The sequence below is a fragment of the Pleurodeles waltl genome, chromosome 11 (genome assembly GCF_031143425.1).
Source record: "Pleurodeles waltl isolate 20211129_DDA chromosome 11, aPleWal1.hap1.20221129, whole genome shotgun sequence".
Lineage (NCBI taxonomy): Eukaryota > Metazoa > Chordata > Amphibia > Caudata > Salamandridae > Pleurodeles > Pleurodeles waltl.
In genome coordinates this window covers 31,434,286-31,556,181 of record NC_090450.1, presented here as the reverse complement: position 1 = coordinate 31,556,181, position 121,896 = coordinate 31,434,286, and the positions used below count along the sequence as shown (strand labels likewise).

The 121,896-nt window shown below is 45.9% G+C and overlaps 1 protein-coding gene across 1 annotated transcript; it reads right to left on the bottom strand.

Annotated features, from left to right (window-relative positions):
* Positions 1 to 3,247: 3,247 nt before the first annotated feature.
* Positions 3,248 to 64,038, bottom strand: LOC138265299 (cytochrome P450 2J4-like). The gene is made up of 9 exons (XM_069212905.1): positions 63,662 to 64,038; positions 59,087 to 59,249; positions 56,956 to 57,105; positions 49,272 to 49,432; positions 45,800 to 45,976; positions 44,839 to 44,980; positions 43,179 to 43,366; positions 35,657 to 35,798; positions 3,248 to 4,719 (listed from the first exon to the last, which is right to left on the bottom strand). Exons 1-9 carry the CDS (start codon positions 63,830 to 63,832, stop codon positions 4,541 to 4,543), a joined length of 1,473 nt encoding a protein of 490 aa, XP_069069006.1. The 5' UTR covers positions 63,833 to 64,038; the 3' UTR covers positions 3,248 to 4,540.
* Positions 64,039 to 121,896: the final 57,858 nt, after the last annotated feature.

The window sequence follows — 121,896 nt, the reverse complement described above, 5'->3', positions numbered from 1 at the left end:
GTATATAAAAGAGATGAAGGCAATTTTATGATCCAGTTAAAGTGATAAAAGATTTTTGCAACTCTGTTTTATTAGCGGATGATAAAATGTACTACATGAGTTGTGTATTCCTATATAGAGGTAAGGGATGACAACAAAACTGTTGGTAAGCAACAGAGATGTTTCTATGCCGAGTCCAAGGGAATTGATGATGGAGGAGGAGAATGCTCATGTACTGAATATAAGGATATAAATATGAATGAGAGTGGATGTAGTGGGCCTGAGCAAAGTTCACTCAGGATCCCATCCACGGAGAGGATAATAATGAATCCTCTAATTTAGAACTTAACAGTTGTGGTCTGATTGACAGATGTGGAGTCAAGTGCTGGTGGTTTGGTAGAAGAACTATCAAATGAACAAAATTCAAGCATTTCATATGTGCATAAAGTTTTTACAGTTATTGCCTGCTTTAAATTTTTGTCGGTTCATTGTGATTGGTAATAGTAATTCTTCAAGATACTTCTAATTAATCAATGTATATGCAATCTATTCTTATTTTTTATAGTGTTATATTTCTCTTTTGATTTAAGTTTATGGGAGAAGATATTTCATGATGTATGCAGCATGGAATGTATAGATGTCACATATTGACATCAATATAGATTGTGAATTTGTGGACGCAGTGAGCAGAGGATCTGGGAGCCGCTGGCCGTGTTGTTTTCCTCTGGCTTGCCTGGGTTCTATATCTGCAATAAAGCTCATTTCAAGGCATCTAGTGTTGAGGGTCATCATTACAGCACCTAAAACATTTCTATCAGGCAGTTTTCACTCAAAAAAGGAGGACATTTTATGAGGCAAACTGGAGAGAAATGTACAATGCCCAGGAAGACTCAAAATTCTTCTAGCACTTGTTAAATAAAGTGTATACAGTATCACCTTTCACCTTAGAGGCCCAGATTCTTGAATCCAACTGGATCATGTTTTTATCTGAACTTTATAAAAGATCAAATGGTGAAGATGAAAGGGATCATCAAGTTGACTCTATCAATATGTGGCAACTAAGGAGACAGATATTTTATCAGAGGTAATTCCCAACTGGAAACCATCACAGACAGTGGCCCAGATGGACTCCCAGCTGTTCTATATAATGCCCTAAGTCCCATTTTTAAATGGGTTTCCAAAACAGGGTTGATTATGAATTTGTGACAAGGTGCAGTAATAAAACCAATCAATAAGATTGGTTCCAGTGACAACCCTGAAATGTAACGTTTGATCTCTTTGCTGGATGAGTCATCTAAGATCTACACCCAGACTCTTTTTATATCCCTAATGCAAGGGGCTTTTGGCTGTTGGAGAATTCCTAAAGAGCAATGTGGGCTTCAGCCAAAGTATTCCACAACTGACCATTGATTTTCTCTCTGGGGTGCTGTAAGAAAGGCAACAAGCACATTGGGCAAATTATGCTGCTGTTTTGTTGACTTCAAGGTGGCATTCAAACTATTGGGCCATGGGATCCTGTGGGAAGAATGAGCTAAATTGAGTATTCCCCAATACCTGCTGGATTTGATGATGAAATTACAAGTAAACAGCTGGTTTCAGATTGACCTAAATGGGCTATCAATTTTAATGGATAAAATCCAAGTGAACAACGGTTTCAGAAAGGGATGAGTTTTAGCCCCCTTGCTCTTTAGTCTTTTTATTTCCAATCTCCCAGAAGTGCTAAGGACTGTGGATTCTTTCTCATCTAAGATAGGTGAGGCACGTACCCTCTACCCTATATATGCAGATGACTTAGGGACTCATTTATATTTTGGCAGAGAGGGTACTCTGTTGCAACAGAGTTCCCTCCCCTCCAATAAAGTGGTCCAGCTGCCAAATTGAATTGCAAGCCATCCATAAGTTTGGCCATAGTGGAGACTACTCTGTCTCTGCTTTGGCCAAACTTCTCTGATGGCCCTGGGGAGTAAGGGCCGTCAGAGAAATGGCTTCATGTCTGCCCACTCAATTTAGATGGGCAGACATGTAGTCATTTCTTACTGTTCTTTGCCGCCAGGTAAAACCAGGAGGTAAGGCACAGTAAAACAATTACAGTCCTCCCTCCACCATGGGTGAAGCCTCCCATGGTAAGCAAGCACTCATTTGTTTTCTTTTAAAAAAAAAATCCCATTTCAGAAAAAAAACAATACTTCATCCTTCCGACACAGCCCTGTAGCAAAGGGTCAAATTAATTGACAGGACTCGCCCTAAAGACAGTTCCTGCCAGTGCCTTTATAAATGCTGCCTATCAGTCACTTATAAATTGCATATAAATCAGTCTTGATAGATCTCACACCTATGGGCTTGTTGAAATAGGAGTTGCAAGTCTTATATGCTGGCTGTGAGAAGAATATCTTGACTAGTAATGTGGATAAAACCAAGACCATGAGACTATCCATTGATCACTCATAAAGGCAGTAGCGGGGAAATTGATTCCTCGGCCCCCATAAGTTGCATTGTGTTTTATATATATATATATATATATATATATATATATATATATATTTGTTAAGGCATAATATTAGTAATGCAACTAGTGCAACTTTAAATGTATGATACACTTGATTGATTTTAGGGGCAGATTTTATACAGAATGTGCAAGCTCCCTTTTTTATACATATTATAACAGTATTAGACATCATGTAATTCCACTCCCATACTATGGGAAATGTGGTTAATAAGGTGCCTACATTACATGACTTTTGGGCAATATTGCTGTTAATTATTGATGTAAATTTCTCACAGCAGGTGGTTAGGTTTGTTGTACATCAGTGGTAAGAATTGACCTCAAAGGAAGGCTTGATCATGCCTCCCTTAAATGCCTCGCTTATCTGATAACTTAGCACCTCCACCCCCACTTTACACCTTTTATCTGAAGTAGCTCTTTACCCCAGACCTCTTAATAAGGTCAATCTCAATCTACTCGACTCCTTCCTGCTTCCTCACCCTACCTTCCCTACCTCTCCACTTCCTCCCTCTAGTTACTGTGCCCTCTAGCGTCATGCCTAAAGCCTCCACTCTTTATATTGTGTCTTCACATAACTCCGCACACTTCTTCTCTATATGCTATGGACTGCTCTTTCTCCACTTTACCCACTAAGGCATTCCTAAAGGAAAGTACTCTTCTTAACTTTCTGGAAGTAGCCTCTAAATACTTGTAAATAAATAAAATAAACAAATGTTGGGAATATGGGCCACACTGGTACACCCTCCTCCACCCAGTGACAGAGGACACATAAGCCTCACTCCCTGCTCCAAGTTTCCATGTGCTGGGTGCATTTCTATAGTTTGCAGCCACAGGCTTAGTGATGCCACACAGCACCAGTCATCAATAAATGAAAGAAAAGTGAAATTATATATTACGTTTTTTTTTTTTTTAAATCAATTCATAGGAGGAATTACATAAACAAGCAAGAAAAAAACACAGAACTGACTTTTGCCAGCCCTAATTTATAAATAAAGACATAGCTGTGCAGAGTCTGTGGTGTGCGTAATGTCTTAATTTCCTCATTCTGACCATGGTCCATCACTCATTCCTTCCTTAACCTGCAGAAGAGAGCCACCATATTAATCCCATGCCTCTCTTTCATCTTCTTCCCAAAAATAAAATCTCAGAAGGGGCCTTGAATGTGCCTCATATTGTGTTTAAGACTTCTTACTGATCTTGTTGTTGCTTCAGGAATATCTCGGAATTGGTGATTTCAAATTCAGGTCCTGTGGTCATGTACCAGCATCTAAATAAGTAATGTATTTCTGTTACAACAGCAGCAGATAGGTACCCATCCTCTGGATTGGTTGCCCACACCAGTGGTCCCTTTGAAGTCCATCAGGTACCATATTTTTGGTGGGTGGGTGATTGTCTAAAATATGTTCTCTTCTCATCGTAATCCCACAAACATGAATACCTGGTAGAGACCTAGTAAGCATATAAGCCCCTTTATCTAAGCTGAGTTTAAAAAAAGACATCATTGATTAGGGTAGTGGACCTTCTAAGCCCTTCACACAAGCATTATAACTGAGGACTCTATTCCATATCACTTCCAGGTACCAATTTTACATTAATACTCCAATGTAATCACAAAGACAGGGGAAGAGCAGTAACAGTGGCATAAGACTGAAGAATAAGAAAGTCTCTAACAGTTTGTCAAAAGACCTGACATAGTTATACATTTTAACACGTGAAAGGTTATCTGAGAACACGAAAAGTGGCTCAAAGCACATACCTTACTGCAGTAGTGAATATGTTAGCATATTAAAATGGCAGGTGTTAGAGTGAAAGTGCTTCAATTAATGTACAGCTAGGTAGGGCCTGATTGAGATCTTGGTGGACGAGTTACTCCATCTCAATATTCCCCATGGGATTTATATTTTGGCGGATGGGATAGCCGTCACCGTTGTGATGGAGTAACTCATCTGCCAAGAACTCAATCAGGCCCATTGCTATAAAATGGTGCCAGAAGGACATTGATATTGTACATAAAACAATCCTGAATCATGGATCTTTTCTTCTGTCCAGGATCTCTGTCTAGCAGGGTACAGCACAGATCTGATATGGGTGAGGCTTCAGTACACTACTGAAAATAGGGTCCATGTTAACATTCTTCACCCCTTCGGGAAGCTTGACTGTGAATGCCCTGAGCAGGCTTGTGAAGAAGATGAAGAGCTCGATCCTGGCCAACTGCTCCCCCAAACACACACGGTGTCCTGCAAGAAGAAGACAGCTGTAGTCACCTATTTTACAACAATCATATGCAATGTTTAAAATACAAAATCTGCAATAACACAGGAGAAAGAATGCTCCTGATGTGGGGGTGGGATGCAAGAGGTATACCTTCCTGCACAATAACAATCTTGCTCATAATACAGGCACCTTTGCACCGTGGTGGAAAAGTGTACGTGTCGCTCTTGGCAGCCTGAAATGTGCCAGTGCAGAGAGAGAGCTAAAGAGCTCTATATCTTAGTAGATGATATTTGTACAAAATATTGGATTTTCAATATCGAGCTACAAAAATATCGAGTTTTTAATCTTTTGACACATAAATATTGTGATGAAGAAATTTTGTTGTCAAAAATATCGATTTGTTTAGGTAAGTAATATAATTTAAAAAATATCTGTGTTATTAATATCTTTTTCAATGTATAGATGTAAAAAATATAATTTTTGAATTCATATTATGTTTTCAATTCATAGTTTAATTGTGTATGTTATATATTATTCGTACAATTGTTGTTAATATTTTTAAATATAGTTTGTAATTTTAAGCTATATATATTTGAATTTATTTATTGGTTTTTGCTCATTTAATTAAAACCATTGCAAGTAGCATCATCGTTCTAAAAAACCAACAAAGTTAAAATTTTGACTCATTATACAAAAACAAAAACACATCATTGTATCAATGACTGCACTGTAGCGCACAGATCTAAATTCATAATGCGATAAAATACACAATATGGGGCTGTGTGAGGCCGTGACAAACCTCCAAATGTCTGAGTGCTCGCCTAGTGCAACGATGGTTGTAAGTTTTTATTGCATCCCTTGTCTCACCCAGGACCGGGCCATCTAAATCCTAGGGCAAGGGTTTGTAAAGGCAATAGTGCTGACTTAGTACAGTTTCTTCTGTTACCCAGAGTTGCATATTATGCTTACCAATATACCTAATTATTTCATTTTAGTTAGAAAACACTTAAAAATTAGGATAGTGCCAAATAGTTAAAAACACCCTATGGATCTAAATAAAACTGCGAGAATGTATTCACAATCTTAAACTATTAATCAGTGCCCCTGAGGTCTTTTTGTTTTCTTTCCGCTATTTTCAGAAACTTTACCAGGCAACAGTTTAGTTCCAAGAACTCTCCAGAGAAGCATACCATGTATGCCTGTCTGCAGCTGTGAATGCCTCTCAAATCAAATAGGGGGTGATGAACAATCTTCCGTTCAGGCAAGAGGGCTTTGCATATGCAGATCAGATGTTGCAGGTCTTCTCTTGCTTCGCCACACAACCTACACGTTGTTACAATTGAGCTTCATTTCTATGGTGGAAGGTGGAAAAGAGAGGGAAGTATACCTAAGCGATAACGCAGGTAGTTCTCTTTCCTTGTCTTGGTGAGTCCCGTCTGCAAATAGGCTTGTGGTGCGGCCCTACTGTAGCTGTGATTGAAAAACCAGCCATGTGATCTGCTCGCTAATGTTGCTTTATCAGCTATCAATGAGGCTTGTTCCTTCATTTTGTTTATTATCCCTTTGTAGCATCGATGGGAAGCAGGGGCCCCAAAGGTTCTCAGTGCCTAAGATCTTAGTGAGTCTTGAAGATAATTCCTTGTTGGGCAGGATTCTCTGGTGGAGAGTTTGCCCCATAAGTGGGAGTTCAGAGTGCCCAGCACTTGGTATATGTGGCTCTTCTTCCAAGGTCTTGCTTCAACAGGTCCAACTCCTGTCTGATTTGTGCAGGCAACATGAACCTTGGGAGTCTAAAAAACATTCTATAGGCTCCCACAACTATTTTGTCTAAGTTGGAGGCATCCCTGCCTCTCATCACTTTGCTTCCATATGTAACTGTTGGCACCAGTTTTGCCTGGATGACAGAGAAGTGAGATCAGATTAGAGCTGGCTATTGTATTCTTTTAGTTTTTGAGAGTAATTGCCAGTGCAGTCCCTTTCCTCCTCAGTGCCTCCTTTTGTTGTGCAAAAGAGCTCTTGTCAACCAATATCACTCCCTGATATTTATATTCGTTGACTCTCTCCAGGCTCTGTTTGGCTAGGAACCAACTGTATGCCTTTCTGCGCTGACTGGAGTGTACAACCATGATCTTCGGTTTGTCCAGATTGATGGTTAGACCCTATTCTTCTGAGTACTGCTGAGTGGCGACTAATAGATGTTGTAGCCCAACAAGAGTTCGACTTATGAGGATCAGATCATCTGCATATAATACATTTGAAAATACTATACAACCCAGTTTTGGTGCATGGGCATTACAGAAATTAAGCCTACATGTTATATCTGCCATAAACAAATAGAACAGAGTAAGGGCTAAAAAACAACCTTGTTTTAAACCTTTCAAGGTCGAAATCCATCTAGAAAGATGAGAGCCAGACCCTATCTTAACTTGCACTCAGGTGTTTGTGTGTAGCTGAATCAGTACATTCAAAAGGGCCGATGGGATCTTCCAACTGCGTAGTTTAGTCCACAATTTCGTCCAGTCTATGTGATCAAACACTGCTTGGTAGTCAATAAAACAAAGGAACAAAGGTGTATTTTTCCCCCATTGGGTGTCGATCAATAGAGAGAAAGCAGGATGTTGGTAGAGAATCCTGTCAGCTTAGAGAAGCAGTCTGATTTGGAGGAATCACAGCATTATCATTTGCCCATCTGGCTAGCTCTCCCAAGACTACCCCAGCAAAGTACTTGGTTTCACTGTCAATGATGCCCACAAGTCTACAGTTTTTTAGGTTATACTTTTCCCCATGCTTGTAAATGGGCGATATGACCAAGCCTCTCCAAGATGCCGGAATTGCCTCATGGTTAACTGGAGCCAGGCTATCAACCTAGTGGGAAAGGTCTGCCTTAAAGAGTGCAGGAGGTATTTCGTTGGCACCCAGGGCCCACTCCCACCTTCCCTTAGTTATCTGTCTCTTTATTTGATCCTTTATCACTGTGAGCTGGTTTCTTTAGGAGCCCAGATGCGGTTTGTGGTTGGGCACACTTATCTCACCTCACACACCAGATGATGCCTCTGCATGGCTGTTGAAGTGATCCTTTAAGTACTTTTGCCACACTTCTTCCTTTACTCTGCAGGGGCTGTAGGTGGAAGTTTACCCATTGCCAAAAGCAAGCAAGGTTACTATAAGTGGAGTTGTAAAGAAGCTTGGCCCATCATGAGTCTTCTTCATCCCTTAGTACTAGCCAAATTAATTGCTTCAGGGCAGCCTCTGATGTCTCAACTCCCTTTGCAAGACGATGTTTATTGCATAGAGACGAAGTTTTCTTATGATTTTATTTTATGATTATTTTAAGAGACTTGATTTGCCTTTGCTGGGCCAGTGTGCCACTTACCTGGTGACCCACTGCCTGGGGCATCCTTCCTTGATTGACTGTGGTGGCATGTGCTTCAGCCAACGTGCCTGTGAAGCCCTCCCATGTCGCCACTGGGTCCCTGCTCACTTCTCTTATTTCCATTGCAAGGTTCTTTCCGATCTCATGAGGTTGTCAAGTGACCTTCTATCACATTTAATTCTTTTGTTGTTCAAGGTGTAAGTAGAACAAATGTTTTTTTACTTGTGCCATTACTATTGCGTTTGTGGTGAGAGTAGTTTCTAAGGGAAGGTGGCCACTATCGCCTCTGCTGCCTACTTGAAATGCAATTATTATTTGGAAAATTGAAAGACTTGCATGTGTAGTCTATTGTTGTACTGGCCGTGGTTCAGTGAAAAGTTGCTGCTGGTGGGTGATAATGGCAGAAGCAGCCATTAGGGGCTCTGAGACCAAGTTATTCCAAATCCAGCAATAGCATAATTGCAACTTTATCCTTTCTCCCCCATTGACCTATTTCTTGTGGCGGGATGTCCCAGTGTACGGATTGATTAGCTATTAGCTCATCATCATTGTTTGATCCAAATAAGTGTATGTTAAGGTCTCCCGTCATAATGATGGCTGATGCTGTCTCCTCCTCCAGCAGCCTAGTGACTTCACATGTGACCCAAGTTGAACCTTCCACCTTGTGCTTTGGGAGCAAATATACATTTATTATGACTATCGATGTTTCTTTGCGATCATGCTTGACTGTTATTCTAATGGTCTATAAGGAATTAACCAAAGAGTCTGGGAATTGTAACTCTTTGATCTTATCAATGCTTACAATGTAAATGTATATGGTTAGTCTGCTTTGAAAGTGATCAAATCTTGAGGCTTTGCGAGCGGGACAATGGAAGACAGTGAACCCTTGTAAATGCTCAGGGTGATCCAACCACATCACCTATAGTGCAATAAGGTCAAAACAATGAAAGTATGATAAAAGTTCTTGATCTCAGGTTTTGCTTCTCAATAAGTTGATGTTCCAGGAGCATAAACTTTTCTGGGCTGAGTCTTGACTTTTCGTTGTCACTGAATCGCATTCGGAGTGTTTATAGAACTGGGGGGTGAGGACCAGTCTGTTGCTTTCACCCTTTCTGGCTCAGCTTGTTAAGCGGTTGACTTGGATGTGGGAGTAGGTGTGGGAGATGTCCCTCGTGCTCCCCTAAGTACTGAGTAAGAATTTCTCAGCAGAAACTCCAGATGGGAATCTTTGTAATGCTTGAGTAATTTATAGTGTTGAAGCGGGTGTCAGGTTTGGAGGGGAGCAGGGTGGGAAGTTAGAATAATTAAGTAATATTACATTTTTAATTTATTATTAATTCTTTTATTGATAATTAATTATGCAAATTATGTAAGTATATTTTCTAAGTTATATTGTAGGTGGGGGTTGTTGGAGTTGTAGGGTAGAGGGTGGGGAGTTAATTAAGTAATAATTGATTATTAATTAATAATTCATTCATTATTAATTCTTTAATTGCTAATTAATTATGTAAGTTGTGTAATTATTAATTTTTTTAAGTTATATTTTAGTTGCGGGTTGTTTGGTTTGTAGGGGGATAAAGTGAAAGTTACTCAAGTAATGATTAATTACCAATTCATTATTAATTTTTATTTAAATATTTAATTGATTTATAATTATGTAATTTGTTTATTAATTCTTTCATTTATTATATATTATGATGGGTTATTGTGTTTGTAGTGGAATAGGGTTGGAAGTTATTTAAGTAATAATGAATTAATAAGTTATTCATTTATTAATAATTGTTTTATTGAATACTTAATATGTTAATTGTGCTATTTTGTTTATTTAATTATATTTTAATTGTGGGCTGCTAGGTTTGTGGGAGTATAGTGTGGGGATTAAATTGAATAAGCAATTATTTTATTTGTTTATTTAATATTACTTATTAAAAAATTTAATAAATATGTAAATTGTATAATTGTTTTTTAAATTTACATATATTAGGAGTTTTTTTTTATAGTTTTGGTAAATTAATAGAGTTATTAAAATATGTGTTTGAAGTGTATTACATTCTCTACTGATACACAGAGTGGAATGGTAATAGTAAGTATTATCCCTCTGGAGTCCAACACTTTCCCTACTGTTGCACAGACTGGAGAAGGAATAGTGGTAAATTTTACCCCTCCAGAGTCGAACGCTTTTCCTACTGTTGCACAGACTGGAGTAGGAATAGTCAATTTAACCCCTCTGCAGTCAAACGCTTTCACTACTGTTGCACAGATTGGAGTGGGAATAGTACATTTTACCTTATGGAGTCCATTACTTTCCCTACTGTTGCCCAGTTTGTAGTGGGAATAGTAAATGTAACCCCTCTGAAGTCCACCATTTTCTCTGCCGTTTTATGGACTGGAGTGAAAATGGTAAATTTTACCCCTACAGAGTCCAACGCTTTCCTTACTGTTGTACACACTGACGGGGAAATAGTATGTTTATTTTTCACATACTGTACTACTTTTTAATATTTTTTAAATACATGTAATAATATTATTTGTTACTTTTAGGGTTGAGCACGCAAGCGCTCTGTCCCTGTTGTAATCTCTCTGTGGGCTTAACCATGCCCACGTCACTTTCGTTGGTTTGTGGGCTTGCCTTTCAAAATCCGCATGATTTCACTTGTGAAAGGCAGGCATATGTTATGCTTATTCTGGTGTTTAGCCCTCCTCAAGCGCACCGGCCAACTACTGAAAATATACGAGGCTCTATGTTTTCTGCATCGTTTCTGGACTACTTTTTCCCTTTATTTCGTAGGCAGCACAATCTCGCTAGGCAGTAATCGAGTGCTTTTCATGACTACCAGTTTAATTCTATTGTTTATCCTAGCGCTCCTTTGCAAAATTCAAGGTTTTACACAGCGCAATCGCTCTCATGTTTTTTTTATTACTAAGCAATGGCATCACCTTCACGCTCATGGCATGGCTCTTTAAATCAGCTCCCTTATGTGAAATTGTGTTACTTTTCATTTTCAGTTCGTGTGGCAAGAAACGTCTGTAAAGGAGTTTACAACGCTAATAGCTGTAACTCGAGCAAAAGTGAGACCCAATGCATTGCAAATGCTTGTTAATATTATCTGTATATATGTGTATATATATATACATAAGAGCATTGTGAATCCCCCGGGGAGACCTATTGTTTCTGCTATAGGGTCTCTCCTGGAGAACACGTCTGGGTACATTGATTACTTTTTGAGACCTTTTGTTGAAAGCCTTCCATCTTATATAAAAGATACAACACAGTTTTTAAGGATTATTGATGGAATTGAATGGGAAGATGACTATCTACTTCTAACTATGGATGTTACTAGCCTGTATACTTGCATCCAAGATGATTTAGGGTTAGTAGCAATTCGACATTTTCTAAGGGCAAGATCACTTTCATTTCTGATGCATACTGAGATGATCTGTGATATGATCAGTTTTTGCCTCAATAACAATTTCTTTCTCTTTGATGACAAGCTGTACAAACAAACACAGGGTACGGCTATGGGGACTTGTTTCGCACCGAGTTATGCGAATCTGGTGATGGGCTGGTGGGAGGAGCAAATATCTTTTAGCTCACCCGACTGGTGTCGTTATATAGACGACATTTTTGTGATTTGGAAAGGAGATGAGATTTCGGCTAGAGGTTTCGTAGCCTTTCTTAACAATAATGACTATAACTTACATCTAAGTGACCAGAGCAGTAAACAACAGATTGCATTTTTGGATGTGGAAGTTATGGTCCAAGAACAATCATTAAGGACCAAACTCCATTGAAAATTGACGGCTGGTAACAGCATATTGAATGCGAATAGTGCCCATCCACCAAATCTTATCGCTAGTATCCCATTTGGGGTATTTCTAAGAGCCCGCAGGATTTGTAGTACGAGGGAAGACTATCAGAAAGAAAGTGATAATATGCTCTTATGCTTTCTAGAGAGAGGTTATAGGAGCAAAATGATTCTTCAAGCTAAAAACAAGGCGGATAACATTAAGAGAGAGAATCTGATATACTCGAGGATGGATTCAGATGTAGGTGATCAAAAGGTGAGATTCATCACAACCTATTCTAACCAGTCACAGGTCCTGAGAAAGATTTTGAATAGGAGTTGGCATATACTACAGAACGACTCCACCTTAGGTAGTGTTATCTCGGAGGCGCCTGGGATCACCTTTCGCAAGGGTAGATCGTTAAGAGATGATCTCAGCCGTAATAGAATAACTAGGGACAGTGTTAGAGCTATGTCCCTAGATCATTCTGTGGGTTTTTTCTGTTGCAGACAATGCAAGGCATGCAAATATAGTAGCAACTGTCTTAAAGTATTTGGGGAAAATGGGCATTGGACTTATCAAATTCGAGGACATTTCAATTGCAATACAGAGTTTTGTGTTTACTGCCTGATGTGCCCCTGTGGGAAACTGTATGTGGGTAGCACAATACACAAGGCTAAAAAAAGGGTTCTTGAAAACATTCGAGCGATTCGTAATTTTGATCGAATATACCCAGTGGCAAGACATTTCCATGATATACATAATGGGGATGAAAGGTTGTTGAGCTTTGCAGTTATTGATCAGATTAAGCCTAGTATTAGGGGAGGCAATAGAGAGAAAAAGATGAGGATTTTGGAATCAAAGTTGATTATCAGACTCAACACCCTGAGCCCTGGGGGTTGGAATTCAAGTGAGGAGATGAATGTACATTTAGGCTAATTGAAGTTGCTGGATATGCATTTTTGTCAGACAATTTTAATCATATTTTATTTATATTTTGTGGGTTTTTTATGGCAAATTTTGTGATAGATGTGACACTGTTAGGGGTGTTTTTATATGTGGTAGGTAGTAAGACACACATATCTGCACACATACATATAAATTGTTTTGAACATCAATATAGGGCTGTCAAAGTACATTTGTATACCAATGCGTAAACAATTTTTTGTTCAGGAATACAATGTCATCCGATGTATACTATGCTTTTATAGCTTTTGGACCACTTTTTGATATCAACAATATTTAAATATCTCATATTTAATATGGAGGTTATTTAAATGATATTAATTAATCAATGTTCAAAGAGAGTAAGTAATGTGGATATTTTCAGGAATACAATGTTATCTAGTATATACTATGCTTTTATATTTTTTGGACCATTTTGGATATTAATAATATTTAATATTTAATATGGAAGCTATTTAAATGATTATAATGGTTATAATTAATTCATGTTTAAAGAGAGTAAGGAATGTGGATAATTTTGTAACCATAAGATTACTTTTAGTATTGTGGATGGGTCTTTTTGGACATTCCAAGATGGTGCTGACGTTCGCACATTGCGGGATAGTTATGTAATCTGATAGTTCTCTTTTTATCTTTTTGTGTATGTTGGTTGTGGTATATAGTTGGTGTGTGAGACACTCTCAATTGTTACGTGATCAAGGCTACGGCTGAAACACGTTGTACTGGGAGGAAGCATTGGTGAATAAAGCATTTTGGACTTTCATTTGGTGTCCGGGAACTCTCTGCATGTAACAGGAGTAATGTTGGTATTAATTTGTGGATGGCTCGGTCCACGCCTGGACCCCTGGACCGCTACTGAATTAGCAGCCCCGGATGTCTGGCAACGTTATATATATATATATATTTATTTAATATTTTTAGTAGAAGTGTTTTTGTTAATTTATTTAATATTTTGCATTTGATTTGTTCCTTTTTGTATAGTAGTAAATCAAAATAAGTAATATCATTTTAAATAGATTTTTTAATATTAGTGTCATATATATATATATATATATTTATTTATGTATATATATATATATATATATATATAAACTTACACATATATCTATCTGTGCATGTTTAATGTAAGGATATATTTATTTATAGTATTAATTGTTACTTAAATATATTCAGGCCTCAAAAATAAAACATTTTTTACTAGACCTGCTGGCTGAGTAGTCTGAATAATCTACTGGACCTAACTGTAATGTACTTGACCCATTAACTGGTCTCAAATTGTGTGATCCTAGGCAAATATTGTATTTTCCAGAGTAACCTTTTTCTTCGTTCTCATATATGAGTGCACTTTCAAATATATGAGTCCAGCATTTCCTGCTGTAAAAAAAACTTCTTTTGTTTGGTTAAATACACTAACCTAATACCAAATAAATTTAGCCCACATATAGGGTACACATGATCCATGACAAATTGCCTCTTAGTTTACTTAGAGGTTTACCATCAGGGCAGGAGTGCTTCTCAGTGTATGTTTAAACACTCACTTTTAATAAGTATAATCCAAAATCATGATGTGGCAGAGCACTGTCATTTACAGATAGTTAATTTCCAAGAAATATCCAAAAACCTCCTCACTAACTTTCAGCTTTACTGATAAAACTATATAGTGTATTAACAATAATCTGTGAAAATTAGGTTTCAGAAAACATATTTATAATTTGCACATCACCAAGTAAAGTGTTCAAATTTTTTTCACCCTATTAAAATATTTTTTTCATCACACAGAAGTACAAAAAAAGACCTTTCACAGCTACTGAAATATATTTTGAAATGTTTATAAAGTTGATTTAGTTATGTTAATGTTGTGTTTTAGGCAGCAAAAACAGGCAGCAAAAAAACGATGGATTAAACCCAGATCTGTGACTGGGGGTGAATGTTTGACAATGTTCAGCATTCCGTCCATCACTTGTTGTTTTTGCATTTATCGCCCTAAGTGGGAAGGGTATGCCCAGACGTGGGTCCCGTGCTTCCCATGCCACTGGATTCAAGCTAGCCTGGCTGATGAGGGGTGAAACCCCGAAACCGGTCCCAGGATGCTTGTTTCCAGTCCAGGGAAGACCTGGCCTAGCAGTTCGGGCTGGACTGTTCCCATGGGGAACAGGGTCAAGACTGATTTGCATATGGCTGGGTCCAAACTGGAATGGCATGGGCAGCAAAAAAACGATGGATTAAACCCAGATCTGTGACTGGGGGTGAATGTTTGACAATGTTCAGCATTCCGTCCATCACTTGTTGTTTTTGCATTTGTCGCCCTAAGTGGGAAGGGTATGCCCAGACGTGGGTCCCGTGCTTCCCATGCCACTGGATTCAAGCTAGCCTGGCTGATGAGGGGTGAAACCCCGAAACCGGTCCCAGGATGCTTGTTTCCAGTCCAGGGAAGACCTGGCCTAGCAGTTCGGGCTGGACTGTTCCCATGGGGAACAGGGTCAAGACTGATTTGCATATGGCTGGGTCCAAACTGGAATGGCATGGGCAGCAAAAAAACGATGGATTAAACCCAGATCTGTGACTGGGGGTGAATGATTGACAATGTTCAGCATTCCGTCCATCACTTGTTGTTTTTGCATTTGTCGCCCTAAGTGGGAGGGGTATGCCCAGACGTGGGTCCCGTGCTTCCCATGCCACTGGATTCAAGCTAGCCTGGCTGATGAGGGGTGAAACCCCGAAACCGGTCCCAGGATGCTTGTTTCCAGTCCAGGGAAGACCTGGCCTAGCAGTTCGGGCTGGACTGTTCCCATGGGGAACAGGGTCAAGACTGATTTGCATATGGCTGGGTCCAAACTGGAAAGGCATGGGCAGCAAAAAAACGATGGATTAAACCCAGATCTGTGACTGGGGGTGAATGTTTGACAATGTTCAGCATTCCGTCCATCACTTGTTGTTTTTGCATTTGTCGCCCTAAGTGGGAAGGGTATGCCCAGACGTGGGTCCCGTGCTTCCTATGCCACTGGATTCAAGCTAGCCTGGCTGATGAGGGGTGAAACCCCGAAACCGGTCCCAGGATGCTTGTTTCCAGTCCAGGGAAGACCTGGCCTAGCAGTTCGGGCTGGACTGTTCCCATGGGGAACAGGGTCAAGACTGATTTGCATATGGCTGGGTCCAAACTGGAATGGCATGGGCAGCAAAAAAACGATGGATTAAACCCAGATCTGTGACTGGGGGTGAATGTTTGACAATGTTCAGCATTCCGTCCATCACTTGTTGTTTTTGCATTTGTCGCCCTAAGTGGGAAGGGTATGCCCAGACGTGGGTCCCGTGCTTCCCATGCCACTGGATTCAAGCTAGCCTGGCTGATGAGGGGTGAAACCCCGAAACCGGTCCCAGGATGCTTGTTTCCAGTCCAGGGAAGACCTGGCCTAGCAGTTCGGGCTGGACTGTTCCCATGGGGAACAGGGTCAAGACTGATTTGCATATGGCTGGGTCCAAACTGGAATGGCATGGGCAGCAAAAAAACGATGGATTAAACCCAGATCTGTGACTGGGGGTGAATGTTTGACAATGTTCAGCATTCCGTCCATCACTTGTTGTTTTTGCATTTGTCGCCCTAAGTGGGAAGGGTATGCCCAGACGTGGGTCCCGTGCTTCCCATGCCACTGGATTCAAGCTAGCCTGGCTGATGAGGGGTGAAACCCCGAAACCGGTCCCAGGATGCTTGTTTCCAGTCCAGGGAAGACCTGGCCTAGCAGTTCGGGCTGGACTGTTCCCATGGGGAACAGGGTCAAGACTGATTTGCATATGGCTGGGTCCAAACTGGAATGGCATGGGCAGCAAAAAAACGATGGATTAAACCCAGATCTGTGACTGGGGGTGAATGTTTGACAATGTTCAGCATTCCGTCCATCACTTGTTGTTTTTGCATTTGTCGCTCTAAGTGGGAAGGGTATGCCCAGACGTGGGTCCCGTGCTTCCCATGCCACTGGATTCAAGCTAGCCTGGCTGATGAGGGGTGAAACCCCGAAACCAGTCCCAGGATGCTTGTTTCCAGTCCAGGGAAGACCTGGCCTAGCAGTTCGGGCTGGACTGTTCCCATGGGGAACAGGGTCAAGACTGATTTGCATATGGCTGGGTCCAAACTGGAATGGCATGGGCAGCAAAAAAACGATGGATTAAACCCAGATCTGTGACTGGGGGTGAATGATTGACAATGTTCAGCATTCCGTCCATCACTTGTTGTTTTTGCATTTGTCGCCCTAAGTGGGAGGGGTATGCCCAGACGTGGGTCCCGTGCTTCCCATGCCACTGGATTCAAGCTAGCCTGGCTGATGAGGGGTGAAACCCCGAAACCGGTCCCAGGATGCTTGTTTCCAGTCCAGGGAAGACCTGGCCTAGCAGTTCGGGCTGGACTGTTCCCATGGGGAACAGGGTCAAGACTGATTTGCATATGGCTGGGTCCAAACTGGAAAGGCATGGGCAGCAAAAAAACGATGGATTAAACCCAGATCTGTGACTGGGGGTGAATGTTTGACAATGTTCAGCATTCCGTCCATCACTTGTTGTTTTTGCATTTGTCGCCCTAAGTGGGAAGGGTATGCCCAGACGTGGGTCCCGTGCTTCCCATGCCACTGGATTCAAGCTAGCCTGGCTGATGAGGGGTGAAACCCCGAAACCGGTCCCAGGATGCTTGTTTCCAATCCAGGGAAGACCTGGCCTAGCAGTTCGGGCTGGACTGTTCCCATGGGGAACAGGGTCAAGACTGATTTGCATATGGCTGGGTCCAAACTGGAATGGCATGGGCAGCAAAAAAACGATGGATTAAACCCAGATCTGTGACTGGGGGTGAATGTTTGACAATGTTCAGCATTCCGTCCATCACTTGTTGTTTTTGCATTTGTCGCCCTAAGTGGGAAGGGTATGCCCAGACGTGGGTCCCGTGCTTCCCATGCCACTGGATTCAAGCTAGCCTGGCTGATGAGGGGTGAAACCCCGAAACCGGTCCCAGGATGCTTGTTTCCAGTCCAGGGAAGACCTGGCCTAGCAGTTCGGGCTGGACTGTTCCCATGGGGAACAGGGTCAAGACTGATTTGCATATGGCTGGGTCCAAACTGGAATGGCATGGGCAGCAAAAAAACGATGGATTAAACCCAGATCTGTGACTGGGGGTGAATGTTTGACAATGTTCAGCATTCCGTCCATCACTTGTTGTTTTTGCATTTGTCGCCCTAAGTGGGAAGGGTATGCCCAGACGTGGGTCCCGTGCTTCCCATGCCACTGGATTCAAGCTAGCCTGGCTGATGAGGGGTGAAACCCCGAAACCGGTCCCAGGATGCTTGTTTCCAGTCCAGGGAAGACCTGGCCTAGCAGTTCGGGCTGGACTGTTCCCATGGGGAACAGGGTCAAGACTGATTTGCATATGGCTGGGTCCTAACTGGAATGGCATGGGCAGCAAAAAAACGATGGATTAAACCCAGATCTGTGACTGGGGGTGAATGTTTGACAATGTTCAGCATTCCGTCCATCACTTGTTGTTTTTGCATTTGTCGCTCTAAGTGGGAAGGGTATGCCCAGACGTGGGTCCCGTGCTTCCCATGCCACTGGATTCAAGCTAGCCTGGCTGATGAGGGGTGAAACCCCGAAACCGGTCCCAGGATGCTTGTTTCCAGTCCAGGGAAGACCTGGCCTAGCAGTTCGGGCTGGACTGTTCCCATGGGGAACAGGGTCAAGACTGATTTGCATATGGCTGGGTCCAAACTGGAATGGCATGGGCAGCAAAAAAACGATGGATTAAACCCAGATCTGTGACTGGGGGTGAATGTTTGACAATGTTCAGCATTCCGTCCATCACTTGTTGTTTTTGCATTTGTCGCCCTAAGTGGGAAGGGTATGCCCAGACGTGGGTCCCGTGCTTCCCATGCCACTGGATTCAAGCTAGCCTGGCTGATGAGGGGTGAAACCCCGAAACCGGTCCCAGGATGCTTGTTTCCAATCCAGGGAAGACCTGGCCTAGCAGTTCGGGCTGGACTGTTCCCATGGGGAACAGGGTCAAGACTGATTTGCATATGGCTGGGTCCAAACTGGAATGGCATGGGCAGCAAAAAAACGATGGATTAAACCCAGATCTGTGACTGGGGGTGAATGTTTGACAATGTTCAGCATTCCGTCCATCACTTGTTGTTTTTGCATGTGTTTTAGGAAAAACCTGATACCAACAGCCTTTCATTTCACACATTCCAGATAGTTCACCTTACAAAATCCTGGAAGTCTGCAGTCACAAGGAAAAGTAATTGCATTGCAAGAAGAAAAACTGACTTTTGACCTCTGTCTTTGAACACAGAGTAAATGTGACAAGAATAAGATTTAAAGGCATCTTAATTGCTAATTCAGTTTCTGACTGAACAGAACACCTGTTCTTTGTAAACTTGCCAGAAGGGGCAAGTAGGTTCTTAAAATAACTCGACCTGATAAAATATGACTCGCCACAGCAAGTGGTTGAGTATATTTTTGGAGCCATGGTATTTGGTTTACATTATATCAATGTTATATATAAAAATATGTAAGAATTACTATTTTTTTATATATATATATATATATATATATATATATATATATATTACAAATCGATATTTTTGTATATATATTAGTGTTAGACGGTAATTTTTTTCAATATTTTTGTACTTGCATTTTGCAGTACACATAGAAGTGCCAAATCGCCATTGTAGATCATGTATGTACAGGAAGGGACACCTTCTTGTACATAAACAGTCTAACCCCTCAATGCAGACACCCTTGCACCATGGTGCAGGGATGCCTGCGTTGGAGCAGGCAGCTTGGGGCCAGATGTAGCAAAAAAAATCATACCGACTCGTAATTTGCAACTCGCAAAATTGTATGCAGAAAGGTGTTTCAGACACCTTCTGCGACTCGCTATGGGGTCGCAAAGACCCACCTCATGAATATTAATGAGGTGGGTCGCATTTTGCGACCCCATAGCGAGTCCATGCATTCACAGGGATGGTGGCCTGCTGAAGACAGCAGACCTCCATGTCTGTGACTGGTTTTTTAATAAAGCAGTTTTTTCTTTTTAAATTGCAGTCCGTTTTCCTTAAAGGAAAACGAGTTGCAATTCAAAAAAATAATGAAACCATTTGGTTTCATTTTTTCAGAGTCCATTGGACCACTGCCTGCTCTGAAAAATATTTTCAGCGACATTCACAAAGGGGAAGTGGTCCCATGGGGACCCCTTCCCTTTTGCGAATGTGTTACCACCAGACTGCGAGTTGGTTTGCGACCCCATTTGTGGTCACAAAGCAACTCAGCATGGCGATGCGGTCGCAAATAGGAAGGGAACACCCCTTCCTATTTGCGAGTCGCATCCTCAAATTGCGAGTCGGCACCGACTCGCAATTTGAGGATGAGCATCGCGTTCGGCCTTTTGCATGCCGCAAACTACGTTTTTCGAAGTTTGCGACATGCAAAAGGCTTCCTACATCTGGCCCTTAGTTCCTTAATTCAGTGCTGATGCACGGGTAAACACAGGGGTGCACCGTATTCCTGTAAATACGACACATCCCTGCATTTCAAAAGTAGCACAGCATGGTGCTGCTATTTTTGATGCAGCACCGTGCTGCACCTCTTTGTCATAAATCTGTGCCTACAATTTCCAACTCTTTTATTTTATGAAACAGTAATTATTTTCTCATTTTATGGCAGTTTATCATATGCTGTGCTTAATACAATTTTAAAGAAATCACTTTCATATGCACTGTGCCTTCAGACACAGGCTGGGACCTCGTGGTACCATAAATAAAGAAGTCAATAACTTTGTCCCCATCCTAACGTCAACCAGGATTCAGTTCCTTTACTTTCTCGTTTTACATGCACATATAGATCTGTATCAGTTGCATTAACTAATCTTGTTTCTGTACAAGACTGCATTTCCTCCCAAACACTTCACTTGAATTCGTCGTTAATTTTAAGTGTGCGGTGCTCTCTTTTTTTTATAAACATTTATCTGAAGGTGAAGGCCACCAGGCAAGTCTATCCTTTTGACTTCCTGGGCCTGAAGGTGATTACAACTCTCTCTGTCTTAAGGTCCTCAAGGTTCTGACAAGGAGGCCAGCTGCTGGCCTGCCCCTGTCGTTGCTGCTGCTGAAGCATTGACACGCTAGCAGGCTTTGGTCTATTCCTTTCCCGCTGTGGCCTCCTAGTGGCAAATTTATGGGTGGATTGCATCATTCTTGCAGCACGCAACACAGTAGATGCTGATGAAAACCTTAAGTCATATTTTTGAAGCCACGCAAAACCACGTTGCATGGCTTTGAGTAGCTCTAAAACAATGGAGTAATTCAACGCAGCGTAAATCCCTGGTTCGCCTTACTCTTCCCTAGGAAGGTATTCCATGGGCTTTGCATGAGTGTTCCCATACAACTCCCATGGATTTTGACACATTCCCAAATTTACAAGAACTTGTAAACCTGGGAATGCACCAAAAACTCACTCCTCCTTAGTGGAGGGGTAACAAGGAGAAATACTTTTATTTCTCTCCCCTTCTACCTCTTTCTGTGTGTGCTGAATTGTGCAGCTCACATAGAAAGGGAAATATGCCTCCCATCCTGCACAAAAACATTCCTGCATGTACCAAAGGCACCCTTGCACCATAGTGCAAGGGTGCCTGCATTGTTGCTAGGCAGCCATTGTGCACCAGTGCATGGGAAAGGACAAGAATGTGTTGTATGCCTTAAATATTGTGCATTCCTGCCCTTTCCCAGTGAGAGAGTGCAGCACAGAAAGATGACTTGCTGTGCTGCTCTGCAGCACTTTCCCATAAATATGGGCTGAAGTTTCTCGAAGTAGTCCCGAGTGATTCCTGGCTGCATGCGAGTCACTTGTGGTGCTGGCCAGGAGTGGCGTAGCCAGGGTGTCATGGGCCCTAATGCAAAAAAGGAAATGGGCCCCACGGCTGCTGTTTAAAATATAAAATACAGCAATATTCAGGCTTCAGTAGCCCCTCAGGCCTCTGGGCCCTGGTGCACTGCACCTGCTGCACCAATGGAAGCTACGACGCAGCTGGCCATGGCAGACAGTGGTGCTTTCAATGTCTGGCTTGGAAGGCAGCTGAGGAGGAATATGCCTGACAAGAGGGCTAGAGAAGGAGGCTTATCTACCAGGTTAAACAAGCATTGGCAAAGCCAATAGATTTCACCTAAGGAACATCTATTGGATCCATCAATGTTTTTTTTACTATATTGTGCAGCAGTACGAGCTCAGGTTTTGATATACGTCGTTGTGCACATGTACATGTTTCAGAGTGTAACTAAAAACAAAATGCTCCATGTTTTCATGGCTGTACCAACATGCCAAGTACCATATTGCACCACTTGAGTCTTGACTTTTCTGTGGATTTTTTTTGAGGGTATGTTACTGCCACACAATATGGCAAAAGCAAATTGGATGAGCTCAAGCAACCCGCTGAAATGTTTTACGAAAAATACCCCAATTGTTCCAGCTTGGCATTGTAATTCGTTAGATCGTGGAGTGGCAAATTGCATTTCTGTCTGCTTTTACAGAAGCAGCAGCATCCTTTATAGACAAAAGAAAGCAACAATTATTTTTCAGAGCATGAAAAATAAATGTAGCTGTGCCACTGGCCCATATCAATTATCAAAACAGTGCTGCACTTTTTACTAATCAATAAAATAATAATAAAAAGGGGCTGAAATCTCAGCTGTCATGCGTGCAATTAGGGACAGAACTAGTTAACATGTCAGACACGACTATAAAAGAGAAATCAGACTTTTCGAGGTTGACCACATACAGGTGATATTTGCCTGATGTGCATCCCTACTGCGTGGCATGGGACCTCGATCTGCAAGCTGCTCTGCCTTTGGCCCCCATGGAGGAGGGGCAGCCCTCATTACAGCCCTGTACCTGTATTGTCCAATAGGGACTGAGCTGCCTGAAACCTGATTGAGGTGTTTCTGCTCACTCTACATTTCAAAGTTATAGCAATCCCTTGCATACTCGCCAGTGTGCACCAGGCTCTCTGCTGTGGCCGTTTGAAGTTTTGCTTTTAAAATCTCTTTTTATAGGTCATTTTTTTAGAACAAGCCTGTTGTCAAGGCCACACATAGTATTAAACTTGTATGATACAATTGTGATTGTAGCACACTCAATCAAAAGAAGAACAAGAAAAAGACAACCAATGGTACATCTGTTCAGCATACACACCTTCCACAAGTGCAGATATCGAATTAACCAAATCCAAGCCCTCACCCTCAGTCTCGACCTCAGTACCCCCACCGCAAGTGCTTCAAATAGTATATCAGTAGTTCCCAAACATTGATACATCCAAGCCCCAGTATAGACATGAAGGAATACACACACTGTCAACCACCCACAACTCATCCCGACCCGAAGCAATGTCAATACCCTAGCACGTTTCAACCACTGGTCCTGTGTAACAGTATGGGCCGCACCTTTTGAATGTGTGCCTCATGTGCACTTCCTCCAACAGGGTGGCCCAAATTGCCAATTCATCCTTTAGTTTATCATCCCTGTAGTGTTGGGGGCCCCAGGTCCTCATGCTACTAAATGTGGTGACACAGAGACATGGTGGTAGATTCTAGTAACTGGCCCCTGGGCATGTAAGCCTGGCCCTTTTTATTAGCAGAGGCCACCTGACTGGTGACGCCTGTGATGAATGGGTGTGGGGTGTGTGTGGAAGCCAGCCCTCAGCAGAGTGGCTGGTGGAAACATTAGAACATGTGCAGCATGACACTACATCCCTCCCAAACTTTATTGAAAAAATCAAATCACCAAGTCCAAACTGTGGGAGAGAAAACATCAACTATAAGCAATCACTGAGTCTCTTCAGGCGGTCCATCTAACATGCAGCATGGAACAGGTAGAGCTGGGCAATATGCATCACGGCACGCCTCCATTGTTTAACCAGACTGCTCTGGACATGAATGGCAGTGTGGATGAAGTCAGGATGCTTCAGTCACTTGTCCATGATGTCTCAATTCGCTTGGGGAGTGTCAGTCCTGTCCCACCTGGGCTCACTGTGATAAAATCTATTTACAAAGTTCGATGCAGGTGCATCTGGAGCACTGGGGAGTCCACTTTACGCATCTCTGGAAGGCATTCCGACTCTGGGGATGGCACACCTTTAATGACTGCGGATGACCTTGATGAGAGAAGCATCATCCGTGAAGGCCTTGTGCATCCGGATGTCCATTGACAGAGCAGCGGCAGGCTTCCCTCTCGTGCCAGAACTCCATTGGACAGGAGTCTCCTAGAGGCACCTTAGCTGGCTGCCACGGGACCGTGTGGACTATGCAGGGCCTATCGCAGGCCAAGCTAAGGCATCGCTGAGCAACTGCCCACAGGACCATATCCCAGTGAAGCATAGAGCCACAAGGGTGGTTGTTGCATGGTCAGTGTGCTCGGCCATCAGGACTCCGGTGCTCTGGCCTTAGTGCATTAGTCTTTGGGTGAGCAGTCTCTGTCTGTGACCATAGTGCTTCCTGGTACCTGTGGGGAGCTGCCTCAGACACATCTCTTGTCACAGTTTTCCTCTCTCACCAGAATTCCCTTGAGCCCCTTGCCCCTGGATTGCCACAGGACTACGTCTGAGCCTCATGCAACCCCAAGGGTGGATGATCCGAATGGTCTGGTCTGCTCTCGTCGGCAGGTGTCTGATTCAGGGGGGCTCATGGCAGGTGTACGGATGGTCAGCTTCCCATGGTGCCGGGGATGCCTTGTCAAGGTCAGATGTTGTTGCTGACTTTGACTCCACTCGGTGGTGCTTTCTGGTCCTTCAGTGGTTGGGTGATACACCTCGTAAAATGATGATCTCTTTTCATCTTTCGGAAGATCAACAGGTGGCGGTGCCTTCTATGGTGAAAGGATGACTTGAGGGACTTCGTGGCCACTGGCGGTGCTTGCCTGGGATGTGCAGTTGGGACCAGGGATGCCATCGAGGTAAAGCAGCCGGTGACAGGTGGCAGGATGGTCTCATTGGAAAGTGTGAGGCCTGGACACGGTTCGCGCATGCTGGCAGCTTACAATTGGTCCACTCGAAGAGCTGTCTCCAGTGACGTCTGCTTACCCCGGTGGCTATCTTGTGCTGATGGATTCCCTCTTGCCTGCTGGCACGAGTCCTCAGTCATGTCTCTCTTCTTCCTTTCATTGGCGCACCTGTGGTAGAGTTGATCTGCGGTGTGACTGGTCTGTGACACCCTTCTCCTCTTCCTCCATTCACGTTGTGGCATCGTGCCATGTTCTTCTCTCCTGTTTCCTTCTCGGTGTGGTGTCACTCCACGGGTCGCATGCTGCGCCACATGGACCTTTAGCTGCACCTCTGCCGGTGCATCTTGCTCTGTCGCAGTCTCTTGCAGGCTGAGTCCTGTCAGTAGGACTTGATCCTCTCTTCTGGCAGACCTCTCGCAGGTCTGGTCCGTTCCCGGATATCTTTGGTGGACCGCCCCCCGACTGGAGGGTCACCATCCTCTTCTCTGCGTCTTCACTCAAGGGCACCTCTCTTGCACCTTGACACTGTGCTGTTGCAGCACTCGCTCCTGCCTCCGTCTGCTTGGCAGGATTGGTCAGTTCTGCTGACCTGCTGAACGATAGGCCAATGGTGGCCATCTTGTGCTGTGGTGTGGCTAGCTGGTGCGGCCTCTTCTCCCTGGTGTTGCATCACGCTCTCAGGCTCCTAGCTGTGCTGTCAGGTTTGTGCGTGCCCCTCTGCGCGCCCCTGACATTGTCTCTTTTCCTTCTGGGTGTCCTTTGCTGACACCTGGCATGCCTCTCTCCTGTCATGCGGTGATGTCCATCACTGCTGGGGGCATGTGGCGCTCTCTCGGGGGTAGCGGCGGACGGCCGCTAGAGGCCTCACAGGCCATGCGGGTTCTCTGGTATCTCGCATGGCACTTGGGACCTACTCAAACTTTTACAAGTTGGTTGGGACATCTGCAGTCTCCTCCTCCGCTGTGCAGTGACTGCACACATCACTTCCTCTCTTCTGTGCCGGTTCAGTCTGTGGGAGTGCTGCTACTCTTGCACAGTTACTGTCTGGGTGTGCTGCTTGCTGCCAGTTTGCTTTAGCTAATGCTTGGTTCCTTTTAAAATAGAAAAAGGATGCAGTACCTTTGTTTGGTCACCAGATGTCACTGTTGTGTTGTTTTCAGCTCAGAAACAGTCTTTCCTCCTACCGGGCCTCATTGGGCCTCATTGGTCAAAGGAGATATCGGTGAGGAGCCAAACCACGTTGCCAGATCAGCTCGTCTCTTCCCAGGTATCCTCAGCCCCAGGTGTCCAGGGCTGCAGCTCACCTCCCACGGAAGTGCAATCTTATTTCTTTCTTCTTCTCTTCTTGTTTCTTTTTTTTTCTTGTCTTTCAAACAGCCTTGTAGTGCCGAGGCAGGCAAGTTGCTGGTTGGGGTCGGCAGTGTCGCAGGCCAATCTTTTGTGGGGTGGGGCGGCACTGGGCACTTCACCTTTACTTTGGTGTGTGTCTGCACCATCATGCTTCTCATTGCGCGGCCACAGCAGTCTTCCCATCGCTGCAGGCCATGTTGCAGCCTTCCTAGGCCGTTCTCAGAGTATTGCAGGGAAGGGGGGGCGGACCTAGTATTTCTCTTCTCATTCGGGGCATGGCAGCATCATTGCAACAGTGTATTCGCAGCTGCAGCAGACTTCCCTCACACTGCAGGCAGCTATATCAACTGCTGGTTGCTTTTGAGGGGAAAGGGTGGGGGCTGTCCCGGGTGCTCTACCTCGTTGGTGCGTGTTAGCACCATCGCACTTTTCTTTTCGCGGTCGCAGCCATCTTGACAGTGCTGCAGGCAGCCATGCTGCATGCTGTGATGGGGGTTGCCAGTCTGGGACAGATGGACAGCCCTTGATGTTCTTCACATGTGCTGGTGGGGCTGGGGCTGTGTTGCGCCTTCCTCTCCCTTCATCTAAGGGATCCCAGGCCTCAAGCTGCAGAGCTGCTCGGCATTGCGACTGCGGGAGCCCCAGCACTTGGGTGGCTGCTGGGGTCTTACACACTGCGCCAGTGCCCTCACTGGCTGATCTTCTTGTCCTGGCAGTAAATGGGGGGTGCTTTATGCAGAGGCTCCTCTTCCCCCACAACCAACATCAAAGTTGGTGCCGGCGCCCATGTGGGGTCAGACCCATTTGTCGCAATTGTAGTGTTGCAAGGCCCTAGGCCCTCATGCTACTAAATGAGGTGACACAGAGACATGGTTGTGGGTTCTAATAACTGGCCCCTGGGCATGTGCACCCAGCCCTTTTTATTAGCTCGGTCACCTGACTGGTAACGCCTGTGATGGATGGGTGTGGGGTGAGTGTGGAAGCCAGCCCTCAGCAGAGTGGCTAGTAGAAACACTAGAACGTGTCCAGTAGGACACTAAGACCCCGTCAATTAAGTTTCATGTGCACCTCCTCCACCAGCGCCCACTCACCTACTTGTTTATACCAAAAAGTAATGGAAGGCTCCCTAGTGTTCGGCCACTCTTCTCTTAGCCAGTACCAAAGTCAGCTGAAGGGACTGCCAGTGCATCCTACACCCCTCTAGATCGTTTAACAATCCCAAGCAGACACACCTGGGGTGATTCCTCAATCATCAGTGTAGTCACCTCCTGCAACTGTAAAACTCTGCCATCCAATGGGCTCACACTCTCGGGTATGGCGAGGCCGAATGCAGAAAGGAAGCTTGCCCTCCACTACGTCTGGACAATCCGCACTCCTGTCACCATACATCCAACTAAGTTTAACAGGTGTCAGATATGTATGGTGCACATGACATAGTTGACATACACTAGAGGAAATCTAGTGTTGCAGGACATCTGTTTCACCAATTTGCAGGTCATGCTCTTTTCCAAATCAGTCAAGGGTGTTGCCACAACTCCCCCTGAGCCTAATGGGTCACGGGCTCTGTCCTGTCCATCTTGAGTGCTTTATAAAAACGCATCATCGTATGTCTCGCTGCCCGAGCTGTCAACTTCAAATGTAGGGGTTCTGTCTGGTGGGAAATATTCAGGAAGTCTATCCAGATTTCCCACGCAGTACTTGCCCATTTGGCAGATTGCGCCTCCTTCCACTGCAAGTGCCTCCTGTGCTTCATCGAAAGTAAGGAATTTCTCTTCTGGGTAAAGATCACCTAGTGACTCACACCCCCTCACACCACCTTCCCTCCATCACACCACCGACCTCTTCACTGATGCGGCTCAAGGGCAACAGTGTCCAGATAACAAGATCCCAAGCAAAAGGCAGCAGCTTCAAAACCCTGATCACCATGCGTTCCCACACCTCCACCACCTGTCTAATCAGATTGGGAACATCATGCGGCAAAAACGAGGGCGCTGCCCCTCTTGTTGGACCTGCTGCCAACCGTAGACCAGGCACTTTGCCAATTGATCATCCGAACTGCTGATATTTCCGTATTTTGCACTCCTGTTGTTGCTGCTATTTTTGCTCTTACGTCAGCGCTTAAAAACCGAAAACAAATTACTGGGGGAATTGTTATATAAGTTCGGGGGCATTTGTATTTTAGTATTTTTAACCATTTTTACTCTTTGAGGTTTGGGTAGACTCTAAACCACACTGAACATGAAGAGCTGATCACCTGACCACCACCTTTGTAGGTCAGTGTTCTAGACGTCGGGAGAAGGGATGATAAAACGAGAGCGCTACGCCACTTGTTGGAACTGCTGACACTTTGGCCCACATTTATACTTTTTTAGTGCCGCATTTGCGTCATTTTTTTATGCAAAAGCGGCACAAACGTACATATTCAATTGTATTTTGCATGTTTGCGCCGCTTTTGCATCAAAAAATTACGCAAATGCGGCGCTAAAAAGTATAAATATGGGCCTTTTTTCTTTGAATTGAGAGAACAACCGTAACAGTAGGCACTTTGTCAATTGATCATCTGAACTGCTGATATTTGAGTATTTTGCACTCTTGTTATCGCTGCTACTCTTGATCACCCATTTGTGGGTGAAGCATAATTCTCTATTTTTCCATTGGCGCTTTTAAAAAACTCAAAATGAATTACTTACTAGGGGCCATTGTTATATAAAGGTCGGTGACATTTGTATTTTAGAATTTGTAGTATTTTTAATCATTTTTACTGTTCGAGGCAGTGGTAAGCTCAAAATCACACAGAACAGGAAGGGCTGATCCCCGGACTGCCATCTTTGTAGGTCACAGTCTAGACTTCATGAGAAGGAAGATACAAATGAGGGCGCAGAAGGTCCGCTAAAGGCAAGCTGGACTGCACCAGCATGCAACCGAACGGGACCAGGAGACAGGGACCGTGCCAGATGTAGTATAGAAAAACAGGTAAAAATTAGATATTCTTGCAATGCACTCCTGCCACAATCATAGCAAAACACTGTGCTGGAAAGGCAATCCTGGCCTTCTAGAAGGACCATTTTCTTGTCTTAATTGTAAATCAGTCTGCTGGCCAGTTAAGGAGACTCATGTTTGTACATTAAACACTGATAAAAGATCTAACACAAAAAATCTTGTATTTTAATGCCAGATCCTTGCCTAAAAACATTGTTTAGAGATCTGGGATGCGATCTAAGACTCTAGGCTGGACCAAGTGTTAATTACAGAAATCTGATTAAAAGAATCTACCCTACCCGAAGTCTCAGCTCATATACCATCCGTGTACTAGTTACTGAATTGTCATAGAACTGACAGCCCAGGAGACGGCACAGCCATTATATGTAAAGATATTTTTACTTGTCCCACTGAACTCAAGGCCCCATAAACAGATTTTAGTTATTTTGCAAAGATCGGAAAAGCTTTGAAGGTGAAGTCCTTAATGGACCACCTGGTCACCATCCCCATATGACCACTAATCTTCCATCAAAAATAACCCCATTAAGCATCAAACATGCCCATTACTTATCAGACACTTCAACCTACAATTTGAAAATACTGAAGATCCCCTCTGCAGACAATGAATCACTGGCCCAACTCACAGAGCAGGCAATACACTAGATCTCCCTTGTTCAAACATTGGAACCACTGAAATTCTTGACATTGCCCCATCAACTTGGACAGATCATTCTTTATTCACTTCTCTGTCATGCTACCTGGCGACAAAATAAAAGCAGGCCCGTCCTTAGCCCCTAAGAGACCCTAGAGCCTCATGAATGTTGAAACGTTTTATAATCACTTCATCCCTCCATCTAATGACCATGATAAAACCCTCATTATTCACATTGAAAACCTTAATATTGCCATTCTAACATCTTTAAACAGCTGTGCACCCCCTGAAAGTAAATAAATCAGTCAGAGGTCTCTCTCAGAATTTTTTTTATTTTATTGAATTAAGACTAAAAAGAAAATGCAAACATCTCAAGCATGACTGGAGCCATTTTAGAAATAAAATGGATCATCAAAACTATAAAGAATTGAAAAAATACCACAAGACACTGAGAAGAGTAGAGAAGGGCTATTTTATTAGGAGAATAGAAGAGAATAGCAGTTCCTCTAAAGAATTGTTCAAGATTGTGATAGAACTTGCTCAGCCAACATTTCTTTCCCAATGGATTTGTCCACTGTGAGGAAATTGGACATTATTTTAATGATAAAACTGAGAAAATCTATTCGTCCTTTGAAATCCTGCCCTACCTGGATGGGCTCCCGGGGGATTAAATGGGCCCCCACCCAGGTGTTGCCACCCACATGGGCTCTTTCGATAGAATCACGGAAGAACAGTAGCGAAGTTGAAGGTGGAGGTCTAGGCTTGACCCCTACCCCAACGTCAGTTGTGCTTGATTAGATACCATACTAAGTCCTCATTTTACTTAATCTTTTGACCAAACCCCAGCAGGAACAACATACCCAGACACATGGAAGCAGGCCATAATATTACACCTAGCAAAAAAAGCGGGAATTGATGTTTCCATTCTTTCCAACTACCGACCCACATCGGCTTACATATATGCCAAAAAGTTTGGAAAGATTAGTGAATGCACAGCTAAATAATTTCCTAGAAAATTACAAGTTGTTTGATCCTTCTCAAATGGGTTTTCAAGCAAAAAATATGATTGAGTCCACGCTTCTAGCTATACTGGACGATATCAGGTCTGTAGCTGATCAGGGCAAGGCCGCAGCCCTGATCCTACTTGACCTGTCTGTAGCTTTGATACTGTCTCCCATAGCCTGCTGAGGAACAAACTCCATGCAATTGGCCTACATTCTAAATCCCTAAAGTGGTTTGTCTCTTTTCTAATGAAAGTAAAGCAAACAGTCCAGTTGAGTACTTTTAGATCGCGCTCCCAGACATCTAAATATGGAGTCCCTCAAGGTTCCCCCTTGATTCTAACTCTCTTTAATATTTTCGTCTCCTCAGTAGCAAAAATCTGTTTGTGACTTTGGCCCTGATTATGAGTATAGCAGATGGGAAACCAGTCCATCAAACTCCTGACAGGGTGGCGGCCACTGTAGTGGCAACCTCCCCGCTGGCCCCATTATGACAACTTTCCCACTGGGCTGACGGGGGGAACCAAGCTGTTTACGGGTCAGCCCAGTAGGAAAGTGGTGGCAGCATTGTCGCAGGCTTGTAATCGAGCTGGCGACAATGCTGCCACCCACAGGGGGCACCAGCACCCTCGCAATGTGCACTGTCTGCACAGCAGACAGTGTGCATTTGCAAGGGTGCTATGTCTGCACAGCAGAAAATGTGCATTTGCGAGAGGGCTGGGCAGGGGGACCCCCCTGCACTGTCTATGCCATGGGCAGTGCAAGGAGCCCCCCTGTGGCCCCCTACATCTTTACTCCGCCAGCCTATTCATGGTGGTAAAACAGCCATAAAAAGGCTGGCAGAGAACTGGGTTGTAATTAGCAGGGTGGCGCTGTGTGCAAAGTCGCCCTGGCTGATTGCAACCTGCCCCTGCCGTCAGCCTGTCGGGATCTCTGATCCTGGCAGAGACGGCGGTATGGTGGTGGTCAGACCAACAGGGTCGTAATGTGGCGGTCGGACCACCACGACACCAGCGGTACAGACCGCCACCGCAAGTCTACTGACCACCAGGCTCTTTATTAGGGCCTATATCTACTGTGGAAAAACATGACAAAAACCCAAAGCAAGTTAACTGAGACCTTACTATTCGGTAGGGCCCATCAGATCTGGGACTCCTCCCAGTGACCCTCTTCACTAGGGGTTATGTCCAAACCTAAGAAATAAGCAAACAAAAAATCTCAGGGTCATCTTTGACGACTCACTCATCAAGCAGGATAAAGTCAGTGCCACCTGCAGCAAATACTTTGCCATCCTTAAACTCCTGAGAAGGTTGTTCAGGCGGATACTGATTCCCTTGTGAGCGAAGAACGATTGCTCAGGCCCTTATAACTAGCAGACTGGCCATGCTCTGTATGGGGGCCTGGAGGACTACCTTTTCACAAGATTATAGGTGACTCAAAATACTGCTGCCTGGCTGATATGAAATATGGAAGATTTAGGTCGGCATCAGCTTGCTTGGCAACACTACATTGCTTGCCAATGCGAAAAAGATCCAGTTTTAAGCTTCTTTGCAATGCACAAAAAGCACTTTACAACACTGGGCCTGTAACTCTACAACCTAGAGTAGATTTTATAATCCAGTACGCAATCTGAGGTCACCAAAGTCAAGCAAATAAAACAATTCAGAGCTCATTTCCTTACCAGGCAGCGGCCCATTTTAATACTCTATCCTTGAATCTGCGTCTCACTGACAACCATCTCTGGTTTAGGGAAAAATAAAAAACATGTCTGTTTACAAATCTAATGCTTCTTTTGTAAATAACCATTAATATCAGTTTTGTTCTCATAGTCGAAAGGATAGGGATCCATTGAGTGCCGTGATATCCCCTAGGGGATGAGTGTTGCATTATATAAGTACTGCAAATAAATACGTGAGCCGTGCATAAGCAGCACCAGTAATGAATGCATGCCATAGGTGCCTTGCAACAGTCTCTTCTCCCAATTGTGCACCTCAGCTGCAGAGTATGACACATGTAGTAATTTAGAGGCGTAATAATAATGTTCTAGATCTAGGATGCCAATGCCGCCCTCCTGCGGGCCCCCGATTAAGTAGTAAAAATGCCACATGACTTCTCTACCCAGCCAACATCAATAAAGTTATGAAGCTGCCTTGGGACTTAAAAAGGCTACTCAGCAGGGTATAGAGTGTGACACCTCAGGAGGAACACCATCTTCACCACTGTGATTCTCCCAACCATAGATAGCAGCAGTGTGTTCCAAAAGAGAATTGGATTTGTTAAACCGTTCCAGAGCGGCTCAAGACGATATTGACAATGACTTTCCAGTGATTGTCCCACCATAATGGCGAGATATTAGAAAGTTGTGGTTTCCCACCGCAGAGCCATCTGAACCATGTCCCTTTCCAGGGTTTCTCTCAGGGCTCAGAGAATCAATAGCAACACAGCTGCTGCCATAGCAAGCTAATTACCAAGTTAGCATTCTTTGTTATGCAGCTTCTTTAGGCAAGCTTTGTTGTACTGCGGTGGTTCCAGAGGTACTATTATGCGTGACTAATGCATTTTAGTGTGATGATGTGGACACCATTGCTAAAATGTGATAGTCTAACCCCTGATGTGTGGTAGTTAGCAGGCCTTCTCTGTGCTCTGGTTTACTTACTTTGCCCTACCAGGGCTTTTCTGAAAAACATTTTTAGTGACAAAATTATCCTCTTAAGAATAAGCCTTGCTATGCTTTTCACCAGCAAAAACCTTCTCACAGCTATATATTTTAACCATCTCTCTTTTTGAAACTTTGCAAACCTCTTTGTTATATGTTCAAATCTTCACAACCAACTCAGACCACCTGAATGTTGAGTGAATATTGAGGTAAAATAGGTTTGAAAGCAAAGTAGTGACCATGACAAATAAGTGATTTTTTTAGTTTTGGGATAGAATTGTTCCTGAGAAGTGTTGCAAACAAAACTTCAGAGTTGAGAAGGAAGGCAGGAGGGCAGGAAGAGAAATGCACTGGGGACATGGCCGGTGAAATGTGCGAAGAGAAAAGGAAACGAAGCAAACTGCTGCCTTTGTCACTATGTATGTACTCTGTTATCAACTTCAATAAGAGGTGTTTTGCAACTTATGCCCTCACGGATTTTGTGTTGTGAAAAATAACAATATTCCAAGTTCTCAGTATGAAACATTGAGACAATTAGTTATCCCTCATTCCAGCCCTTAGAACTCAAAATGCAAGAGTATTTATGCACATTGGATAACTGGACCTGTGGTGTCTGTAGTCCCTCAGTAGTATTGCCACAAATAGAGAAAGGCGGGGGATTTAGACAGAATAGGGGACATTGCTATTAGCTTCCCCTCTGTATATCTTTGGACCTCCCCTAGCCCCACCTCAATGCAAATCGGGAAAAGGTTAGGACATTATCCACACTCCTCCATTCTCGCTCCTTGAGACCCTATGGGTGATTAGCCACGCTTTACACATCCTTGATTGATTGGTTTTGATTGATTGATTCTTGGGTCACATTCCTCTAATATCGCTACTCACAAGATAAATGTAACTGACTCAGGGCAGTGTAAGGGTAAAGGTATTTTTTAGTGTGAACTCTCCCCCACAGGGGAAACATCCTGAGAAGACATCTGTATGCTTGTATCTATGTAGAAGTTAGAAGTTGCAGGAGTCTAGCTGGGAGGAAAGGACTTTTCAGAAATACATATAAAGCAAAAGGACAAAGTTACAAGAATGTAATTTCTTAAGAAGTGTGATGTCAGCCTTAACTAGAGAGGAGCAATATCATTGAACAGAGCCTCTGAAAAGCAATGCATACTCTTTGCACATTGGACCAGGACTCAAATCTGCTCCTGCACAAGTCAGCGCCAATCGATAAATAGCTACTCAGATCATCTCCAAATGACAAGTGGAGTAGTCAGTCTCAGTTATGTTTTGTTTATCCTGTACATTTTTATGTATTTTCTTAGAACAAGACATGGAGGTCTTTCCTATGATATCACACGTATTACTTACCTCTGACCTTATTTTGTTTAGAAGAAAAACTAAAACCTCAAACTAGCCATGGACAAGTATTTGTTTAAATTCAAAATTGCCAATACCATATCAACTTGAACAAAAGACTAAGAGACCTCAGGTGGAAGCAAGGAGAAGGAGAACGACAATACTTGATCATAACATATTAGAGGCCTGATTTAGATTTTGGAAACAGTGTACTCCATCGCACATGTGATAGCATACCCTGCCTGCCAAACCCTCAGTTTGTCCACCTCATTTAGAGGTCGTTGGACCTTAAGTATTCAATCTATGAGGCCCCGTTGACTCCATTAATTGAAAACTTCCTCTCCCAAACCAACAGAGTAGGGTTCGACAGAGGAAGACCATTGCACCCTTCGCCCCAGTTAGGGAGGATGATATAATGCCTTTTTTTCCTGTCCTTCAAGAGGACAGGAAAACAGAATAATGCCTCACACACCCTGGGTGAAACTTCCCAAGTGTGGTGGAGATTATATTTTTGCTTTTCAGAAACAAACTCCTACCTTGTATTTTGTTTCTGAAAAATTACTAAAAATTTGAATGTTTGGTAGACAGCTGACAAAATTGACAGTAGCCATCTACCAAAGTTTTAATACATTGAAAGGAACCGCCATGATGGTGGTTTCCTTCAAGGTACAAAGATGACTGCTTGGCCAGCAGTCATCTCTAAATTTGGCAGATGAAGTACTATCAAGATGAAGAAGGTAATCTCCTCCGATATGCTGAGGGGCTCTCCTCTGTCTGCGAAACTCTAAATCAGACCACAAATCTCCCACACCCTGAAGAGACGTACCTGCAGAAAAGGGCAAGAAAGCCTCCTTGTTCATGAACTTCCCTCCTTTGTCTAGGAAATGTCCTGGATTGAACTGTTGAGGTGTCTCCCAGTGGTCCGGATCAAACAGAGAAGAGGAAAGATTAGGTAAGATGAGCGAACCCTACAAGACAAAAAACAGTTTATTTGGTTAAAATGATAGGCAAATGATGCTCGTAATATTTTAAATTATTTAAATACTTATTATTTCACCTTTTCATGCAGAGCAACTCTGCCAAAGGTAGGCGTCAGTGCTCTAAGTTCTGTTCTAAGAAGGTGGGACGGGTGTCTTAATCTTTCCAGACCACAAAATCCATAAAGGCTTCTTACCGAGTTTAACAATGATCATTGAGAATTTGAGAGTTTGGTGGGAAGATGACCATGGAGTCATAAAATCTCTGGAGAACGACACTGGAAAATTCTCAGAGGTAATACTTGATCAACTTAAACATTAGGAAGGCATATCAAAATTGATAGTGGTCCAAGGGGAATTCTAAATCTTTGAGAAGCCAGGTAGAGCCCCTCAGGAAACAGACCAATATGTCCACTATGATCTACATTTTAAAAGTCACCTGTTTTCTGTTTACCGGGTTTAGCCCTTTGACATCTCCAGCTTGCTTGTTGGGCAGTATTTGCTAAAGAAGACCCTTATCAAGATCCCTCTCATAGAGCAAGTGAGAGTGTGGAGAGGGGTTAGAGTTGTTTTAGAAAAGTTATGGCCAGATACTCTCTGGCAGGATTCTTTGCGTTATATGGTGTTCAGTTCATAAAAATGTGAGAAAGTTGAACTTCACGGTAGATAATGCATTTGTTTTATGGTCATTAGTAACATAAGGGGACTTCAAGGTCCCACTAGAAATGCTAACTGAAAAAGTGGTGGCAGAACGGTGATGACGTGCTATGACAACCATTAAAAGGCATGCACATAGAAACTTGAAACTTGAAACTTTATTCGGTATGAAAAAATTGATCCATTACAACAAAATAATCAACCAATAAATTATTAAAATACAGATAAAAACCATATGTAATAAAAACACCCATCATAAAAACCTCATTCATAAAAACAGAAAAAGAATAAGAAGAAATCACTCTAAAAATTCTACATTTTTTCACCAAGTAGTAGCTCCCTTCAGGAATGATCCCAGGCCCTTCCATACCAATACATCTGAGGCCATCTGCAGCCACATAAAGGCAGGACGGTATTGCACGAAACCCTTGTTCCTTAGGAGCAGCAATAAAAATCGAATTCTAAATGGTGCATAAAAGACACAAAAAAGGGTAAAATGGATCAAGGTCTGATGGGACACCCCATCACAGGGGCAGGGTCTAATGCATTTTTCCCCATACTGACCTAAAGGGAAGCACAAATTACTTCTAAGGATCCCCAAGCGAAATCGAGTTATGAGAGACCTTTCCTTCACATCCTTGATTTCTAAGAGATATCGCTCAGGACTCACCCACATCTTTAGCACAGTAAAATCCCTGATCAATTTTTTCCCCAGAACCTCCCCCCCTCTCTCTTGGTCTCCTGGATTCTCAAAAAGTTATCCTTAGCCCATTTCTTATCATAGCTAGTCAGGTCCTCGGGATAGTCAAACAAATCAGGCCGCCCCAGGTCATGTGCCATCTTCCTTATGTGCGACAGCCAGGGAATATGCTTTACATTATCGCAGGCCAGACAATCCCTTAGGATATCCCTATTAAGAGTGGCGTGTTCGTTGCTCCAAACTGAGATCCATAGCAGAAGGGGGCCCAGCTGGGTAATGTCCTGTACATACTCAAGCTCGAGTTCTAGGTGTAGGCAAAAACCAGGAATATTTTGTCCAACACCCAGAAGCCTTCTACAAAAACGATTTTCTTCCAACATAAGGGCTCGGGGATCCCTAAACCCCCAAAGTGCCGAACCATACAGGAGGACAGGTAGGCATTTCCGCCTATAGATTTCAAGCATGGATTTGATAGGTTTGCTGCCTACCCTAGCCGCAAAGTCAAAGGTTGCACCAACTGTTGCATGAAAAAGCACAATCCTTCTAGCAATACAGGGTTTCCAAGATCCTTTCTCATCAAAAATGACCCCTAAGTATGGAAACTCGTGGACTCTGCTAATAGCTTGATCCCCCACCCTTAGCTCCCCCACCCTTCTCATAGGTTTACCGCACACCATAAAATGTGATTTCTTAAAGTTTACCTCCAGTCCCAAAGCTGACATAAAGATAACATAAGCTCTAACTAATTCTCGGAGACCGTTCATCGTGCGGGCCATAAGGACCGCGTCATCCGCATACGTCAGCACAGGGATATCAATACCCTTCACCTTCGGGACATCCCTGCAGTATTCCATCAGAAAGTCGGACAATCCATTTGTATATAGTAGGAACAAGGTAGGGTCCAAAACACACCCCTGGCACACACCCCTTGAAAGCTTAAAAGCCTCCGAGCATTCCCCATTAGGGCCCACCCTCACATTTGCGATTGTCCCTGAATGGAGATATCGGAGAAGCTCTACAATATCCGGATCCAGCCCTGACTGAATTAGCCTTTTCCATAATAAAGACCAGTTCACTTTATCGAAAGCACAACTAAGGTCCATAAATGCAAGATAAAGGGTACCTTTCCTAGCCTGGGTGTATTTACCGATCATCATTAGTAAATTTAGACATTGTTCTTGCGTGCCGAGGCCTTCCCTGAAGCCATACTGTTCCCGACTTAGAATATCATTTCCTATCATCCAGGCCTCCAAACGGCCTAGGATAATTCATCCCAGAATCTTCGCAGAGGAATCCAAGAGTGATATGGGGCGATAAGACTTAGGATCATTACGATCCCCCTTTTTAAACACTGGAACTATACATGCCAGTCTCCAAGAGGCAGGGATACCCACAGTAACAGCTTCATTGAGGACATTTAGGAGAATGGGTGCCCACAACTGAGGGTTAGCTTTATACATGTCCATCGGGATCGAGTCCGGGCCCGGAGCTTTATTATTCGCGCTACTCTGTATTGCATCAATAACCTCCTGTAGTGAAAACCTGATTGCTAGGTTAGGAGCCGCATCATACACGCTCTCCCGAATATTTCTTAGGGGGGTACCATCAAATATTCCACAGAAATGAGTTAGCCAGGCCTCCGGGGGGATATTACAGCCAAGGCCCTCAGAGGTTTCTGTTACAAAGGAGCTTTTATTTACCACCTTCCAGAACAGGCCAGGGTCCTTCAAAGCTGTAGCACGCTCTAACTCTTCCCAAGCTTTATCTTTATATTTGAGCTTACTATCCCTCAGGGCCCTTTTATACCTCATTCTAGCTTCTTTTACGAGAGCCCAGTCTCTAGGGTGAGTCTTGGTAGCCATCTTTAAATTTACCCTTGCATCATAGCAGGCTTTGTCGTAACAGCCACATTTACGTTTGCTAGGGTGGCTGCCAACTGAAAAGAGGCAGTCACTGACTGCTGCATTTACTACTGTTATCGCATCTATAACAGTCGTGGGATTTGGCGCTTCTGTCAGGAGTATTTCCATAAATAGGTGTAAGTTTTTCCCCACAACCCTTTCTACTACTTTTTGAGAGTCTACTTGCTTCCACCCATGCCTCCTACCCTGATCCCTTGTCTCCACAATTACAGGCCTACCTCGTCCCCGTAAGCGTTGGACCCCAGGGAGTTTAAAGGACAGTATAAGGGGATTATGATCGCTAAAGCACTCGCCTAACACTTTACCCCCAATCACCAAGCCTCTCATAGGAGGAGAGACAAAAATATAATCAATGGTGGATCCAGACCCTCTTCCCACATAGGTTGGAAGTTGATGGGTGCCTACTGCTTCAATATCATAGAAATTTAAGAGGCCCAACTTCCTGAGTTCCTTTAATAGATCTCTGCCTCTAGGGTCCTGCAGACCATGCGCTGAGTAGTCCTCGCGGTCAAGAATAAAGGGATAAACCACAGTGCTTACTCTGCCCAATTTGGCATTAAAGTCCCCCGAGATGATGGCACGAAATTCCAATCCCACCTTCTCCATTCTATATTTCATAACCTTGAGAACGGAGAACAAGGCCCCAATTTGGCACGCAACATCCCACACAGTATTATAAAAATTGACCGGTAATATATTAAAATGATTAGAGAAGAGTACCCAAACCAGCAATATACCTTGATGGTTGCAGTTGATTTGAAAGGCACCCACTATCTTTGAGAGGCGAATTAGGGTAACCAGGCCACCTTTTGAGCGACCGCCAAGTGACTGCACAGCTGGAATTGCATATCTGTCATACCCATCCCACACAGACAGACCCTCCGACCAGGTTTCCTGAAGCATGATGACATCATAATTAGCCACACACCCAACCCAAGCTTGGTCCGATAGCTTAGCATCATAGCCCGCAATGTTCCATGAGATAAGATTACACTGTGTGAGCACCTCTTCTTGTACAGGCAGCGCCTCGGCGCATTGTCAATCCACCCCCTCCAGGGATAGATTGCTGTTGGTTCTTCTGCTATTTTCCTGCCGGCTAATCTGTCCCAGGGGGAGATTCCTCCCAGAACCAAGAGACACCCCAGTACTCAGACGCATGTGATCGTAGAAATAGCCCAAAGGGACCATACCCATTTTACTTGTTCTACACACAGGAGGGCGGAAGCTAAAAAGAAGCCTTTTAGTCAGGGCAGGATATCTGACGTTTATGATAATACAGTCATCATTTCCCACCTTATTTTTAGGACCAACCCAGCCAATTCTTCTGGCAAACAGAATATCCTTAAAGTCTTTACATGAAAAATCACAATTGTTACTCAGCCAGTGGCCAACCTTATTTATGAGTTGGTTGGTAGACTCAGTTGTCCCAGAAACAAGAGCAGGCACATTCGTCAGGACTACGACATAGGGGGCACATGCTGGGGGGAGATCCAAGCAAGCTGAGGAGGGCCTGGCCGTTGGCGGGATCAAAACATCGATTTCAGACAGCAGTTGACCACCCCCCTTGGCTGTCACAGAAACCGTCTCAGGCTGCCTCCTGCAGCTAAACATATTGACGGGCCCCTCTGGCCTTACTGAAGATGGAGCAGTCTCAATACAGGCACCCTGACCCCCTGAATTTACTGGATTCACCAATAGGTAAGGTGATTTACCCATGGGCCCCAAAGGTCCTGCAGCTACCTCTGGAAGGAACATCTCCTCCCCGGCGCAGGGATGCTTAGTTGGAGCCATACCATGTCCTCCTTGGCTACCATGCGCACAGATCAGGGATACTGTTTTTTCTAAGGCTGATAGTTTTGCCACCACAGGAGCCAAAATCTCCTGTATAATTTCTCGAAATGTGGTCAGTATACCAGTTGCATCACGCCCCAGATGCTGGCCAGGTGCAAGGTCGCTGCTCGCATCCTTGGGGTGCTCCAGGAGAGGTGTTTTCGTCTTGGGTATCAGTTTTTTTAGGGCTTTCTTTTTCCTTGGGGGGGACTACATTTTTCCATGGGACAGGCCGGGGGAGAAGATATCAAAAGTCTTTTACTTCTTCTAGAGGGGCCAAGCCCCACAGAATCCACTGTTGACTCCATTCTCCCAGCCTGGACAGGCTCAGCATCAGCCATACCAGCACCTTGCCCCCCCCCCAGGTATTCCACCTCCACAGCCACAGCCTCACAAGAACCTTTTTCTAATGAGGCGTGGTGCCAATCCTCTAATTCCATGGATAGCCTCCTCTCAGCCAAATCAATCTCCTTTGTAACAACCCCGACTGCTCTTGCAAGAAAGGAGTCTAAAGTAGTGGTACCACAACCCTGTCTGCTACTGCCTCCACCACCCCCCAGAGGACCAGATGAAAGTCCTTTTTTCCTGCCCATTTTCACAATAGTCAAACAAGCAACAGGCAAGACAGACTGATTTAGACTAATTACGCTTTTTAGAGGACCACTAAAAACAGAGAGGAGGACTTCAGGTTACACGTCGTGGGTTAAATAGAATTAGACAGTCACTCCTTGGTGAGAACGGAAGAGGGGTGGCCCAGCCCAGCCTCTTACGGGCGATGACAGGCGCAGGACGGGCCCGCCCTTGGCCCGGGCGCCGCCCGCATGCATCCCGCGACGGCGGGAGCGCGAAGTTCTTTTTAAAGGGCTCCTGCCCCCTGGAAACAAGTGACGCCTTCCTTTTGAAGCCATTGCGCTACCCGCGACGGCGGGAGCGCGAAGTTCTTTTTAAAGGGCTCCTGCCCCCTGGAAACAAGTGACGCCTTCCTTTTGCAGCCAATGCGCTACCCGCGACGGCGGGAGCGCGAAGTTCTTTTTAAAGGGCTCCTGCCCCCTGGAAACAAGTGACGCCTTCCTTTTGCAGCCAATGCGCTACCATGCACATAGAATACCAGAAGGAATTTAAGATTGTAAAGCAACTATTTTGGGGAACAAGTAAGAGCTGCTTTAGATGTTAACATAGCAGTCTCTGGAATATAAGGTGAGCCCCACATGTTGAAAAGTAAGATAAGAATGTCAATTTGTTTCACTGCTTTAGTTTAATTCTTGCTGTTTAAGAATTTGCTGATTTCCCCAACCCAAAGTACATAGTTGCCAGCCTCTCTTGCCTTACTTCAGATGAGCAACTTCTAACAAAAAAAATATAGATATCCACTTCAATCTCTACTTTGTGTGTGATTTGTGTCTTGCATGTAACCGATGATAACATTTTAGTCTCTGCCAATGTATCACCTCATGATGCTGATGAATATGTTGCTTTCCACGGGACAACCCCTTCACTTTCTACTTCATATCCTGCCTCACAATGCTAGTGGATTTACCTTGCTCATTGATAGACCCCCAAAGTGTGTTGGCTTCACACTATGTGCCATAATGTTAGTGCATTTGCACCTTGTCTGATGTTGAACTTTATATTCAATGTTATGTATCTTACCTCTCAGTAATCCATTGCCTATACATTGCCAGATGATAAACCCTGCTTTGTCTGCTTCACACTTTGGAGCAGATTTAAGAGCCCCTGCTGTCTCCCTTTTTTTAATGCTAATGTGGCCCAACAAGGCCAAAATTGCTACAACAAAATTACAAAGTGGCACAAAGCATGCATTACGCCACTTTGTAGCCTTTTGCACTACATCATTCCTGCGCCCAGCATAATGTATGTAAAGGGGGTGTTCTCCCATTAGGGAGGCCGAATAAATGGCGCAAAGAAGAAATTTAATTGCGTCATTTTTTTCAGCACTTTTAATGCCTGCTCAGAGCAGGCATTAAAAAGAGGCACACTATTGTTTACAATGGGCCTCAATGGGGTTTGCAGGATTAGCGTCAAAAATTTTGACGCTAATCCTGCAAAGCTCCGAACTAGCATAAAAAAGTTTGACGCTAGTTCCCCTAACTACCGCCATAGTGTGCCGTATCATATGTGGCGTTAGGGGGGCGCTAAGGGGCGCAAGAAAAGTGGAGCTGGGTGCAGCACTACTTTTATTATATCAGGCCCTTTTTCTCTCAATGATGGTCAAAAGGTCTCTCAATGGTTGTGCATAAGTACCTTCTTAATGTTGAACCCCTGCAATGAGGTCTCCTTCACAGTCTCCCTAATAAGACCGACGGGTGCAATGTTGCTCATGCGCTGTATCTCATGGATCACGGCATTGGTGTAGGGAAGCCTCTTCCGGTCCTCATAGTTAATGATCTGGGACTTTCCAAGGACAGCATCTAGCTCCTTCTGAACGTTCTCTGGAGAGAGATGTTTACAGGGAACTGGTTACATTCTAACTGACTAATGTCTACAAGTACAAGTAGTTTTGCAAAGTAATTGACAATGTAAGTCCTTCAAGGCCCACAAGCCATCCCATTTCAGCTCAGCTCAGTGCAACTCAACCCTGCTCAGTCATTTCAAACCACCCAAACCTAGTGACATACAAGAAAAATATATATGTAAATATAACTCCTGAGAAACATGTACTCATGAGGAATTTATGAATGTGTTTGTAAGAAGTCCTATAAAAGGAATTGTAGATTTCTATGTACAGGAGACCCTATCCCCATCATAGGAAGGTAAATCTATGCTGTATTTTATTTGGAACTGTAAAGAGTTCTTTGCACTTATGTACGCTTTGCTATTAATTATATTTATGGCAGGTTCTATATGATTTGCCTTTAATCATTTATATAAAACTTTGAAACAACAACCCTTGTCTGTTTTTCTTATAAGAATATTCATTTTCTGATACTGAACTAAATTCCATAGATTGTGAAGGCTCCAGTAGGTAAACACAAAAGTCTGTACCGGGACAACACCACACCAGGTCCGAGTTGTTGGTGTGCCCCATGAGTTATATCTTAGGACAAGAGTATGTGAGCTCACAATCACATCTGCTGTTTGAAAGATTGGTCTCAACTGTATCCAGACTTGGGTGAAAGCAATACATAATTACATTTATTTAAGCACATTTAGTTTATTCAATACTAAATCACACTGTGATTAATGTTTTTTCAATACATAAGAGTAAACACAAATAGCTTCAAAACAACGATACTCCGTTTAAATTGGTTAGTCTATCAGTCCATAGTGACGTTTGATAATGTATCAACCAGTCAGCAAAAAAATAAAGGTGTCTGTAGTTATTTATGAAGCATCAACTGTTGATTTATTAGGCTGAGGTGAGTTGATCTGATATGTAAGCGTTGCACCCTGGACTATATGTTGTTACCAATTTAAATATATGTTTTCAAATTTTTTTAAATTTTTATTATTATTAACTTGTTTGTGTTTTATCAATCTTACATATTTTTAGTTTGTTTACTGGTAGTTTTATTTTTATGACTTCATCAGTATTAAAGGGTGTGTCACATCTCTTCCTGTTGGGTTAAAGTAGTCATAGTTAACGTGATGCACCAAATTAGGATAAAAAATAGAGGATGTTTTAGGGTTGGGTGATATCAGTACTTCTACCCATGGCATTTTGGTGAATTGACATCAATGACTGTTTCTGCAAGGAGTGCTTGTCTTGAGTGGGTTTGACAGGCCTCATACATTGTATTAAAACTGTACATAAACATCCATCTCTTAGTAGAATATTGTGCACCCCAAAAATAATTATTTAATTCTATTTGCTAATCTACTGAACACACCCATTCCTTACACTTCTGAATTCCTACCTCATAAGGTACAAAATACTTTATGTAGTACTCATTCTAGCCCTCACCTTGGATTTCTGGGTGTTTCAACATGTAGAGGAATGCCCATTTTAGGGTGGTGGTGGTGGTCTCTGTCCCGGCTCCAAAAAAATCAACTCCAAGGCGGATCATGTTATGCTCATCAAAAGTAGAGGCGACATCATGAGATTCCTAAATGGAATATTAATATGCAAAGTCAGCAAATGTGAAATATTGAAGTGGCTGATTGTGAAGACATCACATCAACACCACGTGAACTGATTGTTGATGTAAAGTGGTCATGAAATGGAATTGATGGAAATTAGTAATTTGAATTGCAGAATGAATTTCTACAGATTGTAGATTTAATTTTATCATCAGTAAGAATAAGATTGGGTAAGTTTAGGGTAAGAGTATTATCTCCCTCTGAAAATAGGAATGGAACTACTTTGTTGCTGATAAGAAAGAGGAAAAGGAAAAAAGGATAATAGTATCGGTGAAGCGGTGATGTACTTATTTATTTTTTTGTTCTGTAAAGTGGCACAATTATTGCCTTTCACTTCCTTTGGAAAGCTGTGACAGGATCTCTGCCAATAAGTTTTTTTTTTAGTTGCTTGGTTTGTATTTATAGTTTGATCCTAAAGAAATTTAGGTGAGGTTCTATGCTTGCTGAGGGTTGGGTCCACTCCTTGTTGCAGAATAAGAAGGGTTTTGTTAAAATTGACCAGGTGCTGATTTAAGACTTTAAAATGCATGACTTTTGAAACTCAGCTGGTTTGATAGTTAAGAGCTGAGGTTATTCAAAGTTTGTTAACACAGAGCTTTTTATTATTCACTTACATGGTTTTCTTCTGTTAATTTTAGTAAAAAAATCCATTTGCGTGAGAAACCAATCAGTCATAAAGATCCCTGTTCTGTGACATGTGTTCTTATCTTTGCTGTGTTTTCTATGTACAGAGCACCCCCTGGAGCTTGAATAGACCAGACAACAGGGTAGAAGCAAACACTTACTCTTGATATTTTAGCTTGGTAGTAATCAATCAAGTCCTGCGGCTCCTCAGGTGCTCCATTTGCTTTGTGGCTCTGGATTTCCTTCTTTATAAATTCTTCCAGGAAGGCATTGCTCCTGAAGATATCCTGATGAGGTCCTGGAAGATGCCGCATCAGCCATGGGAAAGCGTCATAAAGCTGCAGTGAAAGGTATTTACTGATTAAGTAGAGTGTTCTTTTTATGACAATACATTTAACAAACATATTGTAGGAACCCATCAGAATACTCCTAAATGTTTTAGATGGTGCAATCTCTCTATGAGACAGGTGCATTCTGGATTTTGAGTAGACAGGCATTATGGGGGTGATTCTAATTCTGGCGGGCGGCGGAGGCCGCCCGCCAGAATTCCGCCCCCATAATACCGCTCCGCGGTCAGAAGACCGCGGAGGGTATTATGAGTTTTTCCCTGGGCTGGCGGGCGGTCTCCAAAAGACCGCCCGCCAGCCCAGGGAAAAACTCCCTTCCCACGAGGATGCCGGCTCGTAATCGAGCCGGCGGAGTGGGAAGGTGCGACGGGTGCAGTAGCACCCGTCGCGTATTTCAGTGTCTGCAAGGCAGACACTGAAATACCTTGCGGGGCCCTCTTACGGGGGCCCCTGCCGTGCCCATGCCATTGGCATGGGCACGGCAGGGGCCCCCAGGGGCCCCGCAACCCCCCCTACCGCCATCCTGTTCATGGCGGCTTTCCCGCCATGAACAGGATGGCGGTAGGGGGGGTCAGAATCCCCCATGGCGGCGCAGCAAGCTGCGCCGCCATGGGGGATTCTGAGGGCAGCGGTAAACCGGCAGGAGACCGCCGGTTTACCCTTTCTGACCGCGGCCAAAGCGCCGCGGTCAGAATGCCCTGCGGGGCACCGCCGGCCTGTCGCGGTGCTCCCGCCGACCCTCGCCCCGGCGGTCGAAGACCGCCGGGGTTAGAATCAGCCCCTATGTATCATGCTCCTATTTAAGTGAGTAGGTGTGTGAGATGAGTGTTTGATTGTTTGAGGTGTCTAAGTGTAAGGCAAAATTAAATTACAAACTGTATTGTAAAAAAACGTAAAGCATAAGTAGGAATGTGTTCTTCTAAACCCCTAAATTCTTTGGTGAGCATGATCCACAGCCTGGATCCACAAATAAACACATATCTTTGTTACTTGTGTCTGGAAGCACCTCCTACATCTTGCTGCTGTGAAAGTACATTTGTCTCTGAGGAAATTTCCAGAACTTCAGTGAGAATGTTAGGGCACAGAAAGCAAGTTGCAGAACACCCACGTAGTTGGTAATTTAGAACGTGTCCGGAGAGCAACACGCTAAAAGACAAAATAAAGAATGTGCAAAGGCACAAGGCAGCAAAAATAAAACCCTAATAAAATAAAACAAAAAGGTGACTATAGCCAGAGTTGGGGACAGATGGAGAAAAACTGAAGCACAGGCCAGAAGTAGAATTAATCAGAGTCAGTAGGAATTTGATTTTAATGGTGATCTGTCCTTTACGTAAACCTATTCAGGAACACATCATACTATACTATTTGCTAACGGTGCCCTGTTATTTCTTTATGTATGACAAGAGCTCTGTTGCCGTAGCTACAGTATTTTAAAGTGGATTATTGTTGGAATAATACAAAACATACAAACACCAATGCAAATGCCCTACGTAACACTAGAAGAGGGTATGGTGCTACAGCAATCACTGATCATGGAAACATTGACATGATGGGAGCTGGGAATTAAACAAAAGAATTGGCAACACTAGAAGAAAGAAACAATGCACATTCCTATAATTCTCTACATGTAACAATAGTTGAAGGTGCACATACACTAATGCACATTGTTGCAATAATGTGCATCCTGGAATTCCAAAACTGAAGACCAGTAATAAAGACAAAACAAAAGAAAATAGTGGAGCACACACAGTATTCAGTCATATAAAAGTAGTCAGGGCCAATAAAGGCATGGGAAAATTGCTGTAGACATTCAAATTATTCCTAAGATAATGTTCTTACATAGTTAGCAACGGTGTGGGTTCTCTTATTGACATCTATATATCAATTTTCTTATTGAAAACAACATATACCATAAAAGACAAATCATAATAAGACAAACTCATACAACGAAAAATATACTACATTATGACTATCACAAAAAAGACATTGTGTATTCAAATTGAAATGACTCCATTCCAAAGTATTGTAGGCCCAAAGATCATGTGTTAAGCCCACATGTAGAATCAGCCAGACGAATCATAACAAGATGTGGAATCAGCCGACACGTATTTTGTCCAAAACTGGACTTCTTCAAGGCTGATAAATTATAATATACAAATGTTATGTTACTGCTTAAAAATATTCAATATACAAATTACAATAATAATTAAACACTATGAATAGATGAAAAAACACACACCCAATCTCCAAAAAGTGTGTGATAATAATAAAAAGTGCGGAAAAGAGAACCAACACCATATGTGAAGTATCCTGAATGATCCAAAATCTATTGATTAGCCAGGTGTACTCAAGTGCTCAAATAAAGAAAATACATTTTTTTTTTAGTATAAAACAACCATGCAAGAATTATACATTTAGAGGAATTTTAGTAGTTCCTGAGATGATATAAACTTTATGTAACAGGCCATTACCAGAGTGATCATATTTACTGAGCCCAAAAGGAAAAGTACCTTAATGATGGGAGCTGTGATAGGCTTTTTCTATCTCTAAGAACATCATCCTCCCTGACAAGTGCCATCTGCCCTCCTCTGTGAGTTTAATCCAAACTAGTCACGGGACACTCATGACAAACTCTTTCAATTCATATATCTAGAAAAATGTTTTAGAAAGGGGCTGGTGCAAATATGGGTAAGATTAAGAATTACTTCATCTGATCCTTTGACTTGTATTCATCTCTCTTCACTCATTCTATATCTCTTTCTATTAAAACATATATTTTATTCCACTTTCTCTTCTGACTTCTATGTTTCTTTTTGTATTTATAATTTCTCTCTTTGTGTGCTCCCACTCTTTTATTTAACCTATCATTGCCTTTTCCTTTGTTTTGGCCTTGCACATGTTCTCTCAACTAGTGCTGCAGTTTTTATTGTACATGTCTTTGCTGTTGTGTTTTAGCATACTTTCTCGCCTTTTTCTTTTACTTGCCCCCTCCATTTTCCATTTCTTCTTCACTTTCCTCTCCCTTTTCCTTACTGTTTCAAGTTATCTCTCTCCTTTAAGTTCCTCCTCATTCTGCTGACTCCTTGTCAATTTCTCTCTACTTGAGCAGAAACCGTCTGCCTAATTCTTTTTTAGTATAGCAGTAAGCATACATGGCTTATTTATCAGCCTTTCTTTCACAGGGTTATTTGTGATCTGTCTCAAGTCACACATATAGGTTTCCGTGTTCAGGTCGCTTCCATTGATTAACCACTCATTTAGAATATGAAGTTGTGTTAATACTTACGTTAGCCCACGCGCTGACTAATTTGCTTTCAATGTCGTCATTCGCTTTAATGAGCTGATGAAATTCTTTATCGCCTCTGGAGAAGCGGTGGCCAAAAACCACAGCAGAGATCACATTAGAGACAGAATGGACAATTGCTGGAGAGGGATCCAGGCTTTTCCCTGCAACCACAAAAGAAAAAAAACATAATTCACTTGAGCAATTTATAGTAAACCAGAGAGCAGTGGGGCCAAAGGCTGACGATACATAGCAAACAGGATGAAACAACAGTGGACTGGAATGCTTTGTAGGTTAATTTAAGAGGTTATCATAAGACTTTGATCCACTCCTCTTTTTTATTAATATTTAACTGTCACAATAATTCCCATATTCTCTGAGGGGCAAGGACAACCTACGAATGAGATGTGAGATGCCAAGGTCCAGATTTTTCAAGCATCCACGCAACGCAACACAACCCAGATAGACATCTTGCTGGGCTACATGAAAAGGAGAGAGCAGGAATGTGCCATATTTAACATTATATGGCAAAATCCTGAATCCTGCTCTTTCCCTGCACTGGCATGCACTTTTGGCTGAATAGCACAATGGAGTCACCCTTGCACACAGAAGAAAAAATTAGGAGAAATTAACATAGTTCTCCTCATTACACCTCTCATAGGAATGCATAGTATTTTGACGCAGCCCCAGGTTTAGCTCTCTACTCAAAAAAATACTCAGAATAACTATCCTCCACCACAAGCAAACTTAAAAACTATCAGCCAATCTCACTGTCCCCTTTTTCAGCCAAGGTACTGGAAAAGATCATCAACAATCAGCTAATGACACACCTGGAGAAGAACCAGCTACTCTACACCTCCCAATCCAGCTTCCGCAGCAATCATAGCACCAAGACTTCCCTGATCACAGCCACCAGCGACATCTGAACCCTCCTCGACTGAGGAGAAACAGCAGCTCTGATGCTCCTTGAGCTCTTGGCAGTATTCAACACTGTATCCCACCTGTCGCTGATCGCAAGACTCCACCACATCGGCATCCAAGGAAACACGCCCAGATGGATCACCTCTTTCCTCATCGGAGGGACACAGAGGATCCTCTTCCCACCTTCCACCTCCGAACCGAAGAACATTGACTGGGGTGTCCCCAGGGCTCATTGCTCAGCCCCACACTCTTCAATGCATACACTACTCTGCTGGCCAACATCGTCATATTGCATTGCCTTGACATAATCTCCTGCACAGACGACACCCAACTCATCCTCTCATTTACCGATGACTCCACCACCACCAGGACCATGTTCCACATATGCATGATGAGCATCGCTGACTGGATGAAGAACAACTGTCTGCAGCTGAACTAGGGCAAGATGCAGGTACTGATGTTCGGCAAGAACATCAATCCTTGGAACGACTCCTGGTGGCCATCAGACCTAGGACCTGCACCCAAATTCTCCAACCAATCCAGGAACCTCAGAATCATCATTGACAACAAGCTCTCCAAGAAACCACGAATAAAATCCATCTCTTCTGCCTGTTTCCTCACTCTGCGCATGCTACGTAAAATCTTTAAGTGGCTACTACTGCACACAAGATTCACAGTGACACAGGCCCTCATCATCAGCCGACTGGATTATGGCAATGCTCTCTACATAGGAATCGCTGCACATCTCCTACAAGGACTTCAAACCATACAGAACGCCACAGCCAGACACATCCTAGCCCTCATCACAATCCACCTCAGGCAACATGACTGGTTCCCCATATAGAAAAGAGGCAATTTTTCAAGCTGCTGATCCACACACACCAAGCTCTACACAACCATTAAACAGTGAGAAGACTATGGTCTACGTCCCTATCACTGGTCCATATTTCCCGCATCTATGAAGCAGAAGTGGAGACGGCTCCTTCTCCCACTTTGGAGCAAAGACCTGGAACAGCCTCCCCATGCAACTCCAGACCATCACCTCCCTGCCGGAGTTCCAAAAGGCCCTCAAAACCTGGCTGTTCGAATCAACCACCGAAATCTGAAAGTGCCTAGATAACTTAGTGGGTGATTAGCAGGGCTTCACAAATGTTGATTAATTGATTGGCTGATTGACCTGTCTTGGTAAATCTGGGAATACGCAAAAAAACATGGGTGGAAGTGTGGGAACAGCCACACTGGACCCATGAAACATTTTCCTAGGGCGGAGTAACTCAAGGCAGAAACTTGCACTGACTTGCGTTAGTACAGATTTATAAAGTACCACAGGGTCATGTAAGGTGGCCTTGCATTGCTTGGTAAATCAAACTTAGGGAATGCTTTGCCCTTGAAACTCCCTGCGGGACAACGTAATCCCTTGATAAATGTGGCCCAAATGTGCAGCACTAACCACGACATTCATTACTTTCTTTGCAATGGATAGTTGGTTTCTCAAGCCTCCTTGACTTTAGAGGTAGCTTGCTTTGACAAGTAAAGGTCAAGCTCAAAGGATATAATGTGAAGCTTGCATTTAGACACAGTACAAAATAGATGTGGTTGAAATAAAGATGAATATCCAGAGATCGTTTTTTGAATCAAAGAACAAAACTCTTATATCATGTTGTATATATGTTTCTGTGCAATAAGAATCGTTAAAAAAAAATGAAAATCAATTCAAGCAATAAAATAAAACACAGATATGCAGCTTCACCACTGAGCAGAGGAGTTACAAACACCATATATTGCTCTCAGTTCCTAAATGGGTGTGAACACTAAATCATTTGTAAACAAAAGAGAACCCTGCCCTACTTTCCAAAAGCAATAACTCTGTTCACAGTCCGTAACCAATGGTGAATAGCCAACAGCTCAATATAACTTCCACAGGGTTCAGGCCACAATTGCTCTACTTCTTTCCTACCTATATTATGTCAATGGACTCTACTTTGACATTTGAAAGACACGAGGGTGCACAACAAACATTTTTGTGCCACAGGACTAGGCCTGGGCAGAGTTCACGGAGTCGGACTCTGCGGAATTCCATGGAGTTGAAAAGAAACTCAGTGGAATTCCGCAGAGGCGGAGTTCCGTGACCCACGAAGTCCTGAATGTGTCGGATCTCAGAAGCGTTAAGCATGTTCGGGCCTGGTCATGACCCTGTTTAGCGCTTCCAAGATCTATTGCATTCAGGAGGGCCATAGGCAGTGACGGCTGACTTTTCAGGCCTCTCGTGCACCAGCCTGTCCCGTGTGCACTACAAGAGGCCTGAAACAGCAGCTTTCACTGCCTATGGCTCTGGCCAGAATTCAGGCCAGAGTCGTAGGCAGCGAAAACTGCCATTTCAGTCCTTGTTTGTGCCCCAGTGTGCAAAAACAATGACAACAAAAGAAAGAAGAGATGAGGACTTACCTGGATCTTCTAGGGGGTTCTCCTCTCCGTGTCATCGATGGCGACGAGTCTCAGCGACTGCCTCACTCTGGTCTGCTTCGGTGCATGCTGCAGCCCAGTTATGGGCTGCACAGCACAAGTGCAGATGGTGTGCGCTTGCGCTGTGCAGCCCATAACTGGGCTGCAGCGCACCCGGTGAGCTCTGCTCCGCCGGAGGGGCTAACAGAGTTTTTGGATTCCAAAAACTCTGTTAGCTCTGCCAGCGGAGTGGAGCTCCCCGCACACCTCTATATTGGACATATACTGGCCATCTGTGAGGCATCCTTTTTGGGCACTTGGGTTAGTAAAGTCACTGGCTCAAGGGTCCTTAGAGAAAGTATAGGTATTTCAGATGAGACCCCAAGCAGCCCCAAAATAACATCCTGGTGAGAGAAATGTTCTACATGAGACCGGCAGGCATTAGCACTGATGATACTGTTTAAGTAGTTGACTGATTATAAGGTGATCAAGGCGTAAGGACACAGTTCCACTGAAAATATAGGCCATGCAGGGCACTTGGGACCTGATTCACAAATGGAATTTTACATGTAGAGCTCTCCGCCCATGTTGCTTTCAGCTTATGCACCTAATTTATTTATGTGATGTTGATTTACAATGTTGCTGGTGGAATTTCTGTGCCACCCTGTTGGTAAGAAAGTTGGCTTATTTAGAGTTAATAATCATGGCAGTTATTAGGAATTGGATCTCTAGTTGGCAGAGGTATGCACCCTGTCTAAGTAGGGACCACAACCTTAGTCAGGGTAAGTCAGTTACACTCCCTAAATTAACCTGTGCTCACCCTCTAGAAACTTGACACAGAGCAGTCAGGCTTAACTTAAAAGACAATGTTTAAATGATTTGTGCAGTAATAAAATTACACAAAAAAAAGTAACACAGTGAAAGACTCCACAAAAAGACTCCACACCCGCTTAGAAAAATAGAGAAAATTTGAGTAAAACAAGACCAAAATGACAAAAATCCATAAAGTATAACTCACAATATCAATTTTTAAGGAATACACTGCAATGTAGTGCTTTAAAGTCAATAGCACTGAAAGGTTACTTGAGGTCACGCTAAACCGGGATAATTCCAAAGTTCAGGCTGACCACGATGAAGGTCAGGCCAGCTACGAGACATGCAGAGCTTGCTGGAAAAGTACCTTGAATGGAGCAAGTTTTGACGTCGAGGAGTGATGCAAAGGTGCTGTTTCGGTTTCAATCAAATGCAGTCAGGTAGATGCATCAGTGTTGAGCCTCGCATTCAGGTCCTGTGTTGGCGTCGAACTCTATTGAGATGTAAGCATTGAATCCTCATCGAACCACGCAGCTATGTCCCCAGATTGTCGCTGTGTTGTCGTCACAGATCGCAGTCGGGTGCCGCATCGTTGTCAAATCAGCAATGTGTCAGAGGCCACTGCATCGGTTTCAAGCGGCACAACAGCTCACATTAGTTGATACTTGCAGAAAAACATCTGCAAACCCCATTTTTAAGGCCCAGGACTGGATTGGCATCTCAAGAAAGCGTAGGACTCAGAGATGGCAGAGTCGAGTAGCAGGAACATAGTTGCAGGCTGTCTTTGATGTCCCTGAGACCGCAAGAATAAAGGGAAAGTCAACAAGCCCTTGGAGAATCTTGGGTTTCAAGATGTAGAGAGCTGGTCCAGTCCTTCTCACTCCCAGGCATGGCGGAGCAGGCAGCAGGCCAACACAGCAAAGCAGGTAGTCCACCCTAAAGCACAGCAGCTCTTCTTCCAGGCAGAATTTCCTTGGTTCTAGCAAAGGTCTGATTTGGTGGGGTTTTGGATCCAGTACTAATACCCAGTTGAGCATTTGAAGGCGGGGAGGCTAGGAAGAGAGGCCGTTAAAGAGCACAAGATCCTTGCCCTTAATTACCTGACTCCAGACACTCTAGCGGGGGTTATGCAGCCCCCTGTGTGGGGAGAGGCACAGCCCTATTCAGGTGTCATTGTCATCTCATTCCTCCCATCTAGCCCAGGAAGACCCATCAGCCTGGTGATGGGCCATCAGGATGCAAATGCCACAACCCAGCTCCCTTTGTGTGACTGTCTAGAGGGAATGCAGTAAGCCCAGCTGTCACTCAACCCACACATGAATGCAGAGACAGGGAGAGGCACAGAATGGTTAAAGTAAGAAAATGACAACATTCTAAAAGTGGCATTTTCAGACTTACAATTTAAATTCTGACTTCATCATAAGTTGTGATTTTAAATTGTGAGTCCAGAGACACCAAACTCCAAGATTTCTATCATTTTCCAATTGGAAGTTACACTTCAAGATTGCTTCAAGGCAACCCCAGTGTTAACCTATGGGAGAGTTTAATAGTTTTTCACTACCAGGACATGTTAAACTTAAAAGTGTATGTCCAACTTTTTAAATACACTGCACCCTGTCTCTGGGGTTAACTAGGGCCTACCTGAGGGGTGACATGTAATAAAAAGGATGGTTTGGGCCTGGCAAGAGAGTGCACTTGCCAGGTTGAAATATGAGTTTAAAACTGCGCACACAGGCTCTGCAGTAGCAGGCCTGAGCCATGTTTAAAGGGCTACTTAAATGGGTGGCACAATCAGTGCAGCAGGCCTGCTAGCAGCATTTAATTTACAGGCCCTGGACACATATGCTACACTTTACTAGGGACTTACAAGTGCATTAAGTATGCCAATTGTGGTTAAGCCATTCACACCATGTTTTAGAGTACCAAGCACCTCCACTTCAGCACTGGTCAGCAGGGGTAAAGTGCACAGTATCATAAAGCCAGCAAAATCGAAGTCAGAAAAACATGAAGTCAGAAGGCAGAAAGTTAGGGGAAACCATACCAAGGATGCTAGGTCTCACAGCAGTGCAGGTTTAACAACCAAAGTTTCAGTCTCTGTCATAGGAAGAAGGGGAATCTTTTTTGACCGACATTCAACTAGTGCCAGTATAAGAATCTTGAACTTCCTCCATCTGATGTGGAAACTGGCAATGTATCTGTTAAGTAACTTTAAGTTGTGAGTGTCCACATAGCTTTTCTACTTACTAAGCTTGGGACGTTTTGAAACTTGATAGGGAGAAAATACCCTTGTCCTTGGCATCTGTTGTAAGGGAGTCCTCCACGAGTCTAACTTTAGCAAACATGGTGACTAGGCCACTTTTCGGGGAGGTAGAAAAGTGCCTGTCCCTGCAACTAGTACGCTCACCCTGTAAAGAGGTTTAAATTGAGCAGCTAGACCAATGAAACAATTAAACTCCAGCGTTCCATGGGAGTGCCCACGTTCAAGCTGACCCTTCCTTACCCAATAAGCATTTCAGAGGCAATGTCCTATATGCAAAAAAAAATAAATCTCTCCATATGCCAGGCTTTGGTGTCCTCTGAAGAAATGTAGACTTTTCTCACCATTTTTCTTTCACATCTGCTGTTTTTCTCCCTTCAGATTATTCAATTTGTCAACTTTCCTTATATTGCTCCTTCCCTGCTTATATCAAGTACCTGTCATGTTTGGATTAAAAGCATTTGTGTTTCATGTTGACCATGGAAAACCAGTGTTTACAATGGTTTTTGATTGATGCTATAGCCTACAAGCTATCATAGTTGCCTGAGAGATGGTTCGAGCGAGGACCCATACAAGAGTTTGGCGTGGCAGCAGAGAAGAGTGAAAGTCATTGGTCGGCGATTAAAGGAGCTGGGGCCACTGTTCAGTGAGACCCAAAGCCAGGACATGGAAGAGGAGATAATGCCTTGCTACCAGTGGCATGAATGCCTCCTTTATGGTGATGGAGATTGAGGTTGGAGATGGCCACCATGATGCTTTGTGACTGCCATGTTGGGGCTTGCTCCATCATGAATTTCAACTGGACTGATAACAGTTCTGCCATCCTTGTCCACTCCATCTTGGTCTGGTTATGAAATTCATGCTGAAAGATAAAAGGTGTCCACTTGATATTGCTTTTCTTTAGTTTTTGCCTTCAGGATGTTAATCTCCACTTATCCTCACAACTAAAGTGCTTAACATTCTGTTGGAATTTGTTATTGTGGATGATTTGTAAATGTATGTAACTACACTAGATGTTCACGTGTATCTTAACCCATTCAGCTGTTTTTTTGCAAGCTGCTTGTATGCAGTAGTAATTTTGCTCTGTAAAGCACTTAGAAATCTCTTTGGGTCTGCCTTGCACTATATAAAACCAAGTAACTAAATAAATAAGTAAATAACTTCACATTACTGCAGATGAAACTGAATGAGCCTAATATGGGACTCAATTGTTTTATTATCATAGAAGTGGCATCTGGGCCTGAACTCATTTACCTTTCGTCATCGCAAAGAACTCCACAAAGCTCTGGGCCTCCTCCTGGATTCGCGCTTCTAGACTTTTCTTCCCAAGTCCAAGATTCCTTAGAGTCATCAGGCCAAAGCGTCTCTGCTGCTTCCAGTTGTGTCCAGAGGAAAAGATAACTCCTAAATAATCAAAGGTGTTACGTTTTTAGTTAATTATCTCATCAGCGTAATGTACACATTCTATTTGTATGTCTGGCTAAAGAATGGTTTGACTCTCTCTCTAATGCATGTACAAGTAGAGGTATTCTCTGCAAAAAGCTGCAAGAGAGACTGGTTTGTCAAATACTTTCAGTTTTACGCTACAGATAGCATGCTCTCTCTTTGCAACTCATTTACTCTTGTAGCTGCATTTACTAGCTGCTGAAAATAAAATTTGAAGTTTTTCAGAGTCACTGACACACTATAGGATCCAGTGGCCGCTCCTCCGCAATGGCGGAGGAGCGTCACCCCACTGGCTAAGAGCCATCAGCATATTTAGTTTTATTTTTCAGCTGCTGGCTCAGCTGAGCCAGCCTGTGAAGGGAGGGTGGGGCTGGGCCATGGGAGAGGGGACAAGGATTGGAATCTGTGCACTTAAGTGCGCATGTTAGTTTGGCCTGCCGTCTTAGGCAGGCCAAACTGACATGCACACTTAGGTTTGTCCAACCCGGCTGTGTTACACAGCCGGGTTGGAGAAACTGCACAGGCTGCAGTGCACTGTCTGGGTGGCAGACCAAGCCTCTCAGACCAGTCCTGGAGCAGTTCTCATGCTACGTATCGAATGAGAGCAGCACCAAGATTGCATGTGGAGCCTGTGCTGGTGTCCCAGGGACTGCTGGGACCCCATCAGAAGAGGAGCGCAGGGCGTCCGGCAGTGTCCGAAAAGGTGTTTATTTATTATTTTTTATTTATCCCCCCTGTTTACCCCCACCCCTTCCTACCCCTTGAGATTTGTAGCAGTCTTGTAGTCACTCCTGATAGGATCCACAATTTTCTTACTCCTTTGCATATCCTGCAGCCCTATAACTGCAGCACAGGACACATGGTTGATTCACCCTGCTTTTGTCTCATGTATAGAATGCTTGCACATAGATACTGATTGCTTGCCAAGTATGCCCTCACCACTGCAAAGGGCCACTCTATTTCGAAGGCTAGCCCAGTGCCAGGATCCATTCGGGGTGATAGTGCACACTACAAATCTGCATAACATCACCTTGTTCAGAGGAAGGGTCTTAGAGTAACACCACTACAATCAGTGTCAGTAGCACACACTTTATGGGCCTAGACAGAGAGAGCACAGATCTGTGTTCCACTGGAGGGAAATGACTGCTGAGAAGTCTTCCTGGCAGCCAGGTCACTATACACAGTGTCCCACTGTGGCAGCAACACTGTATTGGGAAACTAATGCACTGCGTTTCTGGCTGCCCACTCTCAAAACCCTATTCCTTCATTGTCTGTGCTTATATTGCACCCCAGTCCATCCATCCAGCCACCTACTCAGTGTGTACCCACTTTACAAAGCTTTACTCCTTGAGTAGGAATTGGTCAGGAGTAAGGGCCGTATTTTGGTCTTGGCGGTGGAGAATACTCTGTCACAAACGTGACAGATATCCAGTCCGCCAACCCCATGATATCCTATGGAGATCTCAATATTGCGGTCGGGATATCCGTCATGTTTGTGACGGATATTCCCTGCGCCAGATGTATATCAGGCCCTAAGTCACACAATCCCACCCAGGGATCGGTTTATATGCCCTTAGTGAATCATTACAGCAGTCATAAATATCTAACACAATAGTATTTCATCCGTTCATAACCCAACGAAGAGCACCTCCTGCTCTCTGGCCCTTGCTTTTTAATACTCTCAAAAGATGGAAGAATGACTTATTTGAGTTACAGCTATGATGCTGGAAAAGGCTGAGAAGATCAGACATTCAAATACTTCCAAGACAGACTTGTCCTTTTGTTCTTCAAGGTTGGTACACTGAGTGTCATTACATTGAATAATAATAACTCCTACTATTTACAGAATTTAGAAATGAGTGAACTGTGGTATGAAGCGCTATATAAAAACAAGTTACTTGATGCTTAAGCATGGCTTTGTGCGGCAAGATCTACCTACCCTTCCCCTTTGAAAATTCCTGAAAAATTGGTGTTGTAGGGCGTCCAGCAAGCTCTTCGGAGTGGGATATTAAGGCATCTCTTATAGTCTGGCATCCGTTCAGCACAATCACTGGTGTCTGCCCAATCCACACGGTGAAAATGTTCCCATAGGTCTCTGCAAGCTGGGGTGGGAAATAAACCTCAATAATTTGATAGAACAGCAAACAAGAGGAAAACAAGTACTAACAAATAAATATATGAACTCTTAAGGGAAGGTAACTATTTTACATTTCAGACTTAGTGCAGCTACGTACTACTTATGTTACTGTATGTAGGGTAGTAAAGCTGGCTTACCACGCAGGAGCATAGTTGCTCACACAAACCTTGTCTCTTCCTAGGTATTATTTACCTTCTGAAAATTTAAGGTACTGTTAGCCAATCATCACATCTGAAATTGTCTTAACTGAGTAGTATAAATCAGTGGTTCCCAACCTGTGGTCCGGGGACCCCCGGGGGTCCGCAAAGCCTCCTCATGGGGTCCGCAACTGCTTAGCAAATTAAATAATGTTAACAGATTAGGTACCCAGATTTCAGTAACGACATAGTGAGGGGTCCCTGGATTCCAACATTGATTCAGTGGGGGTCCCCTGGTTCCAGTAATGATAAAATGGGGGTCCACAGAAGTCAAAAGGTTGGGAACCACTGGTAAAAAGGTGCACAGCTTACACATCATACATACAAGAGGGCATCATAGGATTCAAATGATTTCCTAAACTAAACCCCTTTTCTTTTTTTATATCGCACATTGCAAATCTCCATTTACACCCTGCAGTTCAAAATATATGTCCTCCATGCATCAAGGATGGAATCATCTGCTTTACATATAGTGGGTTGCACACAGAGGCCTAATTAAACTGGAGGGGCCTTCCTTGCAAAGAACATGGAGGGAGCCCCCTGGAGCTCCGCACCCCCCCCCCCACACTGCAGGGGCTGCAAGGGACGTTGTTACGCCACTTGGTGTACATCTAGCAATCAATAATCTTATTGGAGGCATCTCTCTTGGTGTCCAAGTAATAAAGATTTTTCTATGAGTAGTTGTGCCTCGCTCAAGGCCTAGGCATTGTTTATCTAGGTATTTTCCAGAGTAAAACATGCATACCCATGGAAGGAGCTGTGGGAATCAAAAAAGTCTCTACTCTGGATTAAATTTAAGTCTTAATTGCAGCTAGACACACACATGAATTTCCCTCTCATGGTCAAGACTCTTACGTACACACTCTCATACACCTGCTAAAAGAATTTGCTCTGGAAATAGCATCAAGGACTTTATCGAAGCGATGGACCTCTCACATCATGTTCACTAGACTGCCTAAAATAATGAAAATGCCACACCCATACATTGTCATATACTATCCTGGGTGAACTCTTGTTTCTCTTAAGGTTCAAGTGCTATATAAATACACAGGAGACAAATGCCAGTGAATGGGTACGAACAGAATGTCTTGTGTGAACAATGAATCTAGGCCTGTGCAGCAGCTACATAATCTGCACTAGGAACACTCACACCCTGTCTTTTGACAAGAGAGAACATACCATGTGATTTTAATAGTGATGGGCACTCTTTCATTATCTCGAAAATGATGCATATTACCTTCAGGAAAAACACTATTTCCCCTTTTCACTACAAAGGCGTTATTTATATGATCTTTTCATCTAGGAGAACCAAATTCTCAATAGAAGGTATTTTCAATATGACATGTTGTACATGTACCCTTGTCTTCTCATCAGACATATACCTTTTTTGGTTATGTAGCTGCTCTAATTTAGAGGATCCCATTTCAATGCCTCCCGAGATAATGAGGGAACTTGAATGTTGGCCAACTTCAGGCACCCTTTGCAGGGGGTGTCCTCCTCCTTCTTAGATGCTATTGATAATATGAATTGAGACAAGCAGCTGACGAAGGATTAAAATTTGGCTGTATCCTAATGTCCAGGGCATCCCAGTGACACAAGGGAATGTAAAACTCTCTAACTAGAAATAGATGTCAGGAGTCTAGAAAGTACCTTGGAGTTTCAGACATGGCCCTGAGATCATACCACTACCAGTGACTACGAAAATGCCATCAAACTAGTCAAAGATCACATGACAATCTGATAGTAAACCACACAAAAAGTGCAATTTGTTAAATCACTGACAATCATTTGGGATAGCATCCCAACCCATTGTTCTTTTGCTCACCACGTGACCTCAGGTTAGACCCAGTCATATGAAAATCAGTCTTGATCCTGCCCCCCCCCGGATGCCTGCTGGTTGCCTTTATGATTATCGTATTATGTGCCCTCATACCCCTCTGATCCTAGCAATGGTATATAAATGTTGATCGGTGAAGAAATAAGCCCAGGAAGAAAATGGACTACTTATTTACTGGTACGCTTTATTACTCCTGGGACTATCACCCTATTAAATTACTCAATCCTCTTTCCTCAGGCCTTTTTTTGGTACTCTCTGAGTTGGTCGGCTTGGTATTTAAAAGTAGCTTAACAGATAGGAATCCCTATTACAGTAACTCTCGGGGGTGTGGGAGCATGGGGAAGGTGTGATAAGGGGAAGCTGTGATTGAGAAAAGTTAACATAGAATTATGAGGCATTGTGGTTTCTCTGGAAGAAGTTCACCTCAAAGAGTGAAGAATGAACTAAGAAAGATGGCCTAGGTGTAATGGTAAGCCTCGTCTCCATCACGTTTTTCAGCACCACTATTGGGGATTGTGCAGTCCTCACAGGCAGTGTGGGTAGTTTACTGTTTATGAAATAGAGTTTAGCATGTTTCATCACTGCAGGTGGAGAATAAGTGCTGAGTTTGCAATAATGCCTTTCGGCTGTGACCATCTTGCAGGAATTGTGTTCATGGCTGCAGTTCAGTAAAATCCCAGAGCCTCCAACTTCGATGTAATCACTGCTGCGGGTGTGGGGGGATTCCCAGATTGCCCATTTACTTGTAGGTAATCTTCATTAACCACGTGCCCACCCTCGACTCAATGGTCAGATAATGCTAGTGCGTGTCTGTTTTTTATATTGTTCACACATAAGCAGAGCATCTGTGAGATGCTCATATTATACATGTACAGAGGCAGTAGAGGTGTGTACATTGCTGCTTCCCATGCTATACATGGTGGGAGGTATTTTGTCTGAGTGTATGCTATAGCCTGTGCAGTGCCTGTAATGAGGAAATATTACCAACTCTGGCCCCAAAAGCAGCTCTTGGCAGAAGTAGCTCCTCTCCTGTCTGAGTAGCATCACTGCACTTTGAGCATCTGTGGCCAATTTTAGCCCCATCATTTACAGGTTGACTGACACTGAACATCACCCCTCAGAGCCCAGCAATATGGAAGAAGCACAGTGTATTACCTGAGCAACAGCTACATAACAAAATGATCCTGACATATGATGGCAGCTCAAGGCAAGGGATCTGGTATTGCTGCATAACCAACAGATTAGGGTGGGATGATAAGTGCCAAATCAACAAGAATATCTCACGCATCAGACACCACCTTTCCTGTGGCACAGATGTTTGTTTTAAATTATTTGATATTTGCTATGCATATGATATATAATTTTCTGGTTGAAACAAACTTAATCTGCTGCAGAAAATAACGAGCAAGGGACTGAGGAAGACCTGGATGTAAAGCTGTGGAGATTGCATCCTCAATCTGGTGCCACTGAGACATATATTTTTGCCTCAACCCTCTTTTGATTATGATAAAATTACAAGCACTTTACACGTGGACAGTGACACGGGTAAAGGGCGTCAGGCCTAATGGAGTATACATCCCAAGAGTGTTGCAAAATAGAGCTAAATAAAGTGACATAAGCCATTGGTAAGCAATCAAAAACCTTGGTCATCTTGAAAACATGCCTATGAGAAGCCACCTTTAAGAGTTTGATTAAAGCAACTGTGTAGTAAAACTGAGCATAGATTAGTTTAGGAAAAAGATTATGCTTGGCACACTGAAGACCAAAAAATGCACCCATAGGAAAACACAGCACGAAAAGTATCATTGTCATTGAGCAACGATATTATGGTGGATGGAACAGCAATAAAAGAAACATTCTGATTAAAAGGTAATTGAGTGTGTGTCTTTGTGTGTGTATGGTGTCTATTTATATATATATATATAGGAACGATGCAACAGCATAACATATATTTACAGATCGAAAGTGGATTTAATGTTAAGAGGATAATTACACTGCGGTAAAATTGTTAATTGAACCACTACGTAGGAATGCGACGTCACGGAGAGTAAAATGACTCTTTGACTTTAAGGCCATAAAATAAAAGAAGAAGAATATATATATATACATGGTCAAAAACAAACTCTAGCCTGGCATGAGCCATTGTGATAGAGTAACAAAGAATATGTGATCAGCCTTCAACTTTTTCTTAGGCTCAATTATCAGCTTGTGTGTCTGTGTAAAGAGCACTATAATATATAGCGATATGTAATAGCTATATAGTCTATAAACAACACACTGAGTTTATGATCCCTTAAACATTATCCAGAAGTAACAACAACCTTGAAACCAGGTCTACTGTACCTGAATGAGGATCTTGTGGTGAAGTACAAATCCCAGGGTCCACAGGTTGCCGAGGATGGGCAGCGGGGTCGGTCCGGGAGGATACTGTCTCCTCGACCAATGCAGCTTGAGGTAATGTGCAATAAGGATAGTGAGAAACAGCACAATTAACAGTGTCATGATTGGAAACATGACGGGCGCCTATCTCTGTTTCAAGCTGTTCTCCTAAAGAATGGACTTTTACTTTAAAGTTATTCTGTGAGCTACTCTACGTTATTGCCTTCGTATACTTTATGCTTCGTTATATATTACTCCTACATCTACTTCTCTAGCTTTTGCCTCTCCTCTTTAGCCTGTGCATCTCTGCCCCTTTCCATTTCAGTAAAGATCACCTTGTCTATCTCATTCTTTCTCATGTTCTCTCGTCTTTTATACTCTTCTAATAACCCCGGAGACGCTGTGTATCCTGGGTGTGTACAAGGTGAAAGTTCAGTGTGCATGCTTATCACCTGTAAATCTAAACGTTTGGTCTTTCATCACTGCCCTGCTGTTGTTTGACCTCTTGTAACCGCATGGAGATATTCTGGCACTACGCACAGCTCTATTCCTGGGCACCTTTCCAGTGCTTGGAGTCTAAGCCACAGAACCTGCGGGCTCCAGGGTGGCCATTTTTTATTGTAAAAGGCCAATTACATTTCAACGGACTCCTCAGCTACAAATAAGGAATATTTACCTTTGTTTTTTAGGAAAGGTTGACAACAGACATGCTAGTAAGATATTGTGACTACTCTCCAGTTACTCTTCTACGTAACACTCCGGGTGGATCATGTGCTGTTTATCACTATCCTGTTATCATTTGACCTCTCCAAAGTGCATGAAAATACTCTGGTAACAGAATCGTCTCTCTTGGCTGTGGGCCAGTGCTTAGTGGCTATGCCAGAGAACCTGGCTGCTCAGGGTTGTCCATTTGCCAGGTTAAATGCATTTTAAGTTTAAGTGGCTCTTTATACACAAATATAGACTGTTCATTGTGGATGTTGTATGGTAAATGACTTAAATTGTGCAAGTACATTGTATTTGGAAGCAGAATGTGAATGAGCTTGAACAACTCAGCATATGGATGAATATGTCAGAGCTGTATTCTAAACAGCCCTCATACACAGTGTTCCTCATCAACTGGCTCCCCCTAAAAAACAGCCTTCACACAGCGGCGGCTGCTGCATAACGCAAGGGGAGGAGTGGGGAGGGGAACGGAGACAAAAAAATAAAAATAACTTACCTTGCCTCCGTCCCTGCCACCTCCTGCGCCTTGCTCTCCTCTTCTTCCGGTGTGCCTCCTTTTGCTTCAGTCATCCAAGTACATCCTCACCCTGTCGAAAACATTATTTTCTCCAATAGATAATCTGTATTAACAATCTAGCCATAGCTTTTGGTTTTACATTAAAAATGTCCAGAATATTACATTCTCTGTGTAAACATTGGTAGTTTTTCGGAGATATTATTGTCAATCTTGCGCATGAATTGAAGAACTTTAACACCTTCACACAATTCACACTTACGGCTTCACACAGTTTGACAAATGTGCTGCATTACAACATTGTAAAATAACTTCACTGCAACTTTTATTGACTTCATAAGCCTTTTTGACCTGTGTAAATGACCTACAACACTTTATAAGATATAATTTTTTTCTGCATGTATTACAAATAGCCATTAGGGCTCGGACAATCTCTGGAACTGGCCATATTCCCTTGTAGTACACACCTATTGTAGGAAACTGCCCCTTTTTGTACGGTCACCCCTCCCCTTTTTGGTACCAATGCTGATATGTATGACTCTGTTAGTGGACTGGAAGACAGCTAACCAAGCCCCAGTGCCTCTGCTCTCTCCCTAAATTATGTCAACATGGTGATACACTGATTGGCAATACTTTACCCCCTTATAAGCCCCTATAAATGGTACCCAGGGACCCCACGGCATAGGTGCTAAAGGGGTGCCCAGGGCTGCAGTGACATTTTCTGCCACCCCGGGACACCAATACAAAATGCTGGTGGCAGGTCTGCCATTGCAGACTGCCAGAGCAGTGCAAACTGCTCGAGTGGGACTGTACACTCACCATAAGAAGCACAACCCATTCACTGCCTTACATGTATGTCAGACACCCCTAAGGTATGCCTCTGCAACCCAGGCGGAAGGGTGCATTATATTTAATGTCCAAACATATAAGCACAAGACTATGGTGGTCATTACAACCCTGGCGGACGGTGTTAAAGCGGCGGTAAGACCGCCAACAGGCCGGCGGTAAATAAATTGCTATTACGACCGTGGCGGAAACCGCCAACAAAGACAGCCACTTTAACACTCCAAACGCCACAGCGGTACAAACAAACAGTGCGGCGGACACCGCCAACAGACAGGCGGGAGACGAAGTACGACCACACTATTATGACAGGCCAATGCTCCACCTTTTCCGGGGCGGATTCACCGCAGATAAAAACACAGCGGAAACAGGAATTTCATAGGGAAAACGCTCACCTCTACACACTCCATGAAGAACGAGGACACCATGGAACCAGAACTCCAAATCTTACCTGTAATAGTCTTCCTGCTCCTCTACCAGGAGCACGAACGCCAGCAGCGAAGTCCACTGTGAGTACTGCACCTACGACACAGGGGAGGGGGGAGGCAAAAAACAGGGACACACACACACAACACCCCCACCCTCACCCCCAACCTCACCCACTACAACACACACACTAATGCATATCAATACATCACGATTACACCCCCCAAACCCCCCCGGAAGAATGCAAAGACCAAAGAAAATTAGTGTAACCATCGGAATATATTACAAACAAGTAGGCAGAAATATATATATATATATATATATATATATATACACCATGTACAAAATATATACCAGGCATAGTAGTCCAGGTACTGCACAAAGAAAGTCTGTGGAACACTGGGACCACACGGTATGGGCGAGGCCCACACAAGATCCCCGACCATGACGGAGAGAACACTGCAGGGGCATCAGACAGCAACTAAACAGGCACCTCAGGGGGAGGGAAAAGGGGGGCACCTCAGCCGCTTGAGTGCACGATGCCAAATCCACGAGGGGGCCACATGCCCACTGTTCCATCCTGGGGAGTGCAAAGGCACAGTCTCTCAAGTCTCTACAGTGGGTGGGTTGCCCACTGTTCAATCCTGGGGAGTGCAAAGCCACAGTCTCTCAAGTCTCTACAGTGGGTGGGTTGCCCACTGTTCAATCCTGGGGAGTGCAAAGCCACAGTCTCTCAAGTCTATCCAATGGGTGGGTTGCCCACTGTTCAATCCTGGGGAGTGCAAAGCCACAGTCTCTCAAGTGGATAACAGTCTCCACTGGTTCTGGAGGGGGCATGGTGCCCAGAGTGCTTCATCCTGTTTAGGACAGAGGTAGTGGATGGATGTCTCCACTGGTTCTGGAGGGGGACTGGTGCCCAGAGTGCTTCATCTTGTGAAGGACAGAGGTAGTGGATGGATCTCTCCACTGGTTCTGGAGGGGGACTGGTGCCCAGAGTGCTTCATCCCGTTTAGGACAGAGGTAGTGGATGGATGTCTCCACTGGTTCTGGAGGGGGACTGGTGCCCAGAGTGCTTCATCCTGTTTAGGACAGAGATAGTGGATGGATTTCTCCACTGGTTCTGGGGGGGGGACTGGTGCCCAGAGTGCTTCGTCCTGTGAAGGACAGAGGTAGTGGATGGATCTCTCCACTGGATCTGGAGTGGGACTGGTGCCCAGAGTGCTTTATCCTGTTTAGGACAGAGGTAGTGGGTGGATGTCTCCACTGGTTCTGGAGGGGGACTGGTGCCCAGACCGCTTCATCCTGTGAAGGACAGAGGTAGTGGGTGGATGTCTCCACTGGTTCTGGAGGGGGACTGGTGCCCAGAGTGCATCACTCACCCCGTGACGGACCCAGTTGCGTTAGTGCCCCTGCCGCTCCCTGGCTAGCGGTGCTTGAGTTGGCGGCGCCCTGTTCAGCGGGGCTTGAGTTGGCGGTGCCCTGTTCAGCGGTGCTTGAGTTGGTGGTGCCCTGCTCAGCGGTGCTTGAGTTGGCGGTGCCCTGTTCAGCGGTGCTTGAGTTGGCGGTGCCCTGTTCAGCGGGGCTTGAGTTGGCGGTGCCCTGTTCAGCCGTGCTTGAGTTGGCGGTGCCCTGTTCAGCGGTGCTTGAGTTGGCCGTGCCCTGTTCAGCGGTGCTTGAGTTGCCGGTGCCCTGTTCAGCGGGGCTTGAGATGGCGGTCCTTCATGGCCCAGCGGGGCTGGTGCTGGCGGTCCTTCATGGCCCAGCGGGGCTGGTGCTGGCGGTCCTTCATGGCCCAGTGGGGCTGGTTCTGGCGGTCCTTCATGGCCCAGGGGGGCTGGTGCTGGCGGTGGCCTCCTGGGCAGCTGGGCTGGGTCTGGCGGTGGCCTCCTGGGCAGCTGGGCTGGGGCTGGAGGTGGCCTCCTGAGCAGCTGGGCTGGGGCTGGCAGTGGCCTCCTGGGCAGCTGTGCTGGGGCTGGCGGTGGCCTCCTGGGCAGCTGGGCTGGGGCTGACGGTGGCCTCTTGGGCAGCTGGGATGATGGCGGTCTTCTCCGCCGTGCAGCTCTTTTCCAGACTTGCCAGGTTTATTGTGGCCCTTCCCCATCTTGGAAGGTGTCACAGCTGACTCCACATTCCCACCGGGACCCCTGGGAGCGGGTTTGGTGGCTGGAGTCTTCCCCCTCTCCCCCGGGCACTGGCCAACTTCTGATGCTTCACAGGTGGGGGACTGTCTGTGCTGTGGCTCCGTGCCACACTGGCTGTCCTGGTGGCCGGTGCACTCCACATACCGGACCACTGGTCCCGGAGATGTTTTGGCTAAGGTGCTTCTTCAGGACCTATGAGATGGACGGGGTGGGGCAGGTGTGGGAAAAAGGTCAAGGGTGGACAGGAAAAGTTTTTTGGACACACTGGGACGGGTAGCTGGAGGGGGTTTGGGAGTGGAGGAAGAGGTGGTGGTTGTAGGAGGTGTTCGTTTGCTGACTTTGGGTGAAGGTGCATGCGCTGGAGGCTGTCGTGAGGTGGATGGCTGTTGGGTGGGTGTGTGTCTGCGTTTGTGTATCGTGGCAGGGGGCGTCACATACACACTGGGAGAGGACACAGGGAACGTGTGAATGGTAGTGGGGGTGGTGACTGCACATGAGCGGGATGTGGTGGTGGGTGTGCTGGAGAGGGACGTAGTGGCTGTAGAGGTAGTGCATGCAGGTGTGAGTGTAGACGAGACTGGGAGGGAGGAGGGAGATGACGAGGAGGGGGGCACAGTGGAGGCAGTGGATGTTGGTGTGTCTGCATGTGTGTGTTGCTTGCGTGAGTGCCTGTGGGATGTGTGGTGCTTATGTTTGCCTGAGCTTCCCTTGTGTGTTGAGGTGTGTGCAGGCTGGTCTGATGGTGTGCTTGGGATAGGCAGAGGTACAGGGGATTGGGTCTGGGTGGAGGAAGTTGGAGGGGGGAGGCTAGAGACGGGGACAACGGCTGCCATCAGTGCTGAGGCCAGAGTTTGAAAAGCTCGGTGAAGGGCCGCCTGACCAGAATGAATGCCCTCCAGGAATGCATTAGTTTGTTGCAACTGCCTTTCTACACCCTGGATGGCATTCAAACTGGTAGACTGCCCAACAGTGAGGGACCTGAGGAGGTCAATGGCCTCCTCAATGAGGGCAACAGGGGTGATTGGGGCAGGGCCTGAGGTGCCTGGGGTGAAGGTGATGCCCACCGTCCTGGGTGAGCGGGCACGGGCGAAGGCTGAGGGGCTGCTGGGAGGGCGGTGCTGGTAGGGGGGGTGGCGGCTGTACCTGTAGATGCAGGGGGCACAGATGTTGCCGCCACCACAAGGGAGCTCCCATCAGAGGACGAGTCCGTATCGCTGGTGTCAGCTCCTGTCCCCGCCGTGGAGCTCCCCTCGCCCTCCGTCCCACTGGTGAATTCCGAGTACGTAGTCTCGCCTTCCGGGGCCATGTGGAATGCAGCTCCCTCCTGCTCCGGTGCAACTGCTCCTCCGCCTGATGACGCTAATGCACACAAGAACAGGGAGACTACAAAAAGGGGGGGCACGACAGAAGAAAGACATGTTGAGTGCATGGATTACCGCTACCGTTGGCGAACACGACAGACACAGAAGCCCCCTGCACTACGCCGCGCTGTTGGGCTCTACTGTTCAATTCCTGGGAAGTGGCCTACAAGGCTATGGACGACATCTGAACAGATAGATGACACAGGGGCATGAATAGCAGTACTTGGCACTCTACAGAGGTGGGGTGGGGTGCCACGAGGCCTGCCTTACGGAGGGGCCTTGCCTACGGAACTCGCCCTGGCCTAGGGAAACCCACAGCCCACCTCCCCCACCCAGACACCTCCACTGCGCGCAAAGTCAGCAGAATGAGAGTGTACTCACCCCCTTGTGTCTGCTGTGATGCCCTCAAGTGCCCATCCAACTCCGGGTAGGCCACCGCCAGGATCCTGAACATCAGGGGGTTCATGGTGCGACGCGCACCCCTCCCACGTTGGGAGGCCATCCCCAGCTGAGCCTCCGCCGTCTTCTTGCTCCAGCGGCGAATGCCCTCCCATCGTTTCCGGCAGTGGGTGCTCCGTCTGTGGTAGACCCCCAGGGTCCGGACATCCTTGGCGATGGTACGCCAAATATCTTTCTTCTGGTGGGCGCTGACCTACATGAAATGTACAGGGAAAGAAGAGAAGTCATTACCAACTGCACCGTCAAAGTGATTGGCCCCCATCCCTTCCCTTGCCATGTGGCACTTGCATTCACCGTCTTTCATGCACGCAGCACTCTGCCCCCTTCATTCTTACATCCAGCCCTATCCACACAGGCATAGCCCATACAACATGCTCCCTGTGTACTTACCTGTTTGTCTGCAGGACCGTAGCGTAGCGTGTGCTTAGGGAGGACCCCATCCACGAGCTTCTCCAACTCCTCCGATGTGAAGGCAGGGGCCCTTTCCCCAGACGCACGAGCCATTGTCTCTTCCAGACCGAGGTCACAGCAGCACTTGCAGTGTAGGTCCTCTCCTGTCGAAGATCAGGTATCGAGTGATTGAACAGATAGGAAATGGCGGTCACGTCCGCGGCGGTGCGTACCGTCACCGCCGGCGTACCTCGTCATTGGCTCCTGGGACCCATAGGTGTAGGAGGCTGGACTGGCTTGTAGTGAGTACCAAGGGGTACTTGCACCTTGCACCAGGCCCAGTTATCCCTTATTAGTGTATAGGGTGTCTAGCAGCTTAGGCTGATAGATAATGGTAGCTTAGCAGAGCAGCTTAGGCTGAACTAGGAGACGTGTGAAGCTACTACAGTACCACTTAGTGTCATATGCACAATATCATAAGAAAACACAATACACAGTTATACTAAAACTAAAGCTACTTTATTTTTATGACAATATGCCTAAGTATCTTAGAGTGTACCCTCAGTGAGAGGATAGGAAATATACACAAGATATATATACACAATAGCAAAAATATGCAGTATAGTCTTAGAAAACAGTGCAAACAATGTATAGCTACAATAGGATGCAATGGGGAAACATAGGGATAGGGGCAACACAAACCATATACTCCAAAAGTGGAATGCGAACCACAAATGGACCCCAAACCTATGTGACCTTGTAGAGGGTCGCTGGGACTATTAGAAAATAGTGAGAGTTAGAAAAATAACCCTCCCGAAGACCCTGAAAAGTGAGTGCAAAGTGCACTAAAATTCCCCTAAGGACAAAGAAGTCGTGTTAGAGAAATAATGCAGGAAAGACACAAACCAGCAATGCAACAACTGTGGATTTCCAGTCTAGGGTACCTGTGGAACAAGAGGACCAAGTCCAAAAGTCACAAGCAAGTCGGAGATGGGCAGATGCCCAGGAAATGCCAGCTGCGGGTGCAAAGGAGCTTTGACTGGACAGAAGAAGCTAAGGTTTCTGCAGGAACGAAAAGGGCTAGAGACTTCCCCTTTGGTGGACGGATCCCTCTCGCCTTGGAAAGTCGTGCAGAAGTGTTTTCCCGCTGAAAGGATGCCAACAAGCCTTGCTAGTCGCAAATCGTGCGTTTGGCATTTTTGGACGCTGCCGGGGCCCAGGAGGGACCAGGAGGTCGCAAATTGGACCTGAAGAGAGAGGGGACGTCGAGCAAGACAAAGAGCCCTCACTGAAGCAGGTAGCACCCGGAGAAGTGCCAGAAACAGGCACTACGAGGATGCGTGAAACGGTGCTCGCCGAAGTTGCACAAAGGAGTCCCACGTCGCCGGAGACCAACTTAGAAAGTCGTGCAATGCAGGTTAGAGTGCCGTGGACCCAGGCTTGGCTGTGCACAAAGGATTTCCGCCGGAAGTGCACAGGGGCCGGAGTAGCTGCAAAGTCGCGGTTCCCAGCAATGCAGCCCAGCGAGGTGAGGCAAGGACTTACCTCCACCAAACTTGGGCTGAAGAGTCACTGGACTGTGGGGGTCACTTGGACAGAGTCGCTGGATTCGAGGGACCTCGCTCGTCGTGCTGAGAGGAGACCCAAGGGACCGGTAATGCAGCTTTTTGGTGCCTGCGGTTGCAGGGGGAAGATTCCGTCGACCCACGGGAGATTTCTTCGGAGCTTCTGGTGCAGAGAGGAGGCAGGCTACCCCCACAGCATGCACAAGCAGGAAAACAGTCGAGAAGGCGGCAGGATCAGCGTTACAGAGTTGCAGTAGTCGTCTTTGCTACTATGTTGCAGGTTTGCAGGCTTCCAGCGCGGTCAGCAGTCGTTTCCTTATCAGAAGGTGAAGAGAGAGATGCAGAGGAACTCGGATGAGCTCTTGCATTCGTTATCTAAAGTTTCCCCAGAGACAGAGACCCTAAATAGCCAGAAAAGAGGGTTTGGCTACCTAGGAGAGAGGATAGGCTACTAACACCTGAAGGAGCCTATCAGCAGGAGTCTCTGACATCACCTGGTGGCACTGGCCACTCAGAGCAGTCCAGTGTGCCAGCAGCACCTCTGTTTCCAAGATGGCAGAGGTCTGGAGCACACTGGAGGAGCTCTGGACACCTCCCAGGGGAGGTGCAGGTCAGGGGAGTGGTCACTCCCCTTTCCTTTGTCCAGTTTCGCGCCAGAGCAGGGCTAAGGGGTCCCCTGAACCGGTGTAGACTGGCTTATGCAGAATTGGGCACCTCTGTGCCCAACAAAGCATTTCCAGAGGCTGGGGGAGGCTACTCCTCCCCTGCCTTCACACCATTTTCCAAAGGGAGAGGGTGTCACACCCTCTCTCAGAGGAAGTTCTTTGTTCTGCCATCCTGGGCCAGGCCTGGCTGGACCCCAGGAGGGCAGCTGCCTGTCTGAGGGGTGGGCAGCAGCAGCAGCTGCAGTGAAACCCCAGGAAGGGCAGTTTGGCAGTACCAGGGTCTGTGCTACAGACCACTGGGATCATGGGATTGTGCCAACTATGCCAGGATGGTATAGAGGGGGCAATTCCATGATCATAGACATGTTACATGGCCATATTCGGAGTTACCATGGTGAAGCTACATATAGGTAGTGACCTATATGTAGTGCACGCGTGTAATGGTGTCCCCGCACTCACAAAGTTCAGGGAATTGGCTCTGAACAATGTGGGGGTACCTTGGCTAGTGCCAGGGTGCCCTCACACTAAGTAACTTTGCACCTAACCTTTACCAGGTAAAGGTTAGACATATAGGTGACTTATAAGTTACTTAAGTGCAGTGTAAAATGGCTGTGAAATAACGTGGACGTTATTTCACTCAGGCTGCAGTGGCAGGCCTGTGTAAGAATTGTCAGAGCTCCCTATGGGTGGCAAAAGAAATGCTGCAGCCCATAGGGATCTCCTGGAACCCCAATACCCTGGGTACCTCAGTACCATATACTAGGGAATTATAAGGGTGTTCCAGTAAGCCAATGTAAATTGGTAAAATTGGTCACTAGCCTGTTAGTGACAATTTGAAAGTAATGAGAGAGCATAACCACTGAGGTTCTGGTTAGCAGAGCCTCAGTGGGACAGTTAGGCACCACACAGGGAACATATACATGCACACCTATGAGCACTGGGGCCCTGTGTGACAGGGTCCCAGTGACACCTACATATAGGCCACAACCTTATGAGCACTTGGGTCCTGACTAGCAGGGCCCCAGTGACACATAACAAACATACTGAAAACATAGTGTTTTCACTATGAGCACTGGGGCCTAGCCATCAGGATCCCAGTGAGACAGTGAAAACAGTGACAAACATCCTGACATACACTCACAAACAGGCCAAAAGTGGGGGTAACAAGGCTAGAAAGAGGCTACTTTCTCACACAACCCCCCCCCAAACGAAGGACAATAAGGCTAACCTTGGCCAGTTGAGACTTTATTGTCTAAGTGGTGATAAGTAGAGAGTAGCTCTGCAATAGACTGGTTACTCCCTTTATCATCCACTATATGGTTACTTCCCTGTGGGGATGTAAACCACCCTGTTTGAAGTTTTTTAGCTAAGCAACAATGTGAAGATGTATTTTCAGAGTTTCTATCAGTAAGTTTTAGTTTAGAGCAGTGGGAATTGTCCACTGAACCTATTTGTAGTGATGGAAATGCCAGACAGGGATGCTGTCTCAGAAAAGCCATGGCTGGGCAAAAACTTTGTCCATATGGCTGGAAGAGAGAACAGGGATGCTGTTTCTCTTGAGTTGGAGCAGGGCAGGGATGCTGTCCTATGAGCTCCACACTAGGGCAGGGATGCTGTCCTAAGTGTTGTGAGGCAGTGCAGAGTTTCTGCACTAAAGTTTCTCTGGGAGGGTTGGAGGGATGCTCCATGTTAACTAAAATGGTGCTCTTTTTCTCACCAATGTTAGTTATCCCACAGAGAGGTACTTCCACCTCAGGGAGTACAGTTTTGTCAACTGATGATTCCCTTGGAACAGGTGCCACCCCAGGAGAGCTTTCTCCCACCACAGGAATGGTATCCTGAATGGTAGGGTGGTTAGGGGATACTGTGATACCCTTTTTACCTGTTGATGGAGAGGGATCCTGAGTTTTCAGGCCTTCTCTCCTTTGCTTTTTCATTTCAGTAGAAATGAGAGGGAACAATTCCTCAGGAATGCCCAGCATGGCTGCATGGGCATAAAACTCTACATCAGCCCAACCTGAGGCCTCTAGGTCATTACCTAAGAGACAGTCTACAGGTAAGCTAGGTGATACCACCAACTGCTTAGGGCCAGTAACTCCACCCCAACTAAACTGAATTATAGCTAAGGGAAGAAACTTAGTGGAGTTATGGACATCAATAATCTTATACTGTTGTCCAATGATGTGTTGATCAGGGTGCACTAGGTTTTCAGTCACCAAAGTGAAACTGGCACCTGTGTCCCTGTAGGCCAAGGCCTCAACACCATTTATTGAAACTGTCTGCCTGTACTTATCCATTGTAAGGGGACAAGCAGCCAGTGTGGCAAGGCCAATGCCACTAGGTGTGACAGAAACTGTCTTGGGAGTGACTACTTCAGTTTCTACTATGGACCCAAAAGTGAACCCAACTACACCCTTTGCTTGACTGTTGCCAGCAGTCCCACCACTAGTACCACTACTGCTAGGGGCACTAGAGCTTGATGTATTAGTGGTGGTAGGCTCAGGGGGTTTACCTGGACAGGACTTATCCCCTGGCCTATGGCCTCTGTTTTTACACACAAAGCACCAAGGCTTTTTAATGTGTGCAGGTTGGGAAGAAGAGGAAGAATTTGTTTTATCCCCACCCTCTGAAGAGTGTTTAAGATTTGAAGTGGGATCTTTGGTTTTACCCTTATCCCCATGCTTATCTTGAGATTTTTCACCATCTTTCTTCTTATTGCCATCTTTGTCACCCCCTGTATGAACTTTTCTGTTCACCCTTGTTCTGACCCATTTGTCTGCCTTCTTTCCCAATTCTTGGGGAGAGGTCAGATCAGAGTCTACCAGGTACTGGTGCAACAAATCAGACACACAATTATTAAGTATATGCTCTCTCAGGATTGTGTTATACAGGCTTTCATAATCAGTAACTTTACTGCCATGTAACCACCCCTCCAAGGCCTTCACTGAATGGTCAATGAAATCAACCCAGTCTTGTGAAGACTCCTTTTTGGTCTCTCTGAACTTTATCCTGTACTGTTCAGTGGTTAAGCCATAACCATCCAGGAGTGCATTCTTAAGAACTTGGAAATTATTAGCATCATTTTCTTTCACAGTAAGGAGTCTATCCCTACCTTTTCCACTAAATGATAGCCATAGGATAGCAGCCCACTGCCTTTGAGGGACATCCTGTACAACACAGGCCCTCTCAAGTGCAGCAAACCACTTGTTAATGTCATCCCCCTCCTTATAAGGGGGAACTATCTTGTGCAGATTCCTGGAATCATGCTCTTTTGCAGGATGACTATGGGGAATACTGCTGCTGCCACCATGGGTATCTAAACCCAACTTCTGTCTTTCCTTCTCTAATTCAAAAGACTGTCTATCCAAATCCAGCTGTTGCTTTTTAAGCTTCAGTCTGGTTTGTTCCACCCTCAACTTATTGAGTTCCCTCTCTAACATTCTGTCATCAGGGTTGGTGGGAGGGACATTTCTAGAAACAGAGCTATGATGGGAATGAACAGAAGGAGACCTGTCCCTTACAGAAGCCACCCTAACAGCTTGGTTTACAGAAACATTACTACCAGTATGATGAGAATAAATGCTTTTGCTATGATGTGAGACAACACTATTTATTTGGTATGGCTCATCATCATTACCATCTATGCTAGATTGTCTAGTAATGGGCAGGCTAGGAAGTTTCTTTCCTGAATCTTTTCCTGGGGGAGTCCCTGAATCAGATTGAGAACTATTAGGTACTTTTTCAACAGATGAGGCACCTATGGCCTTATCCTGTTCTCTAAGCATGTTAAGTAACAGTTCCAAGGAAGGATTCTTCCCTACACTCAAACCTCTCTCTATACAGAGACTCCTTGCTCTTTTCCAGCTAAGGTTGTCATATGCAAGTTTGGACAGATCAACACTTTGGCCTGTGCCAGACATTTTTAGAGAGAGTTAAAGTGATAGAAAAAGAGAAAAAAGTTTTCAGAACTTTTTGGAAAAGACAGAAAAAAACTTTTTAAACTTTTAAGAACTTTTTGAAAGTTTAGAGGTACTTTTCAGCACTTAGAAAAGAGTGAAAAGAGGAAATGCAAAACTTTTTGGCTATGTGTATATACACTGACCTTGTTTTGTATATTTTTCTCTTATGAAAAGTACAATGACAAGAGTGGTAAGTAGTCTCAAGCACTTATCCCACCACTGCACAACCAATGTAGGAGGCTGGACTGGCTTGTAGTGAGTACCAAGGGGTACTTGCACCTTGCACCAGGCCCAGTTATCCCTTATTAGTGTATAGGGTGTCTAGCAGCTTAGGCTGATAGATAATGGTAGCTTAGCAGAGCAGCTTAGGCTGAACTAGGAGACGTGTGAAGCTACTACAGTACCACTTAGTGTCATATGCACAATATCATAAGAAAACACAATACACAGTTATACTAAAAATAAAGGTACTTTATTTTTATGACAATATGCCAAAGTATCTTAGAGTGTACCCTCAGTGAGAGGATAGGAAATATACACAAGATATATATACACAATAGCAAAAATATGCAGTATAGTCTTAGAAAACAGTGCAAACAATGTATAGTTACAATAGGATGCAATGGGGAAACATAGGGATAGGGGCAACACAAACCATACACTCCAAAAGTGGAATGCGAACCACGAATGGACCCCAAACCTATGTGACCTTGTAGAGGGTCGCTGGGACTATTAGAAAATAGTGAGAGTTAGAAAAATAACCCTCCCCAAGACCCTGAAAAGTGAGTGCAAAGTGCACTAAAATTCCCCTAAGGACAAAGAAGTCGTGTTAGAGAAATAATGCAGGAAAGACACAAACCAGCAATGCAACAACTGTGGATTTCCAATCTAGGGTACCTGTGGAACAAGGGGACCAAGTCCAAAAGTCACAAGCAAGTCGGAGATGGGCAGATGCCCAGGAAATGCCAGCTGCGGGTGCAAAGGAGCTTCGACTGGACAGAAGAAGCTGAGGTTTCTGCAGGAACGAAAAGGGCTAGAGACTTCCCCTTTGGTGGACGGATCCCTCTCGCCTTGGAGAGTTGTGCAGAAGTGTTTTCCCGCTGAAAGGACGCCAACAAGCCTTGCTAGTCGCAAATCGTGCGTTTGGCGTTTTTGGACGCTGCCGGGGCCCAGGAGGGACCAGGAGGTCGCAAATTGGACCTGAAGAGAGAGGGGACGTCGAGCAAGACAAAGAGCCCTCACTGAAGCAGGTAGCACCCGGAGAAGTGCCAGAAACAGGCACTACGAGGATGCGTGAAACGGTGCTTGCCGAAGTTGCACAAAGGAGTCCCACGTCGCCGGAGACCAACTTAGAAAGTCGTGCAATGCAGGTTAGAGTGCCGTGGACCCAGGCTTGGCTGTGCACAAAGGATTTCCGCCGGAAGTGCACAGGGGCCGGAGTAGCTGCAAAGTCGCGGTTCCCAGCAATGCAGCCCAGCGAGGTGAGGCAAGGACTTACCTCCACCAAACTTGGGCTGAAGAGTCACTGGACTGTGGGGGTCACTTGGACAGAGTCGCTGGATTCGAGGGACCTCGCTCGTCGTGCTGAGAGGAGACCCAAGGGACCGGTAATGCAGCTTTTTGGTGCCTGCGGTTGCAGGGGGAAGATTCCGTCGACCCACGGGAGATTTCTTCGGAGCTTCTGGTGCAGAGAGGAGGCAGGCTACCCCCACAGCATGCACAAGCAGGAAAACAGTCGAGAAGGCGGCAGGATCAGCGTTACAGAATTGCAGTAGTCGTCTTTGCTACTATGTTGCAGGTTTGCAGGCTTCCAGCGCGGTCAGCAGTCGTTTCCTTATCAGAAGGTGAAGAGAGAGATGCAGAGGAACTCGGATGAGCTCTTGCATTCGTTATCTAAAGTTTCCCCAGAGACAGAGACCCTAAATAGCCAGAAAAGAGGGTTTGGCTACCTAGGAGAGAGGATAGGCTACTAACACCTGAAGGAGCCTATCAGCAGGAGTCTCTGACGTCACCTGGTGGCACTGGCCACTCAGAGCAGTCCAGTGTGCCAGCAGCACCTCTGTTTCCAAGATGGCAGAGGTCTGGAGCACACTGGAGGAGCTCTGGACACCTCCCAGGGGAGGTGCAGGTCAGGGGAGTGGTCACTCCCCTTTCCTTTGTCCAGTTTCGCGCCAGAGCAGGGCTAAGGGGTCCCCTGAACCGGTGTAGACTGGCTTATGCAGAATTGGGCACCTCTGTGCCCAACAAAGCATTTCCAGAGGCTGGGGGAGGCTACTCCTCCCCTGCCTTCACACCATTTTCCAAAGGGAGAGGGTGTCACACCCTCTCTCAGAGGAAGTTCTTTGTTCTGCCATCCTGGGCCAGGCCTGGCTGGACCCCAGGAGGGCAGCTGCCTGTCTGAGGGGTGGGCAGCAGCAGCAGCTGCAGTGAAACCCCAGGAAGGGCAGTTTGGCAGTACCAGGGTCTGTGCTACAGACCACTGGGATCATGGGATTGTGCCAACTATGCCAGGATGGTATAGAGGGGGCAATTCCATGATCATAGACATGTTACATGGCCATATTCGGAGTTACCATGGTGTCCCCGCACTCACAAAGTTCAGGGAATTGGCTCTGAACAATGTGGGGGTACCTTGGCTAGTGCCAGGGTGCCCTCACACTAAGTAACTTTGCACCTAACCTTTACCAGGTAAAGGTTAGACATATAGGTGACTTATAAGTTACTTAAGTGCAGTGTAAAATGGCTGTGAAATAACGTGGACGTTATTTCACTCAGGCTGCAGTGGCAGGCCTGTGTAAGAATTGTCAGAGCTCCCTATGGGTGGCAAAAGAAATGCTGCAGCCCATAGGGATCTCCTGGAACCCCAATACCCTGCGTACCTCAGTACCATATACTAGGGAATTATAAGGGTGTTCCAGTAAGCCAATGTAAATTGGTAAAATTGGTCACTAGCCTGTTAGTGACAATTTGAAAGTAATGAGAGAGCATAACCACTGAGGTTCTGGTTAGCAGAGCCTCAGTGGGACAGTTAGGCACCACACAGGGAACATATACATGCACACCTATGAGCACTGGGGCCCTGTGTGACAGGGTCCCAGTGACACCTACATATAGGCCACAACCTTATGAGCACTGGGGTCCTGACTAGCAGGGCCCCAGTGACACATAACAAACATACTGAAAACATAGTGTTTTCACTATGAGCACTGGGGCCTAGCCATCAGGATCCCAGTGAGACAGTGAAAACAGTGACAAACATCCTGACATACACTCACAAACAGGCCAAAAGTGGGGGTAACAAGGCTAGAAAGAGGCTACTTTCTCACAATAGGGTCCAATGTTAACCAATGCAGCATTGCGCAGCGGTCTTTGACCACCTACTGCGACGGTGTACAACGCCAGCGCAGTTACCTCACATCCCATTGTCCCACTTTAGAGGTCAGGCAGCTGCCATTTCAGGGGCCCACATGGCTTCATTTTCAACTGCGTCACACATAACTAGGCCTAGACTCAACACACATACAGGCCACATTTTGGGTATGATTGGTGTTCTGGGTAAACTGTGGGTACGTACCTCGGAGTTGTTTGACTCTGTGCTTACTGTTGTCCTTCATAGGCACCGTCCGCTGGGACATGTGAGGAGATGGCGGCATCCTCCGGTGTACCGACCGTTGGTGGACCTGTCGACAATGGAGGAGCGACATTTGATAATCACCTACAGGCTTGACCGGTCCACAGTCCAGGAACTGTGTACCCAGTTCGAGCCAGACCTGATGTCAGCAATCCGCCATCCCACAGGAATCCCCCCTCAAGTGCAGATGCTGTCAGTGCTCCATTTCCTTGCAAGTGGGTCATTTCAAACAACTGTGGCCATGGCATCAGGGATGTCCCAGCCTATGTTTTCCAATGTATTGTCCAGAGTGTTGTCTGCCCTTCTGAAACTCATGCGGAGCTACATCGTTTTCCCTCAGGTGGAAGATTTGCCTACAGTGAAAGGTGATTTCTATGCCCAGGGACATATCCCCAACATCATAGGTGCCATTGATGGGACCCATGTGGCTTTGGCCCCCTCCACAGAAGTGAACAGGTGTACAGAAACCGGAAGAGTTATCATTCTATGAATGGACAGATGGTATGTTTGACAGACCAGTACATCTCCCATGTGAATGCCATGTTCCCTGGCTCAGTGCATGACACCTGCATCCTTTATGTGCTGGGCCAACTCCAAAGGCACCGTGTGTGGCTATTAGGTGAGCACCTGGAAGCAAGTCAGTGAGAATGGTTGTCTGGGTCTGGGGTTATCCCTCCAGGTTAGTGTGTGTCTAACAGTTGCCCCTTGCCATTGGCAGGTGACTCTGGTTACCCCAACCTGTCATGGCTATTGACCCCAGTGAGGAATCCCAGGACAAGGGCAGAGGAACGCTACAATGAGGCCCATGGGCGAACTAGGAGGGTGATCGAGCAGACCTTCGGCCTCCTGAAATCCAGGTTCAGGTACATCCATATGACAGGTGAATCCCTATTCTACTCACCAAAGAAGGTGTGCCAGATCATTGTGGCCTGCTGTATGCTTCATAACTTGGCTTTGCGACGCCAGGTGCCTTTTCTGCAGGAGGATGGTCCAGATGGCGGTGTTGTTGCAGCTGTGGAGCCTGTGGACAGTGATGAGGAGGAAGCAGAGGAAGAAGACATGCACAACAGGGACTCAGTGATCCTGCAATATTTACAGTGAGACACAGGTAGGAATACAAACCTGCCTACTACATGTACTTAGACACTACTACCTCTCTCCTGTCTGTCGTTTTCACCCAGTGTATGGTCACTGAGTTTTCACTTTCCCTTACGATTTCACAGATGTGGGTCCCACTGTGTGACATCTGCTTAGATTCCTCATGGACTAGAGCTGTGTGACATAGGTATGTTGACATTACTATTTAAAAAACATTTTGTCACTGTAATTGCTAATACACAATTTCAAAATCACAGACAGACTCCAGATCATTTTGTGCTTTAGGTGTGTTTATTTAAATGCTCAATATTGGAGGGGGGATTAAAATGGTGAGGGGTGATGGCGGAGTAGTTTCCATGGCAGAATCCAGTCTATTAGTCTCACAGGTGCATTGCCCATATGGGCATAGGAAGTGGAGCTGGGGCAGTTTAATTATGGACAGGGTGACAAAGTGGGGCAGTAGGATAACAATCAGGGTGGTCTCATTTCTTGGCGGGGGTCTTGGCATCGTTCTCTGTCTTGTTCCTGGATCTCAGGGACCGTTTGCGAGGTGGTTCTCCCTCTGCAGGGGGTGGGGTGCTGGTGTGGTGGTCCTGTGGCGGGGCGTCCTGTCCACTAGCGCCGGCGGAGGTGGTGGGCAGTTCATCGTCCATGCTAGTATCAGGGGCCCCTTGTAGTGCCACAGTGTCCTTCCTGGTGCTGAGTACTTCCTTCAGCACCCCTACGATGGTGCCCAGGGTGGAGCTGATGGTTCTGAGTTCCTCCCTGAAGCCCAAATACTGTTCCTCCTGCATGCGCTGGATCTCCTGAAACTTGGCCAGTACCGTTGCCATTGTCTCCTGGGAGTGGTGGTAGGCTCCCATGATGGAGGAGAGGGCCTCGTAGAGAGTGGGTTCCCTTGGCCTGTCCGCCCCCTGTCGCACAGCAGCCCTCCTAGTTTCCCTGTGTTCCTGGGCCTCCGTCCCCTGGACCGTGTGCCCACTACCACTGACTCCAGGTCCCTGTTGTTGTTGGGGTGGTGGGTTATCCTGGGTTCCCTGTAGTGGTGGACACACAGCTGATTGACGTGTCATGGGAACAGAGGTATGGGCCCGCTGGGTGGGTGCTGTGCTGGTGTTTCCAGGGGGGGAAGGTCTGTGGTGGCCTGTGCCTGTGTGAGGGGAACCGAATGTCCAGAGGTCCCCGATGGTCCAGGCTGGTCATCTAGATCCAGTTGGACAGAGGTGCTGTCATCACTGTGGGCCTCTTCTGTTGGTGGTGTGGACATGTGTAGACCCTCCTGTCCGGTGACATTGGGTAGGGGTCCTGCAGGGGTAAAAAAGGATGTTTATTAAATCTGTGTGTGTAATGGTGTGCAATGGGTGGGTGACCGTGTACCACAGTGCTAGCATTCCTGTGTGGGACCTTGTGTGATGATGGTTTGGGGGCTGTATGGGTATGTGCAGTGGGCATGCTTTGGTGATGGGTGTCCATGCTTTGTTGTTGCATGCAGGGCTTGGTGTTGGGATGTGGGGTTGTGATGTTGGGACATATGAGAGGAGTTAGGGTGCTGGGGGTAAGGGTGAGGGTGGGGATATGCGATAGCATGCAGGTAGGGTGGGGGATGTAATAGTAAAGCTTTGTCTTACCAGAGTCCATTCCTCCACCTACACCTGCGAGGCCCTCAGGATGCAGAATCGCCAAGAACTGCTTCACCCATGTTGTTAGTTGTGGGTGAGGAGGTGGGGGTCCGCCGCCAGTCCGCTGAACCGCCAGGTGGTGTCTTGAGACCACAGAACGCACCTTCCCCCGTAGGTCGTTCCACCTCTTCCTGATGTCCTACCAATTTCTTGGGTGCTGTCCCACTGCGTTGACCCTGTCCACTATTCTGCACCATAGCTCCATCTTTCTAGCTATGGAGGTGTGCTGCACCTGTGCTCCGAATAGCTGTGGCTCTACCCGGACGATTTCCTCCACCATGACCCTGAGCTCCTCCTCCGAGAACCTGGGGTGTCTTTGCCGTGCCATGGGGTGGTGTAGGTGATGTGTGGGGTGGAGTGTGTGGTGATAAGTGTGGTGATATGTAGTTGTGTGTTGTGTGAGGTGCGTGGAAGTTGTGTGGGTGATGGTGTTGTGTGCCTGTGGATGCTGTTTTTCCTGCTGGTGATGTGTCTCTCTGGCCTTCTTTCAAGATTTTTTGTCATAGGGGTTTGTGGGTGATGTGGGTGTGTGTTTTATATTGTAATGGGTGTGTGGGAGTGGTGTGTGTATGTGTATCAGGTGTGTGTATTTGGAATTGTCCAATGTGGCTGTGTTTTGTAAGAGTGTGTGTATTTTGAGCACTGCGGTGTGTACCGCCAATGAAATACCGTGGTTGAAAGACCGCCGCGTGGATTCGTGTGTCGTGATAGTGTGGGCGTATTTCTGTTGGCGTGACGGTGGAGGATTTGTTTTCGCCAGTTTATTACTGACCTTTGGTGTGGCAGACTTGTGTGGGTGTCTGACTTTTGGCGGATTCCGAGCTGTGGGTCATAATAGCTGTGGCAGAATTCCGCAGGCGCGGTGGTGTGTTGGCGGTCTTCTGCACGGTGGTAAGCGCCTTTTACCGCCAATGTTGTAATGACCGCCTATGTCTCTATGGAGTCCTTTCCATTAAGGTACACTATAAGTGCAGACCGATCCATAGGATAACTTTGGGCTTAAGCCCAGACAAATTTTGGCTGCTTGCTCCATTATGGTGCTGCCTAGATATGTTACGTTTGGTATCAAACAACTTGCTTTCTCTCTCCCCTCATGAATCTTGTGTTGAGGGACAGCTGGCATGCACCCAGGTGGCACACTAGAGGTCGCCCACCTGTTGGCCACCTTTCTTTGTGCCCTGGTCGACCAGTCCATGCTTTTTTGTGTGCTTGTTGCCCCCAAGACAGGTTTCTGAACTCCTGCCAGGGAGCCTGGGTGCTCCTGGGAGTCAGGAACAAAAACAGGAAGGAGGTCACACCTCCCAGCCAAGCTAGTGAATAGAGCCATCAGCGCGGTGAACTTCAAAGGCTTCACATTCACCTAACGATAATAGCCATCTATGCTGTATCCCAGTGGAGGAAAGAAACCTCCCTCTGCCCCCACTGCACATTTGGTCATGGCAGGAAATTAGGTATACTGGACTGTGCACACCTCCAGCAAGCTGACCACACCTCTAGGGTGAGCAGCCCGGTCTGTGCACCAAGTTTTGACTTCTGTCATCTTAAGAGTGGCAAGAAAGAGGGTTCTGGGTAGCTAGAAATGACCTGTCCCACCGGATGTGGTCACCTCAGGGGCAGATTAGCTATAGAAGTTAGCAGTTCATTGACCACTAGTCTCCACACCCCTAACCCCCCTAAATATAGGATTTAAGGGACACCCCTTACACCAGAGCCTCAGATGTGATCACCCAACTTCAAAGAAGAACCAAGAGGAGCTCTTCATCGCTGACAACCTGAATCTGCCCACTGCAACAGAGCAAAAGACAGAAACTCTGTCCCTGAGGCAACATACTGTGAACTGCATGATCAACCCTTGTCCTTGGCTGAAACTCATCACTCTGTACCAGAGGGACTACTGTGTAAGCCAGAATCACCTTCAGTCTCCCTTGAACTAGTGGCACTAGTCACCTTCAACCTGCAGGTAAAAACATTTGGGGATTTGGAATCTTGACTTAGGGATCATTGAAAACCAGGTGGTCCAGTGTCTTCTGGGAGTTGTATTACAGCCTGCCTCCAAGTTTCAGGCTGCTACACCACTCCCTCCGACCCCAGGAAGTTCATAAAGGATTTCCGAACCCTTACCGCTGCCAAGGCTTGTTGGTTGCCACTCCGGTAACTAACCCCCACAATCGACACTACAAGTGCAGGGCACAGTGTGGAACCTGCATCCGAGATCTACAACCCACGTCGTGTAAGCGGTAAGATCAGCACCAGCATAAGTCCTGTTCAGCTCCACGGACAACCAGAACAAGTCTGCACCCAGGCCCCACAGACACCTTCGAAGTGAACTGACTGCTGTGGCCTAGTCCTAGGATCCGTATAACCTTAACCCTGCCAGGGTTCCCCACAGCTCGACCTCCAAGTGTCTGTTTGCCAACAGTGATTTCCCACCATTGGCTTCAATGTGAGTTCCGATCAGCGCCATAGACAGCTAGGTCCACTCTGCACCCAGATGCACGGACCAGATAAAAATTAACTGACTGTTGTATCTTGGTCCTAGGGACTGCACATCCTTAACCCTGTAAGGGTCTACGCAACTCGCTTTCTAACCACATTTTTAGAAATAGTGATATATTTCCAGTAGACTTCAATACAATGTTTAAATGCCAGTTCTGCTGTGATGTAATATTGCTTCTAAAATCTATAACTCTGGTTATGCTTCTTTAATTCTGTTGGTTTTGGTGTCTAATATTATATAAAAATAAACTTGATGTTTATAAATTGGTGGTGGGTTTCTTTTGAGTCATTTCAATTACTTATTGTCCATGTTGGTGCTCTGGAATTCGTAACACATGTTCCTCCAAGGAAAGCCTGACTGCTCTGTGCCACACTACAAGAACTGAGCTAAGGATTTACTAGTGTGAATTCAAGGACCATCTTTGGGGTATTGTAAGCGTATTACATGATGAGGACTAACCCCTCCCCAACATATAATACTCTACTTTCCTTCACCCATAAAATGTTCGCCTAACCCTCCCATCTCTCTTTCTAATTCCCTTTTCGTTTACACCGTTTAAAACACTAACATGTGCCGGCTTTTTCTTACTTTGATCCTTCTTTACCTCTTACATGTGAAGGGATTCAGTCTTTTAGATGTCAATAATATTTTATATGAAAGGGGCTCATCCCTTTGCCAAAGTTCCTTCCTAAGCCTATTGTCCTTACAGTTGAGAAGAAACTGATAACTAATACATTCTTCACACAGTATAAAAAATTTACAAGTTGCTGCTGGTTTTCAAAGCTATCTAACATACTGCCCCAGACACTCATTTTCGCCCTGCACCCTTTTGCCAAAATGGTATCGCTCCAAGAATGTGCTTATTTTTATGAAATAATGTAAGTGAAGCTTTCTTGTAGCAATTCTGAGTTAATTTAACCCACAGGCTTCCTCTGGATCCAACTCTTGTAAACCTTCCAATACTTCATGGCCTTCCATCCCTAGACAATGTACCAATAGAACCAATCAATCAATCAGTCAATCAATCAGTATACTTATAAAGCACACTACTCACCCGTTAGGGTCTCAAGGAGCTGGGGGGATGCCACTGGTGGAAGAGCCATGTTTTGAGGCATTTCCTGAATGTCAGGAGGTCCTGCGTCTGGCGTAACTGGAGTGGTAACGAGTTCCAGGTCTTGGCAGTGTGGTGTGAAAAGGATCTTCCTCCGGTGGTGGTGCAGTGGATGTGGGGGATGGTGGCGAGAGCGAGGCCGGCGGAGCGAAGATGGTGTGTGGGAGCGTGAAAGGTGAGTCTGTCATTGAGGTAGGGTGGACCTGTGTTGTAGAGAGCTTTGTGTGCGTGGGTCAGGAGCTTGAACGTGATCCTCTTCGGTATGGGTAGCCAGTGCAGGTCTTTGAGGTGGGGGGAGATGTGGTTGTGGCGTGGTATGTCGAGGATGAGGCGGGCGGATGCATTCTGGATTCGTTGTAGCTCTGATTGCAGCTTGCCTGTCATTCCTGCATATAGGGCTTTGCCATAATCCAATCTGCTGCTGACCAGGGCGTGGGTGACGGTTTTTCTGGTTTTGACGGGGGTCCACTTGAAGATCTTTCGGAGCATGCAGAGAATGTTGTAACAGGAGGAGGAGATTGCGTTGGCCTGCTGAGTCATGTTGAGAGTGGAGTCCAAGATGAAGCCCAGGTTGCGTGCGTGGGTAGTGGGCGAGGGTGCGGTACCTAGAGAGTTGGGCCACCAGGAGTCGTTCCATGCTGAGGGGTTGGGGCCGAAGATGTGGACCTCCATTTTATCGGTGTTAAGCTTGAGGCGGCTTGATTCCATCCAGCTGGAGATGGCTTGAAGTCCGTTGTGGAGGTTGTTTTTCACAGTTGTAGGGTCTTTCGTAAGGGAGAGGATCAGCTGGGTGTCATCTACGTATGATACTTTATTGATTTGGTGTGTCCGTGCAATGTTGGCGAGTGGGGCCATGTAGACATTAAACAGTGTTGTGCTGAGGGAGGATCCCTGGGGGACGCCACAGATGATCCTGGAGGCCTCTGACAAGAATGGCAGTTGGCGGACTCTCTGGGTTCGGCCGGTGAGAAGTGAAGAGATCCAGTTGAGAGCCTTGTCGTGGATTCCGGCGTTGTAGAGCCGTGTACGTAGGGTGTGATGACATACCGTGTCGAAGGCTGCAGAGAGGTCCAGCAGGATGAGTACTGCGGTTTCGCCTTTGTCGAGCATGGTCCTTATGTCGTCAGTGGCAGCGATGAGTGCGGTGATCAGTTCTTCTGTTGAGATTTTGCTCCAGTTGCATCAGAGGGGTTGTGTGCGGTGGCTGTGGGTGGCTGGTTTCTGGTAGAAGAAGTGGATGCAGTGGTGGTCTGTCCAACTGAGTTTGGTGGTGTGGCTGAAGGAGACGTGGCTGTTGGCGGCGAAGATGGGGTTGAGTGTGTGTCCTGCGGTGTGAGTGGGTGAAGTGACGAGTTGTTTGAAGCCGAGGTTGGCGAGGTTGTCCAGTAGGTGGTTGGTGTTGATGTCGTTGTTGTTTTCTAGATGGAAGTTCAGATCGCTGAGGAGGATGTAATCTGCTGAGACGAGGGCCTGGGCACTGACGATATCGGCGATGGTGTCGCAGAATTGTGCTCGGGGGCCCAGAAGTCTGTAGATCAGTGTTCCTTTGAGGGTGGTGTTGGCGTTGACGTGGATGTTGAAGTGAAGGTGTTCGGCAGAGTTTAAGGTGTTGTGGGTGCTGGTCGAGACTTTGATGGTGCTTTTGTGGACTATGGCGATTCCTCCTCCTGGTTTATTGGTGCGGTCCCTCCTGGTGATCTTGTAGCCTTCAGGGATGGCAATGGCAATGTCCGGTTCAGAGGCCGAACTTGTCCAGGTTTCGGTGAGGAAGGCGATGTCTGGTAATATGGAGGTCAGCAGGTCCCAAAGTTCGATGGGGTGTTTGTGGATGGAGCAGGTGTTCAGTAGAATGCAGTTAAGGTGGTTGTTGGCAGGTCTGTCGTGGCGCATTAGGGTGCAGGTGAAGTGGCAGGCTTGGCATGCGAAGGGTCCTTTGGTGGCCCAAGGGGTGGACTGGAAACAGCTGGAAGAGCGTCCTGGACTGAGGGTGTGGAGTTTGCTAGCGGTGTAATGGTGTCTGGAGGTGTGGGAGGGCCGTGGGCCAGGGGGACTGGCGCTGGGCGCGGTCCAGGCACGGACGGGCGCAGACGGGCTTGCCTCTGGCAGCCTGCCATTAAGAAGGGAGGTGGGAGGGAGGAGCAGCTGGGAGGCAGGATGGGGAAGCCAATGGGGGCTTTTTGTTATCCACTGTCATATTTTGTAGAGACATATGAATAAAGTACAAGAAAACCTTTTAGTATTTCAACCAGTGTACTTGTTGTTATCGAGGGCTAAGTAAGAAAAATGATGGTGCCAGAACATTTTACATTGTTAATGACAGTAACTTACTCCCAACCTATGACCAAATTTATCTATAACATTTTTTGTAACTATATACTCCTTTTTGACACAAACGATCACAATGTGTGCTAAAGTATTTTGTGCCTCATCCCAACGTGGTATCCCAATCACTCAAGGTAGCATAGTGGCACTATGGGGCCAATTCACAAAAGTAAATTTAGATTAAAAGTCTAAGTTTATGACTTTCAATATTCACAAAGGTAAATTCTTTATGTCCACACTCGGGCGGTATTTGCAAACTCTGGGTGTAAACTGATTTCTGCTATATACAAAACACCAAGATACTGTACATAAAGATATTTGAAAAGTGGAAAATTACCTTGATTTTCAGTTTGTAATGAATTGGGTGAAACACTAGTTTACCATAAAACTGTGAAAAATAATGCAAGGTTATATTTTACCCAGGTTATAAATGCGCATAAAGATTTTCATAATAGCTAGTTAAAATATACATGCCAGTTCAAAATACCACTTTTGATGTCACCCCATGGAGGCTGAACCTTCAGATACTGTAGTATGAGGAAATATAGTTTAATATACGGTGTGATTGTGCAACCTCACTGTGTAATATACTCGCAAACCTGTTTTGGGTCCAGTGAGGCTCCTTTGTAAATCCTGAGCTCAACCCTGGGTAGCAGTGGCTTTGAGTGGTAAGGCTTCAAGGGAGAAAAAGGAAAGTATGGAGAAGTACCAAATCAATCAAATAAGAAGAAAACAGCACAAAGGAAATTCAACATCAATTTTTAATGAATTATCCTAATTTTATGAATTTTAAGACACCAAAATGAACAAGATCCTTTGGAGGGTTCTGGAGACATACATTTTTAAGCAAGTTGTGACACACTGCTTTTTCACGCCAATAACAAACTAGCATTGACAATTAATGCAGATGGCTGTTACTTGGAAAACATTTGTAAAGTTGTGTCTTATTACTCTGGCTCCCATTTGGCAACCAATACAGGCAGGAAGCAAGTTACAGGGGCTAGTAAGGCTTAGCAGGATAGTTACCTCAAGCCATCATCAGCAATGAAGTGGTTGTGATACAAGGTATTTGGGATGCTGAAGAAGCTGTGGATGCTGATCCAGTCTACAGGGATCTTCCTGGGGTCACCCCTCGATCAACGAACATGGTGGTGTGACTTTGGCCACAGAAGACCAAGTGAATTACAGCCAAAAAACATTTGCCACTAGTCTACTGTTCTCCTGTCACAGCAATACCAGCTATTCATAAGGGTAGTGTATGTCCTGGGTAACCAAACTGCACACTGACGACTCTCCCGGGTCCCGCAGGCTCGGGTACAACTTTTGAGTGCCAGGTCTTGGTCTCCCCAGCTGCCCTTCAGCGGTCAGTGGCATGCAAGCAATTGGAGTTTTGAACTCGCCAAGGAGGCTTCTTCAGCTTTTGGGGCGCAGGCGCTGGAACTGGAAGCCATCCAACTGACCTCTTCAGTTTGGGGCTCACAGACAACTTTCTTCAGGCATGACACCACAGGCACAGTTCTCTCTTTGCTAGCCCAAAGATCAACTGGTGCAGTTCAGCCTTTCATATAGCCTCTCTTTGCCAGTTTTAATGAAAAGAAAAGCATTCCTTCTTTGGTCCTCTTGCCAGTGCAGACGTGTTCTGAAGTCATCCAACTGATCTCTTCTGTCTGGGGTACATGGACAACTTTCCTCGAGCAGAGCACCACAGGCACAGTTCTCCCTTTGCTAGCCCAAGGATCAGCAGGTGCAGTCCAATGTTTTATGCAGCCTCTCATTTCATGGTTTAAAAAAAGTGAAGCAGTCCTTCTTTGGTCCTCTCTCCAGTGCAGATGCTTTCTGAGGTCTGGCTGATACGGGTGCCAATTTTATGCATACAACTTGCCTCTGGGGATGTGGTGACTAATAGCCTATGGTATACCAGGCCCCTTTCTGCCTGATGGTAGACCAAGTAGATGGCTGGAACAGGGCAAACCCAAATTTCAATGTAGAACTAAGAGGGAATGGGGCATTGTACATGTTGGTCTACCAAGATGCATTGTTTTCTCAATGAATCTGTATCGCAGGAAGGACAGAAGGATGGCTGGCACATGTTTATTTACTGTAATCTCCTGCAGTTTAATTGAAAAAAACAACAATAAAAAGTATTATGAAAAAAGTTACAAAACATTTGACGTTGGCATCAAGTCAGGCTTAATGTAATGATTCTAATAACACTTTGAAGTACCAACTTAAATAGTTCCTTTCAGAATTTAGCACATCTGAGATGTTAACATTTAACCCTATACTTGCCAATGGGGCTACTAGCCTTTCCACAGTAAAAACAACAATTTGGGGATTTTACTGTTAGGCCATATAAAAAAATCACATGCCCAGCTTTTTAATAGACATCACCTTGCCTGAGGGCTTGGCAGGCCTAACGTAGGGGTGACATATATATTAAAAAGAGAGGTCTAGACTTCGTCATTAGGTTAAATGGTAAATATGAGTAGCAGTTTAAAACTGCTTCTCCAGTCTGCAGAAGCAGGGTGGGAGACATGTTTTACTTTGTCACACAAATAGTGGCACAATAAGTGCTGCGGCCCATGATGGGCACTTTAATTTACAGGCTCTGGGTACCCCTAGTACCATATAGTAGGGACTTATAAGTAAGTTAACATATGCAAAATGGGTAACAGCCAATCAAACATTTACTTTGAAGAGTCAGAGCACTGGCACAGATGACTAGTTAGCAGACTCCAGGCACTCAGAGTAGAAACATCTGGCCACGGTGGTCCAAACTTTGTGGGTGATCATGTAAAAAGAGGCATTTCTTTACATGTGGACATGCCTAGTGGCGGAGAACAATTAGAAAAGGGAGGCAACTATCCTGAGAAATGAAGCAAGAAATATTGTCACATACTCCCCTATGCACTGTATGCTGAGTTGTCACTGTAGGTTAAAGAAGGGAAATATTTTTTTTAGATTCATGACCTTTCCCCTGCTGCTTCCCAAAAGCTGCATAATGATCCCCTGTGGACAGCAAGGTGGTGCATCCCTATTCGCATGGGGGCAAGATGCAATCAGGTGGTTGGTCGATTCATAAATCTGTGTCTAAAAACTCATTAACAAATTCACCACAGCACACTCACTGATTGCTATTCATCTCCGTTGCTCCAAAAGTTCACAATCTTCTGAACTGGACCTAAAAGTAATTCCAAACTCACCAGTTTCACAAAGCTGTTCTTTTGTTTCTTGGTTACTCTACTGAAGCCTTACATTTTTTAATTTTGCTGTCCAGCTCCACTTCCAAACTCTGCTGAACATCTATATTTTTGCACTCTCCTGAACTTTTCCTTCTCCAAACTCTCCTAAACTTGTTTTTCTCAAACGTATAAACACTGCTGTACTCCTTCCTCTCCAACACTGAGTCAAGGGAACAAACTCTGCTGAACTTCTCCCTTTTGAACTCTCCTAAATCTTTCCTTCTTCAAACTCGGGTGAACTCTTCAACCTTTCACCATTGATGCAAAGTCTGTTGAATTTCAGATTAAGGTCCTGGCTGCTGGCCTGGATATCTGGAGCTGCTGTTGGCAGGTTCAGTACACACAATGACTTTCAACATTGCAGAGCTAGCTCAGGTAGCGCCTCTTCCCTGCAATATGCATGATATTCAAAGGAAATGTATGCATAAAGCTAAAGTAGTGACATCCACAGTTGATGCGAGACAAGCAGGCCACCACAAACACAAGCCTCTCTAAATATCCTTTATTGCAGAAACAGTGGCAAAATGTGAGCTAATAAATTGGTGCTCAGACGAAAACTGTTACCAAAAGAAACTTTTTGTGTGTAAAACACTACTCTCTATTGCACCATGTTTGCTTTTAAATACATGTGTATGCCTAAGGCCATGATATTAATAAATAGTAACCAAATAATGTAATGGCTTACTAAGATCATGGCTGCTTCTCTCTACCAAAGGGTCTTTATGCTAATGCTGTTTTTTTTTTTTTTTGATGATGCAGCAGCATGGACAATGGAGGGAAAGAGTGTGGATGAGTGGGAGGGGTAACATGGACAACAGGGGGAGGGATGGCAGTTGGGAGGAACAACACAGACCACCAAGGGTGGGTGGGGGCGAGGAACACGGACAGCAAAAGAAGGGAGGGCGGGTCAAGGTGGATGGGGGCAAGCAGCACGGACAACTTAATGAGGGAAGGGTGTTGGAGCAAGTAACACAAACAGCTGAAAGAGGTAGGTGGGGGCAAGCAACACAGACAACAGCAGGAGGGGTGGGGGCAAACACCACAACATCATTAAATTGGCTGGCAGAAGGAACATAGAGGTAGGAGAAGTACATCAGGAAGCTAGCTGCAACACACACTCTTGTAGAATTCTTAACACGAAGAAAACATAATGCATAAAAAATGAGCAGCAGTGGAAGGACGCAAATAATGAATCCATGCTCTAAGGGAGAGACAAAGAGGAGGAAAGCCTATGGCAGCTGACTAATACGAAGGAAGCAAATGTGAGTGACAGTGAAACCAACTAATAAGAAACAATGGGTGGCCTCTAAGCCCACTGTTAGAAAACAATTTGCATCACTAATCGCATGCTGTTTCTTATTAAAACTAAGTTGAGCTAAAACATGTAACTGATTAGTACTCAGCAAACATGGCAACTCTAATAGTCTACGAGTGGACCTCCCCAATATTATTTTACTTCACTCAATAAGGTCCTACATTTACCCACCAGAACTTTGTACAGTCTCCACTGGCGTGCTACCACCATGATTTTGCTACCAGGATGGCTTGCTGTCCATCAAATTCTTGACCAAAATACCTAAATACCTCTATGACATTCTCTGTGATCTTGCGGTTTTGCCTTTGGAAAATGAAAAAATAACAGCTTGTCTGTAATGCCACCTTGATATGACAGGCTGACTGGCATTGTTATTCTTTAACGATACTGCTTACACATTTTTGACAGAGAAAGATAAGGTGATGACAAGAATGGAAAAAGCAGCAAAGTCCAATTCAGAGAGGCCATCCACTACTGAGTTAGTAGAGGTGTTGCCTCTACAGCCCAAACTGCTTGTGGGGCAGATGATCATACTCTAAATAGAGGCTGTAATATCTTGACTAGCTCAATGGTTGAACAAGTTAAGCATTGATTTCTGGCAGATAGCGTCACTTGTAATTCACAAGTATAACCCCTTCACTGCCAGGCCTTTTCCCCCTCAGGTGCCAGGCCTTTTTTTGGCTATTTGGAGCAGTTCTCACTTAGGCCATCATAACTTTTTGTTCACATAAGCTACCCACACCAAATTTGTGTCCTTTTTTTTCAAACATCCTAGGGATTCTAGGGTACCCAGAGTTTGTGGGTTCCCCTGAAAGAGACCAATAAATTAGCCAAAATACAGCGAAAATATTGTTTTTTTTTAAAAACAAATGGGAAAAGGGCTGCAGAAGAAGGCTTGTGTTTTTTTCCCTGAAGATGGCATCTACAAAGGGTTTGTGGTGCTAAATTCACCATCTTCCCAGCTTTCAGGACCAGGCAGACTTGAATCAGAAAACCAAATTTTTCAACACAATTTCGGCATTTTACTAGGACATACCCCATTTAAAAAAAAAATCTGCTTTTAGCCTCCTTCCATTTAGTGACAGAAATGGGTGTGAAACCGATGCTGGATCCCGGGATGCTAAACATTTCTGAAAAGTAGACAAAATTCTGAATTCATCAAGGGGTCATTTGTGTACATTCTATAAGGTTTTCCTATAGAAAATAACAGCTGAAATAAAAAAATATTGAAATTGAGGTGAAAAAAGCAGCCATTTTTCTCCACGTTTTACTCTGCAACTTTTTCCTGCGATGTCAGATTTTTGAAAGCAATATACCATTACGTCTGCTGGACTCTTCTTGCGGGGATATATAGGGCTTGTAGGTTCATCAAGAACCCTAGGTACCCAGAGCCAGTAAAAGAGCTGCACCTTGCAATGGGTTTTCATTGTATACCGGGTATACAGCAATTCATTTGGTGAAATATAAAGACTGAAAAATAGCTATCAAGGAAACCTTTGTATTTCTAAAATGGGCCCAAGATAAGGTGTTGAGAAGCAGTGGTTATCTGCACATCTCTGAATTCCGGTGTCCCCATACTAGCATGTGAATTACAGGGCATTTCTCAAATAGACGTCTTTTTTACACACTGTCTTACATTTGGAAGGAAGGAGAAAATGCAGAGAAAGACAAGGGGCAATAACACTTGTTCTGCTATTCTATGTTCCCCCAAGTCTCCCGAAAAAAATGGTACCTCACTTGCATGGCTAGGCCTAATGCCTGCAACAGGAAATGCAACATGGACACATCACATTTTTACATTGAAAACTGATGTGTTTTTCGAAAAGTGCCTAGCTGTGGATTTTGATCTCTAGCTCAGCCGGCACCTAGAAAAACCTACCAAACCTGTGCATTTTTTAAAACTAGACACCGAGGGGAATCCAAGATGGGGTGGCTTGTGGGGCTCTCACCAGGTTCTGTAACCCAGAATCCTTTGCAAACCTCAAAATTTGGCTAAAAAAACACTTTTTCCTCACATTTCGGTGACAGAAAGTTCTGGTACCCGAGAGGAGCCACAAATGTTGTTCCACCCAGCGTTCCCCCAAGTCTCCTGATAAAAATTATATCTCACTTGTGTGTGTGGCCCAGGTGCCTGCAACAGAAAAAGGCCAAAAACCTGTAGAGATTGAGGAGATAGTACAGCAAGTTGATAAGTCCAAATTTTTCTTTTATACATCTTTAGGCTGACTCTGCTTTGGGGACCCACACAAGTGAGGTATCATTTACTTGGGAGACTGAGGGGAATGCTGGTTGGTAGGAAATTTGTGCCAGAGCAGTGATCCTACAAAAAAAGGTGATGAAAATATGCTTTTTTAAGCAAATTTTGAGGTTTGCAGAGGAGTCTGGGTAGGAAAATATTGGGGATTCACGCAAGCCACACCTCCCTGGACTCCTTGGGGTGTCTAGTTTTAAACAATGTCTGGGTTTGGTAGGTTTCCCTAGATGAAGGCCGCACCCCGGACCAAAAACATAGGTGCACCCCCCCTCAAACACAGGTAGTTTTGTAATAGATGATTTTGATTTGTCCACGTACTTCTGTGATGTTCCAAACACTAAAATTGTGAAAAGAAACACACTTAGGTTATGTTAAAAAGACTCCTCACCCACCAACCAAGTTGGTGGCATTCTTCACCATCGGGGTCCCACCAGAGACATCTAGCGTGTCATGGGTGTGCTGCGAGGCCTGATTACAGCGGAGCAGGTTTTGACATTTTTACCACACATACTGGTTGAATTTGGCACGAGGGTGAGTGATGGTTCAGTACATCAAATTTTATTAACAAGAGATTTCACAAAAATGAAATGCACTGTTAATTACTGAAAGGCCAAAAAACTGAACCAATGACTCACAACTCATGAGCTGTAAAGCCACGACAAGGCACCGACCGCTTTACAGTCCATTCACACACCTTTCATACATAACATGCACAAGACCATTCACGCTGGCAGCCACGGGCCCAGCACATTACAACACTTGCTCGACAGACAGCGCCACTCAAGGGCCCATCTCTTACATACGCCCAAATGCCTGATACAGTAGTCACACCAGCTGATGGGAGTGTGTGGACTGGCGTTTGGCCGTCATTGCCAGCCAAGCTTCACTCCACGCACACTGCCAGCCAAGAACCACCCCATGCACACCGCCAGCCAAGCACCACTCCATGCACACTGCCAGCCAAGCGCCACTCCACGCACACCGTCAGCCAAGTACCACTCCACACACACTTCCAACCAAGCACCACTCCACGCACACCGCCAGCCAAGTGCCACTCCATGCACAACATCACTTTTTTTTTGTTTTTAAACAACAAAGAAACCACTAACTAATTATAAATAAGTACAGAACTACAAACACAAAAGCTCTAACTGATTACATGACATGAAAATATAAAACAGGCAGGTTACGCTCACGGTATTTCCCAGAAATACTTCTGAGTGTGGTAACTCGTGAAACAGCCGGCCACACACAGCCCAGGCTTTGAAGGGCAATCAGGGCAATACATCCTGCTCTCTCCCGGATACCTCTTTAAGCACAGACTCTACATTTCTTAGTGGGCAATTCTTTTTTGGGAGTGGGAGGAATGTGATCAGGAAAGTGGCAATCTTTCACTCTAGCCACATCCTCCACCACTTCTACTCCAGGAACTCTTGCCTGTTCCAACACAATAAGGCTCTTTAACACTGACTCCTGAAATTTAACAAAATTCATCCTTGACTCAGGGGAACAATCCTTGAACACAATAAAAGCATTAAATGTTGCCAAATGAAACAAATGGATGGGCAACTTCTTATACCACACGGAAGACTTACGAAGAGCAGTGTAAGGTTCCAACCAGTGATCTACTCTATCAACACCACCCATGTGCTTATTGTAGTCCAAAATGCATGCAGGTTTCCGCACTGCCGCAACCTGACCCCAAACTGTCACAGGGGAAGTACTCTCATCATGGATGGTATTTAGCATGTACACATCCCTCCTGTCTGAAAATATCAGAGCTAGCAGCTCATTACTACGCAAGGCACTGCACTGTCCCCTCTCAAGTTTTTTACAGACAAGCTCCCTTGAATAGCCTTTCCGGTTAGAACAAATTGTGCCACAAGCAACAGTGTCCACTCTGAACAATTCCTTGAACAACTGCACTCCAGTATGGAAGTTATCTACGCACAAATGGTGACCTTTGTTAAACAGTCGTCTACCAAGTTCCCACACAATTTTTTCACTAACTCCAAAAGTGGAATCCCTGCCAGTACAGACCCGGAAATTATACACATATCCTGTACTACTTTCAGACACCAGATACATTTTAATTCCATACCGTGCCCTCTTGCTGGGAATGTACTGCTTAAAAACCAAACGCCCCTTGAACAGGACCAAAGACTCGCCCACACTTATTTCTTTGCCTGGAACATACACCTCTGAAAAATTATCTACAAAATGATCTAGGGCAGGCCTAATTTTAAAAAGATGGTCACAATCAGGGTGATCTCGTGGCAAGGCTAAAGCATTGTCAACAAAATGCAGCATTCGAAGAAGAAGCAAATACTGATTACGAGTCATGGTTGCAGGAAATATAGCCATTGCCATCAAGGGACTAATAGACCAATAAGAAGCCAGTGACGGCTTCCTTATCAACCCTATCAAAAAAGTCAAACCCAAGAACTTTTCATGTCTTCCAGATTTGTGGGAATCCACTGGGTATGTCTAGACTGAGGCCTAAGTCTGGCAGCGTTGTCCCTCAAATACTGCTCCGCATACAAATTAGTCTGCTTATTAGACTCTTCCAAAAATACCTTGTCCATAAACAACTCAAAGAAATTGACAGGCAAAAAGTTTTCTGTATTTACTCTACACCCTGGGAGACCAGTAAAGTCAGGCAACTGTGGCTGCTCTATGTTTGGGGCAACCCAGGTGTCAGGTCTTCCAACGGGAAACCTTTCAGCCCTAGGCTGCTGCACTATTGGCACATTAGTGTCCTCCTCTAAAACAGGCCCTTCATCTGCACTCAGAGTGGCCTCCTCATCAGAAGATTCCTCTCGGACAGAAAACTCACTAACAGAATCTCTTACTTCCTCCTCTGCCTCAGATGCAGAGTCAGTCTCATAATCATGGTCAGAAGACGACTCCAAAAGCAAGCCAACAACCTGCTGAGCGGTCACTCTGGGGCTAGCCATGATCCTTTCTAACAACAAATGGATTGCCAACAACAACCAGCACTGTCTAAAATAAGTAATAAACAAAGTTTGGCTTTATCACAAAGAGTTATATATTCAAAAACGATACCACTCACTTGCTTGAAAAAGTTAGGCTCACCAGCAACTTCTCTGCACAGACACAGCAATCACCAATGATATCCCACTAAAAATTAAAAAAGAAAAGCAAATTAGACATAAGACAACACAAATATTGTTGTGCACAAATCTATGGACAATTTCACACCAATCCTGCATTTAGTACCCCATCTACAAACATGCCATTCATGTATGTCAACAATACTCCTTTGGAGTAACTTGCTATAGGCAGATGGGCCTAAAAAATAGGCCGATCTGCCCCGGGGGGTGGGGGGGGCAGAAATAGCCAACAGTTCTGTGCCCCCCAGCACAAAAAAACAAAAGAAAATTCCCTGGCGTCTTGGTGGCTTCTGGGGGGCAGATGGGCATAAACAAAAATAGGCCGATCTGCCCTCAAGGGGGGCAGAAATAGCCAACACTAATGTCCCCCCTTTGGGGTGGCGACCCTGGGGAAGGGGCTGCCCCCCACACAAAACACACATACTAGATCCCTAGTGCCTAAGTGGATTCTGGGGGCAGATGAGCCTAAAAAAATAGGCCTATCTGCCCCCAAAGGGGGTGGAAATGGCCAACATTTCGTGCCCCCATTGAGGGGAGACCCTTGCCAAAGGGTGCGCACCCCAGCACAAAAAAACAAAGGGGAAGAACAAAAAAAGATTCCCTGGTGTCTTGGTGGCAGATGGGCCTAAAAAAAATAGGCCGATCTGCCCTCAAGGGGGGCAGAAATGGACAACACTAATGTCCCCCCTTTGGGGATGTGACCCTTGCCCAAGGAAATTAGACATAAGACAACACAAATATCATTGTGCACAAATCTATGGACAATTTCACACACAATCCTGCATTTAGTACCCCACGTACAAACATGTCATTCATACATGTCAACAATACTCCTTTGGAGTAAATTGCTTTTACTTACCTAAAACATGCAACTACGCAAATCGCAGGTCAACTACTGCCAAAACCGCAATGATCCACAGCAAAGGAAGCAAAAGCTTTGAAATAGACCAAAAAGGAGAAATAAACTGTTATAATCATAAATACAAATACTTTGTCAGTTGACAAACGCCCCTCCACCAAGCATTTACAAATTTTCCCTGGTGCCTAAGTAGATTCTGCCCCCCTCGGGGGCAGATGGGTCTAAATAAATAGGCTGATCTGCCCCCAAAGGGGGCAGAAATGGCCAACAGTTCTGTGCAAACAGAAATTCCCTGGTGTTTTGGTGGCTTCTGCCCCCCTTGGGAGGCAGATGGGCATAAACAAAAATAGGCCGATCTGCTCTCAAGGGTGGCAGAAATGACCATCAATAATGTGCCCCCTTTGGCGGGCAACCCTTGCCAAAGGGGCCACCCCCACACAAAACACACACACACAAGAGCACTGGTGCCTAAGTGGATTCTGTCCCCCCTTGGGCGCAGATTGGCCTAACAAAATAGGCCCACCTGCCCCCAAGGGGTGCAGAAATGGCCAACAGCTCGGTGCCCCCTTTGGGAGGCGACCCTTGACAAAGGGGGCGACCGCAGCACAAAAAAAAAACAAAGGGGAACAAAAAAAATAATCCCTGGTGTCTTGGTGTCTTCTGCCCACATTGGGGGCAGATGAGCCTAAAAAAATAGGCTGATCTGCCCCCAATAAATGGCCAGTACTAAAGTCCCCCCTTTTGGGAGGAGGACCCTCGCCCAATGGGTACCCCCAAGACACAAACCCCCCCCACACACAACATAATCCCTGGGTCCTAGTGGGTTTCGACACCTCCGGGTGCGCGATCAGCCGAAAACATGGCTGGTCTAGCCCCGGGGGGCAAAACATATAAGAAATATTGCCTCCAGGGAGGCGACCCTTGTCTAAGAGGTTGCTGCCCCAAAACATTATTTCAAATATAGTCCCTAGTGTCTAGTGGGTTTTGACCCCACCGGGGGCAGATCGGCTGAAAAAATGGCCGATCTTCTTCCGGGGGGGGGGGGGGGGCGAAACATGGATATACTTATGCCCCCAGGGGAGCAACCCTTGCCCAACGGGTCGCTCCCCAAAATAAACAAACAACAATCCCTGCAGACTAGTGGGTAGATTCCGCTCCACGATCGCGGGCCTCGCCCGCAATCGTGGAGCAGGAATCAACTCAAAACAGGCACACGGGGAAAGGAAAAACTTTTTCCTTTCCCCCTGTGTCTGTATTCCACCTCCAACCACTCCCCAGGAGAAGGACTCACCTTGAGGACGTCCTCTCTCCTAGCGTGTCCCCGACAGCATTTGATGACGTCGGCATGCTGTGAGCGCGCTGACGTCATCAGATTGCGAGGGGGGTTCGGGTGAAGGGGAAGCGATTCCCTTTCCATTCCCGAATGGGGGGGTGTGGGAGTGGGCCAGGAGCAGGACCAGGTGGTCTCGTCCCCGGCACATGGGAACCGTGTGCGAGGACAAGACCACCTAGTCCCAGGCACCGTAGGGGTTAAAACCAACTCAGCCATTTGTCATAGATTGATAAAATGAGTTACACTGGGTGATATTTACAGCTAAAATGGAAAACAAATATAGTGTAATGAGCTCTGGAGCAAATTTTTTGTTTGGTAGACAAGGCACTCTGCAAAAAAGTGGCGCAGTACTCTTTCAGCAAATGTAATTGCCTGCATTCTCTATTTAGAGTTGGGTGGACCTTACTTTTTATATCAGTAGTCCAGCAGTGCTCCCTTCGGTTCTAGAGTTGGAAACCATAGACCGGCAGCCTGTCAGAGTTCAGCTGTCATTCTATGAATCTCAAATCCACTCTATTTAGAGCAGATAACACAATTGACTAATTCTCATGTTCAGGATAACCAGGAAAAGCCTGTCTCTCCCAAACAGAATGTTTTTTTTTTTAAACTCCCAGGGTGTCAAGCCCATTAATGTTTTTTTTTTGTTTTTTATTAAACTCATGCTTTTGAAATTTGTTTTGAAAAGTCAAGCATTGTATAACTGTTCCTAGTTTCAGGTTTGACTCAAACTCAAGATACAATTCTTAGAAGGGGACTTTCTGCAAATGTGAATGATATTGTTTTAGGTCTTCATTAGTGTTGGTTTGGTCTCTCCAGGAGGAGACCCGAAAATCATGCACTAGATTATCTTAAAACTAGCATTTTTTGTTTACCAATTATATGTATGATAATACCAAATGCAATATGCATTTTTTGAAACACAAGACAAAACATGTTGGCCTATCATGTTGCTTGTTCAAAGTCAACTTATGATCCAATAGGCCTTTTAGGCGGTGTTGTTGGTTTTCTTTATTTGTGTGCAGTCATGAAAATTGTTAAAATGTACCTCACTGATAATGGAAACATACCAGGTTTAAGGGGTTTAGTTTGCACCTGTGATAATTTTCTAGCATAAGTGAATTGCATCCTGTTCATTCTGTAAGGCCTCTTTAGAAGTTTTTTCAAAAGGTTTCTTCCAATTAAATCTTATATATGTTTGCGGTGTTCTATGCTTATAGTCCTCAACACTTCTCTAAGTCAGCCATGGGCTTCTCTGCCTTGCTATCCTGTGTGTCAAGTACTAAATGTTATAATTGGTTTACAGTTTGCTGGTACAGAGGACTGGGGAACCAGTGACAAAAGACCCCCACTTATAACAATAAAGGCCCTTGGACTCCCCAGATTGGTTTTCATAAGAATGTTCAATGTATCAATGACTATAGAATCCCACACTGCACTGTATTCATATATTTAGCAGTAGGAGCCTGCAAGGACATCAGTGAATCCCATTTATACAAAATATTTCTTATGGTAACTGCCTCATCACTCCCTTCCTATGACTCACAAGCCCTAACACTTCCACTTGAAGGTTTTGCTCAGTTGATGGACCTGCTCATTCAATAAGGGTATTATTTTTCCAATCCCTCTATCAGTTTGAAGACCTGAAAACACTGACCAGAACCCCTCCCTGAAAAGTGTTTCAGCGTGACTGACTTTGAGTCCTAAGCTACATTATCACAGACCAGGACACCAGCCCTTCACCCCAGAGTGTCTTTTGTTGTTAATTTCTCCCATTCTCATGGCAATGTTGTGAGAGTTCTTTCTGTGCTTGGTAAGTGAGATCTTCGGGCCATGGGTATTCTGGGTGATGGGAACAGTACAGATGGAATTTAAAAATAGGTAAATAAAATAAATATGCCAAAAGTGTTTTCCCAGTTTTGAAACAGAAAATGTTTGTCTTGGGTTGGTGTTCACCTCACAGGTGCAATGGCACCAGAGACCAGGAATCTCAAGGGCCTGTTCCACAATTATGACTGACATTTGCCAACAAACCAGCATGAAGTGAATACTACTATATGGCTTACATTGTGGTCCATAACATTCTTCCAACACAACAACAACTCATGTTGACTGTAATGAGCATGACTAGGACTCAAAGTGATGATGATAATTGGTATGTGACTAAGCCATAAACAAAATGTGCTGAATTTCACACTATGTATGGATCCTGGTTTTCTGAACTCCCTCAATCTCTACAAACTCTTCTTAACTCCACAGTGTCCTGAATAATCTGTTTTCTAAACTGCACTGAATTGCTGCCTTTCAACAATCGCTGCCTCTTGAGAGTGCCTTTTATGCTCCGTGAACACCTCCCTCTCTACAAATGCACTGACAACCATTGCAGAGATTGTTGCTCTGCTAACAGCCTATTTCTGCATGTTCGTGCCTCTGTGCCTGCTTATAAATGTTTCTAACACATTGCAAAATCAGCTCAGTTGCACGCACTTCTCTACAAAGTGCATACCAAGCAAAGGTGCACGCATCTGAGTTCGCAGCCCCACAAAGCTGCACCATCCTTCCGAGCTTGGGATGTCATGGTTGGGCTGCCACTTTGGTAGAAAGCAACATCATGATCTGTAGAACAAACAACAGCAATTAAAAGAAGATTAAAGGGAAAAAGCGCTCACAAAATTCACAAGCTTGTATAAAAAATTCTAACTATTTTAAGCACGGTGCTCCTGGCAAGAGGATCTCCCCCCTCCTCCAACATAATCTCAAGAGAGAAAACAGCAAGCTCAACAGAAGTCAAGGTGCTTGTGAATTAATAATATGGAGTCAGTAGTCCATGTATACTGGATTTCAAATCAACTTCCAAATCAAAGTAGACCGTAAAGGTTAGCATAACTCCAATTTATTCTTGGAATGGAATATTCATCTTCTGTTACAACAGAAAACAGCCAACACGTGTTTTGCCGTAGGAGAAACTGATCCCCGTGACTTCCTCAGGGCGCAATACGATATTTATGGAAAGATTCAAGAAACCGAGTAGCAAGATAATCCCTCTGAGACCTCCTATAATTAGTGAACAAATAAGTAGCTCTGAGTAGGGAAATCCAAAAAGAAACTCGTAAGAGGTGTGTGTGTAAACACCACCTTACCTGGCGTTATTGAGGGGACACGTAATAGCGTGTCGTGGAGCCAAGTTCCAACGCTCCGGTCGGCATGTAGCGCCCATCATGATCTGTCCAGCAGAAAAACAGCCAGTTCCTTCTCCAACAGCCTTATTGGCCTATGTCTCAGCAGTGGCGGTCTGCGCTGCCTGACAGTGCCTGCAGGACCCATGCGGTCTTTAGTCTATGAACCCCATGCATCATAATACAGTGGTCCGACCACCAATCCGACGGCAGTTGGACTGTTGCCATGGCACCAAAGGCGTAATCAGGCCCTAAGACTTTATTGAGTTTTCCTGTGTTTTCTACTGAATGTAATGTTGAGAGATTTAAACTTGATGGTCCAGTTTATGCATTTCTGTACTTTAATTAATTAAATAAACCTTAAAGTGAAGATCCTTGTCTGTTGTCGTTCTTTACCAGAAATGCTTTATTCTTGACTTCTGTTCTTTCATTACCCAACATACTAAAAGAAACGGGTCCAGCAGGGAGCACCACGGTCCGGTAGGGACTACACTGCTCCTGGTCCAGTGCCAGTGCAAAAAGAAAGAAATTAATGTAGAGATTTGCACGCTATCAGATCTGGTGGCAGAGCTGATGTTTCCCAATGGATTCTTCCAGTGCTGATGAGACCATAGAGGTAAATTAGCTTTAGAATGAACACTGTTCCCTCAGGATATATGTGGTTGCACCCAAGATTAAAACTGACCCAGTGCAAAGCCTGATGCTGACCAGTGACAACTGTGAGGACACGAGGTGGTCGACACTGTAATGTGAAGACAACAACATGACTAATATTAGAGAATTGTGTGTAAATGAGTGCGGAATAAAAAGTGGAGCTTCTTGGGACTTGTCATGGGAAATAGAGTGTTGAGATGCATGGGATTGACTTTGAACTAAATTACTACAGGGCTTTGATTCTTGGACATTATTACAGACAGTGGGCATTGTTTCTTTTATTTTTCATGGGTTTTTGAAGTCTATGCTGTATAAATTGCCCGTTGTGGATTTAAATAAGTAAAAGTTCCAATAGGTGTAATTCAAAGAGGTTGTCATAATATCTACTAAGGTGAGGTGAACATTGAAGCACTATCAGTCACATCATGAGAGGGATGTAACTTTGGTGTTGTGAGATAGTACTAAGGCTGATTGTTGTTCATTGCTAAGCACACAGATGTGAGCACACTGGTCAGGGCAAAATTCTGCATGTCAAAAGTCTGCCACTGTATGAGTGTTGTGCAGGTTTGTGTGTTGACACCACCAAGGATAGGAAATAGCACAAGCCAAAAATGTATGGTAATTGATACTCAAAAGAGTGGAGAAGAACCCAATACGTGTTGTTGGATTTGAAGTGTTTAATAATTTGAAGAGTAGCACTTGCAGCAAAATGTACAGGAGTAGGTGTAGACAGGGTTGTGCAGTATGGAATGCTTACACCACTCCCAGTGCAGGTAGTCAAACATTCTAAAAGAGTATATGTTAATGCACAATACTGATCAGTGGTGGCCCTCAACATTTGGAACAGGTACAGCACTGAGGCTGTAGTTGCACAAAACCCATTGAGTGGACATTCAAATCCTTTTGTAAGAGATGGGCCCTGCATGCCTGTCCACAGCATAGTTACTTAGGCCCTCATTAATAGTTTGACGGACGAGAAAGCCCGTCCGTCAAACTCCAGACAAGGTGACTGCCGCTGTAGTTGCTGGACCTAATTTGTGTTTCCCACTAGGCCGGCCAGCGGAAACCTTGGTTTCAACCCATCAGCCAAGCAGGAAACAGGTAGCAGAATTGTCTCTGGCTCATAATCAAACTGGCGGCAAAGCTGTTGGATGCAGGGTGCACAGCACCCTCGCAATTTTCATTGTCTGCAAAGCAGACAGTGAACATTGCGATGGTGATGGGCAGGGGGACCCATGCCAAGTGCATGGGCAGTGCAGGGGTCCCCTTGTGGCCCCCTGCACCTGTTCTCTGCCAGCCTTTTCATGCTGATGAAACCACATGAAAAGGCTGGCGAAGAATGAGGTCGTAATCCGCAGGACTGCACTGCATGCAGCGCTGCCCTGGCGGATTACAATCTTCACTACCGCCAGGTCATCGGCATCATGGGTCCTGGTGGGGCTGGCAGAATCCTGGTGGTCTGACCACCAGGGTCTTTATGTGGCAGATGGACCACCACAGCAGCGGTGGTCCTGACCACCACCGCAGGGCTGGCCGTCAGAAGACCGTCAGCCTCATAATGAGGCCCTTAGACTGTGGTTTGGCTGCTCCAATAACAATGTTCCACTAGGCAACAGCTACTTCCTTATGTAGGGAAAAACAAAGAATCACCACAAGCAGGTTTCCAAGTAACTACAAAAGAATTTTCATGATACTAATTGGTTTTATGCCTTAGTGACAATGGTTTCAGATCTTGAATAGTCACTATCTCCTCCAACTGTACATCCACCTGCACACTGTTTTCAGTGAGTTAAGCACCCACTCCACAAATCTATCTTTTACCTACATCTGACACAGTTTGTAAATAAACATGTCTGTGAGTGATGAAGGATTGTCTGGCCTGCTATTCTGTTCTGGAGTGGGGGCCCCTCCACTGCCCATGCCCTGGGCAATGCAGGACCCCCATCTCAGCCCCCCCGGAATGCACACTGTCTGCTACTGCAGACAGTGTGCACATTCTGAGGGCCTCTGTGCAACGGCATTGGCCTCTACTCCATTAGGATCCAAGGCCAATGCTGCTGTACGGTGTCCACTGGAATGAGCAGCGGAAACTACAGTTTCCGCTGGTCAGCCCAGTGGAAAACATGTAATGGGGCTGGGGAGGAGACCACCAGCTCTGCCGCAGTCTCCTTTCCACAAGGCAAGCTGGCCAATGGGCAGCCCCCCAGCTTCGTAATGAGGCCCTTTGTAACTTTAAGACTGTACTATGAATACATAGTAGTGCTTACAGTTGCTTCTTAAGGTGTTCTATCATAATATAATTGTAAAAATGTCATGATACGCTATTATTAGTAAAAGAACAGTGTGATGACAATAATAATGTGAGATATAATATTGCGAGACATAATATTGCACAGAAGAATATCTTTTGTTTTACTTTGGTAAAAATATCAAAGTATTTAATATTGTACTATGTATTATCATTAAACATAATGGCCCTCATTATGACGTTGGTTGTAAATCCCACTTCAGCCATGCTGACTGCCGCCAACATACTGCTGTGGATATCCATTCACCATATTATGACATACACACACCAATCCATCACAATTCAGCCACAGACACAACTCCACCACACCAAAGGTCAGTGATAAAGTGGCAGTATCAAAACCCACAACGTTACGCCAACAGAACAACGCCCATCACATTATGACCCATGAATCACCACGGCGGACATTCAATGGCTGTAAACCATTGGCAGTACATACAGCTGTGCTCAAAATACACACACACATTGGACAATTCAAACAACACATACCTGACACCCATACACACACCACACCCACACCACAATAAAACACACACCCACATTACCCACAACCCTTTACAAATGCAAACCATTGGCACGAGATACACACCCGACCACAGACAAGACCAGAGACACACACCACCATCACCTGCACACCACCCACGCACCCCAAATCACACACCTCAACACATCACCCTACCCACTCTCACCGACAATACTCACACAACACCCATGGCACCACAACGATGCCCCAGATTCTCTGAGGAGGAGCTAAGGGTCATGGTGGAGGAAATCATCCAGGTAGCGCCACAACTATTTGGAGTACAGGTGCAGCTGATATCCTTTGCTAGGAAGATGGAGCTATGGCAGAGGATCATGGACAGGGTCAATGCTGTGGGGCAGCACCCCAGAACAAGGGATGACATCAGGAAAAGGTTGGACGACTGACGGGGGAAAGTACGTTCCATTGCAGCAAGACACCAGCTTGCAGCACAGAGGACTGGTGGTGGACGCCCACAACTAACAACATGGGAGGAGCAAGTCTTGGCAATCATGCATCCAGAGGGCCTGGCAGGAGTAGCAGGAGGACTGGACTCTGGTAAGTCAACTCTTTACTACTTTCACCCTCCTACCTGCATGCCATCACATACCCCCAACTACACTCCCATCACTCCACCACCTCCCACACAACCCACCATCACTCATCCCAATGCCAAGCCCTGCATGCATCACCAATGCATGGACACCCCTCACTGACCTGCATGGACACCTATCACTAAAGCATGCACACAAGAGAGACTCAGCTAGCCCACCACATAACTCACACAAGGTGAAGCTGCCATGGCAATAACCACAGAGGGCAACTCACCCATGCACAAAATGTCACACACAGAAACAATAACAGTGCATTTACATTCCCACAGGTATCACAGCCAATGTTCCCCCTAATTTTTTTCCACTGTGTGCGGCAGTGTGCGGTCTCTGTGCGCTGCAGCCAAGGATACGTGCGCCAAGAAATTGACCATTCCTGCGCGCGCAGCGCATAACTAGCCAAGATCTTTGGCATTAGCCTCTCCATACCACTAAAGCAATAAAGGGATATCATTGCTCCATGCAATAGGGCATCAAGGTAGTTTTGTGACCTGGTTGCACACCCCAAGGACATGACCTGTTAGGGGAGCACGTATATTGCTCTAAAAGGCTTATTTAGGCTTAGAAAGTGATAACACATATAAACTACCACAAAGTATAGGAATGGTGGAACATTTGATAACAGCACATTTTCTACTGTTCTGAAGCATTTCCTAGCTCATGAACCATTGATTTTTAAGACAAATATCACTTGCTCCCTTGTATGCTAAAGTACGCCAAATGATGTTTAAAACACTCCCCGCAGCATTTAAACGCTGTTTTCATTTACTTTAATCCAGATTCAAATATAAGCATTATCTGCCTTAGGGGAGCACGTATATCGCTCAAAAAGGCTTATTTAAGCTTAGAAAGTGATAAAGCAAATAAACTACCACAAAGTATAGGAATGGTGGAACATTTGATAACAGCACATTTTCTACTGTTCTGAAGCATTTCCTAGCTCATTAACCATTAATTTCCAAGACAAATATCACTTGCTCCCTTGTATGCTAAAGTACGCCAAATGATGTTTAAAACACTCCCCGCGACATTTAAACACTGTTTTCATTGACTTCAATCCAGATTCAAATATGAGCATTATCTGCCTTAGGGGAGCACGTATATTGCTCTAAAAGACTTATTTAGGCTTAGAAAGTGATAACGCATATAAACTACCACAAAGTATAGGAATGGTGGAATATTTGATAACAGCACATTTTCTACTGTTCTGAAGCATTTCCTAGCTCATGAACCATTGATTTTCAAGATAAATATCACTTGCCCGCTTGTATGCTAAAGCACGCCAAATGATGTTTAAAACACTCCCCGCGGCATTTGAACGCTGTTTTCATTGACTTCAATCCAGATTCAAATATGAGCATTATCTGCCTTAGGGGACCACGTATGTTGCTCTAAAAAGCTTATTTAGGCTTAGAAAGTGATAACGCATATAAACTACCACAAAGTATAGGAATGGTGGAACATTTGATAACAGCACATTTTCGACTGTTCTGAAGCATTTCCTAGCTCATTAACCATTACTTTCCAAGACAAATATCACTTGCTCGCTTGTATGCTAAAGTACGCCAAATGATGTTTAAAACACTCCTGCAGCATTTAAACGCTGTTTTCATTGACTTCAATCCAGATTCAAATATGAGCATTATCTGCCTTAGGGGAGCACGTATATCGCTCTAAAAGGCTTATTTAGGCTTAGAAAGTGATAACGCATATAAACTACCACAAAGTATAGGAATGGTGGAACATTTAATAACAGCACAACGTGCGCGCTTGCCAAAGGGGCCTGCGCGATGGGGGAAGGACGCCTTACACGGAACATTGATCACAGCCAATGTCACCGGAGAAGAGGTGCCAGCAACATCCAGTCCCCCCACAGAAGAGGCCCAAAGTGATGACAGCGACTCTGCTCGCCTGGATCTGGATGCCCAACCTGGCACATCAGGGATCTTCGGAGAATTGGTTACCAAGCCACAGTCACACACCACTACAGAGCCTCCCCCCTCAGGAAACACCACTACAGCACCCACCCAGCGGACCCATACCTCTGTCCCCAGGACACGTCAATCAGCAGTGTGTCCACCACTACAGGGACCCCAGGGCACACCACAAACCCAAGACAATAAGGGACCTGGGATCAGTGGCAGTGGGCACACGGTTCAGGGGACAGAGGCATAGGACAACAGGGAAGCTGGGAGGACTGCTGTGTGCCAGGGGGAGGACAGGCCCAGGGAACTGACTCTCCAGGAGGCACTCACTGAGATCCTAGGAGCATACCAACATTCCCGGGATACGCTGGGCCAGATCCTGGACAATGTGCAGGAGAACAGGTGGCTGCAGGAGCCAAGGGGTTCTGGGAGGACTTGAAGGCAAGTAACACCACCCTGGTCTCCATTGCAGGGATGCTGGCAGACATGGCCAACACTAGCCAGACTACTGAAAAGCCCTCCACCTCCACTGCCGCTAGTGGACGGGAAGCCCCGCCATGGGACCAAGAGGCCACCAGCACACCTCCCCCACAAACGTTGCCTGCGATCCATGCAGAAGCCAGAGACTTTGCCAAGACCCCCGCTGGGAAATGAAACTCTCCTGATTGTCACCCTGTCCACCTTGAAGTATCATTGCTCCCCTTCCTATGGCCCTCTGGACACTGCACCTGTGCAACAAATACACTGGAACTATACCCCGGACTTTCCTCCATCATCACCCCAGCCATTGCTCTTCTCCCTTCTCTTCATAGCACAGCAATAAACACACATTGAAAAATCAACAAGTATGGAGTATGTCAAATGATTTCAGTATGTATTCGTTTAACAAGGTTTAAACATTGCCATTCAACTGTCCCGTAATGTTTACATAGGAAAGACATGTATTTTGCTGCAGTGAACACACCAGGAGTGATAGTGGGGCACCAACATCTGCAAAAAGAGTTGCCAAAGGGTACAGTGAGTGGCCAATGAATTGGGAAATCACAGCCTGCAAGTTACAATGTGAAACAAAAAACTGACAACGAAATGTGAAGTTACACTGTCTTACCTGTGTGTCATTGGAAGTAATGATGTATCACTGCAGTTCTGTTGTCCTCATCCTCATCCTCTGCCTCCTCATCTTCACAGTCCACAGGGTCCACTGCTGCCACACGGCCATCTCCAGCCTCCTCCTCCTGCACAAAAGGCACATGGTGTCTCAAGGCAAGGTTATGCAACATGCAGCATGCCACGATTATCTGGTAGACCTTCTTGGGTGAGTAGCACAGGGAGGCACCGAAACCTGGCCTTCAGGAGGCCAAATGTACATTCAATGATCCTTCTTGTTCGCCCATGGGCCTCATTATAATGTTCATCAGCCCTTGTCCTGGGATTCCTCACAGGGGTCAGTAGCCATGATAGGTTGGGGTGACCTGAGTTACCTGCAAATATAGTTGGACATCTGTTAGCCACACACTATCCCTTATGGTCCACACCATACCCATACACCAACATCCACTGGGTGGGAGCCAGGGCTCTCCTATTAGCCACACCCTGTGGCTCTGGATTTGGGCCATCACATTTGGGATGCTGCTATTCCTCAGGATAAAGGCATCATGCAGGATACTTAGCATTGACGTTGGAGATGTACTGGTCCGCCAAACACACCATCTGCACATTCATTGAGTGAAAACTTTTTAGATTTCTGAAAACCTGTTCATTTTGCCCGAGGGGGGGTGCAAATGCAATATGTGTTCCATCAATCGCCCCAGTGATGTTGGGGATATGTCCCATTGCATAGAAGTCAGCCTTCATTGTGGCCAAATTCTCCACCTGGGGGGAAACAATGTAGCTGCACGTGTGTTTACTCAGGGCAGACAACACTCTGGTCAGCACTATTGAGAAAATTGGCTGTGATATTCCTGCTGCCAAGCTCACTGTCACTTGGAAAGAACAAGTTGCCAAGAAATGGAGCACAGATAGGACTTGCACAAGAAGGGGGATCCCAGTGGGGTGATGGATAGCAGATATCAGGTCAGGCACACAGCTCCGTGACTTTGGCCCTATCAAGTATGTAGGTGAGGATAATGTGCCTGTCCTCCATTGTTGCAAAGTCCACCAGGGGTCTGTACACAGGGAATGTTCCATCTCCTATTCATCTGCAGCGGTTGCAGTCTAAGGGACAAAAGATTGAGGAGCCTGTCATGAGCTGTACTTTGTAGACACTACAGTTCAATGCATGATATGAATTTTAAGTGTATTAGTGGTATATGTCCTGTATGTACAATTGTGATCTGTGACGCAGTTATGATCCATGCACTGCCCACCCCGAAATGGCGTCCGCCTGTCCTGTATGGAGGGACATGTGACGTTTTGTGCCATAGCGGGAGGCGGACAGGATCCACCGCGCTACGCCTCATTGGATAACATTGGGCCCTAATGGGTACAGTGGCCAATGGGAATGTAATCGCGGGCGGGACGGTATGCACCTCCGTGGACGTCACTGTCATTTTCTGTTCACTCACTTGCTACCTGACCTTCAACAGGAGAGGACCTACACCGCATGTGCTGCTGTGACCTGTGTCTGGAACCGACAATGGCCCGTGTGACTGGGGAAAGGGCCCAGGCCTCCACTTCAGAGGGTTGGAGAGAGTAGTGGATGGGAACCTACCCCAGTACGGACTGCTGTATGGGCGTCCAGACCAACAGGTGAGTACACTGTGAGCACGATGCATGGGGCATGAATGCATGGAGTGCTGTGTGTGAAGGCCTCGTGTAGGGGGGGTTGGTGGATGGGCCCTGGGCCGCGTGCAGCATGTCTGCTGGGCAATGTCTGTGCGTAAGGTGATGGGAGGGGCTATGGTGGGCCATGAGTGTAACAACCAGGACAGTCTAACTAATATCTTTCCCTGTGTATATTTTGTCTGCAGGTCAGCCCCCATCAAAAGAGGGGTATATGGTGTGCCATCGCCAAGGACATGTGGACCCTGTGGGTCTACGGCAGGCGGAGCACCCACTGTCGGGAACGCTGGGCACAGAAGACAGCGGAGGTCCAGCTGGGGATGGCCTCCCAATGAGGAAGGGGTGCCCATTGAACCCTGACCCCCCTGATGGCCCGCATACTGGCGGTGGTCTATCCGGAGCTGGATGGGCACTTGAGGGCATCACAGCAACCAGAAGGGGGTGAGTAGAGTGCCCATCATTACTAATTATGCATGGTGGGGTGGTATCCGGTTGGGGTATGTATGTCTGTGGGTGCTCCTAGGCCAGGCCTGACATTACAGAGTAGTTTCCATGGGGGGCATGGATCTTATGTGACATTCTTCCAAACCTAGCTAGTAGGCATCCACTACTGCGGAGGGCTGTGTGGGTCCCAGGAATGCTGCAGTTGGCAGTATGTGTCCCTCCCCATGCCCTGGTGACTAGCATTGTTACTAGTAGCGCATTGTATAGTTGCAGGGAAATGCCTCCATTGGCATGGTTACCCCCTAACATTTTGCCTTTTGTTGATGCCAGTTATGATTGAAAGTGTACTGGGATCCTGCTAACCAGGCCCCAGCACCAACGTTCTTTCCCTGAACTGTACCTTTGTTCCCACAATTGGCACGACCCTAGCACACAGATAAGTCCCTTGTAACTGGTACCCCTGGTACCAAGGGCCATGTGGCCAGGGAAGGTCTCCAAGGCCTGCAGCATGTATTATCCCACCCTGGGGAACCCTCACTCAGCACAGGCAAACTGCCTCACAGCTTATGAGTGCTGGTGGAGAGAAAATGATTAAGTTGACATGGCACTCCCCTCAGAGTGTCATGCCCACATCTGACTGCCTGTGGCATAGGTAAGTCACCCCTCTAGCAGGCCTTACAGCCCTAAGGCAGGGTGTACTATATCACAGGTGAGGGCATAGTTGCATGAGCACTATGACCCTACAGTGTCTAAGCAATTTCTTAGATATTGTAAGTGCAGGGTAGCCATAAATGGTATGTGGTCTGGGAGTTTGTCAAACACGTACTCCACAGTACCATAATGGCTACACTGAAATCTGGGAAGTTCGGTATCAAACTTCTCACACAATAAATCCACACTGATGCCAGTGTTGGATTTTTTGTAAAATGCACACAGAAGGCATCTTAGAGATGCCCCCTGTATACCAGTCCAAACACCAGTGTTAGGCTGACCAGTTCCTGCTAGCCTGCCACAACAAGATGGGTTTCTGGCCACATGAGGTGAGTGCCTTTGTCACTCTGTGGCCAGGAACAAAAGCCTGCACTGGGTGGAGGTGCTTCACACCTCCCCTTGCAGGAACTGTAACACCTGGCGGTGAGCCTCAAAGCGTCTACCCTGGTGTTACAGTGCTGCAGGGCACTCCAGCTAGTTGAGATGCCCGACCCTCTGGACACAGCCCCCACTTTTGGCAGCAAGTCCAGAGGGGATAATGAGTAATACAAGGAGGAGTTACCCACCAGTCAGGACAGCCTCTAAGGTGCCCTGAGCTGATGTAACCCCTGCCTTTAGAAATCCTCCATTTTGGTTTTGGATGATTCCCCCAATAGGAAAAGGAATGTGCCCCCCTCCCCTCGGGGAGGAGGCACAAGGAGGGTGTAACCACCCTCAAGGGCAATAGCCATTGGCTACTGCCCCCCAGACCTAAGCACACCCCTAAATCTATTATTTAGGGGCGACCCTGAGCCCAGGAAATCAGATTCCTGCAACCTGAAGAAAGAAGAAGGACTGCTGACCTGAAGCCCAGCAGAGATGACTGAGACGACAACTGACTTGGCTCCAGCCCTACCGGCCTGTCTCCAGAATCAGAGAACCTGCACAGTGACGCATCCAGCTGGACCACTGACCTCTGAAGACTCAGAGGACTGACCTGCACCTGAAGGACCAAGAACCTCCTGAGGACAGCAGCACTGTAAAGAAATTGCAACAAAGAAGCAACTTTAAAGAGACTCCATCTTCCCGCCCGAAGCGTGAGTCTTCACACTCTGCACACAACGCCCCCGCCTCATGTCTGGAGAAACCAAGACCGCAGAGAGTACTCCCAGGCTACTCCGTCGACGTGGACATCCTGAGTCGACCTCCCTGCACACCCACAGCGACGCCTGCAGAGAGGATCCAGAGGATCCCCCTGACCGGGATTGCCTGGTAACAAGGGAACCCGAAGCCTGGACCAAGCACTGCACCCGCAGCCCCAGGGACCGAGAGTAACCAACCACCGGTGCAGAAGTGACCGGCAGGCGGCCCTCATCCTAGCCCAGTCGGTGGCTGGCCCGAGAAGCCCCCCTGTGCCCTACCTGCATTGCCTAAATGACCCCTGTGTCCCTCCATTGCTTTCTATAGCAAATCCAACGTCTACTTTGCATACTGCACCCGGCCGCCCCAGTGCCGTTGAGGGTGTATTTTGTGTTCTTGTGTGTGTGTCCCCAGTGCTCTACAAACACCCCTGGTCTGCTCCTGAGGACACAGGTACTTACCAGCTAGCAGACTGGAACCGGAGCACACCTGTTCTCCATAGGCGCCTATGTGTTTTGGGCCCTCCTCTGATGTCTGCACCTGACCGGCCCTGTGTTGCTGGTGCTGTAACTTTGGGGTTGCCTTGAACCCCCAACGGTGGGCTGCCTATGCCCAGTAGACTGACTGTGTAAGTGCTTTACTTACCTAAGAAACTAACCAATACTTACCTTCCCCAGGGACTGTTGATCTTTGCACTGTGTCCACTTTTAAAATAGCTTATTGTCATTTTAACCAAAACTGTGTATGCTGTTTTAAATCAAAGTTCTATACTTACCTGTGTGAAGTACCTTGCATTTTATGTACTAACCCCAAATTTGAATCTTGGGGTTCTAGAACAAATTAAGAAAATATATTTTTCTGTATAAGAACCTATTGGCCTGGAGTTAAGTCTTTGAGTGTGTGTTCCTCATTTATTGCCTGTGTGTGCACAGCAAATGCTTAACACTACCCTCTGATAAGCCTACTTCTCGCCCACACTACCACAAAATAGAGCATTAATATTATCTAATTTTGCCATTATCAACCTCTAAAGGGAACACTTGGACTCTGTGCACACTATCTCTACTTTGAAATAGTACATACAGAGCCAACTTCTTACAATAGTGCGTAGGGCTGTTACCTGTGTGTGAGGGTGCTGTGCATGCCAACGGTGGTGTAGGTGCAGCCATTGACCCAGTGTATCCTTTGTCCTCCCCCACTTTTTGTTTGTCATCTTGTCCTTATGTGCATTAGCATAATCTGGTGGAGGAGCAGAGGCACCGGCGACGGAGGGAGCTGCATCCCACAGGACCAAGGAGGCAGTGTCTACTGACGGTGAGGGCACCAGTGGCAAGGATGGCGAGGGGAGCACCACAACAGAGACAGGAGGGGACAGTTCGGACACGGATACCTCCTCCGATGGAAGCTCCCTGGTGGTGACGGACACCTCTGTGCTCACCCCAACTACAGGTACAGCCACCACCCCGTACCTGCACCGCCCTCCCAGCAGCCCCTCATCGAGTTGCCCGTGCTCGCTCACCCAGGAGGGTGGGCATCTCCTTCTCCCCAGGCACCACAGGCCCTTCCCCAGTTAGCCCTGATGCCCTGAGTGAGAAGGCTATTGACCTCCTGCGATCCATCTCTGTTGGGCAGTCAATCATTGTGAATGCCATCCAGGGGCTGGCTTCCCAAATGCAACAGACCAATGCATTACTGGAGGGCATTCACACTGGCTTGGCGGCCCAACAGAGATCAATCCAGGCTCTGGCCTCCTCTCTGATGGCAGCCATTGTCCCTGTTTCCACCCTCCCCTCCAACTTCCTCTACCCAATCCCATTACCCACCACCCCACCCTATCCCAAGCACACAGGCAGACCAGCATGCACACAGGACAACACACAAGAGTGGCACAGGCAAACACAGGTACCACACTTCATCCCACAGGCACTCACACAAACACCATCCAGATGCAGACATACCAACATCCACTGCCTCGACTGTGGACCCCTCCTCCTCCTCTTCCACCTCCCTCCCAGTTCCGTCAACACCCACACCAGCACACCTATCAGAACACACACCTCAATGCCAGTCACCACCACAACATCCATGCACACGTCCCCTGTGTCCTCTCCCACTGTGTCTGTCCCCCCTCCGAAGATACACAAATGCAAGCACTCAAACATCCAATAGCCATCCACCTCGCAGCAGCATCCAGCCTATGCGCCTGCACCGAAACACAGCAGACAGAAACCTCCTTCAACCACACCCTCTTCCTCCACTCCCAAACCTTCTCCCTCTTCCCGCCTAATGTCCCTAAGAAGCTTTTCCTCTCCACCCTTGACCTCTTCCCTACCCCCTGTCCTTCACGTCTCAGGCAAGCACCTCAGCCACCCAGTCCACGGGCCCAATAGTGTCCACAGCAACTTGTGGTGGGAAAGGATCCTGGGCACCAGGCAGCCACATGGAAAGGGTACCTGCCCCAAGTGCTGCCAGGAAGGGCTAGGAGCCACCTCCAGCTGCTGCAAGGAAGGGCAAGGTGCCACCCCCAGCTGCTGAAAGGAAGGAAAGGAACCACCCCCCAGCTGCTGAAAGGAAGGGTAAGGAACCACCCCCAGCTGCTGCAAGGAAGGGCAAGGAGCAATCCCCAGCTGCTGCTAGGAAGGGCAAGGGGCCTGCACCAGCAGGCAGAAAGGACAAGGGGCCTGGTGCTGGGACTCAGTTGGATCCCCCACCACCAACCATGGTTGTGCAGCCGTCCGAGGCTGCAGGGGATGGGCTGGAGCCTCCCCACCACCAGTGGCAGCCGCACCGCCACCAGCACCACCAGCAGCAGAGGGCAGCTGTCCGAGGCTGCAGGGGATGCGCTGGAGCATCCCACCAGCACCGTCACCAGCACCACAACCACCAACAGCACCAGTAGTGGGCAGCTGTCCGAGGCTGCAGTGGATGAGCTGGAGCCTCCCCCCACCACCAGCGGCAGCATTAGCAGAACCACCACTGAGCATGCGTCACCGCCGGCGGACAGTCTGTAGTCCTGCATCAATGGGCTGTTGTGCGGCCTTCCCCCTGCAAATCCTATGGGTATGACACCCAGCTGAAAGAATGTGACCTTGCACTCCCCAAGATCTGCATCACAGGGCACGATGCCCCCTCCAGAACCAGTGGATATGGCACCTACACACCCCATCCTCTCCAGGGTGAAGATCACAGGGTATGATGCACCCTCCAGAACCAGTGGTAAAGACACCCACTCACCCCATCCTCTCCAGGATGAAGATCACAGGGCATGTTGCCCCCTCCAGAGCATGTGGGCAAGTCACCCACTTGAGAGGCTGTGGCCTTGCACTCCCCAGGACCATGCACAGGGCATGTTGCCCCCTCCAAAGCCAGTTGACAAGTCACCCACTTGAGATACTGTGGCCTTGCACTCCCCAGGACCAAGCACAGGGCATGTTTCCCCCTCCAGGACCAGTGGTGTTATTCCATCTGCCGGCTGAGGTGCCCCCACTTCCCCATCCCCCTGAGGTGCCTGCCTATTTTCGAACTGATGCCCCTGCAGTGTTCTCTCCGTGTTGTTGCAGGAGTCAAGTGGGACCTTGGACTTTGTAATGTGGCCCTGTGGCCCACACACATTGAGGATTGGGCAGTGTCCCTTGTTTGTACATATGTGTATACTTTTCGATTGCATTTTCGTATTTCTACTTTATTTATAGTATTACACTCACTTACATCTATTTGTGTTGTCCCTGCATTATTCCTGAGGGGTACGGGGTATGTATGTTATGTTACTGCATCTGCTTGTGTGTCTGGTGTTGGGGGTGGGGGTGTTGCGTGTGTGTGTCACTCTCTGTTTCCTCCAGCCCTCCCCTGTGTGCTAGGCGACTATATTCACTGTGGTCGTCTTCAACATCGTTGGTGTTCATGGTGGAGCAGGACGTAGAAAACCCCAAAGGTGAGTCGTTTCCCTTCTGAGGTCTGTTTCCACCAGGCTTTTGATGTCGTTGGTACTGCCCAGGAGTGCTGGGTGGTATGGTCAACATCATGAGGGAGTACACATCACACCAGCGGGCCCCTTCCACTAGCCCTTCAACTTAACATCCATCCACATATGCTGTAGCTAGTGGACAGGTGGCCCTGCCACAGGACCCACAGGCCATCAGCACCCCTCCCTCTGCAGAAGGTCAACCACCCTGCAAACGTTCCCTGCAACCCAGACAGATGCCAGAGACACTTATAAGACCAAGACCACCGCCAGGAAATGAATGTGCATCTTGTGTTCCACTGTGTCACCTTGTCCACTTAGAAGTGCATTGCTCCCCTTCCTTGGCCCCTTGGACACTGGACCTGTGTTACAAACGCACTGGACCAATGTCACACCCCATTCCAATGCACTATTCCTTCTATATTTTTCACTTCAATAAACACCCTTAAACACAACTTGAGTGATAGTGCTTTATGTGACAAAAATGTGCTATAATTTTAACTGTTTCATCTTGTGCAGTTTCCTGAACTTTGTGATTCCATACAAAAATGGCCTGTAGCTGTCCGTAGTCATCACATCAGTACACAGTTGTAACCACACCAACATCTGAAAAATGAGAAGGCATAGGTAACAGTCAGTTGAGATGGTGAGGCAGTGACTGCCATCATGCTACAGCCACACTGAAAAGATAAATAATCAGAGGAATGGACAGTTCCACTGTCTTACCTGTGTGTTATCGGAAGTACTGCTGTATGACTGATGCTCTGTTGTCCACATCCTCATCCTCACTGTCCTGATGGTCCACTGCTGCCACAGGAGCATTTTCACCCTCCTCCTCCTGCACACAGGGCACATGTCGTCTGATGGCTAGGTTATGCAACATGCAACTATCTGGCAGACCTTCTCAGGGAAGTAGCAGAAGGATCCACCTGTCAGAAGGAAGCATCTAAGCCTGGCCTTCAGGAGGCCGAAGGTCCACTCAATTATTCTCCTGGTTCGCCCATGAGCATCATAATACCTATTCTCAGCCCCTGTCGTGGCATTCCTTACAGGGGTCAAGAGCCACGACAGGTTTCGGAAGCCAGAGTCACCTGCAAGAATTGAGGAACAAACATTAGCCTTGCACAATAGTATGGGGGATGGCTCTTGAAGGCATACACTGACATGCATTGGCTGGGGACTCAGGCTCACCTATTAGCCACACCCTGTGCCTCTGTAGTTGTGCTATCACATTTGGGCTATATTCATCGAAACGAAGGCATCATGCATTGACCCAGGATACTTGGCAGTGACCTGGGAGATGTACTGGTCCGCCAGGCACACCATTTGCACATTGAGTGAGTGGAAACTCTTCCAATTCCTGAACACCTGTTCATTGTGCTTGGGGGGTGACAAATGCTATATGTGTTCCGTCAATGGCCGCAATAATATTTGGAATATGTCCTATTGCACAGAATCCAGCCTTCAAAGTGGCCAAATCTTACACTTGGGGGAAAGCGATGTAGCTCCACATGTGTTTGAGCAAGGCAAACAAAACCCTTGCCAGCACTATTGAGAACATTGGCTCTGACATTCCTGCTGCCAAGCCGACTGTCACTTGGAAAGAGCCAGTTGCCAGGAAATGGAGAACAGATAGAACTTGCACAAGAGGGGGGATCCCAGTTTGATGATGGGTAGCTGATATCAGAACAGGCTCAAATTGAGCACACAGCTCTGTGATTTTGGCCCTGTCCACTCTATAGGTGAGTATTATGTGCCTGTCCTCCAGTGTAGCCAAGTCCACAAGGGGTCTATACATGGGGGTTTGCTTCCTCCTCCTTCCTCCTCCTATTCCTCTTCAGTGGTAGGTACCTAAGGGACGCAAGAGTGAGAAAGGAGGGACAAACTGAACAATGGAACCTACACCTCAGTGTAATTGAGCTTGTTTGTAATTTGACAATATAAATGGCAATGTATGTACTATTGACAGCAATGACGCAGTTTACAATTTAAGAATGTTGACCACCACCATAAAATGGTGACCGCCTGTCCTGTATGTAGGGACAGGTGGAAGTGATGTAACTCTGTCGGCGTACTCTTGAACTGCCATGCTATTCCTCATTGGCTTACATGAGGCTCTATGAAGTACAGTGTCTAATGAGGATCACCGGCGGCGGTGACAGTGTACACCGCCGTGGACGTAACCATCATTTTCTGTATATAACCTCACTTCATTCCTGACTTTTCACAGGACAACACCTCCACCGGATGTGCTGCTGTGGCCTAAGTCTGGAACCTACTATGGACCATGTGACAGGGCCCCTGCCTTCACTTCACAGGAGTTGGAGCGCCTGGTTGTGAGAAAGTAGCCTCTTTCTAGCATGGAAACCCCCACTTTTGGCCCGTTTGTGAGTGTGTGTCAGTGTGTTTTTACTGTCTCACTGAGATCCTGCTAGCCAGGACCCCAATGCTCATAGTGAAAACCCTAT

What these genes read in the sequence shown, in the direction of transcription:
- LOC138265299 (XM_069212905.1), bottom strand. Translation starts at nt 63,832, where the DNA reads ATGTTTCCAATCATGACACTGTTAATTGTGCTGTTTCTCACTATCCTT. An exon ending in GGAATTTTCAAAGGGGAAGG is followed by an intron (nt 57,106 to 59,086) that starts GTAGGTAGATCT and finishes TTGATTATTTAG; the next exon opens with GAGTTATCTTTTCCTCTGGA. An exon ending in AGGGGTTCAACATTAAGAAG is followed by an intron (nt 35,799 to 43,178) that starts GTACTTATGCAC and finishes TTTGTCTTGTAG; the next exon opens with GGTTCGCTCATCTTACCTAA.